The sequence below is a fragment of the Cervus elaphus genome, chromosome 17, assembly GCF_910594005.1.
Source record: "Cervus elaphus chromosome 17, mCerEla1.1, whole genome shotgun sequence".
NCBI lineage: Eukaryota > Metazoa > Chordata > Mammalia > Artiodactyla > Cervidae > Cervus > Cervus elaphus.
In genome coordinates, this window is record NC_057831.1 from 16554077 (window position 1) to 16688289 (window position 134213).

Sequence of the window (134213 nt, forward strand, 5' to 3'; positions counted from 1 at the left end):
CAAGAGGAGGTCATGACAATCCACTCCAGTATTCTTGCCTGGAGAATTCCATCGACAGAGGAATCTGGTGGGCTACAGTCCATGGGATCACAAAGAGTCAGACACAACTAACACTTTCGCAAAGACCCTGGAAATATTTCTATACTAGAAAATACCAGTTCCTACAAAATTTGAAAGTATTCTTTTAATATCATAAATGTTACTTGTCTTGGGAAAGTCTTAAATTAGAAACTGTAGTTTTAACTCACAAACTATGAGTTGGGCATCTTGTGGTGTGGGGTCTCCAAGACTTATGAGAAATACCTGGGTCACAAACACAAATTGTGTTTGGAACTCTCAAAAATCATACTTGTTTATTCTGAGAATCAGAGAGTCACGTAATTCCTAAATTTCTCTACAAAACAGCAGCTCTTTAAAATGATGTTTTCATTTTCTCCTCAAATAAATATTACAACAGAATTTTTCTGCTAAACAGAGTTTTAAGGGGTTTATAAGCCACTTCACTGCAGAGCAGCCATCTTGAAAAAATTATGGTAAATTGATTGAGATCTATATTAACACCATTTTACCATTTATTATTCTAAACAATACAATTTACGTTAAAATAGAAACTGCAACACTTAATACAAGAAAGAAACTTTCTTTTTTTTATGAAATTCCAGAAATGCTGAGGTGAAAAAATTTAAAATCCACCTAGTGATCTTATCCTATTATTTCATAAATATATTTATATATACAGAAACATCTAAACCTCTCTTTATATTGATATTAGAAGAGTACACTCACATTTCCTTGCTAAAAAGCCTAATGTCTGTAGGATTTATCACCAAGTAGATGTGTATTATACATGAAATAGATTGTATCTTAATAAATATATTCTTTATACCAATCAATACTTGAAACCCTAAAATCAATTATATGAAAAAATGACCATTTCGCTCCTTGCAGCCTATAGTACCTCACATCCCCCGTGAGCCACCTCCCAGGTAAGTCAATAGGCGCTTCACATGGGACCTGAAAGGAGAATTCTGCTCTGTAAGTGTAATCCATTTATTGGTTTATGGACCAAGAAACCTCTCGGGAGTGTTACAAACTCATATGCTTTCCTTGAGTGATGGGTTTTGCACTTGGATTTCTTATTTAATTGAAAGATGTGTAAAAACTTATGTATAAATAGAGTTCCCTATTGGCTACACATTTCAAGAGTATCTCAAGAGTATAAATTATTCCATCAAGGGGTTGGAATAAATTATACTCAATAATTGGAATCAATTTTCCCTAGAGTAAGCACAAAAAAAATTCCCATTAACATGGATAGAGGTTGCATATAAAGCATGAGATGAGAATATAATATCACCTACCAAATTAGCTTTGTATTCCTGAGGAGCTGGAGAAGTAGCACGCTGAGATAAGCCTGCTCATATTGAAGTATATCCTTTCTGGGTAAAGTCCCTACTGCATCTGGATGTAGCACAATGTCAGTGCATCAACTGCAGAAAAGAGAATACACAAGCCTAAGTGGACAATCAGTTTTTCTATCTCCTATTAAATGGCAGTGGCGTTGCCTGGCTCATACCTACCTTACAGTAATTCTGCAAAGACTGAAGATTTAGTATATGAAAAATACATCCCAATCCTTTGGAAGAAGAAAAGGTTAAGCTTGCCAATTTGAGCATCAGTAGCAGCAGCGATCATGTCTGGGAAACTTAGTATATCCTAACTACTGGGCTAAATATTATATTTATGCCGTTTGTTTGAGAGCACCCAGACTTCACAGGGTTCAAAGAACAGTGCTATTACTTTCTAGCTGAATAACCTTGTGCGACTGACTTAACCTCTCTGAAACTCAAGTGCCCCATCTGCAAAATAGCGATGACAATGGCATTGCCCTCATAGGCTTGCTGTGAAGATTAAATATGCTAGTTTATATAAAGCACTTAGAACAGTTCAAGGCACAAAACAAGTGTTCCCTATTAAAATTGTCATTATTGTTAATTTAAAGGAAAATAGAGCATAGTTGTACATATCCCTGTAATCAGCAGTATGTTTGTGGCACAAGTTCCAAAAGGAGTGTATTCTGCACAATGACTGTGGGAACTTGCAGAGGTCAGGTTGGAAGGCCATCTGATGCAAAGAGCTGACTCAATGGAAAAGACCCTGATGCTGGGAAAGATTGAAAGCAGGAGAAGGGGTCGACAGAGGATGAGATGGTTGGATGGCATCACCAACTCAATGGGCATGAGTTTGAGCAAGCTCTGGGAGATAGTGAAGGACAGGGAAGCCTGGCATGCTGCAGTCCATGGGATTGTAAAGAGTTGGACATGACTGAGCGACAACAAGAACAGCAAGGAGGATTGTACCTCCCCATCACCTTAAAGTCAAAGTTGGCCTCTTGACTTGCTTTGGCCAATGAAATATGAGCAGAAGCAATATAGTGTCACTTCAGGGTAGGAGCTTTAATATCTGGTGTGGTAGCATCAAGATACTTTTTTCCTGTTTCATGGTTCTGGCTAATGTTCTAGGTGCCTGCATAGGGGAAAATGATGCTTCAGAGATCTTCGATGACCCATGATGGACATAAAATTTGAGCCAGAGATATACTGTTTTTTAGTATAAGCTTCTAACATTTGGAGGTTATTTGCTACTTTAACAATACCTTGCCTATTATGACTGACCCAGAGCCCAAAGACAGTGTCCCAAATGAGGGAGGAAATTCACCCTAAAGTGATGAGAACAAGGATGCATTGATGAGAATTACCTGCTGCCAGGGAAAGGCCTGGTCAACTTTACCAGCCTCAAAAACGGCCAGTTCAACATCGTGCATGGCAAGAAGAATAATTTCAAAATATAATCCTCAAGAATTAGAGAATAATTAGGCAATAATTAGGACACCACGCTTACATGGGGAGCCAGAGAAGGCAGAGATCCTGGGGTAGAGAAACGGAATGTCCTTTCAGAGGAAACCATGTACCTCTCATCACCTCTTTGAGTTGGAAGGAATTTGAGGGGCAGGTGTTCCACAGACTCCCCTGGTGGAGGCTCAGTCTATTTTTATTCCTATTTCTAATGTAATTCAAGCTCTTCTTTTATACCATCTTCTTGCTCCCTGATGTTAGCCAAACTATAATGGCTTGAGAAGTGAAGTGACATACAAAAACAAACATCTGAGAAAATGTCAATAAAATAAATCGATAACAATTACAAATAAAATCCCCGCAGGGTGCCAGGCACTGTGGGAGGCAGCACAGAGGCACAAAGAACCGCTAAGGTCCGTGCCCTCGTTCAGAAACCACTCGTAACGGAGGCTTTCCCAGGCACTGACCCTTTTGCTAGGCACTTTACATGAGTTATCACCAGAGTGCTCAGAACAGCAGAGGTGGATTCTATTACCCCCACTTTAGAGGTGAGAAATTTAGACCTGGGATTACTTGCATGAGGTCCTACAGCAAGAAGAAAGTCAAGACAAGATTTGAATTCTGGAATCTTGACTTCAGAAGCTGAGGTCATAACTACATGATACCCCTTCAAAGAGTCTGTGTTTTGGTTGAGGAATAAAAACATTGACATAAAAATAAATTTTAGCTGCAGTAATAGTTATAAAGTAGAAGATGCTTAACTGACAGATGATCGGCGAAAGACAATGAAGTAGAAAGCTTGGTTCTAGAGAGGAGATAGCCCCAGTTACTTGTGTGGCCTGAAGAAACTTCATACGGGAAGAGGGCTCCAAACAAGGATGGGTAAGAACTGGACAAGTGGTCATTCCAGAAAACATAAGAAAAAACAAAACCCTAGTAACTAGGTACCACCTAGGAAAGACCACCAAAAAAAAAAACAAACCCACTACTAACTAACGAGAAGCAGAGCCAGTCTTTCATCCCAGCTTCAAATACCATTTCACTGCTAGCATCCTTCACATATTTCTTGATTCTAAAGCTGAGAAAAAGAAAAAAAGAAAGAAAAACTTCAAAAGACCTTTTCGACATTTATTTCTTTGCTCTAAACACAGCTGTAACATTATCAAGATTTCATTCTTAAAGAGACTAATCTCTCACAGAAGCAGCACTGTTCTGATGCTGCCTCTTGTATTTATTTTCCTGTATAAGACAGTGACAGATCTTAGAAACACTCTGGGAAATAGTTCCAGTTGAGCTCACTTGCCATTCAGATGAAGAAACCACGGTCCAGCCAGGCTGGGAAGGTGCCTGAGGTCACAAAGCAAGAGTCCCCTAGCTCCAGCTTCCTAAGGGGAGTGGTGGTTGGGGCAGGAATGGATTCCTGGCTCCTGCAGAGAACCAAGACAGCTAACAGAGCTGAGAGAAACAGGGCAATACAAGGGCTGAGAGTCTGGAGAAAGAGATTATTACATATACTAAAATGCAACCTGCCTTTGGCCCTCAGCATACTATGCATTGAACTTCAGAAATTTCCAGGGATTCTTCAACTTCCATTTTACACATTATAAGAAATGTTACTGCCTGCATGGTATAGATTTTTTACTCTTTGTCAGAAGAAAATACAAGATTCTCCCCAAGTTTAATAAAAGTGGAATAGCCCTTGCTAAGAACCACGGTCAGTTTTATAAATCAACTTAGGTCTTTTGCCCCCTCCACACTCATTAATCTCTTAATACTATATGAATTTCAGAGTCGTATCATTTCACTTAGTTAATTTGAAAGACATAATTTTAAAAGATGTTCAACTGAAAGTAAAACTTCTTTAGAATGTACATTATTTTAGATCAATTTTAACCATGGCTTTTGTTTTAGAACAACAGTGCACCAAAATAAATCCACACATAGAGACACGCTGAGTTGATGTCCTGGGTTCTGTTCTTAAAGCTCTTAGAGAATTGTCTGAAATTATAAGTGCCTCAAGCAACTTTCAGGGTCTACTGTCCTAAAATACCCCATTTAATATAATAATTCGTGGCTTGTTGATGCTAGGAACAGGATTAACATTCCCAAAGCAATGACAAGTTTTGGAGTCAAAAAACATTTTGAAAGACACTTTAGAGTTCATTTTTTATTTTTATTAATTTTTTAATCTAACTCAACACTCAGTGGAGTGAAGAAGGGAGAAGAAACTTCCCTCTGCTTAGCAGTTAACTATACTCACTAAAACAAAGGAAGTGTTCAAATAGCCGGGGAAATGTAATGATATTTTGAGTTTAGGTGATTTATATATTGTGATTTATTTATATATGGTGATTTATATATATTTAGGTGGTAGCATTGCTCTACTAGCTCTAAGGTAATGACTGTTTATAAAAAAAACTCTATTTACTAAACCAAATCAAAGTTACTTTTAGCTGAGTTTTTGTATCTAAACAGCCTGAAGCAAACAAAAGATGAGACAAAAAAGACAGAAAATCATTTTTGTTTCATATTTCATGTATCTCCTATCAATTTGGAGTTCTACCAATAGAAGTTGAATCAAGTAAAATAAAAGTAGAACTAGCCCATCATATACAGGAGAAATTCTATGAATCATAAGAATATTCCTAATTTATGATCCATGAAGACCTCCTAAACTGTTCTAATCACTATGAATCATTTAGATACAATAATTATTGAAGTATTAAAGCATAAAATCTCTCCATTAAGAAACGTTTAGGATTACTTAATAGTCTAATAACCATAGGAAATTTCATATTTCTGTGCTGGTTGTAAACAGATTGGTGCTTCTTCAGAACTATAATATGATTGAGAACATTTCAAAAACTTTTTTTATGGCATAGTTAACCAGAAAATCCATTTAAAATTTAAAGTTAAAAAAAAATATATAAATCCTGTTTTCCTTTGTATTTTGCAAATTTTATTGCATCAGTCAAAAAATGTGACTCGGGTAGTAAAATGTAAATGTTGCTCAGTGTAATGGTATGTGTTTGAAATACAACCCATTTGCTCTTCATTCATTTTGCCTTCATAGTTGGCAACACTACAACATTTTTTCTATAAAATATTCTTTGTTGTCCTGTTATCATACTCATATAATTTCTTTATGTTATCTTTCTTGATAAAATATTTTCCACCCATGTCTGCTTTTTATCACTTTACAACTTACTGCCACATGCCCTTTTCTCTTGGCAAAGTTTATGAAGTGTCTTGGCTAAGAAAATGCTTGAACTGGCTTATCAACGGCAATTGTCGCCTAGGACTTGAGTGACCACAAGGCATTATCTCAGGGTCAGCACTGGACTGTCCTCCCCCTTTCTCTAGCGACATGTTTTATGATCACCTTGAGAAAGCAAACCAGATTTTCTTTTTTCATAATTTACAACATAACAACTGACTGAGCACCCATTAACATCTTCTCTCTGCCCCCCGTGTGTAGATTTTCCATCAATCACTAACGCATAGGCGTTCCTCGGTTCCGTCTGTGCCAGCCAGCGCAGCGGAGTCCAGGGAGGACACCGTGGCAGCTGAACAAGTTGAGCATTTAAATACCCCACTCATCCCGGGTTTTGGCTTCCTTGCATTCATCTAGCTGTTTATGGACACCCAAAAGCTCCAAAAGCTGTTTTCCTTGGCTGTGAATTGGCCTCTATAAAGTGTGTCTTAGTAAGAGTATTGTATTCCTGTCCTTTAAAACCTAGCCAGGTACTTTTCAGCTTTGGCAGCCTTTCTGATGCCTGCACCAGCAGGGCTTTGTTCCTTTACAATTACTGACAACACACAGCTCCTAACACTCCGCTTGACAAAGTCATCTTGGCACTTGGTTAACACGACTTTGAAGCACAATCACTGTCCTCCCTAGAATAGCTTATATTTGTTTAGCATTGGAACCCAGTGAATTATGACTCCTATTAATAATGGAAATACCAAAACATGAGTCAATTTATTCATTTAGAAAAACAAAAAGGTCCTCACTACATCTTCATAAAAATGAATGACTCTGATGAGCTGTGGTAGGCAGTATCCTAAGCAGCTTGTCCAACACATACAAAAAAAGAAATTATATGATCCCTGTCATTAAAAAACTGTTGTTAGAAAACTCCATTGACATGACTGTAAAATAACTGGAGAATCTTATATAAGAGAGCAGTTGATGAGAATGTGTGATGAGCCATCAAGTGAATGTTTAACAGTAAAAAAAAGAACTTCATTTCAATTTAGAGAAAAGGTATACATTTTTTTAACAAAAAGAGTGTTAAACATAGGAAAAAATTGGTAAACACTGTAATGATTATAGAGTTGGGGGGAGGGGAATTACCTTGTTAAATAAAATTTTACCTGTACCTATTTTTGTTGACATCAGCATATATTAGTTTTATTAGTCTTAGCTTATAATAATCCTAACAAATATTCAGCACCTATTATATAGCCAGCTCGACACTCGATCTTAGATTGCCTAAGGAGAGAAAGCAATGCCTGACACAAAAGTTCACGGGCTGCTATCTTATTAATTAAGGGATACAATCCTGGACAGCAGCTGTGAGGGACAAAGGCAAGGAGGAAGTCGTCTCTAAGAGGAACTGATTGCTTAATTGTACTGCATCATCCTACAAAAGTTTTGTAATTGCAACTTTTCATTGTCAAAGATTGCCACAGGGCTCATTACCTCCCCCAAGTGTCCGGGTTGCGCGTTTGCTGGCCCTGAGCAGGGGGCCCATGGCTCTGCCCTCCTCAGCATCAGGAGAAGAAGCTCGGGGCAAGCCCGGAATGCGCTGGGTGCAGGCTCGGGGGAGACACTGTCAGGGTGCACCTGTGTGAAACTGACTCCCTTCCAGCCGGCGCACCTGCACGCAGCTGGGACGGGAAGAAGATGAGCTGGGGGTGGGGACTTGAAGTGGTACCTGGAGGTGTCTGATCACACTCATCACTTCCTCTAATCCTCTCAGCAGTAATATAGATTATGTGCACTTATAGAGTTTCACTGAGTCTAAGAAGCTCACCTAAAAGCATGTAGCTATTAGCAGCCTGTAATTAAGAAAGTTTAAGCCCATACTAGTATTCTAGTATAATCAATTGGTGGATTCAGCCAGGAAAAACATATGTGAAAAATATATATACATATGATCTCATTTAGTGGAAAAGAGAAATTCTTAAACTGACCTTCCCAATTATCACATACCTGGCGGCTCAGTGGTCAAGAATCTGCCTACAGTGCAGGAACCACAGGAGACATGGGTTGTATCCCTGGATTGGGAAGATCCCCTGGAGAGGGAAATGGCAATCCACTCCAGAGTTCTTGCCTGGGAAATCTCATGGACAGAGGACCCTGGTGGGCAACAGTGCATGGGGTCACAAAGAGTCAGATACGACTGAGCATCCTTGTTTTTCAAAGAGTAACTGTTATAGGAGCAGACATCAGCCTCCTGGTCCTCTCAGCCCCACCTTACTTCTAGTAATTCAGGACAGGCATTAATTCTAAAGAGACGTGTGTCTAAGAATGATGGAACACAAACAAAAGAAAACACTTTTCCATTCAAATAAAGACCTCAATGGCAACGGTGACTTGGCGTGCCACAGAGGTAGGAGGTGTGGAGGACAGGAAGAGAACTGCAAGAATTGCAGGATTACAAGAACTGACAAAATTACAGGATTACAGACTATAGACTAAAGCATCTTCAGTCAAGGTCATATATGGCAGGTTGATTGTCTGTTCTTGGAGGGCAGGAGCAGATCTCTTTCATCCTCATGGCCCCATTTCCCAGCTGAGTACAAGGCACCTAATTGGTGCTCATCCATTCATTATTTCAGTCAATAAATATTTACTGAGAATCCCTTATATGTCAAGCACTGACCTACGGACTGAAATATAGCATTGAACAGAGCCGATAAATATCCCTGCCTTCTTGGAGGTTACAGTCAAATGAAAACAGATGTTCAAACTCCAAAAAATATAAGTTAACTTCATGGGGTGATGTGTTAATAAGCAAATAAAGTGAGTATTTGGTTGGCTAAACTGAATTTACAGAGTTAAGATAGAAGGGAGTGTAGAATTGTTATCTGAAGGGAGCAAACAAAAAAAAAGTCTTAAAACACTCACTGGTGTATATGTCTTAACATTTTTAAAAAGTGAATAAGTGGTTCAACCTCTCTGAATGTTGTCTCACTATCTGTAAAATGAGGATAAAATCAACTTTACAAGATTTTTAAGGATGAAATAGATACTATATGTGAGATTATTTTCTAAAATACAAAAATGAATATTAGCTATTGTTATGGCTCTGGTATTATATCCATCTTTTACTCTTAAAACATGAATTTGTCACTTTATAGATTTGTAAGAGCCACATATGAGTGAGTGCATGCACATACACACACACTTTTTCAGAGGAATATTCTCTCATTTCAAGAGCAAATTAACTTCTCACTCATCATTGATCCATTTGAGAAGTTATTTTTTTTTAATGTCCGAAAATATCTTTATTTTGCCCTCCTTTATGAATAATAGATTAAATGAATATAGACACCTTGACTTGGTAATTTCTTCCCACTTCTTAGAAATATTAGTATCAGTTCTAAAGATTTACTTGCATGTTGATGTATGGCAGAAACCAACACAATACTGCAAAGCAATTATCTTCCAATTAAAAATAAATTTAAAAGATTTACTTGTTCTTTGATAGGTACGTGGCTATTTCATTTTGGCAGCTTTTGCAGTTTTCTCTTTCATTCTTTCATTGCATTACAAAGTGGTTTTAGTGTGAAATTACTTATTTTTCACTTGTGCTTGATATTTGGTGCATTTTCAGGGGACTCGTAAATTCTGAAAAACAAAAAAACCTGAAGCTCTTTTCTCTTCATATTTTGCTCCTCCATTTCCTCTCTTCTCTTCTTCTGGACTTCTGACTGGACACACTTTGGAGCATTTTTATTTATCCTCTGTATCTCTGACCTTACTTGGCTTCTGTCGCTTAGTAATTCTCTATTAGTAAACGGCAGTTTACTAACACACCGCACAGAGAATCATTTGAGAAGTTTTTAAAAAGAGAAATTTTGAGTGAATATTTCTATAAAGGAATGTAACCAGCAGTCAAATAAAGCATTGTTGATTGAGGAAGTTATTTCAATAAAATCAACCCATCCTATTCAAGCATCTCAATTATTTGAAGGATGAAACCCAAAGTCATATAAGCAACAAGAACTTTGAGAGCTTAGAAGTTGATAAAAATGTTGTTATCTTGCAACTCTAGTTACATCTGTTTTCTTATGAGACTCAATAAAACAGAGATAATAAACAACATTCACAAATGACAGGTGCTCTCCTTTTATTATTTATGTTTATATATGGAGTATCTTTTTATGCTTATTTATTATTTTATCTGTTAAAACTTTATATATATATATTTTTTAAGGGAGGAGAGGGTTACTAAAATTCAAAAGTTTGCTTTTACAGACGCTTAAAGGCATCTGCTTTTCTAGAAGATAAAGTTGAGTCAAAATTTGGGATCTGCAAAGCAATATTTTGTTCTATGCGGTACATCTAATAGGTAAATTACTGCATTAATACTTAAAATACAGCAACTTCTGCTGCCAACGTAACTACTATTTGATAACTGAAATTTCTTGGGGGAAGTGGAATACATTCTAGATGTAATTTGGCAGTGTGAAAACTTGCTAATAAAGGACCATTCTTAATCTGGTCCCTTAATCCTACTTAAGGTGTTTTTATGATGAGAAGTGATTAAGTACAGAGCACTTCCTACATTCACAACATAGTAATTATTTGAATTCAAGTCACTAAAACTGAAATTTATATGTTGGAGGATGGCATGGAGCTGATCACCCAAGATTACAACTTAAAATGCCATACATATTTGCTATGGTACACACTTAGTAATTCAGCAAATTGTTGCCTTCTCCTTTATTTTCCAGGCTCAACTCAAACATGAAAAGGAAATTTGACCCGCATTTAATGACCAGATCTATTAACAGTTTTGTCATGGTACCTACATCCTAGTTCGACCCAAACATAATACTTGAGCAGCACCAGATGCCACAGCCTTAGTTTCATTAGCATGAAAATGCATGCATGGCAGTTGTTAACAGAGACTGTTTAAATAACTGTATTTGTGTAGTTAAAAAAAAAAAAATCTCTGTCTTACTCTGGAGATTTGAGGCAAAGCTAATATAAATCATATCAACTAAAACATTCAACATATGTGAAAAGTACTCCATTCCCTGATACGGTCAATATGGAATAATTTATGTTTGTCAACAGCATTTGCCAAGAAAAATTGCAATTAGATGTCATTGTTAGATTCTCTTTTTACTTGTTTTGTTGTGTGATTTGCCCATTTGCTCTCATAAAAGCTTACATACCTAATTTAATGTTGAATTATAACTAAAGAACTTTCATATACATTTGTCAGAATCGTCTATGGAATGTGCTAAGTCGCTTCAGTCATGTCCAACTCTTTCTGACCCCATGGACTGTAGCCCACCATGCTCCTCTGTCCATGGGATTCTCCACACAAGTATACAAGCGTACTGGAGTGGGTTGCCATTCCCTTCTCCAGGGGATCTTCCTGATCCAGGGATCAAACCTGAGTCTCCTAATGTCTTCTGCATCAGCAGAGAAGTTCTTTACCATGAGTGCCACCTGGGAAGTACTTCCTCTTATGTCTATGGATAATAGAAAAGAGTTAATAATAAGCTCACTACCAATACCACCACAATAGCACTCCTTTCCAAGAACTTAGAAACAAGCTTGTATGCTGGGAGAGTATATAATAAACATAAAATGGATTGGAGAAGAAATGGCCAAAAAACTTTGACTGTAACCAGTTTATGAATTTTATCTAAATGGGGAAAAAGACAAATAGAAACAGATGTTACATATCTCTACTATAAGATTATAAAACTAACCTCCTCTCATGCTTTCTACTTCTCCAATAACATGACCAAACAGAAAGGTCATGAGTGAAGAAGGTCATTCAGTAAAACAATTCACTTGTGCTTTATTTACTGTAAAATAACACATTGGTATTTTGCTTTTGTATATTAGTCTTCTGTGAGCTTCAGTAGCACGAATCAGGATCACTGAACTTGATGAGCTCTAGGCCAGTGAAGTTTCTAAGTTGGTCAGGAAAGGGTCAGGCCAAGACCTCATCACTTTTGCAGGCTCTTGCTTGTTGTCTTGTTCAGTCACTCAGTCATGCCCGACTCTTTTCAACCCCGTGACCTGCAGCACACCAGACTTCCATGTCCTTCACCATCTCCCAGAGTTTGCTCAAACTCACGTCCATTGAGTCAGTGATGTCATCCAACCATTTTGTCCTCTGTCGTCCCCTTCTCCTCCTGCCTTCAATATTGCCCAGCATCAGGGTCTTTTCAAATGGGTCAGCTCTTTGCATCAGGTGACCAAAGTATTAGAGCTTCAGCTTCAGCATCAATCCTTCCAATGAATATTCAGGATTGATTTCCTTCAGCATTGGCTGGTTTGATCTCCTTGCAGTCCAAGAGACTCTTGAGAGTCTTCAACACCACAGTTCAAAAGCATCAATTCATTGGCACTCAGCCTTCTTTACAGTCCAATTTTCACATCCATACATGACTACTGGAAAAGCCATATCTTTGACTATATGGATCTTTGTTGGCAAAGTAATGTCTCTGCTTTTTAATATGCTGTCTAGGTTTGTCATAACTTTTCTTTCAAGGAGCAAGCGGGCTCTTGGAAAACAGTCAATTGCTTTTTCTTGATGAAACTCTAACTTTACTCCTTAATTTTTCATTCAAACTTCTACAATGATAAAAGAAGTCAAGTCTCGAAATTTCCTACACTTTATATTTATTAATGTCAGATTATTTTCAGTATAGTTGACTATTTCACAAAGGAAGATTTCTAAAATTTTAGGACAGGTAACCTAGAAGATAGGGTAGTTAAAAGAACAACCAGTATCTAGTCACTAGACCCAGAATCCTCCAACATGGCCTGGTGGCTATGTATCAGGGGAGAAAATGACATTTTATATTTCCCTAAAATCAATCCACATCCCTCCCAAAATTCTGTTTTTCCTACCTGGTGTGCCACATGAAGACAATACTAGCGACAACAGTGATCATCATAGCTAACATCTGTGATTCCCTTATATGTGCCAATCACCTTGATAAGCTTCACATACACATATAAATTTTCATTTAATCTTTGCAATAATCCTAAAATATAGATATTATAATCTCTCCCATTTTGAAAATAAGGAAACTAAATGCTCATTGCTTCAGTAATTTATCCAGTATTATACAGCTAATACGGAGAAGGCAATGGCAGCCCACTCCAGTACTCTTGCCTGGAGAATCCCAAGGATGGCAGAGCCTGGTGGGCTGATGTCTATGGGGTTGCACAGAGTTGGACACGACTGAAGTGACTTAGCAGCAGCAGCATACAGCTAATAAATGATGAGGCTGAAATTTTAGCCCAGTTCTTTACAAATCTATAAACTATGCACTTGACCATTAACATATGTATTGCCACCACCAAGTGTGTCTAAGCTATTTTTGGGCCTCTTTATAATTCTTCTTCTTAGAAGATTCTTACCCCAATTTTTGCAACCATTGTATAAATACAATTACTTATAATACCATTTTTCCTTTATAGTTTTCCTTTCCTTTATGGTTAATCCTAAAGGACTAACCTTTCCTTTATGGTTTTCTTTTTTTTTTTTTTTTATAATTTATTTATTTATTTATTTTTTCAGTGGGTTTTGTCATACATTGACATGAATCAGCAATAGATTTACACGTATTCCCCATCCCGATCCCCCCTCCCACCTCCCTCTCCACCCGATTCCTCTGGGTCTTCCCAGTGCACCAGGCCCGAGCACTTGTCTCATGCATCCCACCTGGGCTGGTGATCTGTTTCACCATAAATAGTATACATGCTGTTCTTTTGAAATATCCCACCCTCACATTCTCCCACAGAGTTCAAAAGTCTGTTCTGTACTTCTGTGTCTCTTTTTCTGTTTTGCATATAGGGTTGTCGTTACCATCTTTCTAAATTCCATATATATGTGTTAGTATGCTGTAATGTTCTTTATCTTTCTGGCTTACTTCACTCTGTATAATGGGCTCCAGTTTCATCCATCTCATTAGAACTGGTTCAAATGAATTCTTTTTAATGGCTGAGTAATATTCCATGGTGTATATGTACCACAGCTTCTTTATCCATTCATCTGCTGATGGGCATCTAGGTTGCTTCCATGTCCTGGCTACTATAAACAGTGCTGCGATGAACATTGGGGTGCACGTGTCTCTTTCAGATCTGGTTTCCTCAGTGTGTATGCCCAGGAGTGGTATTGCTGGGTCATATGGCAGTTCTATTTCCAGTTTTTTAAGAAATCTCCACACTGTTCTCCATAGTGGCTGTACTAGTTTGCATTCCCACCAACAGTGTAAGAGGGTTCCCTTTTCTCCACACCCTCTCCAGCATTTATTGCTTGTAGACTTTTGGATAGCAGCCATCCTGACTGGCGTGTAATGGTACCTCATTGTGGTTTTGATTTGCATTTCTCTGATAATGAGTGATGTTGAGCATCTTTTCATGTGTTTGTTAGCCATCTGTATGTCTTCTTTGGAGAAATGTCTGTTTAGTTCTTTGGCCCATTTTTTGATTGGGTCATTTATTTTTCTGGAATTGAGCTTCAAGAGTTGCTTGTATATTTTTGAGATTAATCCTTTGTCTGTTTCTTCATTTGCTATTATTTTCTCCCAATCTGAGGACTGTCTTTTCACCTTGCTTATAGTTTCCTTTGTAGTGCAAAAGCTTTTAAGTTTCATTAGGTCCCATTTGTTTAGTTTTGCTTTTATTTCCAATATTCTGGGAGGTGGGTCATAGAGGATCTTGCTGTGATTTATGTCGGAGAGTGTTTTGCCTATGTTCTCCTCTAGGAGTTTTATAGTTTCTGGTCTTACATTTAGATCTTTAATCCATTTTGAGTTTATTTTTGTGTATGGTGTTAGAAAGTGTTCTAGTTTCATTCTTTTACAAGTGGTTGACCAGCTTTCCCAGCACCACTTGTTAAAGAGGTTGTCTTTTTTCCATTGTATATCCTTGCCTCCTTTGTCAAAGATAAGGTGTCCATAAGTTCATGGATTTATCTCTGGGCTTTCTATTCTGTTCCATTGATCTATATTTCTGTCTTTGTGCCAGTACCATACTGTCTTGATGACTGTGGCTTTGTAGTATAGTCTGAAGTCAGGCAGGTTGATTCCTCCAGTTCCATTCTTCTTTCTCAAGATTACTTTGGCTATTCGAGGTTTTTTGTATTTCCATACAAATTGTGAAATTATTTGTTCTAGTTCTGTGAAAAATACCGTTGGTAGCTTTCCTTTATGGTTTTCTAAAAAACCACAGCTTTGACAAAATGGACTTTTGTTGGCAAAGTAATGTCTCTGCTTTTTAATATGCTGTCTCGGTTGGTCATAACTTTTCTTCCAAGGAGCAAGCATCTTTTAGTTTCATGGCTGCAGTCACCATCTGCAGTGATTTTTGGAGCTCCCCAAAAAAAAGTCTCTCACTTTCCACTGGTTCCCCATCTATTCGCCATGAAGTATTGGGACCAGATGCCATGATCTGTTTTCTGAATGTTGAGTTTTAAGCCAACTTTTTCACTCTCCTCATCCACTTTCATCACGAGGCTCTTTAGTTCTTCTTCGGTTTCTGCCATGGTGGGGTTGTCATCTGCATATTTGAGGTTATTCATATTTCTCCAGGCAATCTTGATTCCAGCTTGTGCTTCATCCAGCCCGCATTTCTCATGATGTACTCTGCATATAAGTTAAATAAGCAGGGTGACAGTATACAAGCCTTGAGGTACACCTTTCCCAATTTGGAACCAATCTGTTGTGCCATGTCCAGTTCTAACTGTTGCTTCCTGACTGCATACAGATTTCTCAGGAGGCAGATCAGGTGGTTTGGTATTCTCATCTCTTTAAGAATCTTCCACAATTTGTTTTGATCCACACAGTCAAAGGCTTTGGCATAGTCAATAAAGCAGAAATAGATGTTTTTCTGGAACTCTCTTGCTTTTCCTATGATCCAATGGATGTTGGCACTTTGATCTCTGGTTCCTCTGCCTTTTCTAAATCCAGCTTGAACATCTGGAAGTTCACAGTTCATGTACAATTGAAGCCTTGTTTGGAGAATTTTGACCATTAATTTGCTAGCTTATGAGACGAGTGCAACTGTGAGGTAGTTTAAGCATTCTTTGCCATTGCCTTTCCTTGGGATTAGAATGAAAATTGACCTTTTCCAGTCCTGTGGCCACTGCTGAGTTTTCCAGATTCACTGGCATATTGAGTGCAGCACTTTCACAGCATCATCTTTTAGGATTTGAAATAGCTCAACTGGAATTCCATCACCTCCACTAGCTTTGTTCGTAGTGATGCTTCCTAAGGCCCACTTGACTTTGCATTCCAGGATGTCTGGCTCTACATCAGTGATCACACCATCATGATTATCAGAGTTGTGAAGATCTTTTTTGTACAGTTCTTCTGTGTATTCTTGCCACCTCTTTTTAATATCTTCTGCTTCTCTTAGGTCCATACTATTTCTGTCCTTTATTGTGCCCATCTTTGCATGAAATATTCCCTTGGTACCTCTAATTTTCTTGAAGAGATCTCTAGTCTTTCCAATTCTGTTGTTTTCCTCTATTTCTTGGCATTGATTGCTGGGGAAGGCTTTCTTATCTCTCCTTGCTCTTCTTTGGAACTCTGGATTCAATTGGGTATATCTTTCCTTTCTCCTTTCTTTGTCTTTCACTTCTCTGCTATTCACAGCTATTTGTAAGGCCTCCTCAGACAACCATTTTGCCTTTTGGCATTTCTTTTTCTTCAGGATGGTCTTGATCACTGCTTCCTGTACAATATCAGGAACCTCTGTCCATAGTTCATCAGGCACTCTGTCTATCAGATCTAATCCCTTGAATCTGTTTGTCACTTCCACTGTATAATCATATGGGATTTGATTTAGGTCATACCTGAATGGTCTAGTGATTTTCCCTACTTTCTTCAATTTAAGTCTGAATTTGGCAATAAGGAATTCATGATCTGAAGCACAGTCAGCTCCCAGTGTTGTTTTTGCTGACTGTATAGAGCTTCTCCATCTTTGGCTGCAAAGAATATAATCAATCTGATTTCAGTGTTGACCATCTGGTGGTGTCCATTTGTAGTGTCTTCTCTTGTGTTGTTGGAAGAGGGTGTTTGCTATGACCAGTGTGTTCTCTTGGCAGAACTCTGTTAGCTTTTGACCTGCTACGTTTTGTACTCCAGGCCCAAATTTGCCTGTTGCTCCGGGTATCTCTTGACTTCCTACTTTTACATTCCAGTCCCCTATAATGAAAAGGACATTTTTGGGGGTTATTAGTTCTAGAAGGTCTTGTAGGTCTTCATAAAACTGTTCAACTTCAGCTTCTTCAGCATTACTGGTTGGGGCATAGACTTGAATTACTCTGATATTGAATGGTTTGCCTTGGAAACGAACAGAAATCATTCTGTCATTTTTGAGATTGCATCCATATACTGCATTTTGGACTCTTTTGTTTACTATGATGGCTACTCCATTTTTTCTAAGGGATTCTTGCCCACAGTTGTAGATATAATGGTCATCTGAGTTAAATTCACCCATTCCAGTCCATTTTAGTTTGCTGATTCCTAAAATGTTGATGTTGACTCTTGCCATCTACTGTTTAACCATTGCCAACTTGCCTTGGCTCATGGACGTAACATTCCAGGTTCCCATGCAGTTTTGCTCTTTACAGCATCAGACTTTACTTCCATCACCAGTCACATCCACAGCTGGGTGTTGTTTTTTGCTTTGGCTCCATCTCCTCATTCTTTCTGGAGTTATTTCTTCACTGATCTCCAATAGCCTATTGGGCACCTAGCGACCTGGGGAGTTCATCTTTCAATGTCTTTTCTCTTTGCCTTTTCATACTGTTCATGGGGTTCTCAAGGTAAGAATACTGAAGTGGTTTGCCATTCCTTTCTCCAGTGGACCACATTTTGTCAGAACTCTCCACAGTGACCTGCCGGTCTTGGGTGGCCCTACAGGGCATGCTTCATAGTTTCATTGAGTTAGACAAGACTGTGGACCATGTGATCAGATTGGTTAGTTTTCTGTGATTGTGGTCTTCAGTCTGCCTGTCCTCTGATGGAGAAGGATAAGAGGCTTATGGAAGCTTCCTGATGGGAGAGACTGACTGAGGGAGAAGCTGGGTCGGTTCTGATGGGCAGGGCTGTGCTCAGTAAATCTTTAATCCAATTTCCTATTGATAGGCGGGGCTGTGCTCCCTCCCTCCACTGCTGCACTCAGTGCCCCCAACCCCGCAGCGGGCCACGGCCTCCCACGCCTCCGCCGGAGACTCCTGGACACTCCCGGGCAAGTCTGGGTCTGGGTCCTGGTGTGCACAGGCTTTTGTTTGTGCCCTCCAAGAGTCTGTTTCCCAATCCTGTGTAAGCTCTGGTGGCTCTATGGTGGGGTTAACGGCATCCTACTCCAAGAGGGCGTACACCATACTCAGAGCACCCAGAGCCCCGACTCCTGTGGCAGCCCACTGCTAACTCGTACCTCTGCAGGAGACGCTCGAACACAGTTCTGGCCCAGTCTTTGTGGGGTCTCTGGGTCCTGGTGTGCACAAGGTTTGTTTGAGCCCTCCAGGCATCTCTGGTGGGTATGGGGTTTGATTCTAAATACGATTTTGTCCCTCCTACCATCTTGCTGGGGCTTCTCCTTTGCCCTTGGGCATGCAGTATCTTGTTTTGGTGGGTTCCAACATTCTCTTGTCAATGTTTGTTCAACAGCAAGTTGTAATTTTGGAGTTTTTGCAAGAGAAGATGAGCGCACGTCTTTCTACTCTGCCATTTTTGGGTCTCAAAAAAACCATAAAGGAAAACTTTATGGAAAAAAAGAACTTACCTTAACCATAAAGGAAAGGTTAATCCTTCAGGACTAAAGGAAATCAGTCCTGAATACTCATTGGAAAGACTAATGCTGAAGCTGAAACTTCAATACTTTGGCCACCTGATGCGAAGAACTGACTCATTGGAAAAGACCCTGATGCTAGGAAAGATTAAAGGCAGGAGGAAAAGAGGATGACAGAGGATGAGATGGTTGGATGGCAACACCAACTCTATGGACATGAGTTTGAGTAAGCTCCAGGAGTTGGTGATGGACAGGGAAGCCTGGTGTGCTGCAGTCCATGGGGTTGCAAAGAGTCGGGCACCACTAAGTGAGTGAACTCAACCTATAATAGCATTACCTAAGAGTATTGTATAAATAGTATGAGTACTATTTTTAGTTACTTATCTTGAAATTTCCCCCTTCCAAAACATCCCCTACTTTTGAATTATTAATTGCATATTCCTACCCATAAGAATAATATTTACTCTTATCCTCTTTTTTTTTCCAGACTGAAAGCTTCACCTGTTTAGTTTCACTATAGGCAGCCTCTTCTGAACTATTCCTGGCTCTTTGCTGGCTTTCTTAGTCTGTTCTGACCAATACATTAGTGACAACAAATAGCAAGTAACACTGAGCACTACACGTGCAGACAAATCTGATTTTGAACAGGTTTTTTCCCTAATATACAAAAAGTGTGGAAAAGAGGAAACTTGCAGGCAAATGGATGCTTTCCTGAAATGTTTGTAAGGTCATCAGTGTAGAAGGATTACTTTTGGTTTGGAGGAGGAGCGGTTTGTAGATCAGCATAGAGTAGAACAATAACTGTTAGAAAAGGATATATTTCTTTAAAATGCATAGCAAGGACCTACTGTATAGCACATGGAACTCTGCTCAATGCTATGCAGCAGCCTGGATGGGAGAGGAGTTTGAGGGAGAACGGATACCTGCATATGTCTGGCTGAGTCCCTTTGCTGGTCACCTGAAACTATCACAGCATTGTTAAGTGGTTATACTCCACCCAACACTAAGTTAAAAAAAAATTGTTAAGGAGATATGTCTGCTCACAATCAGGAAATTCTTTGTGATGTTGAGAGGCCAACAGATTCGGCACCAAGGAACTGAGTGTGGAGGCCTCCAAGCAGAGCTGGAAGACCTCTTTGTACAAATATTAATCATGATGCTACACTGTCTTCAGGGTCTGTTGAACTCCCAGATTCCATATTTATTTTTGATAACACATAGTTTCTTCCAAGATTAAAAACCCTATGGTTGGTGCATTTAAATATTTTTAGAACAGCCACTACGCCTTTTTAGATAAATTTAGTCTGGGAGAAAACACTTCTTGAACTATTAACTTCCCAGAGCATAAATAATAGAGCTAATTTCAGTAATGCAAAGTAATTATTCTTCTATGGTCTGTATTGTGTAGCCTTGTGGAAAAGAACCATGTTTTCTTTCATCCAATCTGTCAGTTCTTGAATGGATTATTGTTCTATTGCTTTAGATGAGCTAATGTTAGTATTTTGGGATTAAAGGACTTTTATAAAACATGGTCCTTCTCTTAAGGACCTCAAGAAATTTGATAAGGAAGATACATGAACAACTATACTAAAGGTAACAAATGCAAGAATAAAAGTCTGCATAAAAAGTCTATAAAAGTCCAGAAAATGGAACTGTAACTTTATTTAACATGAGGTTATCTTGTACATAAGAATATTGATTAAAAGAAAAATTAAGAATTCCCTGGCAGTCCACTGGTTAGGACTTGGTGCTTTCATTGCCGTGGCTCAGGTTAAATCCTTGGATGTGGGGCTGAGATCCCACAAGCTGTGCAGAGCAGCACCCTCCCCACAAAGAAAGGAAAATTAAGCCAATTTTTCATTCCTTTATTTAATGTTTTGCCTCCTCTTCCTCCTTTTCAACATATATTTCTTTTATTATAGGTCTTGACTTCATTACATAATTTTATATTGTTCGAATTGGGCTCCCCAAGTGGCTCAGTGGTAAAGAATCCACCTCCCAATGCAATAGGTGCACTTTTTATCCTTGGGTCAGGAAGATTCCCTGGAGCAACCCACTCCAATATTCTTGCCTGGGAATCCCGTGAACAGAAGAGTCTGGTGGGCTACAATCCGTGGAGTCGCAAAGAGTTGGACATTACTTAATGACTAAACAATAACAACATGATAAAAAATCACAGTATGAGAAAGATTTTTACATGTTTCAAAATTTCTTCTTTCCCTTTTAAGCAATTAGTTATCAAACTCATTTTTCATTTTGAATTCAGAAGTATTGCCAATATCCTTTTATAATATAGATTCTACTCTCTACTCCTGGGAATTGAAGTTCTATTCTTAATGTATTGTCATCATGTATGAGAATAACAATGACCCTCTGATAAGATGGCACAAGATTTGAAATTGTTTTGAATTTCTACACTTTAGTGAAGTTTCTCTCTGCAACTTTGTTGATCAGGTCTTTCTTTCCCACTTTTTTATCTTTTCCACATGAATGTAAGATGATAAATCAGGGCCTGGGGTATAATCCACAACCAAAGGGCAGGAACTAACTGGCCCTCAACCACATAACCAACGTACTATAATGAACAAAGCTGATTAAATTCAAGAGTGGCTCAGAACAGATTTTATCGTAATAAGCATTTCCAGTTTCAGACCAAATAACAAAGTTCTCTGAGACTCTTGGATTAATGTCATGTTTATCAAACAAGCCTGATCAGAAGGATCACCCGACAGCATTCAGTCCATATACCTCTCCCCTAAAATGTCAGATTAAGTAGATCAGGGGTGGGATCTGAAAATACTTTATCAAAAATCTAAAATTATCCTAACAACCAGGCAAATTTAACACAGCTTTAACATATCACCATAAGTCATTGTCATCTACTACATATTTAACCTATAGACTTCATGATATAATTCACTAATGATTTAATCCAATCCATGCCTCTTTCTGACAGTGAATACTCAGTGTACTAAAGACACTTCAAAATAAATGGTGTGTACCTTTCTATATGTTCTCTTTTAAGAAAAATTGTTATTGAATAACATAAACAAGGGAGAGTTATTTATACCAGTATATACAAATCTGAAGAAAGGAATGGAAACATTATACAAAAAGAAAAAAGAAAAGAAATAACAAATATGCATTAGCCACAAACTTTAACCCAAGACTAATTGGATATACACTCAAAGAGTTCTATTCTCCTTCTCTGATCCACACTCACAGTTTTTTGTTTGTAACTACAGCAATTCAGACCTTGTAGCTGTTGAGCATAAACATTCAGACAAACATTTTCAGCACTTTACATGCATCTAGAATGCCTCTTTCTCAAATCAGAATTCCTCCATTTCTTGCCAAATCAAAACATTCCTAGACTTGCAGTCTTCTTATTTTTGGAGAACTCACACTATATTACATCAAAAGTATTAAGATGATGCCTCAATCACATTAAACATAATTTTTCTATAAATATTTTTTAAAATTCTTATAATATGCCTTTTGATACTATTTGGCCACAAAAAACTAACAAGTCACAGCTGGCTATGATTTCTCAGCAGTTACCATGCACATTTTAGGATTCTTCAAAAGGGGAAAAAGTGTCACCCATAAATTGTTTTCATATGTAAGAAATTTCATAAATAATAAAATTAAAAATTAATAAATGGCAGATAGTTTGTTGAATGTTCATCCCACTTTTGTAATTTCTTTCTCTATTTAGAATCAAATGGAGTTTTTTTTGGGGGGTAGGGTTTGTTTTTTTTTTTAAGATATCAAACAACTGGTTTCTGAAAAGTTTGGAGGCCCTCTGTACTATCCCTATAATGCTTAATGGTCATTTAAGACTGTGAAATAAATCAGCTCATCTGTTCCTCTTTTCACTGTCCCATGTCCATTCCAGAAATCCTTCACCTTTGAAGTAAACAAAATAAAGCTCCTTGGGTGATCAGATATGATTATTTAAAAACAGATTTGAGAGAGGATTTCGAAAGTAATATTTATGCCCATGGTTAAAAAATTTGTAGTTTTATTTGGGAGTCTGTGGCTCTTTTCTGAGCCTTACAAAATGATTCTAGGTCATTAGGCTTTCCTGCTGTTCCCATCTGTCATGATGTGTCAGTTCCATTGCAGAGGAACTAAACTTGGGAGGTAGGTGACAAGGGCAAGCCAGTATGAACATAATCAGTCATCGAAATTACCTTGCTTACTTACCTTCTCAAATATAGATACATATATTTGTGAACCTGTTAGGGCTCTGATCCTTCGTGCTTGTATGAACAGTTAGCTTTATAAAACAGAGCAGTGAATACTTCTCAAACACATATCTAAGAGCAACAATTTATTGGAATATGAACTAAGAATTGTCATCTTGGAGGATTAGAAATGAACTGACTCTCAAATCCTGACTTGGATAAGGAATTTTATTTTTCTCATTATTAGTTTTATAGTAACAGATCTAGAAATAACAAAGCATGTCAGCAAAAGTCTCTTTTCTCAATATTTGTGTCTGAGTTGGCAGCATAACTGCTGACAATCTTACATGCAATCTGCTCTGCTAAGATCTGCAGACTTAACTGTGTTTAGGTAGTTCAGATAAGCTTTGAATAAGCATCTGAATTTCTGGGTGCTTATGGAAAATGAACCAGATTCCTCTCCTTTTGAGATTCACTATGTCTTACTATAATGCATTCATGTAGGAATAATAGAAGGGCTTGCTTTACATACCTAATCTTACCATTAATATTAAACAATGAATTCAAAGTTGTCAGCCACGTGGTACTTCATTCATTCCAGTGAGCAGGAATCTTTTGTGTTTATTTTATTTCCAGACAGTAAAATGCTATGCTATTTGCTTTCTTAAAACAGCTGCAGTGTTTCTCTGGGGAACTGGCATTTCATGGAAGAGTGTGATCACTGATTCCAAAAGACTAAATGATATAACAACTGTAAAATTGTGCATGGAGTCAGGTGATATAACAGGAGAGGAGGCTGGTGGTGACAGGCTTTGTTTTCCTGGTCTAGTTAAAGTCCAGCTACTGCTTCAATTTTTTCTTCCTGTTACCACCGATCATATGCTGTTACTTTCCTTTACTAAATTAAATCTGCAAGTTGAAAAGTTATACACCATGAGGAATATTTAGGGGCTTCCCAGGTGGTGCAGTGGTAAAGAACCTGCCTGCCAATGCAGGAGATGCAAGAGATGAGGGTTCGATCCCTGGGTCGGGAAGATCCCCTGGATAGGAAAGGGCAACCCACCCCAGTGTTCTTGCCTGGAAAATTTCATGGACAGTGGAGCCTAGCAGGCTACAGTCCATAGCGTCGCAAAGAGTCAGACACAACAGAGCGATTAACACACACACACACACACAGAAAACCTTACCTCTTCACAACTGATTTGCTTGCAGCTAGAATAAATTGCCACTTACCTGGTAAGCATATGTGGTTCATGAGTCCAAAGGACATGTTTCTATAAGAGGTGTTTTCTAAGTCCCTAGAAAAATTTACAAATATATGCTCCCCTTTCCAAAAAGTCAAAAAATAAGCCTGCTCCCACAGCCTTAACAGGTGGGTTCTTACCTGTTATCAACAGGCAAGTTGATCAACAGTAAGTAATAACTTAAACTTTTAAAACAGATTTTTTAAACTCAAAACACATTTGCCACTTAAAAAGAAAAGCCAAAAAAAATTGAGTAATACGCTTTAACCTTCTACTGTATTCCAGGCACTGAAATATTTGCTTCTCCCCACACTCCATTTCATTCTCACAACTTTTTGAAGGACGTGATGTTTGGGAACTGACAACTAAAACCACCGTTCTTGGCCAGGCACAATAATAAACCATAATAACCAATAACCGTTTACATGAGTTGTCTCACAACAGGAGGCCCCCGTAAGGAATGCGGTGCTGCCACTGAAAATTAACTGGGAGGACTCAGGAGGAGCCGAAAGGAGGGAGCACGTTTCCCAGAAACACTCACTGAAATCCATCTTGGCCGAGAGATGAGTGTGCCACCAGGAAGGACCCTGCGTCAGACCACAAATGGGCGGACTAGGTGATTGGCCAGAGACAGCCAGTATACCAACTCCTTCACCATAGAACCTGGGACTGGGACCTGTCCAGAACAGTTTCCCACTGCCCACTTATACCTCTATCTGCCACCCACCAAACAGGGGAAAGATCTAGGTGGCCTTTCTAATTTCTCCCCTCTCTCTCTTTTTTTTTTTTTTTTACCACTTGCTTCTTCAACATCCTCTTGAGGAGAAATGGGGGAAAGGAATTCTTTCCTGCTACAAAGTGATGCCACAGAAATGTAGGAAATGTCTTAATCTCCTTCTACCAAATCAAAATTTTTCACTTTATTAATTCACTAATTTAAAATCACTCTTCTGAATAAAAGCTTAAGAGAAAGTATACTGGCATATAAACAGCCTATTTATAATGCAGGATTTAATATCTCAACTTATCTCTAAAAAGATTTATCCAAAAATAACCACTTTTAAAATATTTTAACAGTGAACTTTATAAAAATTTTAAGCAGAGCTATAGAATGTTTTCATCAAAGCATCTAATAGTCAAAATTTTATGTTTTTATATACAGTAAATTAATAACTAAATTCTATTTTTAAAGAATATTTGTTTAATATGTGAATTTAAGTTTACTGCCTAATCAACAAGCCAAGCAAATGCTACAAGATATGATAGAACTTCAGCTTAGAGAGGACATGCTGCTGCTGCTAAGTCACTTCAGTCGTGTCCGACTCTCTACAACCCACAGACGGCAGCCCACCAGGCTCCCCCGGCCCTGGGATTCTCCAGGCAGGAACACTGGAGTGGGTTGCCATTTCCGTCTCCAATGCATGAAAGTGAAAAGTGAAAGTGAAGCCACTCAGTCGTGTCCGACTCTTCTCGACCCCATGGACTGCAGCCTGCCAGGCACCTCCGTCCATGGGATTCTCCAGGCAAGAATACTGGAGTGGGGTGCCATTGCCTTCTCCAGAGAGGACACAGGGGGCTTTGTTATTTTCAATATCCTCAAGTAGTAATGAAACAACCACACCAGCTGAGCCTAACCTAGCATGTGATGATTCAGAAAAAGATGTGTTTATACACATTGTAGCTAACCACCTTAAGGATAGATATTACACCCTTTAATAGATTAAGAAGGGTTTCCCTGCCTGGGAAATCCCATGGACAAAGGAATCTGGTAGGCTACAGTCCATGGGATTGCAAAGAACCAGACACGATGGAGCATACACACGCTCACATACACACACACACACACACACACAGAAGCTGAAGCCCCCGGAGAGCAGGTGCATGGCTCAAGGTTACACAACTAGCAGATAATAGATATGGGAACTAAAACAGTTCTTCTGATTCTAAACCCCTCACTATTTCCAGCACATATACTAAAAGTAAAACAAGAAGCCATAAAATATGCCAACTGAAACATCATATTTTTATTGACATCCAATAGCAACAAATTAATAATGATAAATGTATTCAATTTATTATTTATTTATTAAATTTATACATTGAATTAATTACTTAATGCTATTAAATAGACTAATAATCATGAATTGTTTCCTTAATTGAATTATTGGAATCATTTTAAACAAATTAATAACAGCTCAATGATGGAAAATATAAAGGAAATTCATGAGACCTCCTCTCTTTTTTCTTCATTCTTGCTCAAAATTTTATCTTACAAAGTTCAGAAGTTGTTACTTCCTATCTGAAGTTTCAAAACCTTTTAAACTGAATAATTTTCACTTCCAACCAACTTGGTCATGTATACCATGTGTCAACAATTTCAACTAGATTCTCAATTCATTTCCATCCCCCATAATTGTGCCTCTGCCACCTACAACTCCAATAGCTCTCTCTAAGCAAGATGTTCTACCTCCCAGCTCCCTCCCACCCTTTCTTTGTTCATACTTCTCTGTGAACTTCCTCAAAGCTCTGACCTCTCCAGCCTCACCTGGGTGTTGCTTCCTGGTTTCTGTCTCCCCTGTCCAACCTCAGTCCTCATTGCTCATGGTTGAGTATGTATTTTCTCACCTCCAGAACACTCCATTGCTTGCACACATAAATTTCTGCTGTGCCTTCCAGAAAAACACCAAACTCAACCTAGTGACATCATCTGAGCAGAGAAATAAGTGCCTCTGATGAAATCACACCATGCACTTCCTCTCACCTTAGCAAAGCCTGAAACATCAGCTACCAACACTTTTACTTGACTGATCAACCATCTTCATCTCATTACCTCCAGGAATAGCAGATGAGTCCTACTAAGATTCTTGCATTATACCTGCCCCCAAGTCTCCCTGAAATCTTACTCTATGAGCCATCTTCAGCCAAAAAATAGTATAGATGGATGATGATAGATAGAATTCACCGATGCTCAGTTCCCTTCAGAGCACAATATGCTTTTTTTGTGTCTTAACTTTTAAGAGTAACTGTACTCTTAAAGATACTGTCTTCATTCCTCATTTCCAAGTCAATTCTCAACCCATTTAGAGCTGTTTTCTGTCTCCACTTCAACCCTACTCCAAAAATCTCCAGTGACTTCCTTTGTTGCCAAATCAGTGGATCCTTTTTAATATCATTGCTTAATTGGCACTGTCAATTGTTCCCTCCTTGGAAAAATTGCCTATGATTTCTAAAATTTTGCGTCACCTGTTACTTTTCTCTGTTTTTCAATGTACCCTCTCCTCTGTTCACTACTGAAACACTTGTGTTTCTCAGAGTCCTATCATCAGCTCACTGGTTTATTGATTTTAAATGCTTTCCCTGACTGACGTAATTCTTTCTGATGGTTTCAAAATGCAGATGACTCCCCATCTCTCTCTCTCTCTCTCTCTCAGACACACACACACACACATACACACACACACACACAGATATCCCTAGCCAGCCCAGTCATCTTTTCCAAGCTTCAGAATTACATATTTAACAGGCTGCTGGAGATCTCCGTCTATATATCTTGTGTACGTGTGCACACTCAGGCATGTCTGACTCTTTGCAGCCCCATAGTTTATAGCCTGCCAACTTCTCTGTCTGTGGAATTTCCCAGGCAAGAATACTGGAGTGGGTTGCCATTTCCTACTCCAAGGGATCTTCCCAACCTAGGAATCATTCCTTGTCTCTGGCATCTCCTGCACTGGTAGGCAGACTCGTTACTACTTACCTGGGAAGTCCTATGTAGATATAAATTCAACACATTTAAAACTGCTGTCATTCTTTATCCCTAAATCAGGGCTCCATCCATTAAGATCCTTAAATTAGAAACCCCAAATTCATCGTTGACTCTTTCTTGATAAATTTCTAATCCAAATATAAAGTTTTGCTAATTTTACTCAGTAAAATTTTTCTCCTCCACTGCTCTAGGTTAGGAATACATCCTGATGGGGGATTGCTAAAACTCTCCAATCCAAAACTGTTTCCAAATGGTCCACTGTTTGAAAATAATCCATGCAAAAATACCCAGGCCACTTTCCTGCCTAAATCTTTGGTGGCTCTCATGGCCTTCAAAGAATCAAGTCTTGTTCTCTGCAACTTCACCAACCTCGTCTCCCCAGATTTACTAAACCCAAGGGCAGACCCAGGTTTGGTGGGGCCTAAGGCACTGTAATTTGAGGAAGGAATCTTCTTTAAGAAAAAGGAAACAAAATTAGATACAAAAGTAAACATGTCTTTTGAGTGAAAAAAAGAAATCACAACAAATGTTGAAACCTGAAAATACAAGTCCTTTTCCTGGAGGTCTCTAGGCATTTAAACAGAAATGTTTACACAGACATGATTCTAGATTGCAACCTGGCCTCCCCTTCCCAACTAAAACTTCAATAACTCCCAGCAAACCCCAGAGATCATCAGGAACTATTCAAGTGAAAGAACCTGAAGGCTGAGTTTTATCAGCTTTCCAGTAAATTCTGTTCTACTTGCACTTTAAGTTTCAACAAACTAAGCTATGTTCCAAACACACACGAGGCAACCTGAAGTCTCTTTGCCTTTGCTTATGCATTAAAGTTACTTGTCTATTCTATGCCCTGCCCCGCCTTGCCCTGCCATCCCATCTCAGTCTCCATGCATCCTTCTTGCCTAAATAATTCCTAACTATTGTTCAACATTCACATCAAGTGTTGCCTGATTCACCCACAACAGGAGACTCCCCTCCTCAGAGCTCTCTTAATTTCAAGAGCAGCTCTCCCCTAACATTTGCAAGGTCCAGAGCAAGAATCCAAATGGAAACCCATTTGCGGTATACCCAAATATCTAAAAGTTATAAATCAAGCTGACAAACTGTTAACTAAAATAGATTCTGTCCTTCCACCATGAAGATACATCTTCTGGATGGCTGAGTTCAAAGCTAGAATTCTTGAACTCCTTGCAGCTCTGAGCCAGAACTTGCCACACTGGAAGAGCTTTTCTCAATGACAGGATCACATCGACATTTCTTAACTAACCCTTTGCACAGACTTTCTTCCGCATGGCAACGGCTTCAGATGTGCACATGTCAATAACCAGCCCTGTTATACATATTGCAGCTCCACCTATTACCACTGCAAACAGCTGTCCAGAACCAGCCTTTGGGGCTAGGAGGGTGCACATTAGGGGCACAGTTCAGCAAGTGCACTCAGGAAAGAGGAGAGTGCAGAGAATTCCAGGTCCAATGCAGTCTAGAAGAGGAAGCAGACTTTGGTGATTACATGTCCCTGATCATCCAAATGCTCCACCCCATAGGGAAGGGACAGGCCACACACAGGAGAATGCAGAGTGAGGCTTTCTAAAGCAGAAAGGTCAGGGCAGGCATCCCTCTTGCCTGGGTCTGAGGGAGACACTGTTTATATGAATGATATGTATGTATGATTGTGAGCTCCTCATGAGCAAAAAATACTTTTTCATCCATTGTTGCCAGCAAACCACAAATGCCTAAGAATAAACGAGTAAGTAAGTGAATAGAAGAAAAGCATAAATCAGGAGCTAGAATGCCTATAAAATGATTCTCATCAGACTCCCCATGGATCTCTAGAATCCGTTCACAGAGAAGAAGACTTTCCCACCAGGAGACAAGACTTTTTTAAGTGCAGTTCTCTGGGATGCCAATCACAAATGCAGTGACTTAAAATATCTAGATGGTGTCCAGCAATACGCCTTTTTACAAGTTCACCAGTGATTCCCATGTGCCTTGACCAGGGGTTTAAAAGTACAAATACCATCTGAGGTAACACCAAGAACCATCTTCAAAATAAAGTGTAATTGAGTCTCAGTCAGTAAATAATGTTGCCTGGTAGCAAAGTCTTCCCCAACTCAGCAGTGAGAGAGCAAGTCTGCCTGATGGAGAGTTGGAAGGGACAAGGTGAGGGGAGGCTGTAAAAGGGAAGATAATAAAACGCCACTTTTCAAGAAATGCATGCACAGTACCTAACCCATTATCTGGTGCCAAGTAACTGCTGAAAATGTGGGAGATTAAAAGAGGAGAATAACCTTCAAATGCCTCTCTGCTCAGTTCGCAGTTGGTCCTGTTTCTCTCCAGCTGGGCAAAGGCAAATAGAAAGTGTGCACTGAGGTATTTTTGTCACACGCAGCTGCAATTTCTGCTACCGCACTTCAAAAAAATTCAAGTAGGATCTTTAAAAACATGTTATTGTGATGAAAGAATTTTGTTCCCAGAGAATTCATTAATCAAAGGATCACTGTAAAGACCTTACTACCAAACAATTTGTAAATAGGATGAGTTCTGTACCAAGCCCGGGATGCTTCCTTCATTAAGTTTAGGGAGGAGCAAGTTGCAACAACTGTGTGATGGAGCAGAACAAAAAGGGGGCATTGGGGACTTCCCTGGTGGTCCAGTGATTGAGTTCACCTGCCGGTGAAGGGGACAGGGGTTTGATCCCCGCTCCAGAAAGATTCCACGTGCCGCAGGGCAGCGAAGCCCATGTGCCACAACTATTGAGACCGCCTGCCCTCACGCCCGTGCTCTGCGCAAAAGCCACCACAATGGGAAGCCTCATACCACACTTGAGAGTAGCCTTCGCTCACCCTAACCAGAGAAAGCCCCAGGCGCAGCAATACTCAGAGCAGTCAAAACCAAATAAATAATAAATAAAAGCTACTTTTTAAAAAAAAAAAGAAAGGGGACATTGGAATCAAAATCTCGGCTTTGAATACTATCTTGGAACTTTGGAAAAGTTATCTTTATTTTCTCAATTCAAAAATGTAGTTAATAACAAAACTATTTCACAAGGCTATTTTCTAAGGTTTAAATACACTGGTTTATAGAAAGCACCTTCACATCACGTTATACTTAGGATCTAAAAATGTTTGATAAACTTAAGCCCCGTCACTTTATCTATAAACTACAATCGTCATGAGTATAGCACGTCACACAAGACAAAGATACATTAAAGTCCGCTTTTACCAACTTGACTTTCGAGCCAACCATCCACTAAATTTTTCTGTATTGGTATAAATGTGTCTCAAACAACAAATATTTGTTTAATTATGACGTATTTCTTATTGTCTTACTTGGGTAGTCCATAAAACCCTGAGTTTCTCACATAAAATTGAGTACATTTACCAGTGACTCCTGTGTCAGACTGCTTCAATTAGTGGACATAAATTATCACGTTTAGTTGTACTCACCCAAAGCAATAAATACATGAGTGTGTGAATTGAACTTAATCTGAGTTCAGACTTTGGCTTGCCTGAGTTCATCAAGTTTCTTATTCTTCACCAAGCTCCTACTAGATATACAATGAATCTGTTCTTTTGATTTAGATTTTGCCTGAAGAACAGTAAGCCCAGTAGTTTTAAAGAACAATCCAGTATTTAAGTTATCCTATGTTCTTTTAAAATAATTCACAAACCCAAAACCAAGATGTCAGGCATGGGAAACTTTATGCAAATACATTTTCCAAAATTGCTAGAAAATGTGTGGCAGCGGGTCCCACACATAAAAACAATCTTTACAATGCCAGGGTCACCACTGAGGATGATGGCATCAGTGGTTTCGATGAATTCAGCCTGAGTTCTTGATTGACTTTTTCAATTCTTATTCAAATCCTTATTAATATTCCATATAATACCTTCTCATTTTCTTCAGACCCTAAATTTAGAAATGCCTTCATTTTTCTGTGTGTACATAAAATGCACCTAAACCTAGAAATTGGTAAGAAAGATAATAAGCTATAAATCTAGAGGCACAGGCTAAATCTTGAATTTAGTACTAAAGTCTGAGTAAATAAATTAACTCTTACTGATAATATTCTCTAAGATATTATTAAAATTGCAGTCATTTACATTTGTAAAACAATACTTTGCAATTCATAAGATTTTAATAATTAACACATCTAGTTCAAGCAAAAAAGAAAAAGGCCGTGAGTAAAGCAAACGGAATTTCTGTGCACGATTTCTAGAAGCACTAACAGTAATAGATACTAACAGGTCTTTCCCAACAGGACTCAGACTTTGATTTATGCCTCATACAATTGGCTTTGTGCTCCATTCCTTAGAGTCTTGAATGGTTAAATCTTTACCTCAATTGGAAAAGTCCATTCTGTAAGCTTTCACTATCAGAGTAGTCAGGCTGCTGATACTATTCCTCAGAAGAGTTCTGTCAAGTTCTTGAAAACCATTCAGTTAAATGATGCCTAACTATCTCCTAATCATTAAGACAATCAGTTCTATATAAATGATGCCTAACTATCTCCTAATCATTAAGACAATCAGTGTCTATATATGACCTGCTGTCAATTCTCTTCTTAAAGTCACCCTCCATGGGCAAAAACAAGAGGAGAAATATTTTCTACTATAATCTCCTCGAAGTTTAAAGAGTCAGTGCAGCTGGAAATGTCTCATAACTCTCCATTTTTTATACCATCAACTTGTCAAGAGCAAAGACTGAGGGGGGCTCCTTTGGTGTCCATGATTTGTATCTGTTTCGCTCTTTCAATTAAAAGTTTACTTATGCTTTATTTTTGTTGTTGTTGAAAGTATCCCAAAAAATAGTATCTGTAAGCAGCACGGAGTATAGTATTTCTGTGAAATGAATCAGGGAATCTTGACTACCGAGCTCCAGGAAATGCTGGGTTAAATTACCCTGGCCCATCAGTGACCGTGCTGTGTAGTTAAAGGAGGGCTGCTCTCGAGGGCCGCTAACCCACTTACTATTGTGTGACCTTTGCTGCAGAATTTCTTTACCTCTCACTTCCATTTCTTCATCCATAAAATGAGGAGACTGGAATGCAACAGATTTAAAACTCTAACAGCCAGTGATTTAAAACTCTAATATCCAATGAGTTTTTCTGGAAAACAAAATAATAACTTGATATCTGAGTTTCACTGGCTCTACTGGTTTGTCCTTATTTGCTTGAAATCCCAACATACAAGACATAGCTTCTGGTTTCAGGTTTTAACAAGATGCATATACTTTTAATGTCAATTATTCAACTTAAATTTGTAAACTAATCTAGCATTTCCTGGAACAGGTGAGAAATCAGACTGATATTCAAGTAATGTAGCAATTAACTAGCCCTGTCTGGATCATGGTGCTATGTTTGTGGGACAAAAATATAGAAGAATTTTGTGGCACATAAAAGCAATTTACTAAAAAAAAAGAGGACAAAATCACATTTAAAGTATTCTTAACTATTTTATTTTACCAAGTGTATATTATTGCTATTGAGCTCTAAATTATATAATATACAGTTTTTAAATACTGTATATTTCAAAGTATTGAATTATAATTTACTTATAAAATGTAAGCTCAAATCTCCCATTATTCTGATAACACATATTGTCAGATGTAGGTAGTTTTGAATAGCAAATATATTGTGATGGCGATTCAAGAATAATAGAATCTTTGCCTCTAACACAGCTCTTTAAACCAAACCACAAGTTGCATGAATTGAATTGAATACGAATTGAGTGTGTTCCCTCTCCTTTAATATAAACAGTCTTTAAATATAGACATTAAAATAACCAACTCAAAAACAAGCTGAATATCCATTATGAGATGTTAGTATTGTGACATGAAGCTGTAATTACAGGTCGTTAATTTTTATACTTTCATGTATTTAATATAATACTTTATTAATTACATAGATGAAAATAAATAGACTTCACATGTTGTGTTTTGTTTAGAATAGTAATTTTTTAAAAGTTCTGAAATAAAATGTCAAGGGCTATTGTTTCTATTTTGTTCCCATTCGTTTATGGCTTTTTTCCTTTAAGACTGGGTAATGTGAACCTTACCATAGCCTTTCATTTAAAGTTTTGAAAAACTCTGGATTCTTTCTTTATCAGCAAATAAAGATAAGAGTAGCATGCTAAAAATGCCAATTTTACTTCTTGTCTTGAAAGGTGATAATGTGCTTTCCAAAGCAAATTTTTTTTCCTAAGTCCGAAGACTCAGTAATAACACCTTAATAATCTTTTCATCTTGAATAGCACAGTTCTTTGAAAATATTAATTACTGAACCATTCATGATATCATTTTGAAATTATGTTATACCACTTGTAACACTTAAGCAAATTCAAAATGTTGTACAAAGAGAAATCAATATTATTAGAGGGCTATTGACCAAGAAAAATTTTTTCAGAAACACCACTCTTCTAAGCCTATGTGAGTACAATAAGCTTGAACACTAATTAGCTGCTGAAAACAACAAAAGCTTTATATGGATGGAGAAACATGTCATTAGTCATAGGTCCTACGAGTGGAAAAATTTTAAGATACTTGAATCATGATATTTAAAAATAAATGCAGCTATCTATTATAAGTCCTTCATTTTAATCAGGTTTTTGGTACACTTAATTGATGCATTCTTGTAGCAAATAACTATGTAATGGAAAGAGATGATTAAAAATGAGTAACATGCTTATTTTAAAACCCAACCATTTCTACTGATGTAATAGGAATAACAAATCTTAAATCGCAATCATTGTATGGTAAATAATATAAGGTTTTTGACTTTTCATTTACGCTTCAGAACCCTAACCACATTGTCTCACTTATTTGTAATCCATCAACCCAGGTGACAAATAGTCTTCTATATTTACCCACTCAGAATGTACAAGAAGCATACTGTATGAGCAGCTGAAACTACAAACGCTACTGTCAATCAACAGTCTGGCAGAGTACCATATTTCTTTTCACCAAGAGGCTTAAAGCAAAGAATCTGTGCCTAATTCTTTTAAACCTTATAGGTCAAAAGGTTTTAAAATTATTTTTGACACCATTTCTTTGCTTTGTCAACAGGCCTGAGTACTTTTTAGCTTGTAAAGGATATCAAAAAATGACTCATTTTAACATCACAAATTTATGGGTTTTGAGACATCACTTTTCACAGTAACATAATTCTGCAGGCAGATTAGATGAATGCTATGCCTCAGAAAGATGTTGATATGATTTTGAAAACTGTGTCCTCAAAGCCTGGCTACATAGTACCTAGAACTGAGCCAAATGGCGAGTGAGCCCTTAGAGGTGTTTTTGCCTACGGTGACGGCCACAGCCCTGGGGTGGGTGGTCCTTAGTTAAGGGAATCTCAACTCCTAGGGGTATTGGCAATTCCCTGAGGCCTACACTGTGTCACAGGAAAACATCTTAGCAGTTCTTTTGAAGTCAATGAATTAACTCCCCCCAAATCCAAATCACAACAGTCCATACACATGATTAAGACATTAGAATCACTTTCTCCTTATACAGGAGCACTGAATCTTCCTTCCCTGAGTTTTTACTCCTCGCTTACTTGTTCCATATTCAAGTCACTTCAGTGAACCTTCTGGTCTTTTCTAAAACCTGCCCCCTCTTTTTTAACATCTGAAGTACGTCTTTCCTATGAACTGAACTATATCAATGAACTTTCCCCCTTCCAGGTATTTCCCGATCCCTTGCCAAGCTATTTCCCCGCCCAACAAACTGGTTTGCTCAGAGCAGCTCAGAGAAAAGTCTTATCATTCTGTTAGCACACTACTCCTGGGAAGCAAATGTATTCCTTGCCTCTGTTGTCTAATCTTCTCACACTGATATCAGTAAGGCATCTTCATGATTACATACCTTACACCTGATATACTCTCTCTCTGCAAACTAGGTGACTCCACTCCCTTCTCCAAAGTCTCTCTCTTGGTGAGCTTTTCTTGATACGCTGAAGAGCAATGACAAGCACTTCCTGGCCTCACCCTGGCCAAACATGAAACACTTTCACGGGCTCCCAGTCACACCCAAGAGTGATACACAGGGCTAGTATGTGGGGTGTCCTTTCCTTCTTTTAATGCCACTGCATAGCCTTATACTGTGGTAGGTATGCTCTTCATATCAGACTGTGGGAATATGGTTGAGCAACTGACATACAATGCAGCAATGTATCAAACGCAGTAACTGCACAATCAACATTTGTATGATGATGCTGAGAATGCTTAGAACAATCACGTTTTCTTCACACTCCACATGATTTGAAGGGAATTACTACTCCTTTTTCCATTCATTAGGAAGCTCAGGGTATCATGTCATCGATAAAGAGGAAGTGATTCAGAAAAAAGTGACTGTAATATTCACTCACAAACTTGTACATGAGAGAGAGAAATTTAAAATATTTAAGTATACTATAATTAAGATAATTCTTGTAATTACACAAACATGTATAGTCACATAAATATATATATTACACAATAAAAATTAACACCCCCCATTATACAATTAAGCATCTTCTCCAGAGAGGAGGAAACATCTTCGAATTCTCTTTCCTGTCCCAAACTTTCAATGGCGGCGAAAGCAACCACCATTAAGTAATGGTTGCTTTACAATGAATGTTTTATTTTTTAAATGCCACTCTCAATAAAAATTGAGCTTACTGAGACTATTGCATGTTTCCTAAAGCTCATGTTTTTTACACATAAGCAATAGCAGTATACACTAAGCCATAGCTTAGGTTTGTTGCTACTGTGATTGTTATAAAGCAAAGGATTTTAAAGGCTTTTAAATTTCACCATGTTACATCTGAATAACATTTTGCAAGCTACACCTTCATAAATTTGGACTGTAATTGTAAATGAATAATAAATAATAAGCATATTGTCCTGAAATGCTTTTCAATTAGCTCTCCAATGTGGTTTTTTTTTTTTTTTTTGGTCTCTATTAACAGATTGGACAAGTTATAACAAATTATAATTTCCAACATGTGTACTATGATGATGTAGGGTGGGGTGGTAAATCTCACCTGCATTTGCCAGTAAGCCATTTTTAATGATTTCATTTCTACCATTTTACTTCTAGAGCCTAAAATCTTAGGCAGTTTTTGTTTCCTAGGTATTTGTCTTTTTATTTCCTATCCTAGATTTTTTTAAAGAGAAGGAGAGGAAAGAAAAGAACTCTATACCTTAAAAATTTTAACTAAGCTCCCTTCCTAAATCTATGGTGAAAACCCATGCCTTTCAGATTTGCAAATCATTTTGCAGTAGACCCTTCTATCACATTACTTGGAACAAAACAAAGCAGAAAAGGTCTGTAGACATATTACACATAGAAACATAAGGTCATTGTCTTATAAAAATTAATCTGCTTTTAAAAAATTTTCTCAGTAAGGATGTTTCACATGGAAGGTATAGATGGTTCAGTGATATGCATATAGGTACTAAAAACTGTCTCTCTCCCAAAATGTAAAGTTTAGAATAAATCTATAAATGGCTCTAGGGTGGCTTCTTTGGCTTCAGGGGTGTTTCATATCTGTGGGACTCCAAGCCCAGTGACATTTTGATACAGTTTTAGTGGAAAACTTTATAAAGCCATTCCTTGTGCTCGATTGCACCCTAGAGAGGATAGTATGATGATGAGGTTCTCATGCACCATTTGCCCTTGTATATACATTTTCCTACCAAGTCAAACCAATAGAACCTCATTGCTGGGTAAAGGTTGACTTGGAGTTGAGTCCTGATGGGACAGCTTTTCCCTCTTCCTCTCACCTTTCAAATTTCAATTGCCCCACTTTAAAAAGAGGCAAAGAGTTAACAGAAATAGAGTTGGCTTTAAAGACTATTTATATTACAACATCAGAATTTCCTTTTTAAAAAGATTATAATAGTGTTCCTATCTTTCACAGTGATGTGACTGAGATTATTGTCTATCTGAAAATATTTCCATTATGTCTCAGTCATAAAAAGAACTCAATAAATATGGAGTTTATTGAAGAGAAATCAGCATGTAACTGTGAAATAGTAAGTTAATAAATAAAATCCAGTGACAATATACCATGATAAAATTATCCAATAATATATATGAACTACCATTTCAAACCAACTCTCATGAAAAGGCATTTGCCATTCCTCTTATACAGCACCTGCATGATTCGTTCTATTCTCTCTGGACATTTATGTGATGAATTCTTATTACAGAGTCTGAGAAGTTTGATATTCTATTTGTAAAACATAAAAACTTGTTAAATGAATATGCTGTTTTTTCCCTCCACTTTTATTTTACCGTTACCCAGTTGTAGGCCAATCAGAAGTCAAACAAAGAATTTTCTTCTGAGATCAAGAAATGGCAATTCTATTATGGAGCACAAAGTTATAGCTGTTTTAATACATACTTTGCTGAACAGGGCATCTCTTAGCTTATAGCTGACAAAACACAATTGTACAGTGAGATTCATTTCCCTTGCCATAGATTACACTGCGTTGATTCTGTTTTGCTTTTGGTCAAATGCCAAAGCAATACATCTAGCAACAAAAAAGCAATGCCGCTAATTAAAACAACATATTCAATCCCAACATATGCAAAAGGAAATAAATATTTAAATAAACATGGACTTGATCAAGACGGTCATGATTAAAATTATACAAGACAAAATGAAGGCCTCAGAATAGTGAATTCCCTCCCTAACATCTCCCATCTTGACTGGGTTGAGAAAGTATTCAAATCACAGAATATTTAATGATAAATAGGATAATATATATGAAATAACAAAATACACAAAGTTTAAAAAGGAATTCATACTATGAAAAAATTTTGTCTCTAAATAGGGCTCATTGACATATTCTTCTAAATATTTTTTCTATAAAATTTAAAGTATAATTTTGATTACATTAAATTATATTTTAATTAGGTTTCCCTGGTGATTCAAATGATAAAGAATCTGCCCGCAATACTGGAGACACAGATTCAATCCCTAGGTCAGGAAGATCCCCTGGAGAAGGGAATGGCTACCCACTCCAGAATTTTTGCCTGGAGAATCCTATGGACAGAGGAGCCTGGCAGGCTACAGTCCGTGGGGTCACAGAGAGTCAGATAATTAGCTAGTTATCAGGTCATACATTTGTAAAGTTCTATATTAATTTATTGAACAATTTACTGACCACCTACTAGGTGCAGGGCACTATAGTAGGTGATGAAGTTAAAAGGATGAATAACACAGAAATTTTTCCTTACCCTAACTAGTAGTTCAGTGAAAGTTAATCATGCAAGGAGAGAAATAGGAAAAAAAAAGTAAATAAAACAGACAACTACATACGAAAAATGATTGAAGAAAATTAACTGTGCTTGAGATAGATAATGTTGGAAGAAGTCTACTTTGGATAGGGTGGTCCAGGAAGTGACATTTAAAAAGGCAACATCAAAGCTGAGCCCAAAGGATGAGGAGGATGTGATCATGCCAAAGACAGGGAAGGGAGATATAGTCAAAGGGACAAATGAATGCAGAGCTTTTGCAGAAGAAGAGCTCACAGTGGTCTAGGAACAGAAGAAAAAAAAAAAAAAAACTCAATGGAGATAAATCTGAGAAAAACAGCCTGAGGTGGGACTGAAGAAGGGAAAGGGGTTGGATTTATAGACACTGAATGGAGATGGGACTAGGATGGTAGCAACAGAAGAGTGGATGGTTTCAAGATATATTTTGAAGACAGAAGTGATAGGACAGAACTGTGCTGTTAAAACTTTCATGTTGATGTATGGCAGAGATCAACACAATATTATAAAGCAATTATCCTCCAATTAAAAAAATGATAATAAAATAAACTTTACAGAATTTAAAGAATGACATCCAGAAAGGTTAAATGCATTGGACAAAGTCATGTGGATAATGCAGGGTTGGGACAAAATCAAATCACAGACCTAAATGCCCTCTATTACACCAGAAGTTTTAGTTTCTCATATCATGTTCCATACTGTTTAATGCAACGTCATCCTGAGAACCTAAGAAAGATACATTTATGAATATGTATATGTATATGCTGCTGCTGCTGCTAAGTCGCTTCAGTCGTGTCTGACTCTGTGCAACCCCATAGATGGCAGCCCACCAGGCTCCTCCATCCCTGGGATTGTCCAGGCAAGAACACTGGAGTGGGTTGCCATTTCCTTTTCCCATGCATGAAAGTGAAAAGTGAAAGTGAAGTCATTCAGTCGTGTCCGACTCTTAGTGACCCCATGGACTGCAGCCCACCAGGCTCCTCCATCCATGGGACTTTCCAGGCAATAGTACTGGAGTGGGGTGCCATTGCCTTCTCCAGTATATGTATATAAGTGAATCTTAATAAATCATAACTTTTTTCTTCTCTAAGAATTTAATGATAGCTGAATTTTTGTTACAGTGTTTCAGTCACCGATATCATTTGACACTACAGCTGTATACCTCGTCTGCTGAGACTGCTAATTGTCACCAAAAATCCATTCTCCCCTTCATTTGTACATGTGACTACCCAGCTCAATTATATTTCCCAGAATTCCCTGGGGGCTCAGACGGTAAAGCGTCTGCCTACAACGCGGGAGACCTGGGTTTAATCCCTGAGTCAGGAAGATCTCCTGGAGAAGAAAATGGCAACCCACTCCAGTATTCTTGCCTGGAAAATCCCATGGATGGAGGAGCCTGGTGGGCTACAGTCCATGGGGTCGCAAAGAGTCTGACACGACTGAGTGACTTCACTCACTCACTCACTTGTAGTTAATAATAGCCATGTACTAAGTTCTCACTGATAGAATTGAACAGAAGTGATCGGTGCCCCTCTGTAACTGGCCCTTGAGGTCTTGAGCTTTCTTCTTCTGTGTTCTTATTCCCCTTGCAACCAGCCAAAACCAGGATATGGTGGTGGTGATCCAGGGTATGCTATGCAGATGATGACAGCACCCTTGAACCCATCAGAAAAAGGGCTTTGAGAGAACCTGAATCTTGAAAGAAAGGGGTCATGTTGGAACTCTAATGTGAGAAAAAAAGTTCCACATTTTTAAGCCACTGTATTGTAGGATCTCTATATTTCAGCAGCCTAGCTTTATCCTAAACAATAGAGATTCATAAATCTTTACAAGTCAGTACAAGATAGTTGCCATATTGGAAGCAATCCTGAAATTTAATGAGGAAAAATAGAGAGTCCTAATCAAGTAGTTCCCTGACTTTTGATTTAAGTCTTATTTTCAAGATGTGTTGGTGGGAGCAGAGGTAATGCTCATACATGTATTCCTTTCTGCACCACCCATGCACGTACACAAACTCTGGGCTCCACTGTTCTATGTGCCTTTCCTAGGCAAAAGGGGTAGTTTCTCAAATCGTATGCCATCAGCCCCCACCACCACATCGAATGCTTCAGTCACTCACAGATGTGAAGGCTTGACTGAGGAGGCAATCAGTGTCTTTGAGATAGAGCACTGAGCTCTGTAGACAGGCAATGGGGCACCTTGAACATCAGCTACAGTGAAAAGAGCTTAGACTAGCTTCAGTTCAGTGCCAGAACCACGACTCATGAGCATATGGGTGGGATCAGTGTAGCAGCAAATATTAATAATTATGTAGCCACATGGTGTTGAAGGCAACCAAGTCACCTATGCCATCACATGAATGGACTTCAGTCTCTTCAAGGCTGACAAAATTTCCACTACTCAAAAGTATGTCATGAGGATAACAGTTGAGAACCATTGGCTATGCGTGTCAACTCTTGGTTCAATCAACTGTGGTCAGTGTAACAGGATAACATGAAAACTTTTACATCAGATGACAACTCTGGCTGCATTTCTCAGAAGGGTGATTTGGAGGTTAACAGGCAATTAGTAATTCATACATTATCCAATAGTGGCAATAGCAATCATGATCATTGCATGATCATGCAATCATGATCAATAGCAATCATGCTGCTATGTAGCAGCGTAACAATCATGATCACAATAATGATAACAATAAACATTTATCAAGCACTTACCTAGTTTCAGGCACTGTGTCAAACACTTTATATACATAATTTAATCTATAAAATTTTATTATTATTCCTATATCACAGCTGAAGAAACATTGCTTAATACAGTATGGCAGGGAGAAGTAACATCGTGGTATGCTTTCTCTTGTTTCCAGAAAATGCATATAAATTGAAAACAAAAATTCCGAAAGAATACTAGCTTCTGTACCACATGATATTTACTAAGGATATTTTAGGGGAAATTTGGATATTCAGTTTCAAACTTTCAACTGTGCTTTGCATACAGAAAGTGTTAAATATTTGTTGAATATTGAGGAAATGAATAGCTTGTGATTTTATTCTTATACCTAATTCTGCAATTAAACATTGCTATATACATTTATATGTTGGGTTTTGGGGGTTTTTTTGCTAAATTTTACTATTGCCTACTTGTACTGTTACTTACATCCCCAACAACAATATATGTGAATACGAATTCCCCTTCAATCCTGCTAAAAACAAAGATCTTTTTATGAAGCAATGTGAAATTTAAATTTAATTATATAAAACTTTTAAACTCCTGTTTGCCAAAAGTAGTACAAATAAAGTTGAAAGATAACCAAGGAACTAAAAGAAGATATTCTTAATACTTACAATAAAGAGTTTATATTTTACATTTCAAACAATCCAAATGAAGTACAAGTGACGATAGGAATCTGTAATTCATAGAATATTATACACACATCCCAAGAAACATTTGAAAATGTAGTCAATTTCCCTAATAGTCTAAAAAATTCTAGTTAAGACCATAATTACTTTTTTTACCTTTCAGAATGGAAAAAATTGAACAAATTCACTCAACCCATTAGTGAAAAGTGTAGGGAAATTTGATTCATATGTTTTTCCTGGAAGCATAAACTGGTGGTTTATTGTTGTAGGGTAATTTCCAGTGTCTATGAAATATTCACATGTATAATACCCCCACAATCCAGCAATATCACTTCTAAAAATCCATACTAAAGAAATAACATAGAATACACACTTAAAGAAAGTCAGAGAAGTATTGCTTTTAATAGTAAAAAAAAAAAAAAAATATGGGAGGGTGGCTGGCAACTCAAAGTTCGACTCTGAGGAGGAGTTAAATAAATGAGATACAACAGTACAAGACCACACTACAGTGGAGTACTGTTGTTTCGGAGTCACAGCGGTAAATGTCAGATCACTGAGTATGTATGATGATGAGTTGAGTGCAGCTAGTAGGAAGCAAAACACTTGTTACCAAAAAAAGATTCCAATTCCATTTTTTTCCAAACAGACGATGTGGCCCATATCAAACAAAATTCATCTGCAGATTGCTTCCCAGCAGGTCGCTAGACTTTTATGTCTAAAATAGAATTAAATGTACTGATGCAGAAAAATAAACATGATGCAGTTTTAAGGGAAAAAAAAGTAGTTGCCAGACCAATGAATGGCATGGTCAAAGAGGTAGGAATATGTATACATATGAATGTGTGTAAACATATAGGGGGAAAATTGAGACCTCCCTGGGGGCCCAGGTGGTAAAGAATCTGCCTGCAACACAGGAGACCTGGGTTCAATCCCTAGATTAGGAAGATGCCCTGGAGGAGGGAGGGAATGACTACCCACTCCAATATTCTTGCCTGGAGAATTCCATGGACAGTGGGGTCTGGCAGGCTACAGTCCTTAAATGTCAAAACTTAGGTCATTTCTGATTTAGAACATAACCTTTTATGATTAGTCAATCACCATCTAAGTATTTTTTTCCAAAGAGAAAATATTATAATTAAAACAAAAATAGCATATACATTTAAATACTTAACTTGCCCTAAATAAAGATTTCAGACTCAGAAAGGAAGAAAAAGAAACACTTAATAGTTCGGAAAATTCTGACAAGATTTTCCAATATTTAAGAAAGTTTAGTTCAATTCACTAACAAAGCTAGCATATTTTCATTTATGTACCAATCACAGAATAATTTGATGAGTGTATAAGAAGCGATTTGCCTACAGAAATGAAAGATACAATTAAGTTCTGCTTCTCTCTACTATTAAACTCTAATTTTGTGGTAGAGCACCTTACATGAGTATTTGGGAGTCAAAAAAAAAGAACATTGACAAAGCATTCCAGATGGGAAAATGGTCAATTTTTTTTTCATATTATGATACTTAACACACTTGAGACTTAAATTTAGAGTTTGCTATTTGTGATTCTTATTATGGACACACATGCTTCCTTTATTTGGTACTTTATACTATTCCATTACTCCTTATGGTCAGATTGAGTTTGAGGAAAGCATTACTATAAATATTCAAAGTTTTCTCAAGGAGATAGAAGGTAAGATTGATTTTATTCTTCCAAGAACTCTAGAATCCCCAGGCCCAAATTATTTACACTTCTTGTTTGATTACATTCAGCTCTGTTGATCAGGGAACTAAGTTTATCACCTATGGTCTCCTGAACTGGCTTCTAGGTTCAAAACTAAAACCAGCATCTCTCCTGTGACAACTTTGGGCATATAATGAGATAGACTCCTTAAAGTGACCTAAACTAGAAGGCAGCAAAGACCAAGTGTTTCAAGATCAATTGTTAAAGTAATCATTCTAAAAATTAAATCTTGTGATATGCTGTGGCCAGTAATTCTGTCTTGAACTCTTAATAAAAACAGTCTTACTACGCAAAGAGTTGGACATGACTGAGCAACTAAGCCCAACACTAGAAGCACCAGCTTAACTGACTCCAGTGTTGTCAAAATAACTTGTAAAACCTGGTCAGTGGTAATATTTCTTCGTGTAATCGAGCAGGACCCTGTAGGGCCTTCTCGGGACAGACTTCCTCCCCCATACCCTCTGCTTCAGCTCCTCTCAGAGGTGCTTAGATAATACCATCTGATGCACATCAGAGGCTAAAACTACCACCAAGTGAAAGAAATTAACTACTTAATGACCGTGAGCATGCAGCCCCAAGACCTCCTGGCACCTAAGACCCATTAAGTCCTGTGACGCCGCCCTATTACCTCACCATCCACCAATCAGAGAATTGTGCCTGAGCTGACCGCTTGCCCTGGGACACCCCTCTCTCACCTTGCATTCAGAGTGCTTTGCTGGAACCCATGGGGAGCTCAGGCTTTTAGAGGCTGGCTGCCCCAGACTCCTTGTCTGGTACCTTACGTGAACCACCCTTTTCTTCACAACACCCTGGTGTTGGTACCTTGTACTGTGCGTGGGCAAGTGGACCCACGCTTGGTTCAGTAACAGCACTGAAAATGTCCTCCTCACCGGGGAGTAGAAGGTGAGTTTGTTTACTCCATTTCAGATTGACTTTGCCCTCTGCTTTCCAACATACCACCAAAGAAATTAGTCAGAGTGATGAACTTTTTAAGGGGAGGCAACCATAAAGTGCAGAATCACTAAAGGCAGCCAGCCAGTGCCAGGTTTATACTCAACCAAGGTATTTCCCTGGTGGCTTAGACGGTAAAGCGTCTGTCTACAATGCAGGAGACCTGGGTTTGATCCCTGAGTTCGGAAGATCTCCTGGAGAAGGAAATGGCAACCCACTCCAGTATTCTGGCCTGGAAAATCCCATGGATGGAAGAGCCTGGTAGGCTACAGTCCATGGGATTGCAAAGAGTCGGACACGACTGAGCGACTTCACTTTCTTTCAATTCAGCTAAATACCAAGGAACTTTAAAATTACAGAACCTGTGCCTAGGAGCCTTAGGCATGCTGAGATCAACCTCTGGGGCAGTCACTGCAGATGCTTCAGTACTGAGAGTCTGGGTTAACATGGGACTCAGTAAATGACAGCTGATTTACTGACATCAACAAACAAGTTAATAGTACAGAGTAACACTGGCAGAGAAACTCTTGTTTCTGCTTTTGAGAGATTTCTCAAGCATGCTCAAATGTGAAAAAGAATAGATTTATTTTTCTCTGTAGCTTTGCATTAGGTTTCTGTTCCATAATTTCCCCAACTAAAAGCAATCTTGCACTCTCCTCTAAATTCCATTTCTGCATTTCCATTTTATCTTCCACATAGTATTGTTCATGTACATTTAAGCATATATCCTGTCATGATACTCCTCTGCTCAAAACTCTGAGATGTGACCTCCTCCTCACCCATATCATGCAAAGAAAAAGCCAAAGCCCCCAGTTCACTATGACTTTCATCTTAAATACTCTCCTGCTGGGGCTCACGTTACCTCACTCCAGTCACCAGGAGCCCAGGCTGTGCCTCAAACACCCCAGACCCCAGCTCTAACTCCCAATGACTCTATAGAATTTACCTGGAGAATTACCCAAAAAATGTCTTTTAAAAAAGGCACACCCATGTGACTATAACTTAGGAATTTAGTATAGTTAGTGCCATTTAACAGACACAGAAGACATTAAGAAGAACTGGCAAGAATACACAGAAGAACTATACAAAAAAGATCTTCATGACCCAGATAATCTCGATGGTGTGATCACTCACCTAGAGCCAGACATCCTGGAATGTGAAGTCAAGTGGGCCCTTTGGAAGCATCACTACACACAAAGCTAGTGGAGGTGATAGAATTCCAGTTGAGCTATTTCAAATCCTGAAAGATGATGCTGTGAAAGTGCTGCACTCAATATGCCAGCAAATCTGGAAAACTCAGCAGTGGCCACAGGACTAGAAAAGGTGAGTTTTCATTCCAATCCCAAAGAAAACCAATGCCAAAGAATGCTCAAACTACCACACAATTGCACTCATCTCACACACTAGTAAAGTAATGCTCAAAATTCTCCAAGCCAGGCCTCAACAGTACATGAACTGTGAACTTCCAGATGTTCAAGCTGGATTTAGAAAAAGCAGAGAAGCCAGAGATCAAACTGCCAACATCCACTGGATCATAGGAAAAGCAAGAGAGTTCCAGAAAACATCTACTCTGCATTATTGTCTATGCCAAAGCCTTTGGCTGTGTGGATCACAACAAACTGTGGAAAATTATGGAAGAGATGGTAATACCAGACCACCTGGCCTGCCTCTTGAGAAACCTATATGCAGGTCAGGAAGCAACAGTTAGAACTGGACATGGAACAACAGACTGGTTCCAAATAGGAAAAGGAGTACGTCAAGGCTATATATTGTCATCCTGCTTATTTAACTTATATGCAGAGTACATCATGAGAAACGCTGGGCTGGAAGAAGCACAAGCTGGAATCAAGATTTCCGGGAGAAATATCAATAACCTCAGAAATGCAGATGACACCACGCTTATGACAAAGCGAAGAAAAACTAAAGAGACTCTTGATGAAAGTGAAACAGGAGAGTGAAAAGTTGGCTTAAAACTCAACATTCCGAAAACTAAGATCATGGCATCCGGTCCCATCACTTCATGGCAAATAGATGGTGAAACAGTGGCAGACTATTTGTTTTGGCTCCAAAATCACTGCAGATGGTGACTGCAGCCATGAAATTAAAAGACGCTTACTCCTTGGAAGGAAAGTTATGACCAACCTAGACAGCATATTAAAAAGCAGAGACATTACTTTGCCAACAAAGGTCCATCTAGTCAAGGCTATGGCTTTCAGTAGTCATGTATGGATATGAGAGTTGAACTATAAAGAAAGCTGAGTGTTGAAGAATTGATGCTTTTGAACTGTGGTGTTGGAGAAGACTCTTGAGAGTCCTTAGGACAGCAAGGAGATCCAACCAGTCCATCCTAAAGGAAATCAGTCCTCAGTATTCATTGGAAGGACTGATGCTGAAGCTGAAACTCCAGTACTTTGGTCACTTGATGCAAAGAGCTGACTCATTTGAAAAGACCCTGATGCTGGGAAAGATTGAAGGTGGGAGGAGAAGGGGACAACAGAGGATGAGATGGTTGGATGGCATCACCGACTCAATGGACATGAGTTTGAGTAAACTTCATGAGTTGGTGATGGACAGGGAGGCCTGGCATGCTACGGTCCATGGGGTCGCAAAAAGTAGGACACGACTGAGCAACTGAACTGAACTGAGTGCCATTTAGTGTTCTAACAGAGGAAGCCAAACCACCTGACACTTTCTCCATGGATGTCTTGGAAGAGTTTGATACTTATCAACAAACGGTGTTAACAACACACAAACGGGGTGTGTGTGTGTGTGTGTGTGTGTGTGTGTTAGTCGCTCAGTCGTGTCTGACTCTCTGCGACCCCATGGACGGTAGCCCACCAGGCTCCTTTGTCCACAGGATTTACCAGACAAGAATAGTGGAGTGGGTTGCCATTTCCTTCTCTGGGGGAACTTCCCAACCCAAGGATCTAACCTGAGGTCTCCTGCAGTGCAGGCAGATTCTCTATGGTCTGAGCCACCAGGGAAGCCCTAACCAGTACTACTATCCTACTAAGTACAGCAGGCATTGCCTTAATCATCAAACCTAGGATAGGTAATACAACAATAGATCAATTTTCATATCTCTTTAAAATTTTATTTTTAGTTCTGGTAAAATACACATAAGATAAAATTTATCATCTTAGCAATTTTTTAATATACAGTTCAGTGGCATTAAGTACATTCACCTTGTACAACCATTATCATCCATCTCTAGAACTTTTTCATCTTGCTATATTGAAACTTTGTAACCACAAAACAATAACTCTTCATTCTCCCTTTCCTCAGCCCTTGGTAGACATTATTCTAATTTCTGTGTCCATGAATTTGACTAAATTTGACTACCCTAGCTTCCCTTCCACATATAAGTGAAACTATACTATATGTGTCCTTTTATGACCTGCTTATTTCATTAGCTGACTATCCTCAAGGTTGACCTATGTTATAGTATAAGTCAGAATTTTCTCCCTTTTCAAGGTTGCATAATATTCTATTATATATACATATATATGTGTATATATATACACATACCACATTTTGTTTATCTTTCAAGCAATGGAGATATGGGTTGCTTACATCTTTTGGCTATTGGGAATAACACTACTATGAACATGGATGTACAAATATCTTCAAGATCCTGCTTTCTTTTGGGTAGATACCCAGAAGGGGATTTTCTGGATCCTATGGTAGTTCTATTTTTAATTTTCTGAGGAACTGTCATACTATTTTCCACAGTAGCTGCACCATTTTAAATTCCCACCAACAGTATACAAGAGTTCCAATTTCTCCACATCTTCACCTCCACCTATTTTCTATTTTTGTGATATAGACATCCAAACCAGGGCTTCCCTGGTGGCTAAGGCAGTAAAGAATCCACTTGCCAACACAGGAGACCCAGGTTCAGTCCCTGGGTCGGGAAGATCCCCTGGAGACAGGAATGGCAACCCACTCTAATATTCTTGCCTGAGAAATCCCATGGACAGAGGAGCCTGGTGGGCTACAGTCCATAGGGTCACAAACAGTCAGACATGACTTAGTGACACTTTAAAAGGGTATGAGGTGATAGTAACAAGTCAATTTTTATAGCATTAAAAATATTTGCAAATTGATAGTCTTTGCCATTACCTAAGTACCCAAGCTGACCATGTCTCCACAAATATCAGAACAGGATTTGGTTTAACAAAGATTAGATATTTTAGTCTTGGCCTAATGTTCTAAAAAAATTTTTTTTCTTTTACTGTCTGGAGGGAAATACTAAGGATAAGCAAAAGACAAGTGAAAAAGACAATGGAAAAATAAACTTATAAATCTTTAGGTGGTTTGAGACTGATGAAAAGTTTAGTTTAAAAAAAGCACCAAACGATTTGTCTTTTTGATAAGTAAAAGGTGAAAATTTAGTAACTTTATATCAGGTATCTTAAGGTTATTTTTCTTCTGTATTTTTATTTTGCAGCAACCTGAGAACTGCTACTCAACTGCAATAATTGGAATATTGCTGCTATTTTGAAGGTTATTTTTAATATTTTAGTAGGTGGTTACTTTCCTTTTATCATGGATTGTCAAAAGTGTTGCATACTTGAGAGTGATCTTATTACATTCTAGGACCAGCTTTTTTTCCCCAAGAGTAATAGTCAATAATTGTATAAAACTAGTCAACAGAAAAACAGGATTCACTTAAGAGAATTTGTTTTTCAGTTAGCTTTGCAGGGACACACTTATTCCACTGAGAATAGGATACCTGCGCTGACATCCACTCAGAGAAGTAATAACTTGCCAAATCCTACTTATCAACGTGTCCCCTTTTCTCAATTAATTCAAGATTTCCAGTTTGTTTACTTTCATCTCCAAAATAGCAACAACTTCCTTTAATATTTCAGACAGTCTGGCATTTAAGTAACTGATTGATGAATGTTCAATTGCACTCAGAAGGCGACAGCAGTTCTCATCATCCGTAATTCATTAGCATATAATGGAAATGCTGTGCCAATCAAATTAAAGTTGCATGTGATAAGAGCTCTTCGTGATTGACTGAAATTCCCCCTCACCCCCACAACTGTTGTAACTGCATTTGATCAAAATCAGCTCTCTGCCTGCACCCAAATTACTTTCACTCCTTTCCCTTCTCCAGCGTGTCACATTCGTATTCCATACCTAAACAGCAATGGGCATCATTTCTCTGCCAATCTTGCTTTCAGCTGCATGGTTTTGTTTTTCTCCCCTTTGTTGCTTTGCATTATTTATTCCTGGGCTCCAGCAAAATATTGGAATGTGTAGCACATGGGAACAGAAAGAAAGGATATTCCTTCACAGAATTCATGTTGTGTATGTTTAAATACTTTTGGCTTTAAGAAGCTGCCATACTGAAATTAGAGCTATTTGCATATATACTAACCACTACATACCAGATGGCAAGATGCCTCTGCGTGGAGGATAATCACCAAAAGTCCATATCCGTGTTTTCAGAAAGGCATAAAAATATGATTTATATACATTTTTTGTTGCGCTTTTTTAAACAAGGGTTAAGTAACAAAATAAAACATGTCACATTTTGTTTATACTTTTAGGCCTCACAGCCGAATATGTCTTTAGTCTGCAAACATTTAAAATTTTTAACTTCAACATTTCACCACAGAAGACATCTGAAGGTTAGCCTCTTCCCTTACTCTAATAAATTCTATAACTCAGAGCTTGATCAAAGCACCCCTCTCTTAACTCTAACAATGTAAAGAAAGAAAATTTTAAATTGAAGTCATTTAGAATACCTCAGTAGTTAAAATGGTTTTCATAGAAACAATCAAACCTTCTTTAAAGTTGCAATTAATTCTTAGTTAGGGGAAAAATTCCATATGGAATAAAATTCTCTTTGGAAATCATGTGTTTGCATTCCTGCTGTATGATTATTCTTACCACACCAGAAACTTCTTAATTAATTGCACTCTTCATGGCTACACTGAAACAGATGTAAATAAGTGCTTTTTATAACGATTAACTTTCACAACAGGCTCCCTCACAAGAACTGTGCAGTTGGATTGTTGAGCGGCCGCTGAGGGCATGGGCAGCTGGGGGAGGCTGCCCAGCTCGGCCTGGGGGGCTCCCTCCTCATTTGCATAGGCAGTTTGTTCTAAATCCAACAGATGGACAGAAAGACATGTCCAAACGAAAAAGCTCGGGAGGTGCCTGTGTTGAAAAGCAAATGGACTTACTTGTTGAGTTTTGAGTGGTGATTATATAATTAGTGCCGTAAGTTGGGAGAACCCACCCTGTACTAACTTGCTTTTATTTTGCTTTTTTTTTTTTTTTAAGTTGGCAAGAAAACAAGACTACTGAGAATTTAAACCAATGAAAAATGTAACAGTGAGAGAAATTAGAGTAGGAAGAACTAATAAAAGCAAAATACAGGACGAGGTCTTGTAAGGAGTCCAAGAAGAGTCGCCCTGGCGGGCTGCCAGTCCTTATTGATTTGAGGGATGTAATTCATTACAGAGGGAGCACGTATGCGTCTTCTAGGAACTCCAGCGCTCAGCATGGTGGAGAGGAAGGGAACGAGCCCATGTGTGTGCACTCTAATAGCAGAGTATTAATTTCAAGTAGTCTTGTTAACATGCTTTTTGAGGCTTCTTGGAAAAAAAATAGCAAAAATGTTACAACTACACAAATGTGCATATTCTATGCCTGACATTCTCTCAAGGACATGCGTACTGCCTCCTTGCAGTAGGTTTTTCATCATAAATTTTCTTCTTTTCCCCAGTTTTATTGAGGTATAACTGACAGATAAAATTGTAAGATATTTAAAGTATACAATGTGATGATCTGACATATGTATACATTGTAAAAGGATTCCCCCCCCCCATAGATATCAAGTACAGTAATACATCCATCACCTCATACAAGTCACTTTTTCTTTTTTTTGGTGAGAACATGGAAGCTCTATTCTCTTAGCAAATTCAATTATACAATAGTGTTGTCAACACTAGTCACCATGTTATATATGAGTCCTCAAACTTGCAGTTGTGAAGTTACTTTTAAATTAGCAGGCTACCCTATAATCTGAGTGAATCTGAGAGGGAGATCTCCCACTAAGTCAGCGAGTGTCACAGAACAAAAGGGGAATCTACAAGTGACCAGAGGAAATCAAACTTGAAGCATGGGCATTTCTGATAAACCAGGCGAGTTTTATTCTAGAGATAAGATTCTCTCATGGGAAAAGGAAGACCATCAGATGCAGTCAGCACATATCAATGACAGAGACCAGATGAAGTTTAACCTGTGAGAAGTTAGACCCTGTGCCATTAAAGAATTCACCATGATTCCTCTCACAGACTTCAGTCAACATGTGCCTCTTCACAAGACAGTCCCCATCATGATCTCACGGGGCTGTCTAATGGTGGTTTCTGAGGCCTGTTCAGCTTTGCCATCAAACAATAATATCAATAATAACAATTATTTAGTGCCATATATTATGTTATTTACACAATTTTCCCTAGTTCCCCCAGACAATTCTGTAATCTAGGTATTATCTCCATTTTAAAAATTAAACCTGGGGGTCAGAGAGGTTAAGTAACATGTCCAAAGTCACACAGCCAGCTATCATGGAAGTGGAATCCAAATTCAGAGCTGTCTAGCCTGAAAGGCTAAGCTCTATTTACTCTCCCCTGCTTCAATGAGACCCCTTCATCCCATTCTCTAGGTAACATGGGCAAACCCAAGATGTCTCTTAGGTTGTAGGGTACCAAAGGTAGAGAACCATACCTTCTGAACAGCCCTTCCCACATCTCCGTTTTGTAAAGGTCTCTTGTTTTTACTTAAGTAAAGCCAAAGGACAGCCTTTCTCTTTTACAACCATCCATAAAATAAGACTAATCCAGCCTCACAGGATTTATAACTCTGATTGAAGGACTGGGACCAAAGTCCAAATACAGATGTGGAAATGATCATTCTTACACCTATTATGTATGAGGAGCTTTTGACACAAGCGCACGAAGTGAAGCTTCCATCTGTTTCTAAGCCATCCCATCTTTTATGTAGGTCTTCTGAGTTCACAGCCATAATTCCCAGTTTTAAGGCATATTGCTCACACACACACACACACACACACACACACACACACACACACACACTCTTCCTAAATTTATCTATTGGTCCTCTTTCTTTCCACATGTATGTCATGGGAGGGTTTAGAATATTAGTGGTACTCAATAACTATATATTATCATTAATTAGCTGAATGCCTCAAGAAAGCCTAATGAAAAGGGAAAAAAAGAGTTTGGTTTAGGAAAACATATGATTAGGCCCCCGCTGACATCCTCCTTTTGATTACAGAACTTGCCTGTAGACTCACTGAGAAACTGCACTCTCATTGCTGTGTCCTCTATCCAGACTGTTCTCTCTGTTAAAGAGAAAGGCTGTTAGAAGAAATTAGTATAAATTAGGATCAAACATGAATTCCCCACATTGCATCAAATTCAAACTGTGTGACTTAACCTTTAAATTGTCTTCCTTGGGATTTGCCTCCTTCACTCACCCTTTAGGCGGCAGTTTCTCCCCAAACCTTTTAGCTCCTCACCTCCAACTTACTTAGGAAAAGAAGGACTGCTAAGAGCTGTTCTGCTTTCCTGGGATTTGTATTTAGAAGATTCCCTTTCACTATTTGATAGCCTCAGAGCTGAAACGGCTGTTACACACCACTCATCACCAACAGTGTCAGAAGTTGTATCAGCATCTTCAAAAAGAAAGTCATTACATTTTCAGTTAAAAATAACCATATTCTAAGCTTACCTCTAGTCCCTGCACAGCTTTTTATAAGTTAAAGTCAAACTGTATCTTTAACCTGTGTTTGACATGCTCAGTAATTCCTATCAGGTGTCAGACACCTTTGTTTTATTTCAAGAAGCTAGTGACTCCCTAGAAGTGGTCAAAACCAAAAAGGTCTTAAGATTTTGCTTAACTAGCATCCCAAGGTGTTACTCTTGCCCCTGATAGATCTTTCACCACAAAAATATGCATCAAGCCACATTTACCTTAGTATTGTGGCTATTTGATTTGCTTAAAAGTAATAGTGTTCCTGGAGAAGAAATTGGCAATCCACTCCAGTATTCTTGCCTGGAGGATCCCAGGGACAGAAGAGCCTGGTGGGCTGCTGTCTATGGGGTCGCACAGAGTTGGACATGACTGAAGCGACTTAGCAGCGGCAGCAGCAGCAATAGAGTTCCAATTTATGTAATAAAGTGCAGCAGAAGAAAAACACCAACACAGAACCATTATGGTAAATATAAGGAGAGTTTTCTGGTACAGATGTTACATGATGCTGAGACTTCTTCTAGATCTAATAGCATCAAGAAGGGTTAGGGGGAGTAGAGCTACTTCTGACTTGTTCTTTAGGGTATAAAAATTATGTCTGGGGCCTCCGTGTATCGACTTGATTTCCAAAGATCTAAAGAGCAGGGGGAGAAGTGATGATGGCCTTTTGTTTATAGAAGCAAACTTTCCAGTCCTGAATAACTGTATGGGGGAAGGGTAGAACAAAGTATGGTTTTAATTCTGTCCTGGATCAAACTCTGAATAAAGTGGCCTGGCTCACTGCCAACACATATTCTTTGGTTCAGAAAGTCCTCTGAGCCTGGGCCAGAGAGGGTTCTGACCCTAGATTTCTAAACAAGTGGGTCAAGATAAAATGTATCAAATATCTCATATAAATTAAAAACTGATCATTGTCTGTCTGGAAGAAATAACCTAGAATACCTTTTCTTAATTTTTATTTCTCATTTTCTTTATTTTACACACCTTACTTCAAAGAAATACGTGCAATAATTCTGCAGTCTTGCACAGTGAACCTGGAAGTCACTCATCTTTATCTGTGCATTTCACTAATGTAAAGCAAATTTCTCAACTCCTTTGTAAGTTTTAGATTGATTTATAAGACAGTATTATTTGGAAGCTGTTCATAGATTCTATTTATAGTTACCCAATTGAACTAACAGACCTCCGCAAACAAATCAAGTTATCATCATCACCCTGTGACTTTAAGAGTGAGCATTTTGAGTGGATTTGTATCAAGTTGTTAATGAGAGCTAGAGCGGTGGCTTATTTCACTGGATTTTCACTTCTTGAGACATGGAATCATGTACTGAATAAATCAAGTGCAAATGGCTGCATCTCAGCCTCCAATGATCTACACTAGAAAGTAACTGCACTTAATACAATCAGCAATCTCCAGGATGGTGGCCCAGGAACCCAGAACAGAAGGAGGGCTACTAGCCAGCTTTGAAGGGGATCCACATGAAAAGGATCTTCCCTGGTGGTTCAGACGGTGAAGAATCTGCCTGCAATGCAGGAGCCCTGGGTTCAATCCCTGAGTTGGGAAGAGTCCCTGGAGAATGCAATGGCAACCCACTCCAGTGTTCTTGCCTGGAAAATTCCATGGATAGACCATGGGGTGGCAAAGAGTCAGATGCAACTGAGTGACTAACACTTTCACTTTCTTTCACTTCTTAGGAAAAGGATTCGGAAACTTCATCCACGTGAAAAGAAGGCATCGGGAGACAAAATACCTTGTCATATGTCGGGTCAGAGCTATCTGGCCAGTTCGCAGCCTTTTCAGCAGTGTGTCTCCCAGGAGTACTCTCGGGTATTACCTGCTATTCTTACAGGGCTCTATGAAGGTTTACAGATTGTAGGGCAGGCACAAATGTGATACAGAAGGCAGTTTCTGTCTTCATGGCATTTATAATTCAAAAAGCCTATGAGGATACATCAGAAATCTCCTTATATCCCCAAACAAAAGAAATAGACAACCTGCCCAACAACTCTACCAACGAACCATAGTCATGAAGTATAATCTGCTCAAGTTCTTCCTTAAAATGAACCCAAGTTCAGAATAAAACGTGATTCTAGTTTAAGAACAAAAAAGGCTATGTGAAAGTGAGAAAAAAACCCTTGCACCTGATTGACTTTCCTCCACTTGAGTAACCACTGCATTGACACATGCTTGTTAAAGATAAATGAAATTATAAAACTTGGACAAGGCTTAGTGCCTGGTGCATAATGAGCTCTCAAGTGTTGTCAGAAAGAAAATCAGAAGGAGCCTAGGAATGGGAAACATTGTTGATCAAAGAGGACATACATGTTTTTCAACATACATAAAATTAAATTCTAGCACAAACTGAGAACCTCTCAGAGATATACGGAGTCCTGAATTCCTTCATAACACCACAACGACTCGTTGGGACTTTATAAGAAAGGATTAGGAACATTTTGTTTATTTTTTAAAAGACTGCCCTTAGGGGGGGCCTAGAGGTAAATATGTGGCTTATAGGTTTGGGCTGATCCTCCCCAAATTTGGGGGTTGTTGTTTAATGTAAGTCATCTTGAATTTTAAACCGGCTATTCCGGACTGTTCCCTTAACTAAAACAAGACGGCCCCCTACCTTCGCTGAGAGATCTCAGAATCCCAGAAGTCTGGCAGCCTCCACTAAGCCAGCTGCTGTTTGCAGGATTCTGATGATCTGGGACTTCCCAGGTGTCAGAAGCAAACAATAGATCACAGCTGGCATTAATTGGCAGCACCCTGGTTGGCAGTCTCAGCAGAGAAAGGCCAAACACTGAACAGGCCACAGAGAGAGGACTCCCCTCACTCAGCTAATATTAATTGAAATGTCTTCGTGGAATGCTGTTTTGCACATTGCAATGAAAACAGTTTGTTTTTAGGATTTAAACATCCCTCCGCTGTGTTTGCAATCTGAACACTACAGCATGTGTTAAAATATAAGATCCAGGGAGGCAAGCTGACTATAAGCAGAGTAGTTTAGAGGCTGGGGGTTGGGAAGCTGTCTTTCTTTGGCAATTTTCAAGCTCACTGAAGTGCATGGGAGTGATATTGCAGCACGAGCAAGGGAAACGAAAGATGTTTAAACTTTAGAGGATTTTTTTTCACTGAGTGTGTTGTTGGTAAGAACCTTAGAAGAGGAAAAAATGACTTAAATCCATAAGTTTTCCTCTTGATACTGCCCCTCTTAAAATCCTAGTCCATCATGCTAACTTTATCCTGGTTATGTAGGGCAAGTGTCTCTATCCTTCTAGTTAAAAGATACCTAGGAATGTGGTTTGCAGCCAGGAGTATAGATTAGTATGCTAATGTTGTTCTATGGGTAGCATTGTTAAATAAGCCCGAGATATCTCTGGAATCAGACAGAGCACATTATGCCAGCCCCTGTGTATCATTTAGGATTATACACGGACTGTTAAGAAGACAGAACAATAGCCTCACATTTCTCTGTGTTGGTGTCATCTCCCCTTCGTATCTGGGAACAACACCCGTATCTTGTCCTCAGCTACTGACATTTGTCATAAATTCCAATTGACTTTTTGCCAGAAGAGCTTCAGGATGATTTTTTTTTTAATCTTTTCACAATCTTTAGCATGATTCATTTCGGAAGTATTGAATATTTGGGGCCCAGATATTCCAGGAAATGATCAAGAAGCAAGGAAATCAGTCCTTACTTGGGGAATCCAAAGATAATTTTGTGAACCAGTAGACGCTCTGGAAGACCATGAAAACTTGCTGGTAGGAACTGAATACATCAGGGCTCAAGAGGTAAAAATAATAATGACAATAATAAGACAAAGATATCATTGCAGTTTAGCCATTAAAGGCTTTATGTAGAACATAAATCTGGAATTGTATTTTGAAGAATATGTGGAACTTGGACCAAAAAAAAAAAAAGTATTTTAGATGAAAAAAAAGAGAGAAGGAAAAAATAAGATAATGATAATAAATAAATAATGATAAATAAGAAAGCCATAAGAAGAAAAACAAAGTGTGCTGACAAAGAGTACTCCCAGATCTTTTGTACAACAGAGAAAGAGCAGAACTGTGATTATACTGGTTCAGTTCAGTTCAGTTCAGTTGGTAGTCATGTCCGACCCTTTGCAACCCCATGGACCACAGCACGCTAGACCTCTCTATCCATCACCAAATCATGGAGTTTACTCAAACTCATGGCATTTAGTCAGTGATGCCATCCAACCATCTCATCCTCTGTTATCCCCTCATGCTTTCACCTTCATTCTTTCCCAAAATCAGGAACTTTTCCAGTGAGTCACTTCTTCACATCAGGTGGCCAGAGTATTGGAGTTTCAGCTTCAGCATCAGTGCTTCCAATGAATATTCTGGACTGATTTCCTTTAGGATGGACTGGTTGGATCTCCTTGCTGTCCTAAGGACTCTCAAGAGTCTTCTCCAATACCACAGTTCAAAAGCATCAATTCTTCAACACTCAGCTTTCTTTATAGTCCAACTCTCACATCCATACATGACTACTGGAAAAACCATAGCTTTGACTAGATGGACCTTTGTTGGCAAAGTAATGTCTCTGCTTTTTAATATGCTGTCTAGGTTAGTCATAGCTTTTCTTCCAAGGAGCAAGCATCTTTTAATTTCATGCCTGCAGTCACAATCTACAGTGATTTCAGAGCCCAAGAAAATAAACTCTGCCACTGTTTCCACTATTTCACAATCGATTTGCCATGAAGTGATGGGACCGGATGCCATGATCTTAGTTTTCTGAATGTTGAGTTTTAAGCCAACTTTTTCACTCTCTTCTTTCACTTTCATCAAGAGGCTCTTTAGTTCTTCACTTTCTGCCATAAGTGTCATGTCATCAGCGTATCTGAGGTTATTGATATTTCTCCCGGCAATCTTGATTCTAGCTTGTGTTTTATCCAGTCCAGCATTTCTCATAATGTACTCTGCATATAAGTTAAATAAGCAGGATGACAATATATAGCCTTGACATATTCCTTTCCCAATTTGGAACCAGTCTGTTGGTCCATGTCCAGTTCTAACTGTTGCTTCTTGACCTGCATACAGATTTCTGAGGAGGCAGGTCAGATGATCTGGTATTCCCATCTCTTGAAGAATTTTCCACAGTTTGTTGTGATCCACACAGCCAAAGGCTTTGGCATAGTCAATAAAGCAGAAATAGATGTTTTTCTGGAACTCTCTTGCTTTTCCTATGAGCCAGTGGATGTTGGCACTTTGATCTCTGGTTCCTCTGCCTTTTCGAAAACCAGCTTGAACATCTGGATATTCACAGTTCACGTATTGTTGAAGCCTGGCTTGGAGAATTTTGAGCATTACTTTGCTAGCTTGTGAGATGAGCAATTGTGCAGTAGTTTGAGCATTCTTTGGCATTGTCTTTCTTTGGGGTTAGAATGAAAACTGACCTTTTCCAGTCCTGTGGCCACTGCTGAGTTTTCCAGATTTATTGGCATACTGGATGCAGCACTTTCACAGCATCATCTTCTAGGATTTGAAATAGCTCAACTGGAATTCCATCACCTCCACTAGCTTTGTTCATAGTGATGCTTCCTAAGACCCACTTGACTTCACATTCCAGGATGTCTGGCTCTATGTGAGTGATCACACCATCGTGATTATCTGGGTCATGAAGATCTTTTTTGTATAGTTCTTCTGAGTATTCTTGCCACCTCTTCTTAATATCTTCTGCTTCTGTTAGGTCCATATGATTTCTGTCCTTTATTGAGCCCATCTTTACAAGAAATGTTCCCTTGATATCTCTAATTCTCTTAAAGAGATCTCTAGTCATTCCCATTCTATTATTTTCCTCTATTGCTTTGCACTGATCACTGAGGAAGGCTTTCTTCTCTCTCCTTGCTATTCTTTGGGACTCTGCATTCAATTGGGTATATCTTTCCTTTTCTCCTTTGCCTTTCACGTCTCCTCTTTTCATAGTTATTTGTAAGGCCTCCTCAGACAACCATTTTGCCTTTTTGCATTTCTTTTTCTTTGGGATGGTCTTGATCACTGCCTCCTGTACAATGTCATGAACCTCTGTCGATAGTTCTTGAGGCACTCTATCAGATCTAATCCCTTGAATCTGTTTGTCACTTCCACTGTATAATCATAAGGGATTTGATTTGGGTCATACCTGAATGGTCCAGTGATTTTCCCTACTTTCTTCAATTTCAGTCTGAATTTGGCAATAAGGAGTTCATGATCTGAGGCACAGTCAGCTCCCAGTCTTGTTTTTGCTGACTGTATAGAGCTTCTCCATCTTTGGCTGCAAAGAATATAATCAATCTGATTTTGATATTGACCATCTGGTGATGTCCATGTGTAGAATCTTCTCTTGTGTTGTTGGAAGAGGGTGTTTGCTATGACCCGTGTGTTCTCTTGGCAAACTCTGTTAGCCCTTGACCTGTTACATTTTGTACTCCAAGGCCAAATTTGTCTGTTACTCCAGACAGCTCTTGACTTCCTACTCTTGCGTTCCAGTCCCCTATTATGAAGAGGACATCTTTTTTGGTTGTTAGGTAGGAAGGTCTTGTAGGTCCTCATAGAACTGTTCAACTTCCACTTCTTCAGCATTACTGGTCTGGGCATAGACTTGGATTACTGTGATATTGAATGGTTTGCCTTGGAAATGAACAGAAATCATGCTGTCATTTTTGAGATTGCATCCAGGTACTGCATTTTAGACTCTTTTGTTTATTATGATGGCTACTGCATTTTTTCTAAGGGATTCTTGCCCACAGTTGTAGATATAATGGTCATCTGAGTTAAATTCACCCATTCCAGTCCATTTTAGCTTACTGATTCCTAAAATGTGAATGCTTACTCTTGCCATCTCCTGTTTGACCACTTCCAATTTGCCTTGATTCATGGACCTAACATTCCAGGTTCCTACGCAGTATTGCTCTTTATAGCATCGGACTTTACTTCCATCACCAGTCATATCCACAACTGGGTGCTGTTTTTTCTTTGGCTCTGTCTCTTCATTCTTTCTGGAGTTATTTCTTCACTGATCTCCAATAGCATCTTGGGCACCTACCGACCTAGGGAGTTTATCTTTCAGTGTTCTACCTTTTTGCCTTTTCATACCTTTCATGGGGTTCTCAAGGCAATACTGAAGTGGTTTGACATTCCCTTGTTATACTGGTTCATCCTCCAGATATTAGAATATCCCAGATTTCACAGATAGAAACTTTGACACAAAACATAATGTTGATAAGTAATTCTCCAAAAATTATGACTTAAGCCAGTGTTGATAGGTAACAACCATAGAACTGAACAAAGGCAATAAAAGCTAGCCCAAGAGTAATATCCACTCAAATCTTGGTCTCGCTTAAAGTGTTTGATATGTACAAACACATCCCTAGTTCTTCTTGGGCACCTTTAAATCATTTTTTCTCAGTGGGTGCAAACATCTCTTTAATCCATCTTCACTTCTAGCTACCTTTCCTCAATTCTTCTCTCCTTTCTTCCTCCCACTTTCACCTTCCCAAAGGATGGAGTGGAAAGCACTTTCAGAACTTTCTTTTTTTCCTATGTAAAAGCTATCCTATTTCTTTTTGTAAAATTATTGAATAATGATTCTTTAGTTTTTTGAGATATTTCTTTATTTTAATTTTTGACCCCACTGGGTCTTGTTGCTGCATGCTGGCTTTCTCTAATGGTGGCAGGCAGGGGCAACTCCTCATTGCACTTAGGTTTCTCATTGCATTTTCTTCTCTTGTTGCTGAGCCCAGAATCTAGGGCACGTGGGCTTCAGTAGCTGCAGCATGTGGCTCAGCAGTTGTGGCGCACAGGCTTAGTTGTTCCACAGCCTGTGGGATCTTCCCAGACGTGGGATCTTCCCGGACGAGGGATCCAACCCATGTCCCTTGCTTTGCAAGGTGGATTCTTAATCACTGAACTGTGAGGGAAGCCCAAAAAGACTTTTTAAATGGGATGGTGGTGGTGGTTTATTCACTAAGTCTGTATTACATGTACCCCATGGACTGTAGCCTGGCAGGCTCCTCTGTCCTTGGGATTTCCCAGGCAAGAATACTGGAGTGGATTGCCATTTCCTTCTCCAGGGGATCTTCCCAACCCAGATATTGAACCCTCATTTCCTACATTGTGGCAATCTCCTGTATTGCAGGTGGATTCTTTACCACTGAGCCACCAGGAATTCCCTTTAAATTGGATAGTACTTTACAATTTTCCAAAGTTTCACCCACATGATTTCATATAATTCCATAATAACACTTCCCCTCCCTCCCCTCTAATGACCCTCCCCCTGTCCCTCTCCCCACTGGTAAACCCTAGTTTGTTCTCAATGTCTAATGAGTCAAAGCAATCTTATTTCTAATCTGTCATGTGAACCTAGCCTGCTAACACCTTGAACTCAGTTTGCATAACTATAATACCTGAGTCAGTGTGTTGTGAGGGACAAATTCATATAATTAAAAACATTTTGCTTAATTTCAGTGGATAGACTGTCCTGCAAAGAATGACAACCACTACCTTAAAAAAAAAAGTGAGATCCTTCATTGCTATATGTTTAGCTTGATGTAGGAATGGAATTTATATCTTAGATTGAAAAGAAAGGAAAAAAAATTAAATAAAAGTTCCAAGACAGAAGTGAAACTTTGCCCACTCTTAATCCCAAGAAAAACTTTGTTACTTAGGACAATCCATTGTCTAGCCAGGCACTCCCCTGTGATAATCCTTCCCACCTACTGAGTATCAGTCACAGGAGTGAGGGAATTTAAGATGAGTTTATTATTACAGTTTCTAACATTCAAAACTGGGAACTAAACAAACACAAACAGTGAATGTGTAAAAATTAAGAGTGTTAACACAAACCATATTAATGAGTGTAAATGCAATCTCTGGGGACTTGAGTCACTCTTACAAATGGTTGATTCCTTTTATCACAGTATCTAGCAGTAGAAACAAACTCACACATCACTCTATTAATGTACTTAAAACCTACCAATCCAGTTGTTTACAAATGGAATTCAAAAGGAAAGGATTCATTCAATACATTTGGGAAATGCTTTCAGATCTCTTGAAGTAAGGACAGCTATGCAAAGATTCACTTTTCATGAGTGACTTGTTCTCCTGGATTTAAATACAGCAGTAGAGAATGGGGGAAACCTTAATTTTCCTTCTCACTCTGCCTACACCCCTGAAGAGCTACCTCTGTGAACTTGGGAAAGTTCTTAAGTGTTCAGAACTCATTACTTATGACCTAATAAACAAAAAGTTGTGAGAACTAGGGTAAAAATTGGAGCTTCAAGTCAATCTGAGAGATTTTGCTCAGGAATGGATCAGATGAAGGCGAGCTCTTACCAAACAAAGATAATGCAGAAAGGAAATTATGTAATTATAGAATTTTAAAGCCAGAAACAACCTTAGAGCTTATCGAATCCTACTTGCTCATTGTGAAGATGATGGACTTGAAATCTGGAAATAATAAATAAGAATGTCCATGCCATTAGCTAAATTGTACAGCCATGATGGGAATCCAGAAACTGAAGCAATACACATGAATACATGCACACACACACACAAGTTAAAATGTTTAGGACAATGATTTCTTCATATACAGATAATGTTTGTACAACAAGAAAGTTACTGACAAAATAATACAATACAATAAAGCTTTTTTCTCTCTTGACTTTTCCTTGAAGAGATGTTACTGTAAAAGCAGTCCCAGACCCAAAGCAGACAAAATAAGTCTTGTTCACTCCAGGGTGTGAGTCTTTTGCCCTCATGCTGGCTACAGAGAATCAAAAGGATGAAGGAAGTAGCCAAAAAAAGAAAATCATCACTATTATTAAGGTGACCCAGGCCAGAGCCAAAATCACATAAATGAGACCTTCTTGTATGACGGATGAAATACATCCTCCTGTTTACCACTCTTGTCTTGTTGCAATTAATATATTATTTTTTAAAGGGACATCTGTACTTGTAATTATTCAGTGTGTTGCTGCTATAATTTATATTATCACACTCTCCTTCATAATTAATGTTATGCATATTTTGAGCTCTTAGTGAAGAAGAGACTCTGGGTCTGCCTAAAACCCTATGTTTACTCAAAATTACTGATACTTTCCTCTCAGTTCAGCATGTTTACAAACCTCTCTCCCCTAAAATAAGCCATCTCTCTACTCTTTCTGCCTCTTTCTCCTCTGTCTTTTCCTAACCAACCTCTCAGTGATCTAAACTGATACTCTCTACTTTTTCTCATTTAATCTTCCACAGGCTACAGCAAGCATCACTTTCAGGGATTCAGGAAGTCTCAGTTGAATCTATTTTACAACAATCCACAAATCACCAAACACAAAGACCTCTTCCCAGTCCTCTTCCTCCTGGGTAGTATCTGGCATCCCACCACCTTCTTCCGGGAACTCAGCCCTTTCCCGGCTCCCTTGATGCCACTTTCTTCCAAACTTGTGAACTTGTTTTCAGCTCTTGCTGGGTCCTCTTCTACCACCAGCCCCTCCCCTCAGTTCAGCTCAGTCACTCAGTCGTGTCTGACTCTTTGCAACCCCATGGTCTGTAGCACACCAGGCTTCCCTGTCCTTTACCAACTCCCAGAGCTTGCTCAAACTCAGGTCCATCAAGTCAGTGATGCCATCCAACCATCTCTCATCCTCTGTCATCCCCTTCCCCTCCTGCCCCCAATCCCTCCCAGCATCAGGGTCTTTTCCAATGAGTCAGTTCTTCACATCACGTGGCCAAAGTATCAGAGTTTCAGCTTTAGCATCAGTCTTTCCAATGAATATTCAGGACTGATTTCCTTTAGGATTGACTAGTTTGCTCTCCTTGCAATCCAAAGGACTCTCAAGAGTCTTCTCCAACACTGTAGTTCAAAAGCATCAATTCTTCAGCACTCAGCTTTCTTTCTGGTCCAACTCTCACATCCGTACATCCCCTCAGTCAATAACAATCCCACCCACTGTCCAGGTTTCATCTGCACCAGTGGTTCTTAACAGATCCTTGATTGCTGCCAGGAGATATGAAGCAAGACCTGGAGACATTTTAGGGTTGTTAGAACTGCAGGAGGTGCTGGTCACCTACTGGGTAGAGGACAGGACTGCTTCTAAACATCCTACAGTTCACAGGACAGCCTTCTGAAACAAAGAATTAGCCAGTCCAAAATGTCAATAGTGAGAGGATAAGAAATCTCAATCTATACCTACTTGTTTATAGGCTAATGGTTCTTATGTAATAATCCACAGTCTATACTCCCAACTAAATTTCAGAGCTATTTTTAGTACAATTCTTCATTTGTGTCCAGTAATCATCATTATTTGCCTCCAACCTTTCTCTTTTTATCATCTCTTTCCCAGATAAAGACCTCACTCACTCCAAGCTCAAGTTAGAAACTTGGAATTATTTGCCAATCTTTCTCCACCAACCCACACAACTTACGTGTCACCACATCCTGTTTTATTTTATAATCCTATAACTTCCCAGGTGATCCAGTTGATGCCAGACTCTCCCCATTTTACTCCATTCTTCACACTATAACAGCCATCATTCTACTACCAAAGTCCATCTCGTCTCACTTATACTTGAAAATAGTTAGCGTCTCTTACTGTCTAGAGAAGGAATTCTTAACCTGGATTCCAGACTTTCAAGAAGGAAATTGGAATAGGACTAGAGGGGGTTTCCATACATTGTCTAATATTATATTTGAAATTAAACATGTAGTACATTCTTCTGGGAAGCACATTAACAGCTTTTATCAGATTCCCGTGGCAGTGATTCTCAACGTTTCGCATACATCAAAATCACCTGAAGAGCCTGTTAAAACTTATTGCTGGGACCCACCATGAATTTGGTAGTCTGGATTTGGGCCTGAGAATTTGCATTTCTAACAAGTTCTCAACTGATAGCAATGCTACTGATCCTGGGATCACAACTTTGATAAACACTGTTTTACATAGAAACCATCTAGAGCATTTTATTTTATTTTATTTTAATATATATAGAGGCCTGAAGCCTGAGTTTCACTCCCAGATATTCCATGGGGTGTGGCTGGGTTTCTGGATTATTTTTTAATCCCCTAATTTAAAAAATTATTAAAATTATTTTTTAATTAGGTGATTCTCATATATAATAAAGTTTACAAACCATTGTTCTAAGGGATCCATGACCCAAAATCGGTTAAAAAAAAAAAAAGGATAGAGAAAAATCAAAAAAACCTTGAGCACGGAAGCTCCCCATGTGGCCTCTACCTGCCTTCAGGCCCCTGTCTCCACCCACCCACCCAGCACTCAGCGCTCCAGGCCTCTCTCACTCCCTCCATCACTTCACACTTGACCCTCTATATGTTCACACCCTTGGGAATCCCTTCTACACATGGCAAATTTTCCTGCCATTATCCATTTGCTCATATACTTCCCTCTGCCCGGAATGCTCTTCCCAAACATTCTTTCCAGAAAATTCTACTCATTTTTCAAAATTAGCTGAAGCATCCCCTGCTCTGACTTTCTCCCCTCTGAACCCAAACCCAAGCACCACCAAGTCAGAACTATCACTCCCTATTTCAAGTTTCCTCAGCACTTTATTAACAGTTCTATCTTTTCACATACCATAAAAAAGTACCATTTGCATTGCTGTATCTCATTTGACTGTGAGATCCTGGAGGGCTGGTAATACCTGGTATCCTGTGCAGCACTTAACCAACCCAGTCAATAGAGTTCACTATTTCATCCACTCCTTATACTCCTCCTATTTGTTTCCCTAAACTTTTTCTATGTTAAAGGTTTTCTGCACTTTAAATAGCAAACACACTTTTAGAAAGTGAAGTTACTTTAAATGAACAGGAGTCTGTGGAATGGTTGTGAAAATCAGAGAAGGGAGACATGCAAGCAAGGCAGACCTCAACCGCTTTATTTACTTACTATGATAACTAAATATTTCATTGAACATATTCAAATACTTATAGCTCTCACTAGCAAACCTGCAAATAACTACTTAAAAGAGTGTGTGTGGTGGGAGAAACTATAAAAATGTCAGATTAGGAGAACACTTATCTGTTCCTCTGTGTCTAATTGCTGCCCTGTGTAACTTGAATTCTCATAGTGAATTACATGGGATGTGAATTTGGCCCAGATGTATTGCCAAGTCTCCTCAGCTTGGTTTCCAATAAAGTTTTTTATGAATTCTCTTCCCTGCCCTTCCACAGATAAGTAAGTTACATTCCATATACTAATTCCCTCCAAAAATATATTATACAGAATAAATCAAAGTTCTATTATTTTGTGGCTTACAAGAAGATGAATTGGGGGGAAATTTTTCTCATCGTGATGGCTCAGAGAGTAGAGAATCTGCCTGCAATGCAGGAGATCCAGGTCCAATGCCTGGAGCAGGGAGATCCCCTAGAGAAGGGAATGGCAACCCACTCCAGTATTCTTTCCTGAAGAATTCCATGCACAGAGGAGGCGCCAGGCTATAGTCTATGGGGTCACAAAAGAATTGGACATTGCTGAGTCCACAGAAGTGGACTTTTCTCATCACAATTTCAAAGTTCTACAAAAAAGATAGTAAGCCTACTAATTGATATACTTTTTGTATCAGAATTTGTAAATGAATCAGCCAAGAAGCATTTTTTAAAGAGTAACAAAGGACTAACTGACTGATGGACTATAATTTCTATAGTCACTTTCTTTGCCAAAGTTACAGCTGAAAGCAGAAAAATTTCTTGGGATTTTAAATAGCAGGGCAACCATTATTTTTCACTGTAAATCTGTTATGATGAGTTTGTCATTTTCTTGACTCTATAAATTGAAAAACATTCATTTTTAAAAACAAGCTAAAAATATTACAAAAAAATTTTTAAAAATTGTCACCATTAGATTTTCTATGTTTGCAAACAGAATATACATATTTGTTACTCAGAAATTCCACCAAATTACTAACACTATACATTTTGCCTTTTCGTTTCCTGAGTTCCTTAACTGAACTACAGAAATTAAGCAATTCTCATTTGACCATCAATTTTTTTAAGCTTAAATGTTTTCCTGTCTAGGCACAAATATCTAAAACATCATTTTTCAGTTCCTTTTCTAAATATTTCTTTGCCTCCTTAAATGATATTATTTTTACCTATTTACTCCACTTGTTAAGAATAAATGAGACACCAAGAACCAAATTTAAAGTTTCATGGAAACTTTCTATAGTGTATGTGTGTGTGCACATGTGTGTGCTCCCTACCATATGAGAAATTTTAGTTAATTCTTAAGTACTGTCAATTTGAGTGCCAGTATCAATACCATTGTTGTATAAAAATGCCACAATCTGATTATAGGTAACTGGTAACATAATTCTGATACTGATTTCTCCAAATCAAAACTTCATTCAATGTCTTTTTCTTTCACAACATGAATGAATTTGTAATGAAAAATGAGTCTTCTCTCTTTTAACAGTTTTCCTCAATTGCAAAATTTCTTGATTAATGTATGACCTGCTGTTAAAGTATCATCAGCCAGACTTTAAAATAAGCACCAATTTTTACTGTGTTCTTTTTCTCCACTTCCCCACCTCCTCCTTACCACCCCAAGGCACAAAAGGAATAAATTTAATTATTTAATTTAGCAAATTAAATTACCTTACTGGGAACTTGCCATGATGCTGTCCTTAGGCTCCCTGTCTACCAAGACTCCACATATAGGTGAAAAGTTTTCAAATATTCTTCTCTAGTGTTTACACTAAATGAATTTTCTTGGACAAGATCCCAAATGGACTTAGCTTACCTTGAATTCCTAGCAAAAGTGATTTAGTTAATTTTGCAGCAGTGATTCCATGTGCCACTAAAATTCACAATCAGTGAGTGGGTGGTCAGTATGATATGTTCTTTCAAGTTAAAAATAAATTTTCATCGGAGAGAGTGTTTTGACTATGTTGCTTATCTATGACAGCTTTATAGATAAAAGATTCCTCCTCTGGGGCACCATTGAATATGAAATAAACCCACTTGGAAACAACTTAGTAGCTATAACTGTAATTAGTAATCCACATTTAACTCCAAGAATTATATAGACCTACTGCCAAAATTGTTGGTGGAACATTGTGCTAAAATTTTCTTGGCATTGGGAAACCTAAAACAAACCTTACTTTTAGTGACTGAGATATTTTCAAGCAGTCAAAAACTATGCATTTCATAGTGCAGAATAATTCTAAGTGAAAACGCTTGATGCCCTATGAAGTAATTTTAAATGTTTTGTATTCAATTTTAAAGCCTTAGTTTGCTCTTGCAAATTATTTTGATAAGCAACAAAATGTTACCTCATATGAAATTCATTATTGCCAGAATCTAGAATATTCAAAATACAAAAGAGAAAATAAATCTGAGTAATTAAGAATAAATCAGACCTACTTCAAATTGCATTTTCTTAACAAAAATTTTAGATGATAATGTTGTAGGAAAGGGGGCCCCCCTCCAGGGCCCCAAAAGTGGGCTCTTGTCTAACACTCAGAAAAGAATTGTCTGAGGAGACACATACTGACAGAACAAGAAACTTTACTGGAAAAAAGTCTCTGCCATCCGAACAGAAAGCAGAGGGTAAGGGAACCCAGGAGAACTGCTCTGCCACAGTGTTGGGTTTTATGGTGATGGGATTAGTTTCCAGGCTGTCTTTGGCCAATCATTCTGACTCAAGAGTCCTTCCCGGTGGTGCACACATCACTCAGCCAAGATGGATGCTAGCGAGAGGGATTCTGGGAGGTGGTCTGACATGTGGTGTCTCCTTTTGACCTTTCCCAAACTCTTCTGGTTGGTGGTGGCTTAGTAGTTCCATGATCCTTACCAGGACCTCTTGTCATAAAACAACTCATGCAGATGGTTACTGGAGCCTGGCAGGGTGGGCGATTTCAGTCAGTGTGCTCCCCCTAACAATAAGAAACCATGCTATTTTGAACACTGGGAGAGTTCCAGAGTCTTAAATTATGGAGAGGGTTGTTTATTTAGACCCAGATGTGAACATTTTTATAGACAATTTCTTGGCAAAGGGAGAATATATGATGCAAATGAATATCTAGGGGCTTTTCTATTAGGACTGAGATTTTCTGTGGACAAGGTGTTAGTTATAAAAATGTAAATCTTTGGGAGGCAAGATAGGACAGGAACAGCTAATAATGAAGCACACTTAGCAGAGAATATAGAACCTTCATTTAGCTAATGTCCATCAAACTCAGCAAACTTCCTATGTTGGCATTTTCTATATAGGTGATTGTAAAACCCCTAAAATTGCAACCAAAAAAAAAAAATTGTTTTACTCTTTTATTTCTAAGTCTTCATAGTTGGCTTTCTCTATGGTGTTAAACACGTAGAGAATAACACAGAGGAATCATATTGTAATATATTAACTAATGTGCTCTCTCTTCAGTAATGCTTTCTTAATCTGTGTCCCTTCCCTATTCAAATTCTTTGAGATATCCTTGGCCTTAGGGTAGGGTTGACACTTTGGAGAAGAGAACAAAACAGTGTGATCCTTGGCTTTGGAGCTTTAATGACTGAAATCCAGGCCTAGGACAAAAAGATCTGGAATGATAGGTATTTTCCAGTCAGAACCAGTTTTTCCTACCCACCAACCCTGGACTAGGTGAAGTTTGCCACTGGAAGGGAGATAGAACATGGAAACAATGGTGTTTGAGCTGCTCTGGGAATCTGAACTAGAGGAGGGGCGATAACAAGAGGAGGCCTGGAGCCTGCAGATACGGTCAGTGAGTGAGCAGAGAGGCCCTCTGTGGGTGGAGACAGGGAGCCCAAAAGCCTCAAAGAGAATTCCAGCACCCCCTCTGCCCTACCCCCTCCCTGGGCTTTGCACAGAGGACACCAGAATAAAGACCGTGGTGTGGAAATTCCGGGTCAAAGGGTCTAAGATAGTTGTGCAAAGTTCCTGGTAGTCCCACCGGGACCAGGAGATAGGCTCAGGAGAACCGAGAAAGCTGTCCTGCTCCAGAAGATGCATTCAAAAATCACTGAAAGAGTTGAGAGCTGAGATTATCTAAGAGAATGAAGACCATTTAGGTTTGAAAGAAATCTAAGTAGATCAACAACCAGAGACCTGATAAAATAGGGTGTCTTGATGGATGCTAGAAAGAAGAGATGACAACCACCATGACTTCAGTTCAGTTCAGTTTAGCTGCTCAGTCCTGTCCAACTCTGTGACCCCACGGACTGCAGCACGTCAGGCCTCCCCGTCCACACCACGACTTGGCACTATGTAAGCCTCCCAAGAGGCACTAGTGGTAAAGAACCCGCCTGCCAATGCAGGGGATGTAAGAGAAAGGGGTTTGATCCCTGGGTTGGGAAGATCCTCTGGAGGAGGGCATGGCAACTCACTCCAGTATTCTTGCCTGGAGAATCCCAGGGATAGAGGAGCCTGGTGGGCTACGGTTTATAGGGTCACACAGAATCGGACATGACTGAAGTGACTTAGCAGGCATGCAAGCCTACCAGTTAGTAGGTTCAACCCTGGGGATGCAGGTAGATCTTCAATGTTCTGAAATCTCTAGGGAAACAATTTGGCAATGACAATGATTTCAGACAAGACATCGTGACCCTGAAGTATTAACCATACATTAAAGACCAAATAAGAATAACCACACCAGGGTTTGGATTTAGTTCTTCTCTGATTCCAAAATCTGAGCCAACACACTTCACTAAAATAATAATGAGTCACTTACATATTATTCAATAAATAGTGTGGTGACAACTGCCTCATCATTTTGAAAAGAAGATTACTCCTTGTGTCAAAATAAATTCCAGATGGATCAAAGATTTTGAATTACAAAATGAACCATAAAAGAATTAAGAGAAAACATGGGGAAATATTTCTTTAATTTTGTAATGTGAAAGGCCTTCCTCAACATGACATAAAACTGAGAAACTGTAAAGGAAAATGCCAAAAAATATAAACAGAGCTAAAAGATTAATGGTAAAAGGAAAGAAAAAAAGTTTTAACTATTCTGATAAAGAGTTAATTTTCTAATTTACATAATGTTTGTACAAGATGGCAAGGAAAACTCCAAAGCGAGTGGGGGGAGTAATAGAAAAATGATCAATGAACATAAATAAGCAGATCTTCAGATATAAAAACAAAATGGTCAATGTGCAAAAAGATTCTCAATTTGATTCACAACTAAAGAAATGTAAATCACATATAAGTTTTCATCTATCAGACTGACACACTTTTTAAAGGTTGTAATATCCATTATTAATGCCACAGTGAAGAATTCTGACCCTTTTGATAGGAATTTTAATAGGTATAAATTTTTTAGTGCAATTTAGTAATATTGTTCAAAATCAGGAATAAATATCATTTTTCTAAACATTTCCATTATTAGGAGCTGACTCTACTGAAAAAATTATGTTCCCATTGATTAATATGTTCTTATCAGTCTTATGTATAGTAAGACTAAGCAGGAAAATAACTCAAAGGCTTATTAATGAAAGTATGGTCAAGCATATTGTGAAAGGGAGTTCCCTGGTAGTCTAATGGTTAGGACTCAGCGCTTTTTCTGCCATGGTACGGGTTCAATCCCCCATCAAGAAATGAGATCCTGCAAGCCTCTCCATGTGGCCAAAAAAAAAAAAAAAAAATGCTTCAATTAAAACATGTAAATATATTGTGATATCATCATAAAACATTATAAGCCATGTAAAAATGACATTATGCAGTCATTTAAAAAGTTCATTTCTATAGATATTTGATTAAATGAAAAAGTAAGGTATATTTCAACTTTTATACTATAGTTCAATCATATTTGTAAAGACTTTAAATAATACATATATATATATACACACACATAACATGCATAGATATAGTATCTGTGCTGATAGATGCAACTATATTTTTCTACAAAAAAATACATATGAAGCCTCAATGGTTACCTTCTTTGAAGAGATTATTGGGAACAGAATTAGGGGCCTGAAAAAGAGAGGGTAACTTTTAGTTCTCATAACTTTCTGTACATTTCATGCATACATTATTTTTATTTTTATTTAAAAAAAATTAACTTCAAAAAAAATAAAAACCAAAGACAGTGGAGTTGTTTTGTTTTTCTTGGTTTAAAATTAAAAAGTCACTCTTCAGTAAGTACGATGCACCTCTAGAGACCCAGGCAGCTTCAGCTGCCAGAAAGGAGAGAATTTTGTCAGGCTTAGCGTAGTTCTAAATCACTGGTTTTGTTATTACACATCCCTGATTTCATTTTCATGTCCCAGACGACTTCTTTGAACCCTAATTCAAACTAACTGAAAACCTAAGGAAGTCAGTGGTCTAGAGGTCTTCTCCACTTGCAGTTGGTCTGTAATTAAGTCAATCAGTGAAAAGGTGTCAGCTTGACTTTGAAACCCCTTTTCCTAGTGTGTTGGCAAAAGGGATATAGAGAACCAAGACACTGGCAAGCATGCTATCTGCCTTTAGGCAGGCGGATGTATCTCACCTGTATGCTTCCCTTACATGGGGAAGCATGGCACAGACTAAGTTCCACCAGCCCTCCCGTCACAACTCTGATGCCACTTTCCCAAAGAGGCATCCCCTCACCACCCATCCAGGGGAGCCTGCCCTCCGTGCCCTCCTTCTTATTCTCCCCCATGGTTGCCTAGCAATAGCTAGGTTTACTGTACCTAGCCTAAGAACAGCTAGGAATATTGTACACAACATTGTTGTGTACAATAGTCTAGCTCAGTCATGTCTGACTCTTTGCAACCCTGTAGCCTGTAGCCCGCCAGACTCCTCGGTTCATGGAATTCTCCAGGCGAGAATACTGGAGTAGGTTAGGTAGCCGTTCGCTTCTCCAGAGGATCTTCAAACCCATGGATCAAACCCGGGCCTCCTGCATTGCAGGTAGACTCTTTACCATCTGAGTCACTGGGGAAGCCCACTAATAATGTAAGTACCTATATATTATATTCATACTATATTCAAAACAAATTATTTAGGGTAAATCCCATTATATCACTATGTAAAAAATATTAAGTAACAAGACTAAAGTCACATCCAGCTAATAAGGAAAAAATATATATATATATATCAGTTTCATATATAGTATGTTATATTATACATACAATTCACATTTGTAAGTAAAGTACACAGTAGAAATTTGCTTTGTTAATTTTAGCTTCAGAAAGAAATGGAAACTCTAACCCTAGAAAACCATGAAAAAAAAATCACTAAATTAAAACAGTCCTACTTCTCCTTTAACATGGACGCAGAAAGCACTTTTCTAGTGAATAATGAGAGAAGACTTTCTTCTGACTCTAACATTTTAAAAAAATTACATCGATTCTTTCCAGAATTGCCCCAGAAGCAGGAAGCTTCTCAGGGCCACTCTGCACACAGTTTTATCTGATTGTAGAGGACTCCAGTGAAGCTAAAAATGGCCCGAGAGCCATTCTATTGTATGTAGATATAATTGTCATTTCACTATTTATGTCTGGCATGTGGTTATATAGTGTCATCATTATCATCAGCAGAAGCAACAAAAATAATTCTGAAGCATGGTGCCTGGTGTTTTGAAAAATAGCATGAAAACTGATTTTCTTTACCTTATGAATTTTACAATTAAAAAAAGATAGTATGATTAACACAAACATGTAGGAAATTTTCTATGAAAGCTCAATGAGAATGGAGTGAAGCAAAAGGATTAACACCAAAGAAAGATTAATTTACCTTGACAAAAATATTCTACAACTCATTGCTGAATTCTTAATCCTAGTCTTTCTTTTGTTTTCAAAGCCCATGGGTCAAAACTCTGTAAAATGATATGCAGTTTAAACCAGACACACTAATTATAACAGTGCACAGCTCTTTCTCTTATCCAGTGACTTCATACCAGCCAGGAAAACCATGCTAGCAACAGTCATTTTTAAAAACTGTAGTTACCAATAGGACCCTGAAATCAATTCTCCATTAAAGTGTGTTTATGGATTTGAAACAACCAACGAAACAAACTTTAAGCAAAGCAAGCAAGCTACCATTTAAACTTTTTAATATTAGCAAATAGAACCTTATTACCAATCAATCAAAATAACTTTAGACCAATGACTTTCAACTGGGAATAATTTTGCCCCCAAGGAACATTTTTAATTATCAGGACTTGGGTGTGGAAAGAGCAAGGGATGCTACTGTTTGAGTAGAGAATTGAATATTCATATGTAGAACTCAGGGCAGAAGTCAGGACTGGAGATATAAATTTGGGATTCACCAGTATATGCTAATAATTAAACTTAAGGACTTTTAAAAAGATTACCTCAGAAGTGACTGCCTATAAAAGAGGAAACGTTACATAAGCTCTGCTATAGGCTATATTCTCCAAAAATGGTCATGACAACATTTCCTATCCCACTTACTCATATACAATGTCACTCTCTGAAAGTGGAGTCTGCGTCCCCTCCCCTTGAATCTGGTTGGGCTAGTGAGTCACAACCAAACAAATATAGTGGAAGTGACACCACTTGACTTCCAAGACTAATTCAGAAAAGGAGACCCAGCTTTCCTTCTTGTTACTTGGAAAACTTGGACTTGGAGCCATGGGCAGTGATGCAAGAAATTTAACTACCCTGTGACTGCCTTGCCGTGGAGGAAGCCAGGTCAACTAGAGGTGCCGTGTCTAGGCTCTCCAAATGTCAGTCTCAGTTTTCATTGATGGGAATCTGACGACTGCAAACGAGGGGCAAAGGTGAAGCTGGGGGCAGGGCGATGGCCTTTGGATCCCTGTCCATCTCTCAGGACCCTGCTTAGTGACCAGCCTCAGCATCTGGAAGGAAACCAAGGGGAACAATTTCACTCTAATTACTCAGTTAGCAATTAGGAAAAAAATACTTAAAAAAATTACCATAATCCTAGTATCATTTCTCTGCTCAGTGATGGTGGGAACTCAGTGATAGGATAGAGGTTGTGTCTGGCACTGACCTGTCTTACAGTCTGCTCGCAATGTTCTCCACTCAAAAACAAAAGAAATTATCATGACATATTTATGAAGAAAATAGGTTCATTAACAGTGCTCTGTTTTTTCTGTCATCTACCTGTCTCCTTCATTACCCAACTTTAAATTATAAAGGCTCAGGTGCAAAGACATTTTAATCTGTTTACATACATTATTATATCACCCAGAGCTATGACTATTACAGATGATCAACTATTACATGTTTTTGGATGCTCAGGAAATCTTTAAATCTTTACCATTGCTTCAGATATTTGGTGTTTATAATGATTGTAAGCACATTCTTCACCAATGCTACTAGGATGGGATGAGAAATACATTTCATGAACCAGGAAGGTGCTCATTTATCTCATTTCTGTTCTGCCATATATTACACTAAATTATGAAAGTCTAGCCAAAGAATTCAAAGGTGAACCATAAGTAACGTTGTTTGCTGCTAAGCCCTTGGGAGGCAGCATCACAGCATTTCATGTTACTGTAAATGTTACTCTGTTCACTTAGTTCCTTGTTGGAATAATCAGTTATGAATTATTCCTCTGAAATAGAAAATAAACAATTTAATAGTGCCTTTAAAGTTATTTATATCATTTATAAGAGTGCTGGCTATCCAATAGTATGATAGCATTTATAAATAAGCATTTAGAAAAAATTAACAGTACTCAAAGGAAGAAATTATTTCAGAAGTAATTATGAATCTCAAGTTTCTGTTTCAACTTCCCCACACTAAATAAATTTGATGGTGACCATTGTAGGTCTTACAACATTTTCACTTCCGGATCCATGAATAGAGACAGTGGCAGTTTCAGAAAAATTGTATTGGATGAAAAAATATGCAATAAATTTTCAAAGAAAAAGCCAACCTTCAAGCAAAACATAAGACTCATATAAATACAGAAAAACAAATTCTAGGCTGATACCAAGCATGTTTCTTCAGCATATAAAGAGTTCTGAGAGTTATAGGAAAGTCTGATTTCACATTTTTAAAGTAGGTAGCACACTTAAAGGGTGAAATTGTAGAAGTCCCACCAGCTTGCCCAATCCCCACACTTTCACTTCTCCAAAAAAATTCCTATCACTAGTAGTTTAGGCAACCTGCAATATAGATAGTAGGAAAGGTCGTAAGAAAATAAAAATGTAATTCTACCATCCCTCATTGCCCTCCTCCTATTCTAAAAGTAGCTTCTTCCAAGGTGATGTTGGGAAATAAATGAGACCTGAACAATAACATTAATTTGTGCTTTGTAATTACCTGAAGGAAATGTGTTCTCTGGATGTACACACACATTGATGTGTACACACACATTGATTTGACTAGATAATAACAACACAAGTTAAAACTTTTCAGACCACAATTTAATAATAGATATATATTTCATTTCTTTTTTAATTGAAGTAAAGTTGACTTATTGCATTAATTTAAGGTGTACAGTATAGCAATTCAATAGTTTTATAATGGTAAAGAATCTACCTGCAATGAGGGAGACCTGGGTTTGATCCCTGGGTTGGGAAGATCCGCTGGAAGAGGGCATGGCAACCCACTCTAGTATTCTTGCCTGGAGAATCCCCATGGATAGAGGAGCCTGGTGGGCTACAGTCCATAGCATCGCAAAGAGTTGGACATGACTGAGCAACTAAGCACGCACACACAAGCTAAGTTATTATAAAAGACTGACTATACTCCTTGCGTGCTGTGTCTAACCCTTCAAGAGCCTATGGATTATAGCCTGTCAGGCTCCTCTGTCCATGGGATTCTCTAGGCAAGAATACTTGAATGGATTTCCATGACCCCTTCTGGGGTCATGATCCCCCTTCCGGGGGATCTTCCCAATCCAGGGATTGAAACTGTATCTCTTAAGTATCCTCATTCTTTATGACTAGCACCACCTTGGAAGCCCTAGGATTGAACCTGGGTCTCCTGCATTGCAGGCAGTTTCTTTATCATCTGAGCCCACCAGGGAAGCCCCATAATCTTTGGGCTGTACCTTATATAACTGTGACTTATTTATTTTTTTTTTGTAGTTTGTACAAAAACATTTATATACATCTTCTTAATAGAAGTACAATTTGATTTTATTGTCTTTTGTCTTAATTCTTAAAGAAATGGGAGAATTCTTCAAGAATGTGAAAAATTCTTTAAGAATTCAAAATTCTTAAAAAAAACTCAAGAATGTGGAAAATTCCTCAAGAGATGACAGACCACCTTACCTGCCTCCTAAGAAATCTGTATACAGGTCAAGAAGCAACAGTTAGAACTAGACATGGAACAACAGACGTTCCAAATTGGGAAAGGAGTACATCAAGGCTGTATATTGTCACCCTGCTTATTTAACTTATATGCAAAGTACATCATGAGAAATGCTGGACTGTGTGAAGCACAAGAGATTGCTGGAATAAATATCAATAACCTCAGATATGCAGATGACACCACATATATGGCAGAAAGTGAAAAGGAACTGAAAAGCTTCTTGGTGAAGGTCAAAGAAGAGAGTGAAAAATCTGGCTTAAAACTCAACATTCAAGAAACTAAGATCATGGCATCCGGTCCCATCACTTCATAGCAAATATATGGGGAAACAGTGAAAGGCTTTATTTTCTTGGGCTCCAAAATCACTGCAGAAGGTGACTGCAGCCATGAAATTAAAAGACATTTGCTCCTTAGAAGAAAAGCTATGACCAATCTAGATAGCATATTAAAAAGCAGAGACATTACTTTGCTGACAAAGGTTCATCTAGTCAAAGCTATGGTTTTTCCAGTAGTCTTATATGGATGTGAGAGTTGGACTATAAAGAAAGCTGAGCATCGAAGAACTGATGCCTTTGAACTGTGGTGTTGGAGAAGACTCTTAAGAGTCCCTTGGCCTTCAAGGAGATCCAACCAGTCCATCCTAAAGGAAATCAGTCCTGAGTATTCATTGGAAGGACTGATGCTGAAGCTGAAACTCCAATACTCTGACCACCTGATGTGAAGAAGTGACCCACTGGAAAAGACCCTGATGCTGGAAAAGATTGAGGGTGGGAGGAGAAGGAGACAACAGAGGATGAGATGGTTGGATGGAATCACTGACTCAATGGACATGAATTTGAGCAAGTTCTGGGAGTTGGTGATGGACAGGGAAGAATGGCGTGTTGCAATCCATGGGATCACAAACAGTCGGACACGACTGAGAGACTGAACTGAACTGAGAATATCAAAATATCAGTTCTTTGGTTCTCCAAGACAATTTTGAATTCACAAAAGAAATTTAGAGGGTTTGGGTGAAAGTAGTTTTTACCTGGAATTAGCAAAATAGTTCTTTTCATTTGTTCATGATTCAATTCATATCAATAAAAATTCAATTTATTGATAATCAGTTCAGTTGCTCAGTCATGTTCAACTCTTTGTGACCCCATGGACTGCAGCACGTGAGGCTTCCCTGTCCATCACCAACTCCCAGAACTTGCTCAAACTCATGTCCATTGAGTCAGTGATGCCATCCAACCATCTCATCCTCTGTCATCCCCTCTCCTCCCACCTTCAATCTTTCCCAGCATCAGGGTCTTTTCCAATGAGTCAGTTCTTCACATCAGGTGGCCAGAGTACTGGAGTTTCAGCTCAGCATCAGTCCTTCCAACGAATATCTAGGACTGATTTCCTTAAAGATTGACTGGTTGGATCTCCTTATTGACAATACATCACACAATATACTAACATTTATTGTTTTAACTATGACCTCAGCTATAAAATAGAAATTACAATTTTCAGAGTCTGAAAATTTTTATCTTTGTGAATTTTATTATTTAATTAATTATTATTGTAAAATATCTTAGCTTTATATAGTTAAGTGCTTCAGCATGTCAAAAAAATTGACATATATATATTATTTTATATATATATATATAAGTATATATATATATCTTTTATATATTTTTTTAAATTTCATTGGATAGTGGAAAATCCCTTCACATTAGGTAAAACAGATGTTATCACCATTTTCTAGGTGAAGAAGTTGAGATAGAAGTAAAGGATCTTGCCCAAGAACATGTAACAAGCTTTGGATTCTAACTAACAATAGGGACCCAGTATCCTGGCAATCAGTCAGCATCCATGCACTGACTGATGGAAATTGTCATCCTGCTAGGGTGAAAGTTAACTGTTCATTTTAATCAGTTTAGTGATTTGTCAGTCATAGTTTAATCATTTTAATAATTTAAAAATAGAAAAAATTGAATCTACAGGTTCCTGAGAGCTTGAAAAGAAACAGCTAAAGTAAACACCATCCAAAAGGATACATGAACCCCAATGTTCATTGCAGCACTGTTTACAAAAGCCAAGACATGGAAGCAACCTAAACGTCCACTGATAGATGAAAGGATAAAGAAGATATGGTACATATATATAATGGTATATTACTCAGCCATAAACAAAGAACAAAATAATGCCATTTACAGCAACATGGATGGACCTAGAGATCGTCATACTGAGTGAAGTAAGCCAGACAGAGAAAAACAAATATTGTATGATGTGTCTTATTTTGGAATAAAAAAAAAATGATAGAAATGAACTTATTTATGAAACAGAAACAGACTCGTTTCACTTAGAGGATGAACTTTTGATTTTGAGGGAGGCAGATGGGGCAGGGATATTTAGAGATTTGAGGATAGAAATGTATATGTTTCTATATTTAAAATGGATAGCCAACAAAGACCCACTGTGTAGCACAAGGACTCTGCTCAAAATTCTGTAATAATCTAGAAGGGAAAAGAATTTGAAAAAATACACACATGTTTATGTATGCCTGCATCACTTTGTCGGACACCAGAGACTAACACAACATTGTTCATCAACTATATGCCAATATAAAATAAAAAGTTAAAAAGAAAGAGAGAAAACAGGTTTCCATATGAGACACTGCTATAGAATAAGTCCCAAGTGACCAGAAAGAGAAAATGCACCTAAGCTTTTACTTTTACAAGATTCTCAAGTCCCATTTTATAGAAAATTATGCTAAATAAAAATTGTATTTAGGATCTAGATTGACCACAGTGTAAACATTTTTCACATTTTTCAAAGGAAGGAGCTCTTAGAACACGGGGGTGTAGTGGCAGACAGCATCTCTTGTGACTTTAGCAAGCCTTTTGATTTGGCCTTGCATGATAGAGTCATCAACGAACTGGAAACAGTCTGGGTCACCCAAGTGATCCACAGCTGCACGGTTAATAAGTGGTTATCACTGGCTCAGTGTCAACTGGGTGGGAAATGAATAGAAAATCCCAAATGTAAATTTGTTTAACATTTGCCATCAGTGACCTAGAGAAATGGAGAGCTTATTTAAGTTTGCAGCTGGATAAGATAAATGTCTTTTCTGGCAGTAAAAATCTCAAAAATGAAGAGAAGGCATAAAATGGAATCAGAATTCCACCTATCTTTAATTGGGAAGAAAAGTAGTGGGAAAAATCAAGATCAATAAAACTAAGAGTAATAGAGTATCTTTGAAAAAAATGATTACTAGAATATATTAATAGAATGAAAAATTATAGCACTTGTTTGACCTTTTGATGTCTGCTTCCATAACCCAAGTTCACAGCGGCTGTACACATCCACAAAACACCTACAGTATACCAAAAAGAAATAGTATTCGGATGGAAAAAATGTTGGTGGATATCTAGTGTTCTGTATAGAAACTTTTCTTTAGGCAGACTTAGAAGTTTCTAGTGAAAGAATAAAGTAGACTTGTTCTTGTTGTGTGTATTTAACACAGGCTATATGCTGTCGGACACGACTGAGCGACTGAACTGAACTGAACTGATATGCGTTATGCGGAGAAGGCAATGGCACCCCACTCCAGTACTCTTGCCTGGAAAATCCCATGGATGGAGGAGCCTGGTAGGCTGCAGTCCATGGGGTCGCTAAGAGTTGGACACGACTGAACGACTTTCATTTTTCACTTTCATGCATTGGAGAAGGAAATGGCAACCCACTCCAGTGTTCTTGCCTGGAGAATCCCAGGGACGGGGGAGCCTGGTGGGCTGCCGTCTATGGGGTCGCACAGAGTCGGACATGACTGAAGTGACTCAGCAGCGTATGCCTTATGAGGACTTCCCTGGTGGCTCAGTGGTAAATGCAGGTGACGCAGGTTTGATCCCTGGGTCAGGAAGACCCCCTGGAGAAGGAAACAGCAACCCGCTCCAGTCTTCTTGCCTGGAAAATTCCATGGACAGAGGAGCCTGGTAGACTATAGTCCCTGAGGTCACGAAAGAGTCAGACACAACTTAATAGCTGAACAATAGCAACAACACATGCTTTATAAAGTTGCACAGTCCCTGGAGTAAAACAGAAGTATGAGAAGTGGGGGAGGACATTGTTTTTTTTTTCTTTTATTAATACAAAGACATATTTAAAACATTAAGTGATCAGGCCAATATCATGCAGGGAATAAGGTACATAACAGTTTAAAAATAAAATTAAAAAATTAGTTAATGATACGGTTATGCTTCTCACCTGGACAATTCTGCCTTCTCTATTTAGACTTCTTCTACTACGGATCTTTGAAAATAATGCAAAATGTTTGAAAATGACAAGCCTCAAGCCATGAAATACAATAAGTGATAGAGAAAACTAAATCACATCATGCTGAAAACTTTTCTCTCTGAATTTGCAGATGTTAAAAAATGAAAAGCATTTCATTGTCTGTTGGACTGAGTTCTTTTTCCTAAGAATTTCCACAAAGATTTTGGATGAAACACTCCTATAAATGTAGTATCAGTCGTGTGTAATATCAATTTGAGACTGTGGTAATATCCTGCAGTTCATATGGAAAGGGCAAACAATAACTTCTTTTATTTTAAAAAATCAATTTTTGCTTATAGGTAGGATTTTGCTATTTGAAAAGGGAGAGCAAAAGGACAATGAATATATTTTTTATCTCTATCACCCTCTGTCATGAATTAGGAGAAATGTAACATTTCTCGAAAACAGTATTCTCTTTGCTCCCTCATCCAACACCAAGACAGTCACTGTAAAATGTGCAGGAGTTTAAGAAAACAATGCAGAATTGATCAAGTCAGTATATGTAATCCCTTGGAAGGAAGAGTTTATATCTGTGCATGGTTTCCATGGATTAGCCTACTTAAAAATTATCCACTTAGTTTGAAGTTACCATATGTAATCTGAGATGAAACATCCCTTTTCCTTTGACCTTTCAAATATGCTCATTTTAAAATAGATCTTATATAATGTTCCATGCATGTGTATATGTGTGTCTGCCTGTGCATTTGTGTGGAGATATATATGATCTTCTTTGATTTACCATAGGGTTGTGTCCTCATAAACATCATAAATTGAAAATATTTTAAGTGGAAAATACATTTAAAACACTTAACTTACCAAACATCACCACTGAGCCTACCTTAAATGTGCTCAGAATGCTTACTTTAGCTTATAATTGAGTAAAACCATCAAACACAAAACTTATTTATAATAGAGTGTTGAGTATTTCATGTAATTTATTGAGTGAAAGTGAAAGTGTTAGTTGCTCAGTCATGTCTAATTCTTTGCACCCCCATTGACTGTAGCTCACCAGACTCCTCTGTCCCTGGGATTTTCCAGGCAAGAAGACTGGAGGGGATAGCCAGTCGCTCCTCCAGGGAATCTTCCCGTCCCAGGTTTCAAACCCAGGTTTCCTAACGTTGCAGGCAGATTCTTTACCATCTGAGCCACTAGGGAAGCCCAAGTTATTGACTACTCTACTGAAAAGGTAGAAACAGAATAGTTTTATGGGGACAGAATGGATGTAAATATATTAGTTGTTTACCCTCTTGATCATATGGCTGACTGGGAGATTCAACTGCCCTGCCCAGTAGCACGAAAGCATCATATGCATATCACTAGACCAGGAAAAGATCGAAATTCAAAGTTCAGTTTCTACTGAATGTGTATTGCTTTCACACCATGGTAAAGTTAAAAAAAAAATTGTAAGTTGAACTATTATAGTCTGGGACAGTCTGTATTTACCTAACATATGTATGAAAGACTGGGATACTCCTTTATTACAATTCTGTTTTCTTTCATATAATTAGCCAATCTCTGACTTTAGATCTTTGGTTGGGAGTCCAGAATTTAAATTTTAAAAGTTTTGTTTAAATTAAAAATTTAACTTGGATTTTAGTAGTTTATCTACATAGTTCCATAGAAGAAATTAAGTGATTTTAGGACAACTGCAATTAATGGAAGTTTATTAATTTTGACTGATTATTTCATGACAAACTTTAAAGGAAGCCAGCAATGAAAATTTGCAAATACTGGGATTATCCTGAAACTTTTTTAACTTTTTTAATTGAAGGATTTGCAAAAGATAAATGTTGTGAAAAAATTTTAAGGGAGCATGAAATGCCATATCATATCACATCACAATAATTTTCTAAGTCTCTCATCAAAGTATAGAAACATAGAAATTGTCACGGGTGCTAAAACTATGGCCCACTCATTTTCTTCCCAAAAGCAATCATCCTAAAATCAACTTTGAATATTAAATACATTGTATCTCTCACTGTAATTCAGTTGATAACTTTGCCACCCTTGATTTTCCTAAGTGCTTTGTTAATCCATTTCTAGCTCTACAAATAGCAACTTGTGGTTAAATGTCATGCAAGATTAGAACAAATAAAATTACACTTTTTAAACTTATGTCCCTCAAGTTTCAAAGCAAGCCCTCTTCACACTGGATTAGTTCACTAAGGCTGCCACAAAACAGTAACAAACAGTGGGTGGCTTAAACAACAGACTCATGGTCTCACAGTTCTGGGAGCTGGAAGTCTGAGGTCAAGGTATCAGCAGGTTGGTTCCATAAGGGCTGCGAGGGAAGGATCTGTCTCAAGCCTCTCTCCCTGGCTTGTTGATGGTCATCTCTTCTCTAGGTCTCTTCCCATGGCCTTCTCCCTGTCTGTGTGTCTGTCTCCAAATGTCCCCTTTTTATACTGGATTAGGGACTATCCTAATGACTTCACATTAACAGATTACCTCTCAAAAGACACTTCTCCAAATAAGATCACACTGAGGTACTGGGATTCAGGACGTCAGCATATGGATTTGGTAGGGTGCACACAACTCAACACATGACACTATTATAAAACTTAATGTAGAAAATTCTTTACATAAAAAATATGCACGCATGCTAAGTCATCTCAGTCATGTCTGACTCTTTACGACCCTACAGACTATGGCCCACCAGGCTCCCCTGTCCCTGGGATTCTCCAGGCAAGAATACTGGAATGGGTTGCCATGCCCTCCTCCAGGGAATCTTCTCAGCCCAGGGATTGATACAAAAAATACATCATCTGAGTAAAGAAACAACATTGGAACACATCTCTGTAAGTATGACCAACCTGGATAAGATGAAAGCACTGGGTCTGTGTGTGAAAGCCCAGCAACCAAACACAGATTCACTCAAGTTTGTAGTGGAAGTTAAAAAAAAAAACAAAAAAAAACCTGTATCAATTGAGAACTTTTTTGTTCTAGTGACAAGTGACAGAAAACCCAACCTAAATGTGGCTTAAACAAAAAGGACATGTATTGGTTCCTATAACTGAGAAGTCTAGGGACAGGACTGGTTTGGAATATGTCTGGATTCAAAGCTCAGGCAATGTCATCAGGATGAAATTTTCCTACATTACTCAGCTCTGCCTTTATCTTGTTGGCTTTATCCTTTCAGATTTAAGTCCTGCAAGAAGAAATTTTCCACAATCATCTGCAAAATTCTTCTGGTATCTTACTGTCTCAGATTGGGTCATGTGCTCATGCTAAGCACTGTGGCCTGGGAAAGGCAAATCTCTGAGTTAAGTCTGAACTTGCAAACCACACACCTCGAATGGAGTAAGTTCTAACTTGGTAAACTCAAAATGGGGGGAATGCTGATCCCTAAATGAACATCAAAATATGTTATAGAGGTGAGGTAATTGGATAGGAGATGCCAAAACTCAACAAATATTCACTACAGAGGCCCAAGTGACAAACCCAGAAGTCAGTGGGTCAACACGGAAATAGTATTTCCTTACCTATTCAAGATCTCCCTTCGGTCAACAAGTAAGTTTTAAGAACCCATTTCAGAGTTCTCATAGAGTGCCTAGAGTATCTATAAAACAAATATCAGCTAAACGTCTGATTTTGTGTGCAAAAACCCACATCAACCAAACTTTTGCAAAAGATGTAAAATCACTGAAAACAATGGCTTTGATTTCTTGAATATAAATAACCAGTGTGACTCAGGAATGCAGAGGACTATAGACAATAGCCAAAAGAGAATCAGCTTAAGTAAAACCAAGAAAGATTTTTTTTTTCCAAGTGGCCTTTTTTTTTTCCTTTGTGTCTCTAGTAGAGTATCCAACCACTGGAGAGAAATCAATATTTTATCCTCCAATAGACTAAGAAAAAGGAAACTGTGAAAATTTTTATTTAAAGGCTGGAGTCACTATATCTTCTCAGTTCATTAAGATGGTGTCACAGATTCATGGATATGATATTTCTGGGTCCACACTCTCTCAGACCAATTAAATGGGCATGACAAATTATTGGTTGTAGGTCTTTCATTTCAACTCATTAACTCATTGTTCATATATTTGTTGAATCATATTTAAGACTGAGGATCTAGAACATAATCAAGAGAATATGTGTGTAAAGCAGCTTGTTGGTTAGAGATGAACAGCTTTTGTTCTAGCAGATTTTGTGACATCGTTCCTTATTTTTATATAGTTTTCCACTTGAAGATCAAACAAATAGATCCTCTAGATTGTCACCACCTTTGGGTTTCTCTGTGTTGCTATTTTTGAGGGGGGGGGGGCTGGATATGGAAGCAAGCTGTCTTAGAAACATGACCAACTTCATAATTTTTAAGCAAGAAGTTTGGTCTGCACCACACATGAATATATATCATTGAAAATTATCTGTTTTTGTCTTCTCTCTTTTCTGCACTGAGGAAGGGTTTCCCCTTGCACACCTCTCTCCTTTCCCTTCCTCTTTTTATCCATCAAAGAAGTGTCCAAAAACAAGAGAAAGGATTAGACCCAGCAAAGGAATACTTTAGATCCTACTTAATATGAAATGAGTTCCAATTACCAAGTTCCCCACAGTGCACACCAAAGGACCAGCTGAAAATGGTTAGGAAATGTCAGCAATTTTAAATGTGTTACTAATTATGTCTGTACCTCATCAACAACTCAGCACTTTTATTCTTGGTAACCATGACTCATCCTCTGCATCCATTCATCATTTCAGTTAGCTTTTTCTATTATGGCTATTTTCATGAGAAAAGTGACCCCAAAGAGGTGTTGGTCCTGGATGTTATTTAGAGACACACCTTCCAGCCACTTTTCTCTATCACCATATCCTGCAAGTTCTCACTCTGATCTTTGAGTATTCTGAGTACTCTAAAATCTCTTCAACACTATAGAAATGTGAGAAATAGACGTGCATTGCCATATATACACGTGTAGATTTTAATCCTGTTATCTTTTAGCCATGAGGTCAGGGATTCCCATTGTATTCCTAAAACCCAAACCTGAAATTGCTTAGACTAAAGGCTGCATTCATAAGTACCTGTTCAATAAACAAATAAATGAAAAGAATGGATGTTGCCAGACATAATAATCAAATACAATAAGGAAATACTTTACTATCTATAACTTTGAATCCCCTCTAGACTGGATGAAATATGTTACTGGAAGACCATCAATCAATTGAGCACTTTGATGAATGTCTGCACATGAGTTTGAGAGTATAAGCCAGAAAACATGCAATTATTTTCCAAACTATTGGGGAACCCTGAAGTGGAGAGGTAATCTGGATGAAAGAGGAGACCCCGAATGGCAGCCGAACTCTGAGGGACTTGGGAGAGCAAGGTTCACGGCTATGAGCTTTATAATGGTTTGTGCTAGAATATGTCATGGACTAAGCCCCTCTTTTGCCTTCTACAAAATATTCAGTTAATTTTACATTTTTCACTAATGTGAGGATGCTCTTTGGGGAACTTAAGAAGTCTGCAGCTTTCTTGCCTTGCTAGACTCCCTGATGGGTGAAGATAGCTCACAAGAAAACAGGATAAGGAAAGTATAAATCTTTGGGTGGAAATTTTTCAGAAATAGTAGAAAAACTTTTGGCTACATAAGTCATCCAAGAGACTGGGGGCACAATTCAACTCTAGAATAGATCAGATGGTTCAGGGAAACCAAGCTGCCATCCAGGTTGACTACTGCCCCCTGAGTGGAAGGATGGAAGCCTCAGAGAGGTAGAAATAGATGCTCTTTGAATATATTTTCCACTGTGCCATTTGCAGTTCCCCACCAACTATCACCTGATTACTATCAAACAGCTTGGACTATGCCACCTTTCTTATGACTAAGCTCCTAAAAAATTACCAGAATTTATGATTATTATTGTCAGTTCAGTTCAGTTCAGTTGCTCAGTTGTGTCCAACTCTTTGCAACCTTATGGAATGCAGCGGACCAGGCTTCCCTGTCCATCACCAACTCCCAGAGCTTAGTGAAACTCATGTCCATCAAGCTGGTGATTCCATCCAACCATCTCATCCTCTGTCATCCCTTTCTCCTGCCTTCAGTCTTTCCCAGCATCAGGGTCTTTTCCAATGAGCCAGTTCTTCGCATCAGGTGGCCAAAGTATTGGCGTTTCAGCTTCAGCATCAGTTCTTCCAGTGAATATTCAGGACTTATCTCCTTTAGGATGGACTGGTTGGATCTCCTTGCAGTCCAAGGGACTCTCAAGAGTCTTCTCCAACACCACAGTTCAAAAGCATCAATTCCTCGGTGCTCAGTTTTCTTTATAGTCCGACTCTCACATCCATACATGACCACTGGAAAAACCATAGCTTTGACTAGATGGACCTTAGTTAGCAAAGTAATGTCTCTGTTTTTTAATATGCTGTCTAGGTTGGTCATAACTTTTCTTCCAAGGAGTAAGTGTCTTTTAATTTCATGGCTGCAATCACCATCTGCAGTGATTATTATAGTACCTAACATTTATTAAGGTCCTGCAATGCATCAGTTATGATGTTAAGACTCAACAAGTGTTATCTCATTTATGGGTATTTATCCATAATATCCCTCATGACGTAGGAAATATTATGCCTGGAACAGTGTAATTGACATATAAATACTCTTTCAGTGGGTGAATTCATATTAATAGCCAATTACTAGCTAGCTATTCAACCCTTAGTATGTGCCAGACAGTGTTCTAAGCTCTTTCTATAAACTAACTCAGTGATTCCTTAATACAAACCCATGAGGTAGATAATAGTCTTATTCCTATCTTTATAGCTCAGAGAAGTTAAAAGTTTGCCTATAGCCCTACAGTCTGGCTCCAGATTCCACACTCAACCACACAGTCTTCTGAATGAATCAGCCAAGTAAAATTTGGAGAAGTTAAATAACTTGCTCAAGTTCCTCTGTCCAGTGAGAACAGGCATAGGACTCAAACTCATGCCTGGCTGTCCTCAAAATCTACACTCTTAGGGGCTACACACAAAAGAGACCAAATTAATTAACTCATAACTAATGGGGTTCACAAAGATTCTAAATCTTCTTCAAGTCCCTCGAAAAGCTTGGAGCATCTGCATAAAACTCGCAGTCTAGAAGAGGTGGCAAGGTGAGATATAATTTGATATGTGGTTTAAAGGGTTTTTTTAATTTCTGTTGTTAAAAACACTATAAGTAGGACACTGTAAAAACAGGAAGCTCAATCAGGATTCTGTGGTATTAATCCAATCAAGGGATGATACTCTCTTGCATCAGGATATTAGCTATAGTAGTGATGAAAAGAAAGTAGATTTTGATGTATTTTAGAGGTACAGCCAACATAATTTAATGAAGTATTAGATGTGGAATATGAGAGTTAGAGAAGAGTAAAAAATTGCACCAAGATTTGTGGCCTGAGCAACTGATAAATGGAGTTGTCGTCAATTCAGGCAACTTTGTTTTGTTGGTTGTTTGACAGTATCGGGTTTCCCTGGTAGCTCAGCTGGTAAAGAATCCGCCTGCGATGCGGGAGACCCGGGTTTGATTCCTGGGTCAGGAAGATCCCTTGGAGAAGGGATAGGCTGCCCACTCCAGTATTCTTGGGCTTCCCTAGTGGCTCAGATGGTAAAGAATCCACCTGCAATGCAAGAGACCTTGGGTTTGATCCCTGGGCTGGGAAGATCCCCTGGAGGAGGGCATGGCAACCTACTCCAGTATTCTTGCCTGGAGAATCCCATGGATGGAGGAGCCTGGCGGGCTATAGTCCACGAGGTTGTAGAGTCAGACACGACTGAGCGACTAAACACGGCACAGCACACATGAGGGGTTTCAGAATGTTTTGAACACACTGATTTTGAAATATCTGTTGGATATCTAAAGTGGAAATGCTGGGTAGCCAATTGAAGAGAGATGGAGTTGAAGATATAATATGGGGGTTATTAACATATAGCTGGTATTTGAAAACCTTAAAATAGTTTATCAAGGGAGTGACTGTAAAGAGAGAAGAGAACTAAGGATGGAGTTCTAAGGTGCTCTCAAACTCTAAAATGTAAGACAGAAGAGGAGGAACCACTGAAGAAGATAGAGAAGGAGGGAGAAGCAAAGCAGAGGGAAACCAGGAGAATGTGAAATCCTGGAAGCCAAAGGCCGGTATATATTAAAGAGACGGGAATATCCAACGTGTAAATATTACTAATGGGTCAAGGAAGATGAAGACTGATAACAGACATTTTCATTTACCAAATTGGAGGTCATTGGTTACCTTGGTGGAGTGGCATGGAAGACTAGTAAATTAAAGTGGGATAAGAGGGATCATCCCTGGCATCCAGCGGTTAGGACTTTGCCTACTAATGCAGCGGGTGTGAGCTGATCCCTGGTCAGGGAGCTCAGATCCTGCATGACTTGGGACCAAAAAAAAAAAACCAAAACAGAAAAAATATTGAAACAAATTCAATAAAGACTTTTAATAATAGTCCACATAAAAAAAAAAAAACTTTTAAAAAAATAAGTAAAGTCATCAAAGAGAGAATGAGAGGAACAGAATTGAAGACAAGGAGTATACACAACTCCTTCAATGAGCTTTTTTGCAAAGGGGGCAAAGAAAACATGGTAAATAGGAGGAGAACTGGATCCATAAAAGTTTGTTGTTGTTGTTTTAGATGGAAGAAATAACAGTATGTTTGTATGAAGAAGTGAATAATGCAGTGGCATGCATATCTGATGTTGAAAGAAGCAGAGAGGAGACATTGCTGGAACACTGAGTAGGTGAGATGGGATAGCACCTCCTGCACATGTGGAGGGATGGACTTTCAATAAGAGCATGGGTATTTCATTCAGGTGGAAAGGCAATATATGGGAATATAACACTGATGAGCAGACATGGTGTTGAAGATCTCTGGAAATTCTCTTCTGATTGTTCCACATGTCTCAATAAAAAAAGAAAGAAGGTCATCTGCTAGGATTGAACATTGGGGAAGAAGTGTTAGAATTTTGAAAAGAGAGGTGTGAAACAGTCACTTAGGCATGTGGGTGAATGACCACCTCGGAAAGCATGTTTGTTTGGTAACATTAAATGTAAAGTGATACCATTCAGTTTGGCTATGTGTCTTATAAGTTCTGCAACAGCCATGTTCAGTGAAACAAGCACAAGTGGAGAGAAGCAGAAACTTGGATTTAACTACAGTTTCATCAAGTCAGCTACCGTGAAGCCCAAGAAGGGAAAAATTGTCAAGGAGATATACGAGTGAGTCATATCAATTGCCTGTGGAATTCAAGTGATTAAAGAGGAAAATGGTGATATCGTGGGAATGAAGGACATTGAAATGTTGGTAGGATCAATGGATTGGAGGTCATGGCAGGAGAGAAAAATTGTACATTTTGATCTGAAAATTCCTTAAGACTCACCAACTTGTTTATGCTTTAAGAATTTCTTTAAAATTTATCCAGCATTTTTTAGTTGAGCAATTGCTTCAAGTGATCTTAGCTAATCTATCACCAGAAATAGAACACTCCCTTAATTTTTAAACTGTTTTTGTTTTTGTTTTTTTAATTCCCTTGCCGCAAACATCCATCCAAATACAATAGTCTACTGACTTTGCTCTGCCATCCCTTTCCCTTGCCACCACCCAATTCAGGTAATTCAGCAATTCATAGTTAGATCATTGCCACACCCTGTCAGCTAGTTCCTTTCTGAATCCATTTTATAGCTATTAGAACAAGGGTTTTTCCTCTCAAATATTATTTTGCTTTTTGCTTTGCATTTAGATAACTGAACAATGAACAGTTAAATTCTTTGCTATCTTTTGTTTTTAGTATGGTACATAATCATTTTTAAACATGAAAGAGTCCCTCATAAGCATTCTGATGTCTTTCAATAGTTTGCATTATATTTTTTCTTGCAAAAATGTGCGTTGCTTGGTATTTTCTTTTACTAAAATTGAAAAGTAAAGCTATGTGCTAAGAATGAAGGAAATCAATTTATAATTGGTGCTATAGGAAGAGAGCAAATTTTAAATTACAACTCTAAGGACAAAATCCAGGTGAGCTGAAACAATACCAGTTGAAACAGGAGAACATAACAGTGTGATCCCAGGACCTCTTTCAAATCATCTGGGGTGCTTCTAAAATGTGTTTCCTGCACAGGCCCTGTTGGAAACCAAGCAAATTGGAGTCCCTGGTGGTGTGCCAAGGAGCTATATTTTTATCAATTTATTCAGGAAATTCCAATGCACTTCAGAAGTCAAGAAGCATTGATACAATTGGGTTGATCCCTACTGTGTTTTGAGCTTCTCTGTCAAGGTTCAGCAGTAAATTCCATAATTTTAAATCATTCATAAAGAATTTGAATTTGATACTTTTCATTGAATCTTTTAAATTAAACTTTCCCTTCTCATTCTATTACTTTTTTTCCCAATAATATATCTGTTATTTGTTTTATTTAAATTGTTGCAAGTTAGAAAGACTAAGAAGCTAATTTTTTATCAGTGGCTGTAAATGGTTTCATATTTGCAAAGTACATTTTTCTTTCCAACAGGAAAAAATATCGATTTTTGAAGGAGTAAAATGTATTCATGAACAAATACTGATACTAATAGATAGTATATTTTTTAAGTGTTAGCCTCATTTATAGTTTTCAAGTTCTAATTCTTTCTACATCTACATGTAACATCTACCTTCAAGTGAAATCTAAGAAATGGAAGTTTATTAAATTTGGGCTTTACTGAAAAGCAACTGACAGTTGGAAGTTAAGTAGGTGCAGGAAATATCAAGAAAGAAAAGGTTGACAAGAAGTTCCTAAATAAAATCCTTGAATTTCACATACAGTTTCACATGCCAAACAAAATAGATAATGTAGTAAAGATCTGTAGGGAATATTCTCTTAGAAAACTATTGCTTCTAGTGATTAGTACCCACCTTTCCCTAATATAAATTTGTTATAAAAAGGTAAAAAATCCGATACATTATCGTGCTTAGTCTCTCAGTTGTGTCTGACTCTTTGCCACCCTATGGACAGCCCACCAGGCACCTCTGTCCATGGGATTTTCCAGGCAAGAATACTGGAGCAGGTTGCCATTTCCTCCTCCAGGGGATCTTCCTGACCCAGAAATTGAACCCACACCTCTTGTGTCTCCTGCATTGGCAGGAGGATTCTTTACCACTGAGCCACCTGGGAAATCCAATCTGATATATAGGTATATATCAAATATAAATATACAGATATACTCTCAGGAAACGAGTTCCAAAAGTTTTCTAAATCTGTTCATCTTGAAAGAGAGGGAAATTTTAAAGTTTGATAAAATTATTAAATAAAATTTATAGAAAACACAGGTTCATTAAACTGTTCACCAAACTATCTTCTTTTCTTATTGTTGCACTATAAATTTTAACTGTAATAATAAATAATAATTTCTCTGGAATGTACTACATATTCAAAATTTATCATCACCATCCAATCTAGAATTCTTAAAAAATAACACCCAGTAAAAGAAATGCTCTCTAATATTTGCCATTAGAACATACTGCAAAAAAGTATTTCTACAGAGCAGAATAATAGAGGAAACCATATTCTAATATTTTAATTTAAAGCTACATCATTCATTGTGAATAACAAGCACGAGTATATTTACATATTACTTAATTTGTCAAGGAATATGTTTTAAATGATAGATTTTTTTAAATATCCTAAAGGTATACTGGATTCTGGTCTCCCAAAACAGTTTATGTTGGGTTGTTTTTTTTTTTTTAACTACTTATAGCTAATCCGAAGCTCAGAGACTTAAGCATCCAAAATAAAAATTTTAATCCTAAAGTTTCTCAGGAGATAGGCCACAGCCACAAAGAATTTTCCTCTCAAGCTGACTCTCTGTGGATCATCACTTCATAAATAAAAGAAAACTATATAGCAGACCTAATCATTTCTATGTATTCATTTCAGTAAAATGAGTGTTTCCCATTCAGTGAGTCTCCCTCTCAATTCATTTGACGGACATAAACAGTAAAGACCGTGAGTTATTAAATTAACTATAACAGTTCATACTTTATGGTCTTTGCTGTATGTCAGGCATTGTCCTAATTAATCCTCTATTTTGCACCATCAGCCGCAGGACTGATTGTGCTGCTGCCGCAGTGGGATCACTCCTCTCACCGCTCAGACCCTACACTCACTTCCCAGCTCACTCAGCCTAACAGCCAACATCCTCACTCTGGCCAGCAAGTCCCTCCACAATCTGTACACATTCTCCTTTGCTGCCCTTCCTAATTCTCTCAGGGCACAATGGCCTCCCCATCTTTCTTCCAACAAGCCAGTCACAATCTGCCTGAGGGTCCTTTCCATTGCTGTCCCCTTTTCCTAGAAACACTCATACCCAGGTATCGGCATGGCCATCCTCCCACTTCCTTCAGACCTTTATTCCTAAACCACTTTCTCAGGAACATCTTCCCTGTCTGCCTTGTCTAAATTTGCATAATTCCCCTCAATACTTCCAACCCCCTTGCCAGCTTCATGCTTCCCTAGAATTTTTTGCTAGCATACTTTATATTTTTCTTATTTATTTTCTATCTCCCCATTAGAATATAAGTTCCATGAGGGGAGAGATTTTGTTCACTGCCATGGTAAAAGTGCCTAGAAAAGTATCTGAAATATAGTAGGTGCTCAAAAAATGTTTATTGAATTAATGAAAGGAGATATTAGCTTTCTCACTTATTTCTGAAGCAAATAGAGGACAATGGGTTTGTGTAATCATGGAGAAATTTAAGGAATGGAAGCATTAAACGTTAATAATAACATAAGCTCAACAGAAGTCTCCTGCTTAAGCTATAGGTGGTCGTGGTGGCTTAGTCGCTAAGTCATGTCCAGCTCTTTCAACCCCACAGACTGTAGCCCGCCAGGCTGCTCTGTCCATGGGATTTCCCAGGCAGGAATACTGGAGTGGGCTGTCGTTTCCTTCTCCAGCTTAAGCTATTACTCCTTACCAAAGCAAGAGCTAAAGGGAAATATAGTCTTTTTCTGCCCCTCAGTTCCTGACCCATTTTAGGTACTTAATAAATATTAGTTGTATACTCTTTGGCCCAGTCTTCTAAAGCTTCTAGCTTTGTGACAGAGTTACATTTCAGTTCTTGATGAATCTGTAACAGGTCAGCATCCAATCACTCTCAAAACTTGATTTGTAATCTCTGGTTTGACCAAATCTAGTCTGGAATAGTTCTTGACATAAAAAAATACAAAGTTGGAAGGCACAGGAACTGTGATTGTGAGCATAAATCCACACAAAGAGCAGCCTCACTCTTAGGGCATCCAAATCACGGAAGTGGCCCAGAATCCCAGCTCCCTGCAAGAAGCTGATGAAAGTAGAATGCAGGCCATGGCAGCCCGCCCTCATGAGGGGTGGGGGGAGTGCTTCTGGCCTTGTGGCTCACCCCCCCGGCCCGCCTGCCCCCACTTTGTTCTGCTGTGTGTGCCCGTGCTGGCTCCACTCACCTCCAGGGCCACCTGTTGAGGCTCAGCTGTATTCTGCAGCTAGCGATGGCCACAGCGGGAGAATTCCAGTCGCTAGCCTGCCAATGGTGATGGAAAGCTTGGTGCTACCAAGGCGTAGACTCTTAATAAGCACACATTAGATACTCTTTGTAGAGTGTCCAGGCTGGGGCACTGCCAGTGAGCATGGGGGAAAGTTCATGGGCTTTGGGATTCAACAGACACGGATTCAAATTCCAACTCTGATTTTTTTTAAAATAGTTCACGATTACTAAGAACTCACTATATACCAGGCACTTATATATACATATAAATCCTTTGATACTGACATTATTATTCCCATTTTTATAGATGAGGAAACTGAGGCTTACTAATGTGCCCCAAGTCACACAGCCAATAAACAGCGAATCATGGACTTGACCTCTAATTTTTCAAATCCGTACTCTCAACCACTGTTTCACACTATGTGGGTTTGAGAAAGGAAATTAACTTTATCAACTCCTGAAAATTTAAAGGAAAAGATAAGAAATAACCAGAAGGTAATGACTGCTCATTAAATGTGAAAAGGCTGTCTTTTAAATGTGATATTTGAAGAATTATGGTTAATTATCCTATGTGTTAATGGATTGCTTTACATATTTAGGAAGAATGACTACTTTTAGAGATATATACAAAAGCATATACAGATGGAATGATAGTATGTCTGAATTTACTTCAAAATAATCCAGTGGGGTAGATGAAATGAGATTGTCATGATAATTACTGAAGTTGTGATGAGTACACTGGGGATTATAGTACTATTCATTCTACTTTTTACTATATTTGGAGATAATAAGTGTTTTTAACATGCTCTTTAAAATAATGTGAAAAGAAATATGTGTGTGTACATCTTTGCGTGTATTCACAGAGTAAGAAATAGACTTGTTTTTCTAGAGCGAGCCTCCACAAATGGGAAATAAGCTACTCTGTTTCTTATGACTAAAACTGATCTTTAGATATATGGTCTCTTAAATAAAAAGTTGCTCCAATATAAAATTATCTTTCTGTAGCCATATTTAAAAATAAAAAATGCTGTATCATTAGTTATGGGGAAATTGCCCTAAAACCAACAAATGTCTTCTCTGGCATGCATCCTTGTATTTAAACGGTGATTAAATGAAGAAAGTAAGTGTTTTCTGCTTCACACACAAAGCATTAAGATCTGAACAAAATTCAAGGAGCAGAAGGTTCGAGTTTTCTGGTCAGTAATTTATTTTAAAGGCTTAAAATACTGGGGATTTTCCCCCAAAAAAAGCATCTTTGGGGGTACTGAATTGGAAAAATATCAAGAAAGTATGAGATGAGAAATACAAATAAAAGATTAAATTTCATTCATGTACTTTCTATTTTTTCACAAAAACCTGAAAGCACATGATATGGGTTTTGTATTGTTGAATTTTTCATCCAAAGAATTAAGTGATATTAAACACTTAAAATTTGCACAAATGCTCACTTGGTGAATTCATAGGGATGTGACTTGTCTTCAATTTTAGTATGAAATGCAGGCAGCAATTTGGAGATGGAAGATAAAATATTTTAAGAAAAAAGATTGTAAGGCTATATATGGTGGACATCAGGTAGAAATTTAAGATGTTAGTCCACCAAATTTTTATCTGTTAGGAAAATATTTACTGGTCTTTTTTATATTCAACCAGCAAGAAAGACACTGGTAGTGATCAAGTTTTCCGTATTTTAAATTCTTCACTTGTTCAAAAACCAGTTTGTTGTTTTACTATAAATAGCTCATTCAACCATGACAAAAAAAGGAGAAAATTGAGTTGCACTCAAGCAAATATTCAAAAATCTTTTGAGTACATGACCATAGAGTCAGAATCTAAACTTTATGCATAAAGGCAAGAATGACAACATCCAGTCTGTTCCTTTCAATGTTTTTGGTGAGTCACAGAAAGCACAATTTTCATTTTCCTCAGCCTGAATTTTTTAAAGGAGATGACATACATTGTTAAAAAGAAATCTAGATCTCAGAAAATACCTCATTGTGAATTTTCAAATTAAAAGTAACATGTAAGGGGGGAAATGTATAGTCTTGAATAGCTACATATCACTTATTCCTATCACAATCAGTCAGTTCAGTTCAGTCGCTCAGTCGCGTCCGACTCTTTGCGACCCCATGAATTGCAGCACGCCAGGCCTCCCTGTCCATCGCCAGCTCCCGGAGTTTACTCAAACTCATGCCCATCGAGTCGGTGATGCCATCCAGCCATCGCATCCTCTGTCGTCCCCTTCTCCTCCTGCCCCCAATCACTCCCAGCATCAGGATCTTTTCCAATGAGTCAACTCTACCACCCACCAAATCAGAAAAAGAAAACTAAAACTGTAGTTCCCCAGAAAGAGTGTCAAACTTACAGATAGAATTTCCAGTTTCAACCCCAGTTTTGTCTCCTACCTTTGTAAGTCCACTAACTACTTGGTTTCCTCATCGACAAAATAATGATAATGAGAGTTGAGAAAATGAAGTTTAAATCAAACAAACAGTTAAAGACGTAACCAAAACAAAAGCATGTCTATAATTATTCTTCATATGTGCGTACATATACATATAAATATGCAAAATAAAAACACATTAATGTGTAAACTAAAGACATGCATTTTTTATTTAGGGCATAGCATGTTGCATTTAGCAATAGGATCCTGTGCTATTCCTAATGGGGGCAGGGAGGAAGCGCTCTGTGAGAAAAGACAACCTTTCAGAGTACTTTTACTGCATGAATTAAAGGTTATTTCATTAGTTCGGGCAAAATTTGTTTAATATTTGTACCACTTAGTCCTGCCAATTTTCCTCTTTGTATTTCTACCAAATCATGCTTTGATTTTCACTTGGGGATGTTCATGCATTGATCATCTTTTCTTTGCTCAGTAAATCAAACAGCAGTCAAATCGTCATGCTTTGAGAGTTATATAAAGTCATTCTTTAAAAATGACACTCAAAGGAAAAAAAAAGCTTATTCTCTAACACTGGTTTTTATTTTAGTAAGAATTTTCTTCAAGCCAAAACGAAAGTCAAGTCTATATTTTCTTCTCCTATCAATTCTTTTCCTGTTGTCAGTAATTTAGTCTCGGGGGAAAAAATTGAGATTAGAAAGGAAAAAGAAACAGAGAAAGATGGAAAAAAAAAACAATTACAGTGTAAGACTGAAACATAAAAAAAATTAAAATAACTTAGAAATGGGATGAGTATAAGCAAAAATACATGATTTTAACATGACTAATGTTTATTATTAAACAAAACCTTGTGTTAAATTAGAACTTGAAAACTTTGTCAGTCTGATTAGTATAATGCAAAAGTCTAGTAAAAGTAAAATATCAATATTTTGCACAAAAGTACCTATAAATAAGAAGTTTGGAGCTTAAACTAGTTAGCATTCTAACGATCTTTTATTTTTTAATTCTATAACATATCTAGTATTTCAGTAGGTTATTATTTCTTAAAATGCAATTTCATAACCATAGGCATGAATTTGTACATATGCTTGAAATGTGCAATGACACATTTCCACAATGTATTTAAATGACTTTTCTGTCTGCCTGTTAAGATGACAGAATAAGACAGCGAATCTTGATGGTCTTGATAAAAATGGAAGAATAATGTATTATTGACATCTTCATCCAATATACCCCTCCCACCCAGAAAAAGATGCTTTCAGAAATGCGTTTGGCAAACTTGATATTGTTCTTGTAGATCACGATGCTTCAGGAGCATGACTTCTCTGAGGAAACACTAGATCTTGTAACAGAAATATCTTTAAATCTTTTAGATAGCCAGTCCACAGGGAAAGGTTTAAGAAAGGATCAAAGCTTGTCCTTTCAGCTTGAATTATTCCATTACAGCTGAATGTGACATAATTACAAAAGATGTTGGATGTGGAATCTCATCAGGATTATCTGACACTCATCTTTGTTGAGAAAGTCTCCCCAGCTGTTGCTCTGATCGCTCAAATGTGACGGGAGTACAGAGTACAAAAGTACTTGTAAGTGACCACTGCTTGGGGTGAGCTTAGCTTCCTTAGGCCATTTTGTGACTTTCCACAAATATCAATAGTATGGAAAAACAGAAAGCATTGTTCCAAGTATAGTTCCATTTTATCTTTTCAAAAGCAGCTTAGAAAACATAAAAAAGCAGCAGCAACAGCAGCGGTAGTGGCAAGGGGCTTATCTTTGGGCACAATTTTGTTCAAAACAGCCAAACTCATTTAGCTAGAAACATTTCAATCAGAAACGATCATTTTGCACTCCCGTGAAAGACTGCATGTGTTCTTATTTGTTTATACGATCTCATCTTAATTTAGCATTCCCCTATCTTGATAGTCTGATAATGACTTTGCTGGTGGAAATTCTTGTTATTGGGGATGACTCAGAAAGAGCATTTATGACCCTGAAAATGAAGTAAGCTGAATAAATATTTAATTTCCTCCTATGTTTAACAAGCTCTGGCCATTGGTAAATCACCTTTAAAATTTTAAAAGGTGTGTTTTGGGACAGCATTTGCCAAAGTTTCTTTTTTAAATATCATTACGGGAGTTCAATTGTACAATGTAACATCAAATATAAAATGTTGAATAATTACTCATTCCAAAGGATTTGAGAGAAGCAAAAAAAAAAAAAATACTTTTCTTTCCTTCCTTGTCGTGGATTACATTTTCTTCATACATTATTAATGAAGTTAAACTACTAGTAACATGCCAAATGTGCTGCATAGGAGATTTGTGCCTAATCCAGCACAAAACAGGCCCAGTCACATAATGAGAGAAAAAAGAACAAATGTCAACAGTTTCACACTGGGACTAGATTAAGCAGACCGTACTTACTGATTTCTTACACAGGGATTATCTCACTTTTAGTCCTATGAGAAGGAAGGCCACACTTCTCTTATATTAACACAGAATTGCACCTGAGGAAAAAAAAATGGAGAGAAGGTGCTTCATTTCCACTCCCCCTCAGTCCCATGGCCATGGAACCTTGATTTATTAAATACCACATACTTAAGCCATTGTTTGGATAATGGGCTACATAAAAATGTCTAACCATGATATACAAGTATTAATACTTTAGAGATCAAATATAATATTGCTTCTCATTGAACTCTGATTAGATCGTTCTTAAAATAACTGGTGTTTATTGTTTACCCTTCTACTTGCTAGGTTCAAAAAGCTCCATGGCTTAGATCATGGCTGGATTCCTTACAGGCAATATTAATGTTGAAAGAGTTTAAGGATTTTTTTTCCCCCTTTAATCTCTGGAGGCTAAGGCTTGCAGCCCTTACGTAAGCAAGCCCCATTGACTTCAGTGAGAGTTTAGCAGTTGCATAAATATCACAGGACCTGGCTCCCAGTCTTCATTATTAGTATTGCTCAGAGGGAACACATTCACTGAAAGTGTAGTTTTCAGACTTTTGATTATCTATGTAGACAGATGATATCTACTATTCATGTCAAGAGTATGCACTATTAAATTAGGCTATGTAAAAAATTAAATTTATTTATTCATTATTTATGCTTCAAAATACAGAGTTTACTGTGTCCACAAAAAAAAACTATGATTGCCATTGAATCCAAAGACTGAGCCCTTTGCTTCAATGACCACAAAGCTTCTAACATTGCTTTACTAAATCACTTCTCAAATGTACCTTTTTAAAAAACTTGATCCTTATAAAATGCTTCAGAAAACTTTATCTTAAGAGAAATTTTAACAACTATGGATAGATCAACTACACAGAAAATTAACAAGGAAACACAAACTTTAAATGACACAATGGACCAGCTAGACCTAATTGATATCTATAGGACATTTCACCCCAAAACAATCAACTTCACCTTTTTCTCAAGTGCACACGGAACCTTCTCCAGAATAGATAACATCCTGGGCCATAAATCTGGTCTTGGAAAATTCAAAAAAATTGAAATCATTCCAGTCATCTTTTCTGACCACAGTGCAGTAAGATTAGATCTCAATTACAGGAAAAAAATTGTTAAAAATTCAAACACATGGAGGCTAAATAACACACTTCTGAATAACCAACAAATCATAGAAGAAATCAAAAAAGAAATCAAAATATGTATAGAAATGAATGAAAATGAAAACACAACAACCCAAAACCTATGGGACACTGTAAAAGCAGTGCTAAGGGGAAAGTTCATAGCATTACAGGCTTACATCAAGAAACAAGAAAAAAGCCAAATAAATAACCTAACTCTACACCTAAAGCAATTAGAGAAGGAAGAAATGAAGAACCCCAGGGTTAGCAGAAGGAAAGAAATCTTAAAAATCAGGGCAGAAATAAATGCAAAAGAAACTAAAGAGACCATAGCAAAAATCAACAAAGCTAAAAGCTGGTTTTTTGAAAAAATAAAATTGACAAACCATTAGCAAGACTCATTAAGAAGCAAAGAGAGAAGAACCAAATTAACAAAATTAGAAATGAAAATGGAGAGATCACAACAGACAACACTGAAATACAAAGGATCATAAGAGACTACTACCAGCAGCTCTATGCCAATAAAATGGACAACTTGGATGAAATGGACAAATTCTTAGAAAAGTATAACTTTCCAAAACTGAACCAGGAAGAAATAGAAGATCTTAACAGACCCATCACAGGCAAGGAAATCGAAAGTGTAATCAAAAATCTTCCAGCAAACAAAAGCCCAGGACCAGATGGCTTCACAGCTGAATTCTACCAAAAATTTAGAGAAGAGCTAACACCTACCTTACTCAAACTCTTCCAGAAAATTGCAGAAGAAGGTAAACTTCCAAACTCATTCTATGAGGCCACCATCACCCTAATTCCAAAACCAGACAAAGATGCCACAAAAAAAGAAAACTACAGGCCAATATCACTGATGAACATAGATGCAAAAATCCTTAACAAAATTCTAGCAAACAGAATCCAACAACATATTAAAAAAATCATACACCACGACCAAGTGGGCTTTATCCCAGGAATGCAAGGATTCTTCAATATCCGCAAATCAATCAACGTAATACACCACATTAACAAATTGAAAGATAAAAACCATATGATTATCTCAATAGATGCAGAGAAAGCCTTTGACAAAATTCAACACTCATTTATGATTAAAACTCTCCAAAAAGCAGGAATAGAAGGAACATACCTCAACATTATAAAAGCCATATATGACAAACCCACAGCAAGCATCACCCTCAATGGTGAAAAATTGAAAGCATTCCCCCTGAAATCAGGAACAAGACAAGGGTGCCCACTGTCACCACTACTGTTCAACATAGTGTTGGAAGTTTTGGCCACAGCAATCAGAGCAGAAAAAGAAGTAAAAGGAATCCAGATAGGAAAAGAAGAAGTGAAACTCTCACTGTTTGCAGATGACATGATCCTCTACATAGAAAACCCTAAAGACTCTACCAGAAAATTACTAGAACTAATCAATGAATATAGTAAAGTTGCAGGATATAAAATTAACACACAGAAATCCCTTGCATTCCTATATACTAACAATGAAAAAACAGAAAGAGAAATTAAGGAAACAATACCATTCACCATTGCAACAAAAAGAATAAAATACTTAGGAGTATATCTACCTAAAGAAACAAAAGACCTATACATAGAAAACTATAAAACACTGATGAAAGAGATCAAAGAGGACACAAACAGATGGAGAAACATACCGTGTTCATGGATTGGAAGAATCAATATTGTCAAAATGGCTATTCTACCCAAAGCAATCTATAGATTCAATGCAATCCCTATCAAGCTACCAACGGTATTTTTCACAGAACTAGACCAAAGAATTTCACAATTTGTATGGAAATACAAAAAACCTCGAATAGCCAAAGTAATCTTGAGAAAGAAGAATGGAACTGGAGGAATCAACCTGCCTGACTTCAGACTCTACTACAAAGCCACAGTCATCAAGACAGTATGGTACTGGCACAAAGACAGAAATATAGATCAATGGAACAGAATAGAAAGCCCAGAGATAAATCCACGAACCTATGGACACCTTATCTTTGACAAAGGAGGCAAGGATATACAATGGAAAAAAGACAACCTCTTTAACAAGTGGTGCTGGGAAAACTGGTCAACCACTTGTTAAAGAATGAAACTAGAACACTTTCTAACACCATACACAAAAATAAACTCAAAATGGATTAAAGATCTAAATGTAAGACCAGAAACTATAAAACTCCTAGAGGAGAACATAGGCAAAACACTCTCCGACATAAATCACAGCAAGATCCTCTATGACCCACCTCCCAGAATATTGGAAATAAAAGCAAAACTAAACAAATGGGATCTAATGAAACTTAAAAGCTTTTGCACTACAAAAGAAACTATAAGTAAGGTGAAAAGACAGCCGTCAGATTGGGAGAAAATAATAGCAAATGAAGAAACAGACAAAGGATTAATCTCAAAAATATACAAGCAACTCCTGAAGCTCAATTCCAGAAAAATAAATGACCCAATCAAAAAATGGGCCAAAGAACTAAACAGACATTTCTCCAAAGAAGACATACAGATGGCTAACAAACACATGAAAAGGTGCTCAACATCACTCATTATTAGAGAAATGCAAATCAAAACCACAATGAGGTACCATTACACGCCAGTCAGGATGGCTGCTATCCAAAAGTCTACAAGCAATAAATGCTGGAGAGGGTGTGGAGAAAAGGGAACCCTCTTACACTGTTGGTGGGAATGCAAACTAGTACAGCCACTATGGAAAACAGTGTGGAGATTCCTTAAAAAACTGGAAATAGAACTGCCATATGACCCAGCAATCCCACTTTTGGGCATACACACTGAGGAAACCAGATCTGAAAGAGACACGTGCACCCCAATGTTCATTGCAGCACTGTTTATAATAGCCAGGACATGGAAGCAACCTAGATGCCCATCAGCAGATGAATGGATAAGGAAGCTGTGGTACATATACACCATGGAATATTACTCAGCTGTCAAAAAGAAGTCATTTGAATCAGTCCTAATGAGATGGATGAAACTGGAGCCCATTATACAGAGTGAAGTAAGCCAGAAAGATAAAGAACATTACAGCATACTAACACATATATATGGAATTTAGAAATATGGTAACGACAACCCTATATGCAAAACAGAAAAAGAGACACAGAAATACAGAACAGACTTTTGAACTCTGTGGGAGAATGTGAGGGTGGGATGTTTCAAAAGAACAGCATGTATACTATCTATGGTGAAACAGATCACCAGCCCAGGTGGGATGCATGAGACAAGTGCTCCGGCCTGGTGCACTGGGAAGACCCAGAGGAGTCGGGTGAAGAGGGAGGTGGGAGGGGGGATCGGGATGGGGAATAAGTGTAAATCTATGGCTGATTCATATCAATGTATGACAAAACCCACTGAAATGTTGTGAAGTAATTAGCCTCCAACTAATAAAAAAATTAAAAAAAATAAAAAAATAAAGCATGAAAAAAAAAAAAAAAAAAGAGAAATTTTATGTTAAAATGTACTCCCATTTGGTTCATAAACAATTTGTTAACTTACTTTGGCTCTTATTCCAACTACTTGGTATAGTGGCTCAGAAACCAATAATTCATTTAATGGGTGAAACAATCATTTAGGGAATTTTTTTTCAATGGCACCAAACAATTGTTCATCATCGAGTTTGTATGCAATTCTGAAATAACTGTTTGGAAAATTTTGGCAATTAAAAAAAAAGAATAAGTGAAAGAAACTTGACAAATAGAAAAAAGAATGGATAAGGCCATATTGGCTTGACTTATCAAAATAGTAGATACAATTTACTATCATACTCTAACTGTAAACACCCAGAAAAAAGAATAAGTTTTTTAACCTTTAAGGAAATCTCAAAAATAAATATTTTTCCAAGTTAACAAATTTGTCCAAATTCTTTTCTCCATAAATTTTGATTTAAAATTTTTCATTAATATGAATCTTCTTTGGTAGTTCATAACTCTATGACTCTGAATGGGTATTCATTTCAAAAGAAAAAGTTGCACAAATATTGCTAAAAATAATTGATCACTGGTAAACCTTGAATTCTACATTATATAGGGTAGATGTAGACACAGGTATATGCATTCAGAATCATACCTCCATAAAATAAGAAAAATTTAAAGCATGGTCATAGCTTATTTAAATCTAACAACACAGTCACGTGGATAACATTTATTCTACCAATGAGGATCTGCATGACTTTCTGTATTATGCAGCCAGTAGAAAAACAGAGCACTTAAATCCAAGTCTTCTGACTACAAATTGAATACTTTTTCCCTTCACATTAAAGCAAACATTCTGTTAAATTCACTATGTTACCTTTTACATGAAAAAATTTCCAAACACTGGAAAGAACTTTGAAACACATTTGCATACTCTTTCACTAATACTTGTTTTAGTGTTTCCAAAAGCATACTATGAAGATCACTGTTGGTATCTGAGATGACTTTAGACAGTATCCAGTCAACATTTTCATTTTAATAGTAGTCTAATATTTATTTTTCAAGACAACCTCTATTTACGAGGTTATGTTTTCATTTTTAGCTTAGTTGTACTTAAAAGAGTCCATTTCAAGATGTTTATTTAAAAAGTGATGCTCTCTAAAAATATTATTATCATAAGTGGCATAAGACTGGCAAAATATGAAGACAAAATGGGAATGACAGATTTGGAAAATGCTGATTTGTAGATTCTTCCCTGGGAGAATACAAAGAAGAACAAAGTACACTTGTCAACTTCAGAAATGCGTAGTCTTATGATAACTTTCACATGCATTATGAGAAATTAATAGCGCTGTTAGAAGAGAAGAAGTATCTAAAACCAACAACTTAAGCTTCCATTTTAGGTATTTGGAAGCATCCTCTCTACTAGAATAATCTCTTCCAAAAAATAGAAGCAGATACATTCCAAATACATTCTAAGATCAGCATTACCCTAATACCAAAACCAGAGAAAGACTTTACAAGAAAGGAAAACTATAGACCAATATTTCTCATAAGTATAAATGCAAAAATTCTCAACAAGATATTATCAAATTGAATTCAATAAAGACAGCTTTACATACCTTCATCTGGTTAATACAGGCATGAATACATACAACTAACACAACAGAGGAACTTTAACAACTCCAAAACGATATGTAGAGACAGAGGAAATGTCTTCTGGTTGGAGGATGGGAAAACATGCTTGGAAGGTGGCATTTATGAAGAATGGGTCAGGAATTTGAAGATCAGTAGGGGAGAGGGAAGTCAGGCAGAAGGAATCTTGTGGATAAATTTCTGGACATTAGGTTGGAACAGAGTATGGGAACACAGGAAGGGGAGCTTGTAATGGAAGCTAACACTGGAAAGATAAGTTGTGGCTGGATTGTAGAAGGCCAAAAATGCAAGCCCGATTCTTGGACTTGATTCTGATGTCAATACCTCCGCTGTGCCTGAAATCTTTTCAGCTAAGAAAAGTCACAATCAGAGCTGAATTCTAGACAGGTCAGGCTCACAGAGGTACACTGAAGACGAAGTGGGTGGAGGGTTTGCAATTTTGTGGTTGAGAAGAAATAAGGAGCGAAATTAAGGCAGTGTCAGAGATGATAGAAATGAATTGATGAGCACGAGAAACATTTTTGTGGTTCAGTTGACAAAACCTAGTCATTGATTAGATGTGGAAGAAAAAAGAGAGGCAGAATTTGAACAAAATGAATAAGTGGGTAAATCCCAGTAGAACCAGAGAGGTTTTGTGGAATGAGATGAATTGGAGATGAAAGCCTTGAATTTGAATATTGCAAAAGATTGCTATTAAGCTTTACTATGATTATATCAGTGTGAACAGATTCAGAGTACTTGCTCCTTGGATTAAAGGAAGTAACCATTTTAATTAGTAGGACACAGTATAAATTGTTCTAAGCTCCAAAATCATATAATAATAAGATAATATATCATTAAGGCTATATACTCTTAATCAAAAGGATATATAATGTCAAGCAACTGTGCTTTTATAAAAATTAGCAAACAACCTATTATTCTCATATGAAAATATTTGGATGAACATAGAGAACATATGGTTCTCTATCTTCTGCATTATTTAGATATTGGCATAAAAAGAAGTAAATATTTGAAGTAAGCATACAACATCTCTTGGGATCAAGAATGATGAGTAAACTAATAGCTTTTCAAACTGTAATTCAAATCCTTTTATTGTGAAAGTGTGTTAGTTGCTCAGTCATGTATAACTCTTTGCGACCCCATGGACTGTAGCCCACCAGGAGCCTCTGTCCACGGAATTCTCCAGGCAAGAATATTGGCGTAGGTAACCCTTCCCTTCTCCAGAGGATAACTAAAGTACAGTCTTTGTTCAAATTTCACAAAATTTTATGCTAGTGTCCATTATTTGCTTTCATACTTTATTCAAGACTCCACATTATATTTAAATGCATTGAGCAGCCTCAGCTATATGCAACAAACTCTGGTTAAGTTCTCTTTTCATTTTTATTCTATTACAAATATATTCTAATTCTCCTTGTTATGACTTCGTAGATACACCCATTATTTAAAAGTGGATATTTAACTTCCAAATATATAGGATTTTGTTTGAAGTATCTTAAACAACATTGGGGCTTCCCTGCTGGCTTAGCAGTAAAGAATCTGCCTGCAATGCAGGAGACACGGGTTCAGTTCCTGGGTTAGGAAGATCGCTTGCAAGAGGGCACCTCAACCCCCTCCAGTGTTCTTGCCTGAAGAATCCCACGGACAGAGAATCCTGGCAGGCTCCAGGCAACAGGGTCACAAAGATTCAGACACGGCTGAAGCAACTGGGAACGCACACACTGGCCATTTTTTTTTTTTTTTTTTGGCCATTTTTAATATTAATTTCTCATATGGATACTCATTTCTCATATAAATGTTTTCTTCTCTGCAATCACTCTGCTTTTTTCAGTCTAATTTTACTGAGGCTTTTGGTGGCTAAGTCGACGCTCTCTCTTGGTAAATGTCACATTGCACTTGAAAATAGGCAAGTTATTTTCAAATATATTTTTATATTGATTTCTAACATAATTCCATAGTGATAAGAGAAAAGACTCTGTATGATTTCAATACCTTTAGACCATGAGATTTTTGTGCCTTGCTTTATGTCCCTGGATATGACACTGGATGTGTCCAGTGTCTCCTAATTTACAGTCTATGGGAGCTTGACTGTATCCTACAAGGACACAATCAAGGATACAGACTATATCCAAGAATTTGTATCCTACCACTGTGTGAGAATTGTATAAATCTTAATTATGTTGAATTGGCTTACAAAGCTTTTCAGGTCTCCTATATCCTTTTATTTCTCCATATATTCATTCTATTATTGTTTGAGAGTTTGATATTGAAACCCAACTAAAAATCTTAATTTACCTACTTTAAAAATTTGTAATATATAGTGGGACTATATGTAACCTAGTTCTGTATTTTCCGAGTCTCTTGTAAATGTATTATCATACTTTAATAATTTTAAAAAATTAAAATTTAATTCAAATCCTTTTAGTATAACGATTTTATACACTTTGGAAGGTAACATCATAGAGTTTTCTAATATTTTCATTCAGTTTCAGTTCAGTCTCTCAGTTGTGTCTGACTCTTTGCAACCCCATGGACTGCAGCACACCAGGCTTCCCTGTCCATTACCAACTCCTGGAGCCTACTCAAATTCATGTACATCGCATTGGTGATGCCATCCAATCATCTCATCTTCTGTCGTCCCCTTCTCCTCCCCCCTTCAATCTTTCCCAGCATCAGGGTCTTTTCAAATGAGTCAGTTCTTCACTTCAGGTGGCCAAAGTATTGGAGTTTTAGTTTCAGCATCAGTCCTTCCAGTGAATATTCAGGACTGATTTCCTTTAGGATGGACTGGTTGGATCTCCTTGCAGTCCAAGGGACTCTCAAGAGCCTTCTCCAACACCACAGTTCAAAAGCATCAAGTCTTCAGCACTCAGCTTTCTTTATAGTCCAACTCTCACATCCATACATGACTACTGGATTCATTAATAACATGTAAACAGTCAAAAAGTCAATTTTGAGAAATACACATAAAAACATGAAAAGCCATAGCAGATGAACTGCAACACAGATACAACGTTAATGACTAAACCAGAGCAATTGAGATGAATTTTTAGAAACCTGGACATCTAATTCCCATGCATTCCAGAATAATAATGAGCAAAGACAGTCAAATAAATGAAGACTCTAGCTTTCTCTTATCTCTCAATATATGAACTTGGTTCCTGGAACACCCTCACCAGTTTTGTACCTCCTCAAATCAATGCTGTAAGCAAAATGGCATTTCCTGTTATCCTGTGTCCTGCCTCTCAAATGACTAAGTCTAAAGCTGTTTCTACAGTCTTCCTCTCAGCTTGAAGTCAAATCCCTCTAAACCACTAACAGCTAAAGTCTTGGTATTTAGTCCAGGAGATATTTACTTTAAAATCCACATTCTAAGTTCAAAAGTGCAAAATTCCAAAGATAATTGTTGTAACTACTATTATGTTACTGCAAGTGCTATGAAATTCCACGTTTCATCTGTTTTTGCACACCATTTCATTTTAAGTACCTATCACAGTACTTAACATGTGTTAGTTGCTCAATTAATAATAACCGAATAGATAAATTATTTAGTCTCTAACAATTTAATTTTAAGGACACAATATTTGGAGGGCTGTGGGGGCTGCACTTCAGATCATACCTTACTCAAAAGTTCAGTCTAGACTAGGAACAGGAATGCCTGGTACCAGCTGAGCATCATTAATACAAACTCACAGCTACCAGACAAGAAACTCAAGGTCAAGATAAAGTAAAGAGTTCAACAATAAAATTATTTGTGGAAAACAAGTATGAAGAAAATCTTTAATGAGAACAATAGGAGAAACGGAAAGAAATGGGAGGAAAAAATTTAAGCTCCTTGTCTTTAGTTTAAAGAGAAAAACAGGTTTTCAGATGTCATCAGAAATATATAGGGGGTGGGGAAGGGATAAATTAGGAGTTTGGGATTAAATATACATATACTACTTCATACAAAATAGATAACCAACAAAGACCTACTGTATAGCCCAGAGAACTATACTCAATACCTTATAATAACCTATAGTATAAAATAATCTAAAGAGAATACATATATAGATACATATCTATATAGTTATAATTATAATTATAGTTATAGTTATTATAGTTATAATTATAATTATAGTTATAAATAACTATATAATTATAGTTATCTATATGTATAATGATATATATATATGTATATATGTATAAATATACATATATAAGTATATGTATAACTATATATACTATACACTCTGCTATATACCTGAAACTAACACAATATTGTAAATCAACAATAAATTTCAATAAAAATTTTTAAAGAACCACATAGAGACTTGTCCTTTGATTGTTTTGCACTAATGCTATTTCTTGCATCTACAGAAGTGACCAGAGAGATAACATTCCACAGGCGATCATATATGTGTGCCCTGTTCCTGAACAAAAACTGCCTTCACCGCCTCTCTAGTCTATTGCTTTGGAAATCCTAATCCTAACCTTCTCATTGAACATGGTCTTTTTGCTTAAGTGGCAAGCAATAGTAGCTATAGTATCCAGTCACTGCACCCAAGAAAGATTAGCTTATTACTTGTCTCCAATAGTTGCACTGGAGAAGAAGTTGAAGTTTTTTTGAAGAAGCTGAAGTTGAACAGTTCTATGAAGACCTACAAGACCTTCTAGAACTAACACCCAAAAAGATGTCCTCTTCATTATAAGGGACTGGAATGTAAATGTAGGAAGTCAAGAGCTATCTGGAGTAACAGGCAAATTTGGCCTTGAAGTACAAAACGAAGCAGGGCACAGGTTAACAGAGTTTGCCAAGAGAACACACTGGTCGTAGCAAACACCCTCTCCCAACAACACAAGAGAAGACTCTACACATGGACATCACCAGGTGGTCAATATCAAAATCAGATTGATGATGCTCTTTGCAGCCAAAGATGGAGAGGCTCTACACAGTCAGCAAAAACAAGACCGGGAGCTGACTGTGGCTCAGATCATGAACTCCTTATTGCCAAATTCAGACTTAAATTGAAGAAAGTAGGGAAAATCACTAGACCATTCAGTTATGACCTAAATCAACTCCCTTATGATTATACAGCAGAAATGACAAACAGATTCAAGGGATTAGATCTGATAGACAGAGTGCCTGAAGAACTATGGACAGAGGTTCAAGACATTGTACAGGAGACAGGGATCAAGACCACCCCCAAGAAGGAGGAATGCAAAAAGGCAAAATGGTGTCTGAGGAGACCTTACAAATAGCTGTGAATAAAAGAGAAGCTAAAGACAATGGAGAAAAGGAAAGATATACCCATTTGAATGCAGAGTTCCAAAGAATAGCAAAGAGAGATAAGAAAGCCTTCCTCAGCGATCAATGCAAAGAAATAGAGGAAAACAATAGAATGGGAAAGACTAGAGATCACTTCAAGAAAATTAGAGATACCAAGGGAACATTTTATGCAAAGATGGGCACAATAAAGGACAGAAATGGTATGGACCTAAGAGAAGAAGAAGATGTTAAGAAGAGGTGGCAAGAATACACAGAAGAAATATACAAAAAAGATCTTCATAACCCAGATAACCACAGTGGTGTGATCACTCACGTAGAGCCAGACATCCTGGAATGTGAAGTCAAGTGGGCCTTAGGAAACATCACTATGAAAAAAGCTAGTGGAGGTGATGGAATTCCAGTTGAGCTATTTCAAATCCTAAAAGATGCTGTGAAAGTGCTGCACTCAATATGCCGGCAAATCTGGAAAACTCAGTAGTGGCCACAGGACTGGAAAAGGTCAGTTTTCATTCCAATCCCAAAGAAAGGCAATGCCAAAGAATGATCAAACCACCTCGCAAGTGCACTCATCTCACACGCTAGCAAAGTAATGCTCAAAATTCTCCAAGCCAGGCTTCAACAGCACACGAACCGTGAACATCCAGATGTTCAAGCTGGTTTTAGAAAAGGCAGAGGAACCAGAGATCAAATTGCCAACATCTCTTAGATATCAAAAAAGCAAAAGAGTTCCAGGAAAACATCTGCTTTATTGTCTATGCCAAAGCCTTTAACTGTGTAGATCACAACAAACTGTTGAAAAGTCTTCAAGAGATGGTAATACCAGACCACCTGACCTGCCTCCTGAGAAATCTGTATGCAGGTCAAGAAGCAACAGTTAGAACTGGACATGGAACAACAGACTGGATCCAAATCAGGAAAGGAATACGTCAAGGCTATATATTGTCACACTGCTCACTTCACTTATATGCAGAGTACATCATGCAAAATGCTGGGCTGGATGAAGCACAAGCTGGAATCAAGATTGCCAGGCGAAATATCAATAACCTCAGATATGAAGATGGCACCACCCTTATGGCAAAGTAAAGAAGAACTAAAGAGCCTCTTGATGAAAGTGAAAGAGGAGTGTGAAAAAGTTGGCTTAAAGTTCAACATTCAGAAAACTAAGATCATGGCATCTGGTCCTATCCCTTCATGGCAAATAGATCGGGAAACAGTGGAAACAGCGACAGACTTTATTTTTCTGGGCTCCAAAATCACTGCAGATGGTGACTGCAGCCATGCCATGAAATTAAAACACGCTTGCTCCTTGGAAGAAAAGTTATGACCAACCTAGACAGCATGTTAAAAAGCAGAGACATTACTTTGTCAACAAAGGTCCGTCTAGTCAAAGCTATTGTTTTTCTTACTAGTCATGTGTGTATGTGAGAGTTGGACTATAAAGAAAGCTGAGTGTTGAAGAATTGATGCTTTTGAACTGTGGTGTTGGAGAAGACTCTTGAGAGTCCCTTGGACTGAAAGGAGATCCAACCAGTCCACCCTAAAGGAAATCAGTCCTGAATATTCACTGGAAGGACTAATGCTGAAGCTGAAACCGCAATACTTTGGCCATCTGCTGCGAAGAACCGACTCACTGGAAAAGACCCTGATGCTGGGAAAGACTGAAGGTGGGAGGAGAGGGGGACGACAGAAGATGAGATGGTTGGATGGCATCACCAATGTGATGTACATGAGTTTGAATAGGCTCCGGGAATTGGTAATGGACAGGGAAGCCTGGTGTGCTGCAATCCATTGGGTCGCAAAGAGTAGGACACAACTGAGCAACTCAACTGAACTGAACTATGCACCATACAATTAACATAATTTCAAGGATGCTTATAGACTGACCATTTCCTAACAGCTCACTGTATCATTCTATGTGACTGTCTGTTAATAAAACCATGGCAGATTAGTAGTCCTCGTTCCTGAGCACTGTCCCACCACTGACTACAACATGAGAAACAGAGACAATGCTGGGCTGGAAATCCAACTGAATCTGTGCTCTGATATTTTTACTGTTGCCTTTTAATCTTCTATCTACGAAGCTGAATACTGTGATAACCATACACTCAATTTCCCCTTAAAATGAGTTTTTCCTTTGAATGTTTCCATGATTGTTGAATTTGACAACCTTAGCTGACTACAACGTTGTGCTAATGAGGTCAAAGTTGGTCTTCCATTCAATTCCCACATAGTCCAATTAATTTTGATCTGTTCTATTACCAAGGTCCCAACCTAACCATATTGCCTGAGTAACAAATAGGTGTAGTTCGTGAAAAGGAGGACCAAGGAATAATAAATAGCCATCCATCATTCTTTTGAAAAGTAACTTTCATTTTTATATGGAGATTTGTGCCTGGGAACTTGGGTTCATCTGCATATGTGTGCTATATTTAATAGCTCATCATTTGTAGAGTGAAGATGGACTCAGAGTCTCTTAATGCCAAGGGGAAGTGACCCGTCCCTTTCACAAACTGGCATCAATGGAGTAAAGCTCAAAACATAAACAATACAGAGAGATGGATGTACCTCAGTAAACCACATCCCTTTTTATTCATAGATGGATTTTACATCTTTCCTATTACACAAGACAAATTTTAATTTTAGCCTGGCTACATGTTTCCCATTATATCTTTAATGTCTTCAACTGGTCCATGCTTAGGAAATAGAATTCTTTTCATCCTAGCTTATATAAAAACATAATTAAATATGGTGTCAACTATGTAGGAGTGACTTTAAGAATGGTACATAATAGCTTTTCCTAAAAGTGGTACTTAAATTGTGAAGATTTATAATTAATTCTACATGGTACACAGGTGAACACTTCTCATTTTGATAATGAAGCACTTGTATCATTATAAATAGACAGATGCAACCTAAAACATCAAACTTAATTTCCCAGGTGTTATTGTTATGATGAAGTTTAAAATAAATATTAACAAAATTACTACAGAAATATTGCAAAAATATCTTGAAGCTGGCATGTGAATGTCTGAAATTTGGGAAAGGAATATATATCATAGTCTCAAAACTAAAGCTCTGAAATAAAAGTGATGATATTGGAAAATATGTATTTTGAAATTGCATTCCTATTTTTTTTAAAAGAAAAAGTTGATCTCAGGAACACCAACTGATTTTTACTTATTATTTTGCATGCAAAGCCACTTCTCTTTTTACCTATATGCTACCAAATCAGCTCACCTCAGAATGCACACAAAACGCAAAGGAATCAATGGTGTAAGTGGAAAGAATTTCCACCATGTTTTCTTTCCAACAAACAATAATCTGCATGAAATCACCCTCAGAAGGGCTCTTAAATGTCAAAGGTGCACCCCCTAGCTACAGTTCTGGTCCACACTCAGGTATCAGTAAGCAACCAAACTTCCACCTCATAGGCTCTGCCTCATAAAACCCCAAGTATCTGCACAATGAGAACACCCCAGGTGCTCTGCCACAAAGGGAGCCTGTAATAAGTGGCCAAAAGCCATCATGTGGCTTAACTCTCTATTTTCACACCGTGCTATTAGCTTAACATTTCAGGCAGAAGAGAGATGTGAAAATGCCTCAAGATAGATAAAGTCTCAGCCTCTTGGAGAAATTCAAGAGGACTGTGCAGTGGAAAGCGATGAGTAAGGGAAGATGGCGCTCCACATGGAGGCAGGGACAGAATCATGCTTGTCCTGGAGGTTACTGCAATGTGGTTAGATTTTAATCTCGGTCCAGTAGGAAGTCACAGAAGAGTTTTGAGCAGGAGAATGAAATGATCCTATTCTGATACACAAATTTCTTTCTGACTATTGGAGGAGGAGGAAGGCCAGAGGGGCAGAGGAGAGATTAGTCAAAGGCTGTTACATTCACTCAATGGTAAGTGATAGTGGCCTGGAATCAAGTGGTAGCAACAGAGATGGAGAGAAGTGGATGACAGTGTAGGGAGAATGCAGGCTGAGTTCTAGGCTTTCAGTGGGTTTTATAGAATTGATTGCATGGCCATTAAAGACTCAGTTTGGAAAATATGTTTAAGATACAATGAGATGCATAAATGGAAAGGATCAGTAGGCAGGTAGCTGGACATAAAAGTCTGGAGCTCAGAAGAGAGATTTGAGTTAAGACATAAATTTGGGATTTATCAGCATATATATATATATATATAGCATTTTCAGCCATGAAACTGAATCAAACAATGTAGGAAGAGAGTACAGACAGATAATAAAAGAAGATCCAGGGTAAAGCAACATAAACAGAGCAGATAGAGGAGAAGGTGAAAGTTGCTCATCATGTCAACTCTGCAACCCCATGGACTGTAGCCTGCCAGGCTCCTCTGTCAATGGGATTCTCCAGGCAAGAATACTGGAATGGATAGCTGTTCCCTCCTCTAGGGGATCTTCCCAACCCAGGGATCAAACCCAAGTCTCTCATATTGTGGGCAGATTCTTTAAAGTCTGAGTCACCAGGGAAGCCCAAGAATACTGGAGAGGGTAGCCTATCCCTTCTCCAGGGGATCACCCAACCCGGGAATCAAACCAGGGTCTTCTGCATGGCAGACGGATTCTTTACCAGCTGAGCTACCAGGGAAGCCCAGATAGAGGGGAAATAGGCGGCAAAGACAGAAGCACAACCAGAGAGGTGTAGTGAAAACCAGGAAAGCCCAGGATCATAGAAGCCAGAAGAGTGTCAATAGGAGGAAATGGTGAGCAAGACCAAGCGCCTCTACAGGAGAAGTAAGATGAGGGGGAGATGTTGCTGAAACAGTCTCTGAGCCCTGAACAAGAGCAGTTTCAGTCAAACAGCAAGGGGTGGAGACAGATTGGAGAAGGGCAAAGAACAAAAAGAAGATGAGGTAGGGAACACAGAGTATATAGACAGTTCTTTTTAAACATTTATTTATGTAATGGAGCTGAGAGGGGGGAAAGTGCAGTCAAGAGAGGTTTTTGTTGCTTCCTTTTGCATTTTAGGATAGGTTGGCTGCATGGATTGGGAGATGTTGGTGCTGCCTCCATCTCCCCAGTGTGTTCATTTTCACTTTCTGTATCTGGTCCACTCTAACAAGCATCCAGTTCATCTACAAGCAGACAAACCTTCCAAGAGGAAACACAAGACCCATTAATAAATATCTGCTTATTCTCCCCCACCTTGATGTTTCTTCTTCGGGGCAATTATTTGGTTAATTAGAAGGCATTTCAATTTTGGTTTTTACAGATTGCATTAACTTATATTTAAAAACAGTTTACTTACTATCAGAAAATTTTCTCATCAAAATAGTGTCTTCCCACCACATTTTAGGTTCTAAATAGACCAAGGAATTAAGAAATGATTAATAAAGCCTTTGTTTTACACAAATGCACCATTTTAGTTTGTCAGGACCATTGTAACAAAGTACTATAAATTGGGTCTCTAGAATACTGGAGTGGGTAGCCTTTCCCTTCTCCAGAGGATCTTCCCAACCCAGGGATTGAACCCAGGTCTCCTGCATTGCAGATGGATTCTTTACCAGCTGAGCCACAGGGAAGCCCAAGAATACTGGAGTGGGTAGCCTACCCCTTCTCCAGTAGATCTTCCCAACCCAGGAATCAAACCAGGGTCTGCTGCATTGCAGACTGGTTCTTTACCAACTGAGCTATGAGAGAAGCCCGAATTCCATCAAATACTTTGATAATTTCTTTGTTCAAAAAACAAAGTGAATTCTCCAACAGAGCCACATTGCTTTGAAGCAGGAAACATGGGAGGAGGATGGAGCCTGACAGCGTGAGAGAGGGGAAAGGGAGAAGTCAAGAAGCTGGATGTCAACATGGCTTTTTGCCAAGAACTGGTCCTATGAGAGCTTCCAGAGGCAAGAATCTCAAAGGGACTTTTCAGATCTAATATTTATTGTTGATCATTTTCTAGGCTGCATGTTATCTCCCTTTGTTACCTCAAACCTTCAGTAAAAGTCCACACACACAGGCTTGGGTCCGTGGAACTGGGCTCCTCAGGTGGCGCTGGTGGTAAAGAACACACCCGCCAATGCTGGAGACGTAAGAGATGCAGGTTCAATCCCTGGATGGTGACAATCACCTAGAGAAGGGCACGGCAACCCACCCCAGTATTCTTGCCTGGAGAATTCCAAGGACATAGGAGCCGATGGCCTACAGTCCATGGGGTTGCAAAGAGTCAGACACAACTGAAGCAACTTGAGGTGTCCAGCATGTGACAAAAGAAAGTAGAAAACTGACAGCCTCACAAAGATAAGATATCAGATTGGGGGCAGGGAGGAGTGAGAGTTTAGTGAAAACAGATGACTAGCCAGAGGTGACCAAACACAGCGTAAATGTCACCAAAAGACTCTGAACATACTGGGAAGGATGAAGTGATTCCTTCCATTCCTTAGTGAGGGTTCATGCCACTTTTATCTAAAATCTGAAAGCAAGCTGGAGGACTCTGGGGACATCTAGGCAGCTGACACTTGACTTACCTAAGTGTCCAGTTTCCGGCACCTAATAGGACCTGAATACATCTTGGTGGTGGTTGTTTTTAATTTAACAATCCTGCAGAAATACAGAATGGGAAAAACCTCCCTTACAAGTAGTTTACATGAAAAAGATTAAGGGATTTTCATTGCTGAAAAGATCAATATTAGTCAACAATGTTCCCCAAGAAAATAATGAAATCTTGAGCTGCATTAATAGAAGCAGAGTTTCCAGAAGCAGGGAAGTGTTACCTTCGTTGAATATTCCTGAGTCAACTCATTTTTACGTTCAGTTCCAGACCCTTAGAAAAGACATGGACAAAAGGGAATAAATACAGATGGGGACAACAAGGAAGGGATAAATCTGGGAGTCATTCAAATATGAAATAAGTAAAGATATTTTTGTATGCTAACCTTAAAAAAGAAGTCTTAGAAGATACGTAACATTTTTTCAAATATTTGTAGAATTCTCATATAGAAAGGCAAAGGTAGGCAAAATAACAGTCCCCCAAAGAGTCTACATCCTGATAATCCCTGTGAATATGTTGCCTTCCATGGCAAGAGGGACTTTGCAGATGTGATTCAGTTTAGTTCAGTTTAGTCGCTCAGTCATGTCCAGCTCTTTGCGACCCCATGAACCACACACAGCACGCCAGGCCTCCCTATCCATCACCAACTCCCAGAGTCCACCCAAACCCATGTCCATTGAGTCGGTGATGCCATCCAACCATCTCATCCTCTGTCATTCCCTTCTCCTCCTGCCCTCAATCTTTCCCAGCATCAGGGTCTTTTCAAATGAGTCAGCTCTTCACATCAGGCAGCTGAAGTATTGGAGTTTCAGCTTCAGCATCAGTCCTTCCAAAGAACATTCAGGACTGATTTCCTTTAGGATGGACTGGTTGGATCTCCTTGCAGACCAGGGGACTCTCAAGAGCCTTCTCCAACACCACAGTTCAAAAGCATCAGTTCTTCGACACTCAGCTTTCTTTATAGTCCAACTCTCACATCCGTACATGACCACTGGAAAAACCATAGCCTTGACTAGTTGGACCTTTGTGGACAAAGTATTGCCTCTGCTTTTTAATATGCTGTCTAGGTTGGTCATAACTTCCCTTCCAAGGAGTAAGCGTCTTTTAATTTCATGGCTGCAATCACCATCTGCAGTGATTTTGGAGCCCCCAAAAATAAAGTCAGCTACTATTTCCCGATCTATTTACCATGAAGTGATGGGACCGGATGCCATGATCTTAGTTTTTGGAATGTTGAACTTTAAGCCAATTTTTTCACTCTTCTCTTTCACTTTCATCAAGAGGCTCTTTAGTTCTTCTTCACTTTCTGCCATAAGGGTGGTTCCATCTTCATATCTGAGATTATTGATATTTCTCCCAGCAATCTTGATTCCAGCTTGTGCTTCTTCCAGGCCAGCGTGTCTCATGATGTACTTTGCATATAAGTTAAATAAGCAGGGTGACAATATATAGCCTTGATGTACTCCTGTTCTTATTTGGAACCAATCTGTTGTTCCATGTCCAGTCTGTTGGAACCAGTCTGTTGCTTCCTGATCTGCATACAGGTTTCTCAAGAGGCAGGTCAGGAGGTCTGCTTTTCCCATCTCTTTCAGAATTTTCCACAGTTTATTGTGATCCACACAGCCAAAGGCTTTGGCATAGTCAATAAAGCAGAAATAAATGTTTTTCTGGATCTCTCTTGCTTTTTCGATGATACAGAGGATGTTGGCAATTTGATCTCTGGTTCCTCTGCCTTTTCTAAATACAACTTGAACATCTGGAAGTTCATGGTTCACATATTGCTGAAGCCTGGCTTGGAGAATCTTAAGCATCACTTACTAGCATGTGAGATGAGCAACTGTGCAGTAGTTTGAGCATTCTTTGACATTGCCTTTCCTTGGGATTAGAATGAAAACTGACCTTTTCCAGTCCTGTGGCCACTGCTGAGTTTTCCAGATTTGCTGGCATATTGAGTGCAGCACTTTCACAGCATCATCTTTCAGGATTTGAAATAGCTCAACTGGAATTCCATCACCTCCACTAGCTTTGTTCGTAGTGATGCTTCCTAAGGCCCACTTGACTTCACATTCCAGGATGTCTGGCTCTAGGTGAGTGATCACACCATCGTGATTATCTGGGTTGTGAAGATCTTTTTCGTATATTTCTTCTGTGTATTCTTGCCACCTTTTCTTAACATCTTTTGCTTCTGTTAGGTCCCTACCATTTCTGTCCTTTATTGAGCCTATCTTTGCATGAAATGTTCCCTTGGTATCTCTAATTTTCTTGAAGCGATCTCTAGTCTTTCCCATTCTATTATTTTCCTCTATTTCTTTGCATTGATCGCTGAGGAAGGCTTTCTTATCTCTCTTTGCTATTCTTTGGAACTCTGCATTCAAATGGGTATATCTTTCCTTTTCTTCTTTGTTTTTCACTTCCCTTCTTTTCACAGCTATTTGTAAGGCCTCCTCAGGCAACCATTTTGCCTTTTTGCATTTCTTTTTCTTGGGAATAGTCTTGATCCCTGTCTCCTGTACAATGTCACAAACCTCCGTCCATAGTTCATCAGGCTCTCTGTCTATCAAATCTAGTCCCTTAAATCTATTTCTCACTTCCACTGTATAGTCATAAGGAATTTGATTTAGGTCATACCTGAATGGTCTAGTGGTTTTCTCCACTTTCAATTTCAGTCTGATTAAGGATCTTGAAATAGCTTATCCTGGATCATCCAAATGGCTCCAATGTCATCTCAAGAGTTCTTAAAAGGTGGAAGAGGGAAATACAAGATCAGAGTCAGAGAAGGAGAACTGACTATAAAAGCGGAGGTGGGGGTGATGTGGGGCCATGAGCTAAGGAATGTGGGCAGGCTGTCCAAGCTAGAAAAGGCAAAGAAATGAATTCTGTCCCAGAGCCTCCAGAAGAAACACAGTTCTGCCAGCCCATTGTAGACTTCTGACTTCAGAACTGAAAAATGAGGAATTCATGTTGCTTTAAATCACTAAATTTGTGGTCATTTTCTTTTTTACAGCAACAATAAGAAACTCGAGAGTTAAATACTCTAAGTCATAGTAAACAGCATAAAGAGTGCACATAGATGGCAGTCATAGAATACAATTTGTGTGTGTTAGTCACTCAGTCATGTCTGACACTTTGCAACCCCATGGACTGCCAGGCTCCTCTGTCCATGGGATTTTCCAGGCAAGAATAATGGAGTTGGGTAGCCATTTCCTTGTCCAGGGGATCTTCCTGACCCAGGGATCAAACCCAGATCTCCTGCTTTTGAGGCAGATTCTTTACCATCTGAGCCACCAGGGAAGGATTCAATGCAAAATCCCAGTCTCAGAGCAACCAACAGAAGTAGAACAGGTTGAACTGTGTACTTGGACCTCAATCATCATCACTAAGTTCCCATGAGGCGGGGCAAACCCTGAGGGCCAGAAGGATGTGCCTACTCCAGCCAGGCATAAGAATGAGAAAGTAAGACAGAAAAACAGTGAATGAAAAAATTAAAACAGTTCTGGAAAATGGAAGCAAATGGAGGAGTGGCCATTGGTATATCAGCTGATTTGTGTGACTGTGAGGTATCAGGAGACTGGTGGATAAAACTCTGTACTTGTAAAAAAAAATTCTCAGTAGATACATAGAAAACTAAACAAACTAAGCTAAAAACATTTGTAAATATTTTTTTTAATTTAAGGAAATAATAATTTCAGAGGAGAATACTGTTCATGACAGGATACATCATCATAGTACATGACTAGTTCATTTAGGTAAACGATATCTACAAAGTCCTAGTTAATGACAACACCAAAATTTTGCTTCCCTGGTGGCTCAGCTGGTAAAGAATCCACCTGCAATTCAGGAGACATGGGTTTGGCCCCTGGATTGGGAAGGTCCCCTGGAGAAGGGAAAGGCTACACACTCCAGTATTCTGGCCTGGAGAATTCTGTGGACTATATAGTCCATGGGGTCACAAAGAGTCAGACATAACTGAGCAACTTTCACTTTCACTTTCAAATATTGATTTAACCAAAACTGTGATGAATACTGGGAAAGGAAGCATGGGGTGGTTTAAAAAAGTTAAGTCCTCAGCTACTATAAATGAAAGTCAAAAAATGATGTCTATGCAGATATATCAAAAAAAAATCATAAATTATTACCATTGTGAAATTTTGAGGGAATCCTAGAAGAAATGATAAAGAGTTGAAAATGGTTGCTTGTGGGGAAGAAAATTGGGGTCATTTTTCATGTGTTTCTTTCTTTACAGAGTTGTAAAGTAGAAAAAGGGAACACATTTCCATTCTGGGATAATTTATAAGACAAGCATACCAATATGAATCAAACTATTTCTTCTGATAGTTTGCTAATCAATGGGCTGTGTTCTTAAATGTAAGAGACAAGCAATCAAAATAGACAGAAAACTGGCAGCTAACGCTCAAGAAATAGAAAAGAACACAAGAGCAGCATCAGGACAGCATATATACAAACATACAGGCATGCTGCAAACACACACACACGTCCACGCATAGAAGAGAAAGGGAATTGACTCTCTCGAGCTCTGCTGTCTGACCAAGGGGAATGTCATCCACATGCTGCTGCTGCTGCTAAGTTGCTTCAGTCGTGTCCGACTCTGTGCGACCCCATAGACAGCAGCCCACCAGGCTCCCCCGTCCCTGGGATTCTCCAGGCAAGAACACTGGAGTGGGTTGCCATTTCCTTCTCCAATGCATGAAAGTGAAAAGTGAAAGTGAAGTTGCTCAGTCCTGTCTGACTCTTTGAGACCCTGTGGACTGCAGTCTACCAGGCTCCTCAGTTCATGGGATTCTCCAGGCAAGAGTACTGGAGTGGGGTGCCATTGCCTTCTCCTCATCTACATGCGTATTCCTTACAATTATCACAACAGTTCCCATGGGATTGCAACTATTCTGCCCATTTTACAGCCAAGGAAGCTAAGGTTAAACATAGCCCGGGGTCACATACTGAGAAGGGTACAGAGCTCAGACACACACCCTGGTCTGTCTGATTTCTGAGCCTTTGTCCCTCCCAATGTCCACCTCACTTACTGTACTAGCAGTGGAACCTGATCTCCCTTTGGGAGATCGGAAGGGCCAGGTTCAAATAAAATAGGGAGCAGTGTTACTGAGTAATACAAATATGACCACGATCAGGAGAATCAGAGCCAGGGTATGGTTGTGAAGAAACAGATTCAGATCCTTAGGGCAAAACTGGTAAAGGCCCGGGCAGTCAGAGGCTTCAGAGTTTACAAGGACCAGACAGGGCATCCCTACTGCCTCTGCAACTGGTGCGAAAAATGAGCTGGAGTAAAGATTAATGTCCTAACTGGACCCACATATATCAAGGAACAATAACCTAAAACTTAAAGCCAGAATCTGAGCTTCTAGTCCTAGGACCACTGACATACCATCAAGGAAAGAAGCATTAGTTTCCCAAGAATAGGGAAACAAAGGACCTCAGATCACACGCACATAGTAAATGAAATTCTCCACCCAAGGAAGCCAGTCCATTTCATCACTATAGATTTCCCTCTAAGATGGAAAGCATCCATTTATCATTCTCTAAGCCACTAAGAATGAGATGGTTGGATGGCATCACCGACTCAATGGACCTGAGTTTGAGCAAGCTCCCGGAGTTGGTGATGGACAGGAAGCCTGGAGTGCTGCAGTCCACGGGGTTGCAAAGTGTCAGACACAAATGAGCAACTGAACTGAACTGAAGTCACTATGTACATACAGCCCATGTATGTACTCTTCCCTGTGAAGTCTACAGCAATTGCTAATCTGTTTTCCACCAGAACCATCAGAGGTCTGAGGAGTCCCAGCAGGAAAAGGTAAGGTAGGGTATGAAATGACATTTTCAAAAAGGTGAGGGGAAGGGAGCCAGGAATTGAGAAGGAAGCAAAGGAGAAGAAAAGGAGAGACAAATAGGGGAAAAGATGGCACTGCTGAATGCAGAGGAAGAGAAACAGGAGAAAGAAATTCATCAATAGGCCAGCCATGGAAGACAATTTACATTCATGTGTCATTTGACTCTCAGCTCCTTTATTTTGATATAAAAGCTCCTTTTTATTTTGTGTTGAGATGACCTAATTCCTAATTTTGCACTAAAGTGACATTAAAAATTCCCTACTTACATAAGTCTACTAAAGATTTATACCAACACAACTTTATTATTTTGCAATAAATTACTTTTATAATATAATTAAGGTTGGGTGCTTCTTTTTCTCAGATGTTCCATGTTTCATACACAGTAGAGTCCTAAGGAAATAGTTTTACTCAACTGATTTTTGAAAGATAATAGACTCATCAAAGTTGAGGTATATAGGATTAATATCTATCCTGGATCATTGACCACTTTCTCTGTAATTCAACTTTGCAGGAAAATGCGCCACTACCCAAACCAAGGGATTTGAATACCTCTTCCAATTTTAATAAGGCTCTTTAGGCAAAATGCTATAAAATAGAAAAGATTTTGGGTAAAGAAAAGAGAACTAGATTTTCACAGGTCCCAAGTTATACCCAAATCGGTCTTTGTAATGAATTTGGCATAAAGGGATATTTTTGCTATCATACCACTCCTTTTCTGGCACATAAGTGATATAGACAGATGGAAAAGTCACATGTAGTTTCAGTACAGGGATAGACATTTAAAACAAAAGCATACCTCTATGCTTTCCATTTTGGTTAAATCATCCATTTCTTACCTTAAGTCCCTAATTTAGATCTCTCAGAATGATTGATAATCTATTTTGTTTCTCTAAAAGCAGTTGATATTAGGAGGTTCAAATTTTAGTCTAGTTTCCCCACCTTGACAAAGTTGCCTTTCAATTCATGCTGTTGAAATGAACTAACATATATCACCCCAAAACAGTAGTAAAATATCGAAATCTGAAAGGTAACTATTCTGCAGATCTGGAAATTTTTTTTTTAAATGAAGAAAAATTTTAATATTGAAAAGCATACCTGTCAAAGTGAATTTACTGCAGATAAAGAAGACAAACAAATGTAACCTTTTAAGCTTTTCATGCCTTATTTCTATGAGGAAATTTTTTTAATTAAAGAAAATGGTCTAAAAAAAGTCAATTACAATTCAGCTGCTGTTGTCCTGATTCCATTCTTGGATAACTTCCCTTTGGGCAGCATAGTGACTGTTTTCCACTGGTTATTCATGTGCTATATTGATTGACACCCTGAACCAAGTTATTAGATCCTTTTTAAATACATGGCTTTCCTGTGGGGGAAAAATAACTTTTAGAGACAAGTAATGTGTTTTCTAAAGATAATATGTATGCTTCCCAGAGACCAAAATAAGCTTCCTATTGAAGACATGCATACAAAAACTCAGGAATGCAAGTTAGGCTTCAGAATCAGGTATAACTTCTTTTTGATAATTACACATAATAATAGTTGCCAAACTCAGCCTAACAATTATAAATGCCCTCTTTTAACTATTTGCTTCTCTATTCTAGAACACATCATAAGTGCTTCTGTAACTGTGCTTATGCCAAAGGAGCTAGTTTTTCTCCCATTATCTCTTCATGGATGTGCAAAGACTATATTTCACAGCCTTCCTTGTTTCTAGATATATCTAGGTAGTTAGATTTCATTCAATGAACAAGTTTCATACAACATTTTGGGGGACCATCCTTAAATGATAGATAATGCACATTCTTTAATTTTTTTTGTTTTTCCTTCCTTCTTCCTGCTAGCTCGAATATGGACATGATTGCTGGAGTCTGGAGCAGGTATTTTGAGCCAGCAGGTGATTTTGGTAATGGAAATACATATGAAAGAGCAACCACATAGAAGGTGCTGGATCCCGAAGAACTTTGTGAAACAGACTTACCATATTAACATTAAATCACTTATCTATAAAACCTTTCCCTATCCAAGAAATAAATTTTAGTTTTATTTAAGACACTATGGGCTCCGTGCTGGCTTAGATGGAAAAAAAAAAATCCGCCTGCAATGCCAGAGACCGCGGTTCGATCCCAGGGTTGGGAAGATCCCCTGGAGAAGGAAATAACTACTTACTCCAGTATTCTGGCCTGGAGAATTCCTTGGAAAGAGGAGCCTGGCAGGCTACAGTCCATGGGGTCGTAAAGAGTAGGACATGATTTAGTGACTTTCACTAAGACATTACGATTTGGGTCTCCGTCACTCTTAGTAAAATCTAATCCTAAGTAATAATGTCCAATGGCAATAGAGAATTAAGGAGACAAAGGATTTAACTATGAAGATCCCCAGAAGAAGGCAATGGCAACCCACTGCAGTATTCTTCCCTGGAGAATCCCATGGACAGAGAAGCCTGGCAGGCTACAGTCCATGGGGTCCCAAAGAGTCGGTAACAATTTAGTGACTAAACCTACCTACCTATGGTGCTTTAAATGTGCTTTTTTGAGAAGATGTGTATGCCTACAGCATTTAGAGAATGATAATGTAAGAGTAGCAAATACAATAGATTATATTGAGAGAGAGGGAGACTAACACATAGGAAAACTGAGATTCAGAAAGGTTATGTAATATACGCAAGGTCACATGACCAGTAAGAGTACAACCAGGATGAAGGAGACTAGACCAAAGAAATGAAACCACCGGTTCAAATGGTCCACAGCACCACATCTGTCATAATCCTCAGAGAGGAGAATGCCATCCTCAGACACATCCCTATTCTGCAAATGGATACTGCAGTAAGCAGGTGGCACTGCTCTTTCCTCTGAAATCAAAATGATATTGCCTCTATGTGAGTTCCTACTAGTGCAGTAGAGTCTCCAACCCAGAAAGATATTCATAAAATACTACTGCTTACTTCTCGAAACTAGCCATTAGAAATAATTTCTCTCTGCCATAGAACAAAAGTTAAACTCAAATTATTAAAATGCTGTGCATTTTGCAATTCACAAAGGGAATTCTTAGATAAATAACTAATTTCACACACAGTCACCTTAAAATGCTAACAAAACAGGTATGATCCTCATCTTAAAGATGCAAAAAATTAAACATCAAAGAAATTAAATGACTTAAGCAATACAAACATACTTATTAAAAGATAGGGTCAAAACTCAAAATGCATCCTTACACATTTATTATTCCTTCAAGTACATCGGTGGAGTTCCATGACTTTTGAAATCATTTCTTATCTCACTAATAAGTCCAAAGCAATGATCATGCATATTGACAACATACCTAGGACTAGATTCCCCAAAAACTAATCTCGATAGTTAATCAAGAAGTTCCGGAAGTTTCATTATCTCTTTCAGGTTAATAAGATGATAATCAATGCATCACAATTTCAAATAGCTTTAAATCAGTCCTGGGGATTAGCATTAATTCTGCATTCAGTCACCTTGGTTTATAACATAGGAGCGCAACTGAAAACATCTTGCAATCAATGAATATCCAAATTTGGGAAATAAAATATTAAACTCTAGACTTGTAGAAATTCTTGGGGGCATCATCTAGTACAACTCTCTCACCAATGGGAAAAGTTATCCTACAGTGTTAGGTTTGCTTAATTCATGCTACCGGTGACAATCAGGACAAGAATTGGAACCCAGATCTCTTGGGGCTAAGTCTTATGCTGCTTGAACCACAGCTTGCTACTGTTGTCACAAATATGTGACAAAACACATATTTGTCAAGCAAGTTGTTGACAGCAGATATTATTGCTGATATATTGTTGGAGATATATTGTTGGAGTAGATATTTTTCTTATACTAAGAGGATTTCTCAGATATGTTTTCTCTTTCTCAACTCCCATTTTTTCATATTTTCTTTCAATAAAGAGCTCTATTACTTAGGATGTGCTTCAATTTATAAAAATTAATGTTAAATGCAGCTAATGTTAAATAAGCAAGTAAGACTCATTTTAAATGGGATTGAAGCCAGAGAAAGGGCTCACTCTGTAGCCAGTCACAAGTTAACTACACAATTAACCACCATATTCACGACTCAACGATAATGAAAGAAAATGAAATGCTTAGATTTGGTAAGTCACTGTCAAGTTCACTTCAGCTGTCCCACCAAACATAAGATTCTGAGGTTATATGACTGACATTGTTTTACCTAGACAGTCCTTTCAGTATCCACAGGGAATGGGTTTCAGGACCCCTGAGGATATCAAAACCTGTAGATGCTCAAGTCTCTTACATAAACTAGCATAGTATTTATATATAACCTACACATGCCCTCCCTGTATATTTTATATCACCTTCAGATTACTTATGATACCTAATACAATGTCAGTGCTATGTAAATAGCTGGCAGCACGTGTAGCAAATTCAAGTGTTCCTTTTGCTAACTTTCTGAAATTGTTTTTAAAATATTTTTTTGGTCTGCAGTTGGTTAAATCCAAGGATTCAAAATTTGCAGATATGGAGGGCCAACGGTATACATATAATTCACATGCATGCATGCTAAGTCACTTCAGTCATGTCCAATTCTTTGAGACCCTATGGACTGTAGCCTGCCAGACTCCTCTGTCCATGAGATTCTCCAGGTAAGAATACTGGAGTGGGTTGCCATGCCCTCCTCCCAGGGATCTTCCCAACCCAGGTATCGAACCTGCATCTATGTCTCCTGCATTGGCAGGTGGGTTCTTTACCACTGGCGCCACCTGGGAAGCCCACATATAATTCACACAGCTTACCAGTTAGGTGTTCTCTCTACTAATGACACTGAGTGTATGCATTCTTGCCATGTTACTGTGGGATTCCCAAGAAAGCACTCACTTCAATGGTTACATGAGATATTTGAATAAAGACAGGGCTTAACCCTTATACCCTCAAACTTCTCAGCCCCACTCCTGCCCTGATACCAGCAGCACCCCTGCCACTGGTGAAGTACACATTTTTAAACTGAGCTGTATATTTATTTACTTCAAATCTCTTTTTACACGACCATCATCTTATTCTTAAGTCCCCTATCTCAATCCTTCACACTGGCAATTAATTTGAAACACATTCAAACTGATGACTTGTAAAAAAACAAAACAAGTTGCTCTTTCTCCAGAGAAGTTAAGACTGAGAGTCAGTCAACAAATAAGAGAAATCAAGAAATATTAAGTCAAAAAGCACTTTTCTTATCAGCATTTAAATAGTACTGCAGGTCTCAATTTCAGAAGCAAATCCTGGGTTAGAGATGGAATACAGAAACTCATCAACGTCCAATGACAATAAAGCCGTAGGAGCAGTGGTTCAATTGATTAGGGAGAAACATGCAAGGGAATAGAGAAATGGTGCTAAGACAAAATTTCACTGCTTAAAGAACACACCAAGAAAAGGAAACCCTCAAGACACTGAGAAGAAGTAGCTAAGAGATCCATATAGACTACCAGATTTCTAGATTAAGGATCTGGAGGATGATTACATTATTAGTGAGATGTGGAAGACTGAAGAGGGTAATGAGGGGCGAGGGATTGGAAATCAATGATTGTGTTAGTCATGTTAAGTTGAAGATGCCTGTGATCCCTCCAAATAGAGATATCAAGAAGATAGTGTGAATATTTGAGTCTATAACCCAGAGAAGACTGGAGAGAAGATGCAAATGTGAAAAGTTCTAGCAAATGTGTTCTTTGAAGTCATGAAGTTGGGGGAGATCACCTTTAAGGGAAGTGCAAAAAAGAATGAAAGCTGAATCAAGTCCTGTAGATTTCCAACATTTAGAGACTGAGTCGAAAGGAAGGGCAAGTAAAGGAGATATAGACTGAATTACTAATGAGACAAAAAGAAAGCCATAAGAGTGTGAACCCATGGAAGCTAAGACATAAAAATGTTTCCGAAAGAAGAAATTGATCAGCTCTGCAGAATGCTGCTGGGCCATTGAGTGAGATGATAACAGAAACCTATACACTGAATTTGATCAATCTCAGTGAAGTGGTAGAGATGCAAGCCAGATCCCAGTGGCTTGAAAACTGATTAGAAGGTGAGAAAGGGTGAGAGCACATGTAAACTACTCTTTTTAACTTTTTATTTTAGAATACAGCTAATTAACAGTGCTATGATGATCTCAGGTGGACAGCAAAGGGACTCAGCTAAATATATACATGTATCCACTCTCCCCCAAACTCCCCTCCCACCGAGGCTGCCACGCCACATTAAGCAGAATTCCCTGAGCTATAGAGCAGGACTTTGTTGGTTATCCATTTTTAGTATAGCAGTGTTAAACTACTTTCAAAGAAACGCGGCCAGGGAGAGCAGCAGAGAAGTGAGAGATGAGGGGGAGCCATAGGCCGAGAGTGGAGGGAGGTGTGAGGTTAGCGGGCTTTTTTCTTTAAGAAGAAAAACATCATAGCATGTTGTTATACTGATGAGAATAATCCAATAGAAGGAGAGATATTCACAGTGTGAAAGATAAAGGAAGTGCCGAAGTATTTTAAAAGACAAGAAGGAATGCGATCCCAAGCAAAACTGGAGGGACTGGATTTTGATGAAGGAATTGACTCTCTTTCCACATTTCTCTGAGGAAGAATGAAACGCAGGTTGTTTATAGATTTAGCAGTGAGAGGTCTCCAATGACTATAATTTTTCTCTGTGATCTACATGGAGAGGTCTTCTGCTGAGGACAGGGCAGGGAAGTGGGGAAGGGTCATGAGACCTCTGAGGAGCAAGTAGACAGATAAAATAGTCATCTCGTAGAGTAGAAAAGTAAACTTAGTAACTAGGATAGCAATTGTTGATGTACATTAATATGCCTTTCTCTTTTGCATTTCCGTGGATGTGTGTCTCAGAGACATACATCTACAAGGGAGTTGGAGAGTAGATGGCAAGGGGCATGGAAGGGTGAAGATGAGGACAATTATAATAAGAACAGAAAGAAAGCAACCAATGTCCAGTTGAATCTCTAGCAATACCACAAGTTTGAAAACTAGACTTTATCAGGAGAAAAGGGATTTTCTAAGCTCCGTAAACTCTCAATAATGTATCAAAGGCAACCTGGCTGACTTGACCATCACCTTTACTATCAGCAGAGAAAAAAGTCCCTTCCACAGAGAAGCCCAGCCAACCCAGCCCCGCAGGGGTATGGAAAGGAGAAGAAGAAAAAGCAGAGCAAGATCTTCGCTGTTCCGCCCCCCCACACGGGATTTCAGTAGTGGCGGGTGCTGGAACATTCTGAAAGGTAGGCAAACACTGGTGAACACTACAAATGGCAGACTGCTTGTCCAAGCAGAGTCTGGTGACACAGGCCACAGGCACAAATCCCTCGTTTGTTTCAGCACCACGTCCGATTTGCACGGAACCAAGAGCACACACATAGCTCGTACTCAGTCGTACCCAGTCTCTAAGCTGTGTCTGACTCTTTGCAACTCCATGGGCTGTAGCCCACCGGGCTCCTCTGTCCATGGGATTTCTCAGGCAAGAATCCTGGAGTGGGCTGCCATTTCTTTCTCCAGGAAATCTTCCGGACCCGGAGATCGAACCCACATCTCCTGCGTCCCCTGCATTGGCAGGCTGACTCTTTACCACTGAGCCTGGGAAGCCTCCACGTGTTGCTACTGGTTTCTCAAAGCTTATGTGAAATACATGTGGACATAAAGGTGCTGAGAGGGCTGGCTGGTCAGAGGAGACCTGGCACCATAGAGAAAGAACCCAAAGCATGAGATCTGGGCAATCAGATCATTGGCTAAGACAATAGGTTTCACAAACAGATGCACACACAATACCTCCAAAATGCCACAAGAGATCAATGTACCTCAGTGGATTCCATGCAAAAGGCCAAGGATCAATACAGATAAGACATCTCTCCTCCCTAGTAAAGACATCTCTCCTCTCGAGGTCCAGAGTTTGAGGCTGAGATGCCCTTGTCTTCCATCATAAAATCAACTTGGAATTATCTTGAAAAGGAACTAGAAGGCAAAGAGATTTGGAAGATCAAATACCCAATTGTTACCCAAAACAATGAAATCTGAAATTGAGATTCCATTGATTAAATTTTATATCAAGTTTATATATCCAAGTTTCCCCTAACTTACTATCTCATCTCCCCAACTTTGGCCTCTGCTACTAATTAAGTGAGACCTGGTAGGGGGACATCACATCAGTTACAGAAAACAAATAATCCTTTTTTTTTTTTCAAATCAAAGCAACAGCACATAATATTTTGACCCAACAACAGCAGGAAAAAAATCAAAAATTTTCTGGATTGTGTTTGAACCCATTTGAAGTTTGCGATCAAGAATTTAAAATTGAATAAGTTAACTTCACCTTGTGAATATTTTTCCCCAGTGTTCAGCAAAAGGGGATGGTTGGGTTTAATCAGGGATGAGCTTTTGCCAGTTAAATGTAACGGGGAAAAAGAGGAGCAAGGGAGTTAAGGGCTTTAGCAAGAGAGCAATAATAATGATGGACCATGACATTTATGCTGGACAAGAAAAGAAATGAAGACGGGGATAGAGGGAGGGGGTGGAGACTAATGGATCGGGCGTGAAGGCTTGATGGATTGGAAGTCTCCATGACATTGAAGAATTGTTTCAGTGGGTGTACTTGAGCAACTGAGCTAGGAAAATAAGTGAAGTGGTGGGAGTCAGAGAATGGGATATTTAAAGATTTTAAAGGTGATGGTGACATCATTCACAATATCTTGTATGTGTACAGTGGCATACATAATTCATTTATTTAACTATCCTTGCCTACAGAGAAACGGAAATCTAATAAAGAGACTAAAATTTCAGAAAATTATTTACAACATTTAAGAGGAAAATCTACATTCAAGTACACTAGGGAAATGTAGAAACAACCATGTAAATCCAAATACTTAAATACTAAACAAATCTATCATTTCTTTTCAGTGATATAGGTCTTGTAAAAAACTAAATCACTATTTTTATCCATTTACTATGGTTAATTAGCTGATTACTTAGGGAGAGTTATTCTACTAGTTTGTTTACATTTTTAAAAAAATAGAACTGCTTTTGTTTTTCTATATTTTCAATTTAGATATCTTCATTGAACTAAGCCAAATTTAAAATTTTTAATCCAAAAAACTAGATTTAAGGATATCAAATTGCATCATTACATGTTCCTTCCACTTAAACGCAATGACCAAATATTTTAAATTTTCCCATCATATCAATTGACCAGCAAAAGTCAGTTTATCACAGAAAGAGAGATTAAGTCCCCCTCTGCAGTTAGGCTTTCTCTCTTTCGATATCCATTTCAGTTTCTGACAGTCTTTTCTATATCGCCACAAAATGCAAACATTTCATACTCATAAAAAGGAAATATTCTTACATTTCT

General features: G+C 38.2%; 1 long non-coding RNA gene across 1 annotated transcript; it reads right to left on the reverse strand.

Annotated features, from left to right (window-relative positions):
* Window positions 1–1366: 1366 nt before the first annotated feature.
* LOC122673508 lies at window positions 1367–107273 on the reverse strand. Its single transcript, XR_006334701.1, has 3 exons — window positions 107178–107273; window positions 100953–101035; window positions 1367–1490 (listed from the first exon to the last, which is right to left on the reverse strand). It is a non-coding gene; the product is annotated as an uncharacterized LOC122673508 (long non-coding RNA).
* Between the last annotated feature and the right edge of the window lie 26940 nt (window positions 107274–134213).